The sequence below is a fragment of the Budorcas taxicolor genome, chromosome 16 (assembly GCF_023091745.1).
Source record: "Budorcas taxicolor isolate Tak-1 chromosome 16, Takin1.1, whole genome shotgun sequence".
Classification (NCBI taxonomy): domain Eukaryota; kingdom Metazoa; phylum Chordata; class Mammalia; order Artiodactyla; family Bovidae; genus Budorcas; species Budorcas taxicolor.
Genome location: NC_068925.1, coordinates 72,088,220 through 72,232,398, shown reverse-complemented (window position 1 = coordinate 72,232,398; position 144,179 = coordinate 72,088,220). Strand labels below are relative to the sequence as shown.

The window sequence follows — 144,179 nt, the reverse complement described above, 5'->3', positions numbered from 1 at the left end:
CTGTGACCAGGATGGTGGGAGGTCATGTGGTACAGAGGAATCAGATGGTTTCCTGCAGCCTCAAAGAGCCTGACTCAACGTGTGGATGGGCTGCATCCCTAACTGCACTGAATTGCTACTGGCTGCTCACTTACAAGTCTTAAAATATATGTATACATATATACGTATATGTATATGTATATGTATATGTATATATATGGGCTTCCCTCGTGGCTCAGACAGTAAAGAATCTGCCTGCAATCTGGGAGACTGGGTTCGATCCCTGGGTCAGGAAGATGCCCTGCAGGAATGCATGGCAACCCACTCCAGGATTCTTGCCGGGAGAATCTGATAGACAGAGGAGTATGGCAGGCTACCGTACATATATATAAATATATATATATATATATAAAATATATATATATGCTCTGTGTGTGGGCTTAGTCACTCAGTCATGTCCGACTCTTTGCAACCCCATGGACTGTAGCCCACCAGTCCCCACTGTCCATGGGATTCTCCAGGCAAGAATACTGGAGTGGGGTCCAGAGGATCTTCCTGACCCAGGAAGTGTATTTACAAGATTGTTTATAATAATGAAAAATAATACTATCCAGCTATCCAGCCATAGGAGATTGAGTAAATAAATTAAGGTGCACCCAAACAACTGATTCTTGCCTGGAGAATCCCCATGGACAGAGGAGCCTGGCAGGTTACAGTCCATAGCATTGCATAGAGTCAGACATGACTGAGTGACGAAGCAGAGAGAAACAACAGATTAACAATTAGCTGTTAAAATCAATGCTATACAAACATACTTATTAACATAGATGATTTTAGCATGCTGCTAAATGTGGCAACCCACCTGAGAAACAAAACGGATATTCTGATCCAGTTTTCATAAAAAAAAAAAGTACATATGTGTATAGAAAAATATCTCATTTGTATACGCAAAATATTAATAGATGCTATCTTTGATAGGAAGGATGACAGATTGTTTAATTTCTTTCCTGTTTGCTTATTTGTATGTATATTTTTATAGTGGACATTAATTTTTTCACTAATAATTTCCATTTTTGAGAATTTATTCTGTGCCAGGCAGCACCAAGCTAAGTTATTGACCCTATTTCACAGATAAAGAGATAGGCTCGAAAAGTGGGAAGAATTTGCCCAAGATTAAGAGCTAGCAATATGGGGAGCTGGGGTTTGGACTCAGGCAAACTTCGGAGCTAATAGATTTGCATGACAGAATATTAGAAAAGGTACACAAGGGTATTCAATGGAAATCTACCCTTTCGCCCAAGTTTCCCAGCCTCACATTTCCCTCATCAGAGACATCCGCTTTTGCCATGCTGTGGACCCCTCCAGGGAAATATTTATACCCCAACATGTATCTATCACAGTTTACTGACTAATCTGTCCCACTGATTTGAAATGTAACTTTTATGGTATTAGTATAATACATTCTTATATGTATTTATATTACTACTTTCTGAGCAGATAGTAGACATTTTAAAGTATATATTTATTTATTTAGGCTACACAGGTCTTAGCTGAGGCACATGGGATCGTTCATCTCTGTTGCAGCGCATGGGGTCTCTTTAGTTGCAGCATACAAACTCTTAGTTGCGGTTTGTAAAATCTAGTTCCCTAACCAGGGATCAATCCCGGGGCCCTTGCATTGGGAGTACACTGCCTGAGCCACTGGACTACCAGGAAAGCCCCTAGACATTTATTTTTATGCAGTAAACTTATTTTTAAAATCTAATAGTATATTAGAAATAACCTTAATTTTATAAAAAGAATCATCTCACCTTAAATATGAGAAAGCAAAATGTTTGAACTTCTTCTCTCTTCCACTTTTGGTGGAAAGCAAATAGTACTCACTGTGGAGAATGGTACTAGGCCAGTAACTTACCTTTGAGTTACAGAATATAAGAGCTGGAAGGGATCTTAGAGGTCGTCTAGCCCAAACAGAGGAGCCTGGCGTGCAGTCCATGGGGTTACAGAGTCAGACATGACTTAGCGACTGAACAGCAACAACAACTAGCCCAATTCCTTGTTCAGCAGATGAGGAAACTGGTCTTCTAAGTGCTTGGTAGCAAAACCTTGACTGAAATCCCAGTTCAGGGCATTTTCCACACCATCATGCCATGCCAGTCCACTTGCCCCATTGACACACAAAGAGGACTGGAGTCATTTAGTGTGGAGGCGACAACTCGAAGCAGAGGACAGGCTTTCTTCTGATGATGGTCTGTTGCGTTTTTCAAGTCTACTGAGAAGCAGACATGGAAACTGGGTTTCATTTACTGTAGATCTGATAGTGAGAGTTGATACCTTAATGGGAATCTCCAACTTCTATGTGATTCCACGTGAAAGCAGGGGCCAGACCATGAGTCTTCTCCCCGTATTCCTTCATCTTCTTCAGTAGTTGAGTTATCACTGTTGCTTGGGGTATTTTCAGTCATCTTCCCGCCATTTATCTCTCTGGGAAGTAGGGTAGTGACAGCAATTCAGTCAGCAAACTATAAATATTGCTCTTAACCCTTTGTGAAACTAACTTTGAGAAGCTGCACTGATAACATTTCTTTGTCAACTTCCCTAGAGAATTCTTGGCATCTAGCCATATTAGTCAAGGCTTTTCAGTTGCACACACCAGAAGCCTCACAGGAACAAGTTTAGACAAAAAAGGGAATATATTAGTTCATGGGATTCAGGGGAAGTTGAGTATCTAAACTAAGCAAAGCTTCAGTCAGTTCAGTCACTCAGTCGTGTCCGACTCTTTGGGACCCCATGGACTGCAGCACACCAGGCTTCCCTGCTGCTGCTGCTAAGTTACTTCAGTCGTGTCTGACTCTGTGTGACCCCATGGACGGCAGCCCACCAGGCTCCGCCGTCCCTGGGATTCTCCAGGCAAGAACACTGGAGTGGGTTGACATTTCCTTCTCCAATGCATGAGAGTGAAAAGTGAAAGTGAAGTCCCTCAGTCGTGTCTGACTCTTCACGACCCCATGGACTGCAGCCCACCAGGCTCCTCCATCCATGGGATTTTCCAGGCAAGAGTACTGGAGTGGAGTGCCATCACCTTCTCCATGACCAACTTCCAGAGCTTGCTCAAATTCATGTCTGTCAAGACAGTGATGCCATCCAACCATCTCATCCTCTTCAAAGCTTAGGGATACATGGATTCAAGAACCGCTAGAACTAAGGACTTCAGGGCCAGGCCTTTGTCTCTGCCTCTTGTCTCTGGTTCTCTCTCCTGGTTGCTTCGTTCTCTTTCATGGCACAGGCTGGCTCCACTTTCCATGTCCATATTTCCTTGTGATAGCCTCTTTCACCAGAGATGAACTTTCCTGATAATTTTTCCTCGTCCCAGGTTAAGAAATCCCATAGGAGGGCCAGTGTAGGTGAGCCATGACCAGGGTGCTGGGTCATGTAAGAACATGATAGTGCCAGCAGGAACACATTGTTGTCTAGAAGGAAAAGCAGACGTCCAATAGTTAAGACTCTACTCTTCCATCGCAAGCGGGGCATGAGTTCGATTCCTGGGTCAGGGAACTAAAATCCTACATGCCGCATGATGGGGCCAAAAAGTGAAAACAAAACAAAACAAAATAATAAAAGGAAAAGCAGGTCCCAGAAGACTGGGAGGTATTTAATGAGACAAGGATAACCTCCACCCTCTCCTTTGAGATAATGAGTTTGAAAAGAGACTGAAAAACTAGAAGGTGAGTGAGAATCTTAAAAACATCAAAATAAAAATCTGGAAAATGGTATGTGCCTCATCAGGGACATTCCTTTTTATAATGACTGACATCCAGTAGAAAAAAAGACTATGGTGAATCTTCCTTGACAAGGCCCCCAAAGAGACACACCTGAGTATTTTAGGACTTAAGTTTCAAGAGCTGTGCCCTCTCCCTCTTCCCAACCTGCCTTTCAGAGACCTAAACCGTGGGGGTAACAATCCTGTAATTTTAACTGTATTTATAAATCCCAGATCCTTTGTGTGGTGCCTTTTTCTACTCGGCACTTAGTCTGAATGTTGCTATTTTCACAGAGGAAATCAGAGGAAAGAGGCTGTAATTACAGGTCCGACAACAGCTCCGGAAGCAGCAAAGGCAACAGAGAGCCAGTGGCTCCATGCCCTCTTCCGGGTTTCAGCCTGGACGTCTCCCCCCTCTTTTCCTTGGGCCTCGGTCAGCTCTTCACAGCTTTATCTCATATCTTTCTCCCTTTTGTTTGCCTGTCCAGCGTGTCACGAGACAAAAAGAGAAAGTTAGAACTAAAAGCCAAGGAATTAAAACTGCACGATGTTGGGGCAGACCTGTCTCTTGCAGATAATTCAAATGGAAAAGAAAAGGGGGAAAAACCCCAAAAAACCATTTCAGGTCACTAGCCTTTTAAACAGACCGCCGGCAATATTTATTCCTCCTGAAATAGCACAGTCACATGAAATAAAACCGTGTTCTGTAAAGCTTGCAAAACAAAAGGACAATTTACAGGCTGGCATGCTCACTGAGGGCCCTCTGTTTGCCAGCAGATCTGGGCCTTTGCTTCCTGACTCTCCTGGCTACCTTCTGCCCAAGGCCTGCAGGAGGTCTGTGGGGGGTCAAGGTCAGATTGCCTTAGAGACCCTCCCAAACATTTTTTCCTCCTCAAAAAATTTGGAAAGGTAGCCAGAGAGTTGAGAGAAGGGTTGGGCGTGGCAAATGGGGCCTCCACCGCAGCCCCAGTGCCTGGGGAGCCCAGGACATGGGATGTGGTCGTTACAGGAGCAGCTGCCAATGGGGCCCATCACCCTCCTGCACGATCCACTCAGTCCCCTGTTTCCTTTATCCCTACTTCTTCATCTGTTCCCTACCCACCTGTCCTCTCCCATCCACTTTCCCCCATTTTCCCCTCGCCCTTTTTTCTATTCCTCTTTTGCCTTCTCTTCCTATTCTTAATTCTGCTGGGGCTCCTCATGGACCTTTATATTTTTTCTTTCTTTTTTATTTTTTTAAATTACTAAAGAATGATAGCACATTTACAGGAGGCTTGGGAAGTGCAGAACAAAGTTACATATAGTTCCACTCCATATTACAAATTAATTTTGAAGTAGATAAACTAAGATTTTTAGTTGGAGTTTCAATATCAAACTCTCAAAAACTAATAGAATGAATAGACAGAAAAGTAGAAGGCTCTAGTAGACGTGAAAAACACTATGAACCAATTCAACGTAATTAAGATTTATACAATTTTCACCCAGTAGCAGGATATAAATTCTACTCAAGTTCCCATAGACTATAAACCAGGAGACACTAGGACATATCCAGGGACATAAAAGAAGGTGCAAAAATGTCATGGTCTAAATGTATTGAAATCACACAATCTGTTCTCTTTCCACTGTGGAATTATGTTAGAAATCAATATCAAAAGATATTTGAAAATAACCCACATATTTCCAAGTATAATTGGACATTTATCAAGAGAGATCTTTGACTTGGCCATTGAAAGCCTCAATAAAGTTAAAAAACTGTAGAGAAGAAAGCTTTTAAATGCAAAATTAATATCAAAATGATAAATTAATATGAAAGATACTTTAAAAACCCTATGTATTTGAAAATTGAATGTCCACTTTTAAATGATGGGAATATCTAAGAAACCATAATACAGAAAATTAGAAAATATCTGTAAGAATAAAAATTAAAAGAGAATTTGTCAGAACTGTTGCATGCAGCTGAAGCTGCTCAATACAATTTAAATGCAAAGGGGAATCGAGTAAGGAATGAAAACACATAATGGACATTAGCATAAAATTTTGTGAAATTTGAACACAGTCTGTACTTTAGTTAATAATACTGTAACACATGTTAATTTCTCATGGACATTTATGGATTAGCCCTGCTGGAAGGTATAAACAGACTTCTGGTGGTGGGTTAATGAATGCATGGTGACATGCCAGCTCTGGGGTCATGGTAAGACTCAGACCCCACTGAGGACTCAAGGGGACATTCTTGGCCTCATTTCTTTGAGACATCCCCCCTTAGTTGCCCAAGATTCCCTTTTTTAAAAAAGTCAAAAGCTATTTTTTAAAATAACTTTTTATATTTGTGAGTATGTTTCTTCAAAATCTTCTATATCCATTGATTTAGTCTTTATACCTTGGAAAAAAGGTAAGTGTTAGCTGCTCAGTTGTGTCTGACTCTCTGCAACGCCATGAACTATAGCCCTCCAGGCTCCTCTGTCCATGGGATTCTCCGGACAAGAATACTAGAGCGGATTGCCATTCCTTCCTCCAGGGGATCCTCGGGATGTGAGCAAAGTAGCTGAGAAAATGGAAAAATAAAGATGTCTGGACTTGACATGCCCAAGTCAGTCAGAGAACTCGGTCTCTGTGGCCCGCCCCTGTCAGTTCCTGGTCGAGGACCGCTCCCCAGGTGTGTAGACTGCAGGCCCTTCAGCCTGCAGAGAGCCCAGGCCAAGGCCACCCTGAGGCCTGAGAGCAGCCCTTTGACATAGCAACGCAGGTGCTGACTCCTGGGAGTGAAAAAACACACAGGTTCTGCTATCTTCTCTTCTTTTTTATCCTCTTTTTCCACAAACATGTGTGCGTCCATGCTCAGTCAATATCTGACTCTTTGCAACCCCATGAGCTGTAGCCCACCAGGCTACTACGTCAATGGGATTCTCCAGGCAACAATATTGGAATGGGTTGCCATGCCCTCCTCCAGGGGATCTTCCCGACCCAGGGATTGAGCCTGCGTCTCCTACATTGCAAGTGGATTCTTTACCACTGAGCTACCAGGAAAGCTCTTCCACAAATGTATCAGAAGCTAGTACATATTATCACGTAGCATGGTGCTAAGACCCAGTATTTGTTGATAGAGAAATCACATATTGACTGATTAATCGATCAATAGACAGATTTCACTGGAGTCCTAAAAGTAATTGTCTTTACAGCTACTCAGTTCCCTGTTTCTTTGGGTTCTGTGCTTCAAAACAGATGAAAGAAGACCCATTGCAGTTGCCAGAGAGAGGCCCTTCCAGAATCCAGGGTGAGAAATGCATTAGCCTGAACCCCTGGCTTATCAAACTTGGACACTGTGTTGATCATCAACTTTGTCACCTGGAACTTCATGAAATCAATTTCCCTAAGTGTATACATTTCTTTCCTTCACACCAACAATCCAGCAGGTACCACCTTCATTTTCTTTTGTACATACAGTAAGTGGGAAAGAGCCAGAGACGTGTATACAGGGTTCCATTTCCCCAAGTCTGAACAGGATATGGCTCCAGTTCTAAGAGGGCAGGACTGATGGGAACTGAATGCTATTTGATGTTTTAGGGGTTTCCAGTTCAAAGAACTGGAAGACAGACCCGAGGCATGGGAAACAGCATCCACACAGAGGGCAGAGGTAGCCGCTGCGAGGCCCATCTCCCAAGTGGCTGCTGGAGAGCAGGTGTTCGTGAGCACACAGGCACCACCATCCAGCATGCCCAGAAGAAACTTAGAAAAGGAACAGGTACTGACGCATGCTACAGCACGGATGAACCTCGATCGTGTGCTAAGTAGAGACGCTGGACACAAAAGGCTACATACTGCATGACTCCTTGACTAAAAATATCCAGAAGAGGCAAATCCATAGAGATGGAGAGAGTAGATTAGTGATTGACAGGAGCTGGGAGGAGACGGGAATGAAGAGTGACTACTTACTGGATACGGGCTTCCCTGGCAGCTCAGTGATAAATAGTCCACCTGCAATGCAGGAGCTGCGGGAGATAAGGGTTCAATCCCTGGCCCAGGAAGATTCCCTGGAGGAGGGCATGGCAACCCACTCCAGTATTCTTGCTTGGAGAATGCCATGGACAGAGGAGCCTGGCAAGCTATAGTCCTCAGGGTCGCAAAGAGTCAGACATGACTGACATGACTCAACATGTGCTTACTGGGTACAGGGTTTCTTTTTCAGCAATGACAATTTTCTGGAATTAGATAGTGGTGATGGTTGCAAAACCTTGTGAATGTATTAAAAACCACCGAATTGTGTACTTTAAAGTGGTAGATTTTTGTGGTATGTAAATTATATCTCAATTTTTTTAAATGGAAGGAAAGAATTGGGAAACTTTGGGGTGATAGATGGATGGCCCAAGATCGTAATCCACCAGAGTTACAAACTAATAAAATTTTGGTTATTTATGTTAATACACCTTCTTCTGTTATCAGAATTGTTCCTCATTAGGCTGGTGATGATTGGGATCATGGCTTTCCATCAGCATTGAAGGAGGTGTGGTCTTGCAAACTATACAGAGGTTATGACCTCTGTGGTTGTCCTTGGTGGCCCCATATCTCTGTGAACCTCTTCAACACTTAGGATCTCCACTGCCCACAATGGAGGGATGGAGATTTTTTTCTAATTGTTTCCCGAGTGTCCATTTTATTTTCCTAGCTGCAATGTAAACTTTTTGAGGGTAGAAACTGTGTCTTTTTAGAAAATTAGGAATTCTCTCTTCTGTGCCTTAAGCAGAGCACCCAGAGGTGGTCTTCGATCACGTGACCTTCTCACGCTGACTCTGAACTGGATCTAGACCTGGAGTCTGGCTGCAGGGCCCACGCTGTGTGAGCCTTAGACTCTGGACAGGGCTGTATTCTAATTGCTGCTGATCTCTTCAGATTCTTCTCTGAAGGCCGGGGATAGTTCACGGAACCAGAGATTTTCCCTCATTTCTGCCCTAATGCTTGGCATCCTTTGTTCCCTTCAACGGGAAAGCTAGAATGATCTCCGCAGGTCAAGTGTCGCCTGCTTCTTCTGGGTCACAACGTACTCCGACATGGAGCAGGCTGATAATGATAATAGATTTGATATTATTAATAAACTGCATTAAAATTGAGGCCTAAGCAACAAAGCCAGTTCAAAAGTCACTACAAGTTTTCACTTTTTTTATTATTGATATTTTTTTCACTGAAATAGAGTGGATCGTAAAATGTGCTAATTTCTGCTGTGCAGCAAAGTGATTCAGTTATATATATGTATATATTTGTTTAATGTTATTTTACATTATGGTTTATCATAGGCTATTGGATACAGTTCTCTGTGCTATACAGTAGGACCTTTTTGTTTATCCATCCTATATATAAAAGCATACATCTGCGCATGCCCATTGCCCAGTCCATCAAGTTTTCTCTTTCAGTGGAAGAAAAAGGAACTTCCAATTAATGTGTTAGCATTTATCTCCCTCCATACAGTTCCTCCTACGTTTCCTAAACTTTCGGGAATAAAAACAAATCATTTCTGACAGCGGTGAGTTCCCCTCTGCTCCAGGAAGCCCAGTCGGGAAGGTCGTCACGTCCCAGCCGTCCTTTGTGTGCTGTGCAGCCCCCTGCCTCTCTCTCCGCCAGCAGAGAAACAGACCAGCACAGCCGGGCCTCCCCTTCAGGGCCTGCACTTCAGAGTCTCCAGACACGCAGGTTGGATGTTGACTGGAAGGCTTGGATGAATAGGAATGTCACTTCCGTGTTGCAGAGCTGGCAGACTGCCCGCCATTCCTGCTGGCTAAGAGCCAGAGATGGCCCGAGGTCTACACGTCCTCTCTGCAGCCACATTCTCAGCCTCCCTGTGGCTGGGGCACGTCTGAACTCAGCATTTCTTCCTCCCAAGGGGATACGCGTGTTTGTGTGCGTTATGTGGATGTTTGTGGAGTTTGTATATATTATGGGCTGGAGAGTTTGTATGCATGGATGGGTGTGTGTAGTTTGGGAGGTGAAGTTCTACATATATGTAAAACTCAGTATTTATTGCAGAACAGTCTAATAATAAAGAAAAAATATAAGTGAAATACTACTCATATAGTAGTTTTATATTATAGTTTTATAATATAGTTTTATATATTTATATTATACTCATATATATAAACTACTATATATAGATATATAGATATATTGTTGTTCAGTTGCTCCATTGTCTTTGACCCTTTGCAACCCCATGGGCTGCAGCACACCAGGCTTCCCTATCCTTCACAATCTCCTGGAGTTTGCTCAGACTCATGTTCATTGAGTTGATGATACCATCCAACCATTTCAACCTCTGTTGTCCACTTCTCCTTCCATCTTCAATCTTTCCCAGCATCAGGGTCTTTTGTAGCCAAAGTATTGGAGCTTCAGCTTCAACATCAGTCCTTCCAATGAATATTCAGGGTTGATTTCCTTTAGGATGGACTAGTTGGATCTCCTTGCAGTCCAAAGGACTCTCAAGAGTCTTCTCCAGCACCACAGTTTGAAAGCATCAATTCGTTGGTGCATATATATATATATAAAGCCATTCTCTGAGGTAGGTACTATTAGCACCCCTCTTTTACAGATGAGGAGACTAAGTCATAGAGGCCAGCACTGTTAGCCTCCAGTCAATGGCCTCACAACTAGTAAGGGTGCAGAGCCTGGACTTGGACTCAACTGATTCAGGAACTGTTCTGCACCATAGGGCCCAGCAGCCATGGATTACACAAGCCAGCAAGGGAGTTCATTCATTCAACATTTACTGAGGGCCTAACATGGGTTATGTCATGAGGGTAAAAATATGAACAAGACCCAGATCTTTTTGAGACTCAAAGTCTTTTGAGGGAGAAAGATTTGTAAATAAATCATTGCAACTCAGAGTAATAAGACAGATTACAGATGGAACAAAGGGGAAGCCATTAATACTAGCTGGAGAATTTATGGAGGTGACATTTTAATTGTCTCGAAAGAAAGAACAAAGAGAAACTATTTACAAGAGAGTTAGAGTGGGGGACCTTAAAGGGTAAGGCCATTTCAGGCTGGGCAAATAGCATGTGCAAAGATACTGGAATCTCAAGTCCGTGGTATGACTGAAGGGAGAGTAGGCAAGCCAGAGCAGGTGTGTGTGTAGGGGGCAGGTTACAGATGGGAATGCAAGACTGTTGAGGGTCTGGATGCTCCACTGAGGAGTTTGGCCTTCATTATAGGGGGGAGCTACAAGGGGGTTTGATCATGGTGATGCTTTAAAAGAACAGCTAGGTGGTGGCTCAGATGGTAAAGTGTCTGCCTACAAGGCACAATACTTGCAGGAGTTGTGGGTTCAATCCCTGGGTCAGGAAGATCCCCTGGAGAAGGAAATGGCAACCCACTCCAGTATTTTTGCCTGGAGAATCCTGTGGACGGAGGAGCCTGGTGGGTTACAGTCCATGGGGTTACAAAGAGTCAGACACGACTGAGTGACTAATACCTAGACAGTGTCCTGCAGGAAGGTTCAGGGTGGAGTGGGATAGGGAGCAGAAATGGTATTAATAGTTACATGTGAGGTAGAAAAGCAATGGTTCTCAGTCCTGACTGTCCAGGAGCACACCTGAGGAAGGAGCCTAGAACTCAAAAGAAAGATCTGGGCTGGAAAGATCTGGGGGAGCTATGAACATATGGGTGGAAAGTTGGAAGCTGTAGAAGTAGATAATGAGGTGAACTCAGATGAGTGAAATTGCTCAGTGGTGTCTGACTGTTTGCAATCCCACGGACTGTAGCCCGCCAGGCTCCTCTATCCATGAAATTCTCCAGGCAAGAATACTGGAGTGGGTTGTGATTCCCTTCTCCAGGGATCTTCCCAACCCAGGAATCAAACCCAGGTCTCCTGTGTTGCAGGTGGATTCTTTACCTCTGAGCCACCAGGGAAGTAGATAATGTTTTGATGCAATTAGCCTAGGGTGGAGCTGAGATAACAGGAGGCTTTAAAAACTTCTCAGATGATTCTACTATGCCCACAAGGTTGGAAGCATGTTAGCACAGGGTACTGGTTATGGCTACAGGCTCTTAGCTCCAAGGCTTACCAGCAAGCAAGGGATCTTGCACAAATTACTTAATATCTTTAAGCTTTCAGAAGTCTTCTCATCTATAAAATGGAGATGGTAAGAACTACCTCATTAGCTTGAAATTGAATCAGGTAAGGTATCTAGGAATTTGAGCACTGTTCCTGGCACATAGTAAGCATTCAATACCTAGCAGTTATTTTCATATTGCTGTGATTCTTACAATTATAAGAGGATTGAAACTAAGTCAAAGGCAGGGAAGGTAGCAAGAAGAATATGAATTATAAAGACATTTCAGGGGTGGAAAGATGGGGCTCAGTGAGCAGTTAGATAGACGGTGGGTGAGGAAAAGAGAAGTGAAGAGAATTCCCTGATTTCAAGCTTGAACAACTCGAGTGGTGCTGATGCTATCACTGAATTTGGGAATGCAGGAGGAATAGGGTACAAGGCAAGAGAAAAGAGAAGAGAAGTTTTGGGATGGAGGAAACAAGTCGGACTAGATATATTGAGCAGGGTACTTGAGGGCCATGCGGTAGAGGCATCTAGCAAGAAGTGGAGTTATGGTCTGAAGTCAAAAGAGAGGTCTAGGCTAGGTTTTTCTGGGAGCCATGAACATATAGGTGGAAGGTTGAAACTAAAGAAGTAGATGTATCTCTAGGGGAAATCGTACGTAGTGAGAAGTGATGAGAAGCCAAGTCTAGAAATTCGAATGCCCACAGGTAAGGGGCAGGGGGTAGGGAGTCTGTCCCCCAAGAATGAGGTAGAGAGTAGAAGGAATAAAGTGACAGGAATTAACATAAGGAAAACCCTCAGAAATAACTGGCTGCAGGGAAAGAAACAAGCCCAGGATGGAACGAGGTCTGGTTAAGACTGTGAAGAAGGCTGAGCGCCGAAGAATTGATGCTTTGGAACTGTGGTGTTGGAGAAGACTCTTGAGAGTCCCTTGGACTGCAAGGAGATCCAACCAGTCCATTCTGAAGGAGATCAACCCTGGGATTTCTTTGGAAGGAATGATGCCAAAGCTGAAGCTCCAGTACTTTGGCCACCTCATGCGAAGCGTTGACTCATTGGAAAAGACTCTGATGCTGGGAGGGATTGGGCGCAGGAGGAGAAGGGGACGACCCAGGATGAGATGGCTGGATGGCATCACAGACTCGATGGCTGTGAGTCTGAGTGAACTCCGGGAGTTGGTGATGGACAGGGAGGCCTGGCGTGCTGCGATTCATGAGGTCGCAAAGAGTCGGACATGACTGAGCGACTGAACTGAACTGAACTAAGAGTGTTGAGCAAAATAACAGATTTTTTAAATTTGGTCCCTTTGATTCAAGGGTGCTCTTAAAAGACTTTCCAGTTCCCTCATTTTGCCCACTCCTTTCAAAGGGCATCTTTTCCTTCTAAATCTGGATGGCAGACCTGGGGGCAGGAGCTGTGGCACAAAGCCTCAGCCACACCCAGCCTGGCTGCTGTGAATCACTCTACAGAGCGTCACCGCGCCGCGTATGCGGAGAAGTGCCTGAAGCTCTCAGGAACCAGCCTGGGGAAAGCCCCTGCTGCCCAGCACTCCTCTCCAGCTTTCTGTGACTCACAGAACCTACCTGACCCCTTCCTCCTCATCTCTACCCTCCAGTCAGGCATCCTCACCTCCCCATTCTCCATCTGGAGGAGTGTTTTCAAAGTAGCTCTTCCCCAGGAAAGATTTAGAGGAACCAGCTCACTCACTGAGCCCAGAGAGAGAGACCTCAGAAGTGGGCAGTGTTGGGAACTGGGTCTGTGCAAAGAGCCTGGCCACTGAGAACTGGTGGAAAACTTTCTGAAGCTCATGTCTGACTTTAGTGGTTCTCAAAGTTTGGACCAGCAGCATCACCTAGGGGCTTGTTAAAACTGCAGATTCTCTAGGCGGGTCCCAGACCTACGGCTTCAGGAGCTCTGGATGTGGAATCCTGCAAGCCCCTCTGGGTGGTTCTGACCCATGTTCAAGTTCCAGAGCTGCGGTCCTGCATCTTTAACAGAACTGGAAACACCAAGGTTGAGAATCTTTTCTGTCTCTCTCACCCTAGTACACAATTCTGCAGACAGAAGAGTATAATAAATGCTAATCAGCAAGTATTTATTGAGAATCTTGGTATGTGAAAAAGTCTTCACAACACTGAAGCTACACACACACACATTCACACACAGACTTTTATCTTTGAGAGCTCACAGCACATGCAAAAATTAGGTTGACGACTGGGTAACGCAAGGTGTAAGTGTTGCAATGAGTGGATTTAGACAATACTACAAGGAAACAATTGGCCAAATCCAGAATGCAGGACACTACAGGACCTTGTCTGATTTATTTACGGAGGTGATGGCATGGGGAGGGGTGGAAAATTGGACCACTCTAGTTTAGTCATGTCTGACTCTTAGTGACCCCATGGACTGTAGCCCACCAGGCTCCTCTGTCCATGGGATTATCCAGGCAAGAATACGGGAGTGGGTTGCCATGCCCTCCTCCAGGGGATCTTCCCAACCCAGGGATCGAACCCAGGTCTCCTGCACTGCAGGCAGATTCTTTACCATCTGAGCCACCAGGGAAAGATATTCTGCTTTAAAAGGAGTTAAAAGAGATCTCACAGACAAAACCAATTATGATAAATAAGCATGACCTTGGATCTTGATTAAAAAACACAGCCAACTCTAAAAACGATTTTTTTAAGAACAACTTGGGAAACTTGAATACAGACTGAATAATAGGTATTAAGAAGGAATTATGATCAGTTTTATTAGGTGTGATCATGGCTTTGTGGCTATGTATAAAAACGTCCTTTGGGGGGATGCATGCTGAAGTGTTTGTGCATAAATTTGCACAATGTCTACAATTTGATTTAAAATGTTCTACCTCCTCCCCACACACACACCCCCAAAAATGTGGAGACAGGATAGATGAAATAAATATGGCAAAATGTGATGGCTGGTGAGCTCATGAGGGTTTTATATGAGTTTGGAAATCTTCATACTCCAAGTTTTTGCTTGTATGTCAGTGAGTGATGTAGACCTGAGTGGTGGAGCAGTTCCGAACTGGGTGCTAGAGAAAGGACTGGAGCCCCCAGAGAAAGATTTGTGAAGGGGATGTTGCCAAGTTCTTCCTTCCTCCTTGCCTGCCTCTCTCCCTCCCTAGGAGTTAGCACCTCCCACATACCAAGCAGAGTACAGTATAGTTAAAGCAGCCCAATGGGAGCAGCAGGTGTCCTCTGGGGAGAGGGGAGGTGGTTGCAGAAGTCAGCTGCCAGACTGCAGAGGAGTGTGGGAAACGCCAGGCTGCCTGTCTGGCTGGACTTTGTGTTGTAGGCAGTGATGAGGCTTCTGTGCAGAAAATGCAGTGATGAGATCTATGTTCTGAGTAGATTCATTTTGACACACTAGGCAGGATGGAATGAGCTGGAGAGATCTGGAAGGAGGCTGTTACCAAGGTACAGGCATGAAGACGTGATAAGGGCTTGGGCTTTACAGAGTGGCAGTGACGAGGGGCCAGTCGAGTGACATTTCAAGAAGCACCCAGAGCTGCTGGTGACGATTTAGGAAGGTGGCAGGTGTGAGTCAAAGATTCGCTTGAAGGACTGGGTACATGGTCGCACGGCTTAATAGAAATGACGAAACTGGGCTGAAGGTGCAAATTTTCGAAGGTGCAAAATCTAAGGGAAGGATAGAACTGGGCTTAGCTATATCAAACAATGCATGCGTGCTTAGTTGCTCAGTCGTGCCCAACTCTTTGGGACTCCATAGACTGTAGCCCGCCAGGCTCCTCTGTCCACAGGATTTTTCAGGCAAGAACACTGGAGTGGGTTGCATTTCCTTCTTTGGGGTATCTTCCCAATCTAGGGATCGAATCCGCATCTCCGGTGTCTCCTGCATTGCAGGCAGATTCTTTACCCTCTGAGCCATTGGGGAATAGACTGTTCCAAATAATAGGCTGATTTGAGGGGAAGTGACGAAACTCAGAGTCAAATAAATCGACTGGTTACATAAACAAAGCCTGATGAAAGTTTGGAGACTAGAGTCTGAAAAAGAATACGGAAAAGCAAGTAGCTGAGCAGAGATAAGAGTGAAACTCTGGGGACAGTGGGAGAGGCAAGTGGGTGTTTCCAAGATGCTGAAGAAACCCTGATTTTGAAACCCTGCTCTCCTGTGGCGTTTGCTTCCCGTTTGAGATAGGAGAAGCTTCCTAAGCTTCCATCCATCGGGCATGGCTCTAGGGGGCATCAGTCTGCACCACACTGCATCTCGGTTGGATACTGATAGCTGAAGGACACAGGGCACCAGGCTAGAAGCTCCAGAGGGCGGGGATCACTCCTTTCTCCAGAATGCAACGTGCTTTCTGGAGATGCCCTGGTAGCTGCTGCTGAGCTCCCAGCTTTGAGCCTCGCAGAACTAGGTGACTAGTTCTTGCCCTGAGAACCCCATGAACAGTATGAAAAGGCAAAAAGATAGGACACTGAAAGATGAACTCCTCAGTCGGTAGGTGCCCAATATGCTACTGGAGATCAGTGGAGAAATAACTCCAGAAAGAATGAAGAGACAGAGCCAAAGCAACAGCAACACCCAGGTGTGGAAGTGGCTGGTGATGGAAGCAAAATCCGATGCTGTAAAGAGCAATACTGAATAGGAACCTGGAATGTTAGGTCCATGAGTCAAGGCAAATTGGAAGTGGTCAAACAGGAGATGGCAAGAGTGAACATCGACATTTCAGGAATCAGCAAACTAAAATGGACTGGAATGGGTGAATTTAACTCAGATGACCATTATATCTACTACTGTGGGCAAGAATCCCTTAGAAGAAATGGAGTAGCCATCATAGTCAACAAAAGAGTCCAAAATGCAGTACTTGGGTGCAATCTCAAAAAAGACAGAATGATTTCTGTTTGTTTCCAAGGCAAACCATTCAATATTACAGTAATCCAAGTCTATGCCCCGACCAGGAATGCTGAAGAAGGTGAAATGGAATGGTTCTATGAAGACCTACAAGACCTTCTAGAACTAACACCCAAAAAAGATGTCCTTTTCATTATAAGGGACTGGAATGCAAAAGTAGAAAGTCAAGAAATACCTGGAGTAACAGGCAAATTTGGCCTTGGAGTACAGAATGAGGCAGGGCAAAAGCTAACAAACTTTTGCCAAGAGAATGCACTGGTCATAGCAAACACCCTCTTCTAACAACACAAGAGAAGACTCTACACATGGACATCACTAGATTGTCAATATAAAAATCAGATTGATTAAAATGTTTGTGGCAAAAGATGGATAAGCTCTATACAGTGAGCAAAAACAAGACCAGGAGCTGGCTGTTGCTCAGATCATGAACTCCTTATTGCTAAATTCAGACTTAAATTGAAGAAAGAAGGGAAAACCACTACACCATTCAGGTATGACCTAAATCAAATCCCTTATGATTATACAGTGGAAGTGACAAAAGATTCAAGGGATTAGGTCTGATAGACAGAGTGCCTGAGGAACTATGGATGGAGGTTCATGATATTGTACCAGAGGCAGGGATCAAGACCATCCCCAAGGAAAAGAAATGCACAAAGGCAAAATAATTGTCTGAGGAGGCCTTACAAATAGCTGTGAAAAGAAGAGAAGCAAAAGGCACAGGAGAAAAGGAAAGATATGAGCATCTGAATGCAGAGTTCCAAAGAATAGCAAGAAGAGATAAGAAAGCCTTCCTCAGCGATCGATGCAAAGAGAGGAAAACAACAGAATGGGAAGACTAGAGATCTCTTCAAGAAAATTAGAGATACCAAGGGTACACTTCATGCAAAGATGGGCACAATAAAGGACAGAAATTGTATCGACCTAACAGAAGCAGAAGATATTAAGAAGAGGTGGCAAAAATACACAGAAGAACGATACAAAAAAGATCTTCATGACCCAGATAATCACAATGGTGTGATCACTCACCTAGAGCCAGACATCTTGGAATGTAAAGGCAAGTGGGCCTTAGGAAGCATCACTATGAACAAAGCTACTGGAGGCGATGGATTTTCAGTTGAGCTATTTCAAATCCTAAAAGATGATGCTGTGAAAATGTTGCCCTCAGTATGCCAGCAAATTTTGAAAACTCAGCAGTGGCCACAGTACTAGAAAAGATCAGTTTTCATTCCACTCCTAAAGAAAGGCAGTGCCAAGAATGCTCAAACTACCACATAGTTGCACTCATCTCACATGCTAGCAAAGTAATGCTCAAAATTCTCTAGGTCAGCCTTCAACAGTATGTGAACCATGAACTTCCAGATGTTTAAGGTGGGTTTAGAAAGGCAGACAAACCAAAGATCAAATTGTCAACATCCGTTGGATCATCAAAAAAACAAGAGAATTCCAGAAAAACATCTACTTCTGCTTTATTGACTATGCCAAAGCCTTTGACTGTGTGGATCACAACAAACTGTGGAAAATTCTGAAAGAGATGGGAGTACCAGACCACCTGACCTGTCTCCTGAGAAATCTGTATACAGGTCAGAAAGCAACAGTTAGAACTGGACATGGAACAACAGTCTGGTTCCAAATGAGAGAAGGAGTACATCAAGGCTATATATTGTCACCCTGCTTATTTAACTTATATGCAGAGTACGTCATGAGAATTGCTGGACTGGAAGAAACACAAGCTGGAATCAAGATTGCCAGGAGAAATATCAATAACCTCAGATAGGCAGATGACACCACCCTTATAGCAGAAAGGGAAGGAGAACTAAAGTTTTTTCAGTAGTCATGTATGGTTGTGAGAATTGGACTATAAATAAAGCTGAGCACCGAAGAATTGATGGTTTTGATCATTGGTGTTGGAGAAGACTCTTGAGAGTCCCTTGGACTGCAAGGAGATCCAACCAGTCCATCCTAAAGGAAATCAGTCCTGAATATTCATTGGAAGGACTGATGCTGAAGCTAAAACTCCAATACGTTGGCCTCCTGATGCAAAGAGCTGACTCATTGGATAAGACCCTGATGCTGGGAAAGATTGAAGACAGGAGGAGAAGGGGATGACAGAGGATGAGATGATTGGATGGCATCACCAACTCGATGGACATGAGTTTGAGTAAACTCCGGCAGTTGGGAGGGATAGGGAGGCCTGGCATGCTGCAGTCCATGGGGTTGCAAAGAGTCGGACCTGACTGAGCGACTGAACTGAGCTGAACTAGGGTACTGTTTGTCAATAATTACTGGGCTAACAAACAAGGGGAAAAAAATGTCACACGGGGCAAGATTTCAAGAGCAGAATTACTTCAGCTGCCTGTGGAAATAACACCAAGTTGTGCAACAAGGCTTTTGGGGTGAAAAGCACACATTTGATCTCAGTCGGGCAGTCTGACCATTTGTAAAGCACAGCCCATTTTTCGTTTTTTGGAGCTGCAGACAGGACAGTGGTGAGTCGCCCACCCTCCACCAAAAAAAAAAAAAAATATATATATATATATATATATATCAAAGAGAGAAATGCCTGATATTTAGTAACACTCTAGAAGCTTTCTGTTGGGTTCTCTTTCTGATTCTTTGTTTCCGGAAAAGGACACCAAGAAGCCAGTAAGACACAAGGTGGGTCATTTTTTTTCTCAACTGCTTTCCTTCCTGTGGAAAACCTCTCTAGCCCTGCCTATCCCCTCTTCTTTACCCCACCCTCACCCCACGGCAAAGCCACTTCCTCCCCAGAGTCTTGCTCGCCCACTGACACCCCATTTCTCCTCTGCTCCACACTCCTCCTTTCACAGCTGCCAGCCCAGGGCTCACGCCCAGGCAGCTCGATCCTGGCTGACATTCCACCCTCACTCAGCAGCCTGGACAGAGCTGGCATGGCCAACCGGGGTCACCTTGGGAGAAGGCAGGCAGCGGTGACTGGGGTGGTGGCCTGAGAGCACGGCCCATCTGGGCCCTGTCTTGCTGGAATCATTTTAAATATGACTTCCTATTATTACCACTCGTAATATTCTTTATATATGAAGAGAAGCTACCACTGAGTGAGTACCTGATGACATGCCAAGCGCCTTGCAAGGCTTCTCATTTAATCTTCCAGGAAACTCATAAAGTGTGTGCTGTCACCGTCCCCTTTGTATCCATTCATCTGTTGATGGACACTTCTGTCTCTTCCATGTCTTGACTTTGGTAAACAGTGCTGCTGTGAACACAGAGGTGCGTGTATTGGGTTGACCAAAGAGTTTGTTCGAGTTTTTCCATAACATCTTATAGAAAAATCCAAACAGACATTTTGGCCAACCCAATATCTTTTTGAATGACAGTTTTTGTCTTTTCTAGATATTTGCCCAGAAGTGGGATTATTGGATCATATGCCAACTCTAATACCATCCCCTTCTAAAACATAAGGACATAGGGTCAGAGAGGTCAAGCAACCTGCCCAAGAGCAGACAGCAGCCAAGTGGCCACGCTGGGGTGCAGACTCAAATATGCCTCATTCCTGATCTCTTGCTCTTAAGCATCATGCTACACTGCTTAAAAGGCATTTAGTTCAACTTATTCCCACCCACTGAAGTAGGGAATACCATTTCAAACAAGAAGCTCTTTGGAAAATGAAGCTGGTCACCAGACGTCTGGGGTTATACTTAGCCCCAGAATCCACAGGGACCTGTAACTGGTCATCTGCAGGGAACCCTGCTCTTTCTCAAGCTTGTAGTCACCAAGCTCCTGCTTTGCCAGGCCTCTCAGACCACATCCTACTTGGGCAAGTGGTAATAGGGCCAAGGTCACAAATCTGATTCCTTTGTGGTCCTGTTCACATCCATCTAACCTGCGTTCACAGACGGTACTCCTAACCTGGGCCAGTATTTCTCAAGTGTAGACCCCTGGATGGCAATGAAAGTGGCTTAATATGATCCTCTATTTAAAAAGAAATAAATGATAAACTATGAAACTAGAGATCAGTTGTCAAAAGTTACAACTTTATATAAAGATAGTTCTCTATTTGCAATAGAGACCTGGCATCTCACTGAATCTTAATCCCTGGGATTAGGAAAGGCCTTGTAGAGATGTTCTAACACAGGTGAGGTGTCAAGTTGTGTTTAATTGTTCTGAGCTTGTTGAGGTCCTGGCATACCACCTCCTGACATCCCTGAGACAGCAGTGAAGCATCTATTGTGCAGTAACTCGGCACAGATCCGGTCTTGGGCCAGGTGTACAGCAGAAATGAACGGCTCCAGAGAAAACCATACAAGGTGGCCTCCTGCAACCATGGCTGAAGACTGTGGGGATTGAGAATTGTCCAAAACAGGCTCAAGGCCAATGAGGGAGGTGAGCTCCTCTGTGTACACAGCACTGCAGAGGGCCTGGTGGAGAGCCAGGGCCATGTGCAGAACCTCAACCTGAGTGAAGGTGGCAGGGAACACACTCACGCAGGTGAAAACAGGCATGGAAACACACACCCGAAAGCACGGTGCATACCGTGACGAGGGGGCAGAGACACGGAGGGAAAAGAGCCCAGTGGCTTCAGAAAGGGGGTAGATGTCCAAAAGAGGGAGAGCACGCAGCTCAGAGCTGAACAGTTTAAGCCTAGGTGGGGAGAATAATGTGTCCCTGTGTGTGGACACCGGGCCCAGGTCAGAGAGGGCTTGTGGAGCTCAAGGCTTATGCCCAGGAGAACACTGGAGATGAAACCAGCTGTTTTCTGTGGCACCATGCCAGTGCCAGATGGTTGGGATGGTTTTACCCCCAATCTATAGCCTAACTGATTAATTCATCAACATTTAATGAGCTTCAGTAAAGTGACTAGCATTGTGCAAGACAGCAGAAATATGGTTACGGTTAAAAGATGGTCTTACCTTCCAAGAGCTTATGGTCCATAAGTCTAGTTAGGGAGATATTAAAGCAAAGAGATGATCACAGCATATGGTAATAGAGACAATGACAGAGACACGCTATCAGGAGCTCGCTATCAGGAGCTCGGGGCTTCCGTGGTGGCGCAGAGGTTAAAGTGTCTGCCTGCAATGTGGGAGACCTGGGTTCGATCCCTGGGTCGGGAAGATCCCCTGGAGAAGGAAATGGCAACCCACTCCAGTATTCTAGCCTGGAGAATCCCATGGACGGAGGAGCCTGGTAGGCTGCAGTCCATGGGGTCACAAAGACTCGGACACGACTGAGTGACTTCACTTACTTACTTACTTATCAGGAGCTCAGAGATAACCTAGGAGGGAGACCAAGCTCAGGCGGGGGGTATCAGGGATGGTGGCACCAGAGGCATCTTAAAGAACAAATAGAAAATGGAAGTGGTTCAGGTGGGAAAATGCATTCTCAGAGTTCAACATGGGCAATGGTATTGAAAGGAGAGAGCACATGAGGAATTAGAAGTATTTAGGTGTGGCAGGGAGTGTTAAGGAAGAAGCGACAGGCAGGACTAAATGTCAAACCAAGGTTGCAATGGCAGGCATCTTGGGATTAAAGATCTTAAGGAGGGAAATAATGGTGTTAGATTTAATCCTTGATAGTCATGGGTGTAGAGTGAGAGGAGAGAATAGTTTTATGGAGAATAACCACAGCGCCTCTCCTGAATGCCCATCATCTCTCCCAGTATCTTTACTCCCCTCCCTTAACATTTCTGTCTTCTTTTTTCGCTCTGTACTATTCAGTGCCCACACCAAGAATGTTGTGAGGATATCTTGATTCTACTCCACTAAGGGACCATGAGCAGGCCTGGGGTCAAGTTCAGAGGCCGCCATGTGAATTTCTAGATTTCATTCCAGGGTACCCTTCGAAAGTACCCAGGAGACTGCGAAGTAGTTTGGTAGGAAGATGCCTTGCAAAGTCTAGCAGATATCTCTTGCCTCTGCTCCAAAATCCCAGGGTAAAGGCAGGCTCTAAGGGATGTGAACATGAACACATGTTCATGGTATTTCTGATATTAGTTCAGAACAATCTGAGAATAGATAGGGTAGATAGATGAATAGATAGATAGATAAACAGATGGGCAAATACTAGTATTGGTATCAGAATCATATTCTGCTACCCAAGTTTCTTTTTTCAATAGCTACCTTCTCTGTTGTAAGAACTTTAACCTATTTACATATAATTATTTTCCCTTCTAAAATGGTTTAAAATGCCCATTTGATTTCTAAGACACAGTGCGTATTGGGGGCACGGACTAGCTTTTTAAATGGGCTGGTTTCTTTCAAAACAGGAAGCAGAACCAGCCAAGTTCATTAAAAATCAGCATCAGAGAATACTTACTAAGTACTTAATTATGTAATCAGATTTTGGCTTGGGGGCTGGGTACAAAGTTAGAAAGAAAGAGAGAGAGAGAGAGACTGGTTATACCTGGCTGGGTGAAAAGAGAGCAAGGGACTGAGACAACATCCCTCTCCAGGCATGCTGGCCTCTGGTGGCCCACGTCTCTGAGCCTGTAGGCCGAAGCCCCAGACCCGAGATATCCTACTTCTCCAAGACCAGTGAGTAGGGACCCTTTTCCATGGGGAGGATCCACCCCCTTCTGGGAATGATTGTCATCGGTGCACTGTGCCTAATGACACAGTCTAACTTTAGAATAGCAGAATGTTTTTAAAGATGTAGATGTCCATTTAACTGGGAAGATATTCCAGGGGTTAAACCCTGCCTTTTCCCTGCCCTTGCTCTGTACTCCTTTGGCTCTCCTTTGTAGGTTGATTTACCTCTCTGTCTCATTGTAGCAGTCAGCCTTTTAGAAAACATCTTCGTTATACTTTTCAGATATCATAGCATTATATCATTATACAGAATCATAGAATTTTGAGGAGGGAAGGCACCTCCTCAAACCCACATGAGTTGCTACCCAAACTCACACTGAAAGTAGTGATAAAGCCTGAATCCTGTCTCTCTTGTCCCTACCGTGTTGCCTCCCTTTCTCCTTGCCAAGTCACCATCACCTTAGAGCCACAAAAATGCAAAACAAACTTGAACCTTGTGTTGAGAGCTAAGCCTATGAGTCATGGTTGAACAACAGCTTCTTTCTCTCCACATTAGCTGTGTTTCTTCCACTGTAGCCCAAGCAAGAATCAACCATGCTACCATGAATGTCATTAAAACGACGTTGGTTCACTTAGTGGCAATGGAGTGGCATTCAGGGGCTTCTGTCGTGGAGCAGGCACTGTTTGGATCCTGCAGAATCCGGGTAGTAAGCTGTCTTATCCTGATGGAGTGAGCAGGGGGATTCCTGAGTGCAGAAGGCACCTGACCTCATTCACTTTCAGATGGTCACCAAAGCCCCTGGTGGAGAGGAGGATTTCCAAACATCTTAAATACCTGAGGGTAGGGAAGGCTCCCAGGGCAAGAGGAAGGAATTTCTGGGAATAAGCTGTCTGAAATCAGCAAAAGAACTGATTGGAATGAGACCTTGTGTCACTTTCTAAAATTGGACGTGGCTAAAAATAGCTGTTGGAGGGACTTGGGAAAGAAGGAGCTTTGCCTTGAGTTCTAGGAATGTCCCGCAGGGTGGGTGTCCACTTTGCTTCCTGACCTCTGCTCTGTCCTTCGCTACCACCTCTGCCCCTCTCACTTCCCACATCAGTTCTGTTCTGCCTGTTCATGCTTATCTCAAACTTCTGCTAAAAACTTCCTCTCTCCAGTGATGCTCTTTGTTCTTTGTAGAGGATACTTGATTCTCCCGAGTCCAAACTCAAAAAAAGACATTCCCTCTAATGTTTTCGAATGTTCCCCACTTGTGGAACAAATATTTTTTGAGCAATTATCATGTGCTGTTGGAAAATTCACAATTTATAAAACATTCACCCTACATGATTACTTTAAAACAGTACAAAGTAATATATGGTTAAATATCAAGGAAATGGCAACCCATTCCAGTATTCTTGCCTGGAAAATCCCACGAACAGAGGAGCCTGGTGGGCTACAGTCCATGGGGTCACCAAGGAGTTGGACACGACTTAGGGACAAGAAGAGCAACATACACAATGGGTAGGAGGTGTTTCAGGAATTTAGAAGAGACAGAGAGATCATGCTGGGGCTGGAGTCCACACTGAAGGCACCACAGAAAAGCAAGCCTTCAGACTAGATGGTAAGAAGGTGAAACCAGGGCGATTCGAAATAAAGCCAAGGTTAGCGAACAAATACTCACAGGAGGAATTTCATGGTAGAGAATAATAAAAATAATGTTTAACAGCTAAAGAGGACCTTATGGTTTGCAACTGCTTTCACACACACACACACACACACACACACACACACACTATTTGAGGGGTACCTCACCATGCAGCTAGTGGGATCTCAGTTCCCTGACTGGGGTTTGAACCTGGGCAGTGAAAGAGCCAAGTTCTAACCACTGGACTGTCAGAGAAGTACTTCCTCTCCTCTACTATCCCTACACTATTGAATTTAAGAGCAGTGAGCTGAAACAAGGTCCTGCTGTATAGAGGGGGAACCATATCCAATCTCCTTAGGATACACCATAGTGGAAAGGAATTAAAAAAAATAAAGAATGTATATATGTGTTAAAAAAAGAATCTGAAAGAGTGGATATGTATGTATGTTGTATATGTGTAACCAATTCACTTTGCTGTACACCTGAACTAATGCAACACTGTAAACCAACTATTCTCCATTAAACAAACAAACAAAAAAAAGTCATGAGCTGAGCCAGATTACAGACACTTCTGAACACCAGCTAATACACGGAAGATTCAGCAAGTTTGTGGTGGGCACCTACCTCCTATCAAACAATTCTGCATCCCTTATCTCATTTAATTCAATAACTAAACTTGTGAGAAACATGTTGTTATCACTATTTTACAAATGAGTAAATTAACGGTTAAGATATTTCTCAAGGACACATAGTTAATAATAATAATAAAACAACAGCAATGGCTATTACACATAGTAATCCCAATGTGTTAGGTACTATTTAAGAATTCTTATAACAACTCTTATAGTGAGGTAGGAACTATTGTTACTCCCCATGTTTTAGATGGGGAAAACTGAAGCATGGAGATGTTTAGCAATTTGCCCAAGATATACAATTAAGAAGGATCAGAGTCTAGACTTGAACTTAAGCTATTTGAAGCCTAAATCTTAGTCTCTGAAGTCTCTACCCTAGAGTAGAGTTTTCAATAGAAATACAGTGCAAGATACAGATGTGAGCCACATATGTAACTTTAAGTGTTCTGGTGAAAGTGAAAGTCGCTCAGTCGTGTCCGAGTCTTTGGGACCCCACTGACTATACAGTCCATGGAATTCTCCAGGCCAGAATACTGGAGTGGGTAACCTTTCCCTTCTCCAGGGCATCTTCCCAACCCAGGGATCAAATCCAGGTCTCCTGCATTGCAGGCAGACTCTTTACCAGCTGAGCCATAAGGGAAGCCCAAGAATCCTGGAGTGGGTAGCCTATCCTTTCTCCAGTGGATTTCCCAACCCAGGAATCGAACCAGGGTCTCCCGCATTACAGGCAGATTCTTTACCAACTGAGCTATCAGGGAAAATAAAAAGAGGGAATTCCCTGGTGGTCCAGTGGTTAAAATTCCATCCTTCCACTGAAGGGGACACGGCCTCAAACCTTGGCCAGAAAACTTCCTGGAAGCCAGGTGGTACCGGCAAAAAAATTTTTTCTAATGCATAAAAAGTAAAAAAGGCATAAATTAATTTTAATAACATTTAATACCAAATATCTTCAAAATATTATCATTTCAATATGTGATTATTATATGTTACATTATTTATATGTTTGTACATTCAGTTCAGTTCAGTCGCTCAGTTGTGTCCAACTCTTTGCGACCACATGCACTGCCTCACGCCAGGCTTCCTTGTCCTCCACTGTCTCCCAGAGATTACTCAAACTCATGTTCTTTGCGTCAGTGATGCCATCCAACCATCTCATCCTCTGTCGTCCCCTTTTGCTGCCTTCAATCTTTCCCAGCATCAGCGTCTTTTCCACTGAGTCAGTTCTTCACATCAAGTGGCCATAGTTTTGGATGTCACATTTTTATTCTAAGTCCAGTGTGTATTTTTAGACTTAGACCACATTTCAGTGCAAATGCTAAATTTTCATCAGAAATATTTATCTTCTATTTCATACAATTTATAGTTTAAAAAAGTAGAGTTTTTTCAAATTACTTCAAGCATACTGAAAAGTTTTCCAATGACTGAGTTGAGTTCCAAACATCACTCTTTCAATGTGGGCATCTGTATTGTCAAACTTGGTTTTCTTTATTTTAGAAGAAATGACCTGACTTTGAAGCAAATTGAAATCAGTTTCAATTCTATCTAAGTTAAGTAATTTGCTAACTATTCTGTAAACTCAGTATTATTAACGTTCAATTCAAAGAAGTATTGCACAAATTGAAAAGCAACTGTGAATTCATTGATATTCATATTTGTATAAAATATTCCTATTTTTATTTTAGTTTTTGCAGCTGACTTACATAATGCTCTTGGTTACAATGAAAATCTTCTATATATTAATTCATGTTTGAAAATATGAAAATGAGTTATTGTTATTATTGTTATGAAACATTTCAATTTCAGTATAAATTCTTATACCTTCTTGATAGTACTGGTGCCTGTTGGGGATCCCTGCTATAGAGTCTCTTCTAAAAGCCACAGGAGTTCAACAAGTTCTCTCCATTCTGCCTGGTTGGAACTTGAGTATTTCCCAGCTCTGCTAAGGAGCTCGGCTAACTTTTAGCAATCTGAGTTCTCTTTCCTGAGTGCCATAGAGTTAGTTGTACCTTATAAGTTTAGCATTCAGCTTAAGATTCAGGGTGACTCAGGATTTCTTTCTCCATATACCTTCCTGTTCTCTGCTATTCTGCCTCAAAAAATACAGCTACGTCAGTTCAGTTCAGTTCAGTTCAGTCGCTCAGTTGTGTCCGACTCTTTGCGACCCCAGGAATTGCAGCACGCCAGGCCTCCCTGTCCATCACCAACTCCCAGAGTTCACTCAGATTCACGTCCATCGAGTCAGTGATGCCATCTAGCCATCTCATCCTCTGTCGTCCCCTTCTCCTCCTGCCCCCAATCCCTCCCAGCATCAAAGTCTTTTTCAGTGAGTCAACTCTTCGCATGAGGTGGCCAAAATACTGGAGCTTCAGCTTTAGCATCATTCCTTCCAAAGAAATCCCAGGGCTGATCTCCTTCAGAATGGACTGGTTGGATCTCCTTGCAGTCCAAATCCTGCCCAAACTCTGATCTTTTTGCCCTCGTTTTAGCAAGACTGTTTTGTCTGCTTGGATCCCTCTTCTTGTCATCTGGAAAGTGCCTCCAGGCAGAAAGCTAGTCTTATTGTTTCTCTACTCCCAGGAATCGCAGTCCTGCACTGTGTTTTGTACAATGAAAACAGTTATTTCTTTTTTTTTTTTTTTGAAAACAGTTATTTCAAGCATTTTTGCCTAAACTTCTTGTGTCCTGTGAGAGGGTTAATCCAGTTTCTGTTAATTTTCATGTCTGGAAGTGCAAGTTTTTTCATCGTGATTTCTTTTTTCACTACTAAAATAGCTCTTGCTTAAGTCAATAAAAATATTTTTCTGTACACGTCAAACTGTCTTCTAACTTTCCTCCTTGATGTCACTGACAGGCTATTACTTCCTTTCTCCCCAGGAATCTAAATCAATGCATTTCCTTTGTTTTTGTTTTTGCAACCCATCTGTTCTGGCTTTTACTCTGCTGGTGCTACTTCGGTGTCACTTTTCCTGTAGGTGGACATTCTCTAAAGTGGTGCTCAAGCCTTCCTTTATCTAGCTCGCTTTGCGGAATCCTTACTCTGCTACCTGGAGTTTGGCAGTCTGTCTGCTGGCTGGATCTAATGCACATAGCAGAGAATTCTCTCCGTGTCTGGATTTCCCCTTTCATAAATGCCCAAGTATCACCAGGAGGAGAAGGGGACAACAGAGGATGGGATGGTTGGTTGGCATTGCCGACTCGATGGACATGAGTTTGAGCAAACTCTGGGAGTTGGTGATGGACAGGGAAGCCTGGTGTGCTGCAGTCCATGGGGTTACAAAGAGTCGGACATGACTGAGCGGCTGGACTGAACAGATCAGCTCAATTTCACCATTTTTAAAATACAGTGACCCCGACCAGGGAGTTAGCTGGTGCCACCCTGCATTGGAAGCGCAGAGTCTTAACCACTGGACCATCTGGAAAGTCCCCGCGGAGCCCTGTTTGTGAGAGGCGAGGGCCGCTTTGTTCTTCATCCCTGACTCTCCGCCACAGCGGCTGAGCCCTGCTTCTCCTACTGTAGCCCTTGTTCGTGTTTAGCCCTGGAGATCCCCGAGGCACACGGCAGGCTGCACATCTTTTGCCCATTTGTTTCTGTCATTCTTTTTTTTTCCTTAAAGAAGAAAGAGAGGTTTGTGTTGTTGGTGTAATTTCCCTCTTTGCTCTGGCCTACTCCAGGCGGCCAGCCCAGTCTAGCCTCCATCTTTCCCTCTGTTAATATCTAGCATGTCATCGCCTCTTTTAAAAAATAAAGATCCAGCTCTCCGCCTCAATGACCTTAAGAAACTCTGTTAACTCGACTTGCCTAGCCTCAGATTCATCTTTGCGTCCCCTTTCCTTCCTTCCTCTGACACTCCTTTCGTTCCCCTGCCACAAGAGAAAACTGGCTTAGCTTTTGAACATTTGGTTAAAGGCCTCCAGTTCACATGGTCCACCAATTCAAATTCTTGGCACCGTTTGTAATTCTTCCCTCTGAGTTGCCACCCTCACATCCATCCAGTCTCTCTGGTATTTCCTTGTAATGTCTTTCATACCTGTTCTCAGGGCCATTTTTAGTTAAAGCCTGTGGTCATCAAGGAAGGGGAAATGAGGCCAGGTGGGGGGCAGGGAGTCTGGATTGTCATTTGGGATTTTTTTCAAAATACTGTAGAGCTTAAAAAAATCTCCACAGGGGGCTGATACACTCTGCTTAGCACCCCTCAGCCAAGTCCTTATCCTGGATACCTATCCTCACTTTCACCTAATCTCATTGGCTTCCAGTTTCCCCATCCACCGCTCTTAAAACACCTTCAGTTCAGTTCAGTCTCTCAGTCATGTCCGACTCTTTACAACTCCATGAATTGCAGCACATCAGGCCTCCCTGTCCATCATCAACTCCCAGAGTTTGCTCAAACTCATGTCCATTGAGTTGGTGATGCCATACAGCCATCTCATCCTCTGTCGTCCCCTTCTCCTCCTGCCCCCAATCCCTCCCAGCATCAGAGTCTTTTCCAATGAGTCAGCTCTTCGCATGAAGTACTGGAGTTTCAGCTTTAGCATCATTCCTTCCAAAGAACACCCAGGACTGATCTCCTTTAGGATGGACAGGTTGGATCTCCTTGCAGTCCAAGGGACTCTCAAGAGTCTTCTCCAACACCACAGTTCAAAAGCATTGGCTCTCATCAAATACTGTCCTGAGAGAGAAGTCATTAATATCTTTTCCTGGGCATATGCCTCATCTCTTCCCCTTGAGTTGGTGCTCCCTTAGGGTTGGGACCACAATATTTACCCACAGGCTGTGTTCATAACAGGCCTCATAAATCTGTGACGGTGCTTGTTTGGTCCATAGGATGACCAGCCCTCCTGGTTTGCCCAACTGTGTGTGCAATTATACCATCTTTCCTTTGGTGCATATTCCCTGCTTTGTTCTCTTAGTTGAATTTTTTTTAAAAATATTTGTTCATTTATTTATTTATTTGGCTGTGCTGAGTCTTAGTTGCAGCATGCAGGACCTTCCATCTTTGTTGGGGCATGTGGGATCTAGCTTCTTGACCATAGATCGAACCCCGGCTCCCTGCAATGTGAACTTGGAATCAGCCGCTGGATCACTAGGGAAGTCCTCATAACTGTAACTGATGTGAGCTCTCCCCACTGATGGTGAACTCCATGAAGTCATTCTTGTGTCACTCATAGCTCTCCTCCGAGCACCTGGAATAAAGCAGGGACATTACAGATTAAGGGATATTTTTTGAGTGAATGAATAGGAAACATTGGACACCATTATATCTCTTGATGAGCTCATTTTCCCTCTAGGTAACAGTACCTCAGAGCGCCACATTTACAAATTTTTTATAGTGCTAGGCATCTTATAGCAGTGAGATTTCAATCCAGTCAATTAAATTTCTTTGTGAATGTCTCTATACAGACTGAATAAACGAACTTGAATTTCCACCGATTTCTTTTTTTTTTTTTTAACTTTTGGGTGTCACTGTGTACAAGTTTTGAAGCTTGAGCTTGTTTAGATCATCTTACAGCCACAAGGAAGTAAGTAAGTGTTAGTCACTCAGTCTTGTCTGACTCTGTGTGACCCCATGGACTGTAGCCTGGCAGGCTCCTCTATCCATGGGATTCTCTAGACAAGAATACTGCAGTGGGTTTGCCATTCCTTTCTCCAGGCTCCACTGATTTCTACAAGAGAAGAATAGAAAACCCCAGAGATGCTAGAATATAAAAAAATTGTTCCTGGACATGACAGAAGTCACTGGAAACAAGGAGAATAGGAGAATCCTAGGACAGTAGAGATGAGTGTCACACAGATGAGAGAGAGACCTTAATCATCTTGTTTGATCTCTTTCTGCCAGATTTGTTGTATGAATAATGCCTGGTATATGGTAGGTGTTAAATTTATGAAGGTGATTATATGTGCCTACCCAGACACATACACAGTTTAAAAAGAAAAAAAATCAACTGTGTCCTTTGGCACAGAAGTCAAATCTTAGGATCTGGAAACACTGGAGAATTTCCAGTTCAATAATTCCTGAAAATCCTGTAATATTACTAATACTGCTTCTTCAAAGCATAGACATCACCTGATACTGAGGATATTAGGTTAATTTCTTAGCTTTTCAGATTGACCATTTTTTGGAAGTTTGAGCCAAAGTAGCAAGCCAGTAAGAGAGAACACATTGCTGTCATGCAGCCACTAGGTATTTTAAGATAAGCAGTGCTTCAAAACTTACTATTTGCTTCCTCCAGGCAGATGAAAGAAGATCAGTTACAGATTTGCATAAAATCTGCATATGAGTGGAACAGTAAGTAGCCATATAGTGTTTTTATGGGCTTCCCAGGTAGTGCGGTAGTAAAAAAAAAAAAAAATCCACCTGCCAATGCAGGAGACACTGAAGATAGAGACATGAGTTTCATCCCTGGGTCAGGAAGATCCCCTGGAGAAGGAAACTGCTACCCACTCCAGTATTACCTGGAAAATTCCATGGACAGAGCAGCCTGGAGGGCTACAGTCCATGGGGTCACAAAGACCCCATGAGGGGGTCACAAAGACAGGACTGAGCAAGAATGATAACAGTACTTTTATAATGACTGTGCTGCAAAATATAGCCAGAGAGCAGTCCTGTTATGAATTTAATCTGCTTTTTTTTTTTCTTTCTGCCCATTCACCTCCAGGTCAAATTCTGACTCAAGGTGTGGTATAATATATTCTTCTGCTGAAATGGAATTTTTTTTTTTTTTTTTTTTGGTAAAATGTTGTGTGAAATAAGTAAATTCATTGACTGAAATATTGAAATCTTTTTTCGCAGTTCCCTGACCAGGAATTGAACCCAGGCCCGTGGCAGTGAAAACTCAGAATCCTAACAACTAAACCACCAGGGAACTCCCTGGAAATCTTTTTAGTAATGAAGAAAGGTGGGTAAATTAGTTTCTTGAATGGCAAGTATCCTTCTCTGTTGTTTTTGTCCTTATCCCTATAAAATTTTTGTTTTGTTTCAAGAATCACTTTAAACATTACTCTTTCTGTTACATTTTCTCTGACCCTCTTTGCAAACCAAATTTGCTCTTTTTTCCACTGTGTTTACACAGTGCTATAAGGAGCACTTAGGATATACTCCTTGATCATTTGTTTGTGCTATCCCTCCTCACTAAATTGAAAGATCCATGCTTCATTTATCTTTTCATTCCTAGTGTCTGGCATATTGCCTGGCACATGGATGGCGCTTGAAAAATACTTGCAGGGTTGATTTAAAGAGTAGAGAGTTCACCAATATCAATCTTTTAAACCCCACTCTGCAAGGACGAAAGGATATGGCATGAGCTGAGCTCCTTCAACCTATTCTAGTTCCTCCTCTAGTATACAGGTAAAGCATTGCCCACATCAGGAGTTATCCAATATTTTCAACTCAGCCCACTTAGATGGGGCAAAAGACCTCACAGCTATGAGAAAAGGATTCAGAGATAATCACAGAGTGTAAGTGTGCCAGCAAATGCTTTGGGGGAATTAGTAATACCTCTGCTGTACCAACAGCTCACATTCACTCCTTCTGCAAGTCCTATGTAATCTTCCACTAAGATAAATCTCCAATCTAACCATCTCTACAGCCACTGACCTTGTCTGAGTTCTTGGTTCACCAACACAATAGCCTGTACAATAGCCCACAACAAACTTATTTAATAATGACAAGCTTAACTGAAAGCAATTTATAATTGAAAGCAAAAATGGCATCAACTGAAAACCATGACTACCAATCTTCCCCTGTTGACAAAGGATCCTTCCTGAAAATTGCCAAAATTCCAATTGTCTCAATGTGCACTTGTATTTGAACAGTGGCCAGAAAGACAACACAGAATCAGAGTTCTTGGAAAAAGTCTAAAAACTGCTGAATTTAGTTTATGAAAACCAAGTGCCAAAAATCTTTGACCACTTGGAGAGTAAGTTATTAGTCAGAAGATCTCACTGTATACAGAAACAAAAGTCTCCTGTAAGTCCTGGAAAAAAAAAAGGACTTTCCAGTTTGGATCAGTTTGAGGTCTGTGAGGAGGACCTTCTTGGTCTACCTGAGGTCAGGTAACAACTTGACCTGATTAGCATTTAAGGTCTCTTCAAATTTCATATTTTGTTGATTCACAGCATGCATATATAATATCTGCAACATGAGTGAATTAATAAAGTAATGAAAGAATGAATGCGTAGGTGTGAATAAGTCTGTTAGAACTTTGGAAGCTTCACTGAAGTATAGAGCAGTGGTTTTCAAACTTCTTCAGTGATTCTTACTCAGTTGCTCAGTCGTGTCCAGCTCTGCAAGTCCATGAATTATAGCCCACAGGGCTCTGCTGTCCATGGAATTTTCCTGGCAAGAATATTGGAGTAGATTGCCATTTCCTACTCCATCTTCAGTGATGAAATACCTATAAATCATGTAGCTTTTGGTGGAGCCTCTAAAAATGTTAATTTATTAAATCTTAAGAGAGTAAACTGATTCTATCTCTGCTGCGGCTGCTAAGTCACTTCAGTCGTGTCCGACTCTGTGCGACCCCACAGACGGCAGCCCACCAGGTTCCCCCGTCCCTGGGATTCTCCAGGCAAGAACACTGGAGTGGGTTGCCATTTCCTTCTCCAGATTCTATCTCTAGAAGCACATAAAAGAATCTGATAGCTTCGATTGCCTCCCAGGGAGGGAATTTTACCTAATTTAAATGTACTTAAATAAGAAGGAATGACATATTAAAAATTAATGTTTTACGATACTATCTTGATTTAGATTCAAGTTCAGTAGTGCAGTTGTAAGAATCAAAATTCTAAGAAAGATACAAGGAAAAAAATCTCAATTTATTTTGTTTCTGTAAATTGGGAAAAGATCACTACTATTTGATTTTCAGATAAAGCATATTTGTTTGGTGTTCTGTAGGAGTAGTACTGTTTGGGTATCATGGTTCTTAAGGAAAGAGAAATGTTGGCAGCCAAAACTTTGCTTGGACATGCTTTAGAGAATTTCACAGTAATGTGGACATAATACTGTCTCTGATGCACTCTTTAAAAAAATTTCTTCTAGTATTCTTGAAATTTAAAGCACACATAATATGCTTAGCCATCAGAGTTGCTAGAATGTTTTTTCCTCTGATGCACACTTTAAACCATTAAAAGACCTTGAGTTTGCTATTGTAAGTATTGTCATCTCACTCAGTTCAGTCGCTCAGTCATGTCCGACTCTTTGCGACCCCATGAACTGCAGCACTCCAGGCTTTCCTGTCCATCATCAACTCCCAGAGCTTGCTCAAACTCATGTCCATCGAGTCGGTGATGCCAACCAACCATCTCATCCTCTGTCATCCCCTTCTCCTCCTGCCTTCAGTCTTTTCCATCATCAAGGTCTTGTCCAGTGAGTCATTTCTTTGCATCAGGTGACCAAAGTATTGGAGCTTCAGCTTCAGGATCAGTCCTTCCAATGAATATTCAGGACTGATTTCCTTTAGGATGGACTGGTTTGATCTCCTTGCTTATTTTCTCCTGCAAGATAGTCATTGTGATTAAAACAATGAAATCAGTAAATAAATCAAGTCATGTGAGGATAAAGTAAAGCAAAGAATTTGCCAGTGATGAAGTCTTGGCCTCTGACTTATATATGGGTCTTCACATATGGAAAAAAACAGGAGTTCTACAGCATGGAATCGTCACTGACACTCTTCCTTGTCAGGGGTACAAACAGTTCAGCACTGAGACTGTGGTTTTCTGTTAGATGATTCTTAGTGACCTAATCTGTTTATGACTCAGATACTTTATTTACTTAAGACCGTGCATGGAAAAGAAATGATTAATATCATGCACATGATAATTTTATGGACATACATATGTGGATAAAATTATCAAGTGCATGATATTCACTTTTCCAAGTGTTTGTTTTATGTATCATATTTAAAACTCATGCCAATATTGTAAAGAAGGCTGGTTACTTTTTTTTCTGATATACAAATGTGGACACCAAGCCTCTGAGAGGGTAAGTGACTTGATGGGACCATACTATAATTAATAAAGTCAGGACTTTTGAGCCTTTGGCTATAGTTCTTTCCATCCCACCCAAAATGTTTGGTAACTTGAATCTAGAATGCCATCTTGCTCACTTTGGTTTTGACTCACACTTTCTTTAAAATTTTTCTCAAAATTCTTCTCCAAGAGGCTATTTCAGAAAACTCAGACAGTTTTGCTTGTTCCAAACCTCCCAAGAATTTGTTTCCAGTATCTATTTTCTACCTGTTCTATTCAGTCTCTATTTTCCATTATTTATTATGTCATATTCCAGTAAGAATTTTACCTTTGTTGGTGTGCTTTCTGCTATTTATTTCCCCTTCTTAGCCTATGCAAATTCTCTTTATTACAAATTCTGGACATTTAAGATCTATTTTAAATAACATCCAGGTGACTAGAGAATAGAGTTTCAAACATTCATGTGCATAAGAATGACCTAGGAAACTTATTAAAAACAGATTTCTCAGGGGACTTCCTTGGCAGTCCAGTGGTTAAGACTCTGCTTCCAATGCAGGGCACGCAGGTTCAATCTCTGCTTGGGGAACTAAGATCCTACATGCTATGCCATTCGAAAAAAAAAAAAAAAAGATATCTTAGTGCTTTTCCCATTGGTTCTGATTCTGTGTGTGGGGGAGAATTCTGTGTGTCAGGCCCAGCAATCTGCATTTTAAATAAGCTCCCCAGAGGATTCTTAAGCAGGTAATCCAATGACTATACTTTCAGAAACCCTGTTCTTGAGAATTAAAAATTAGATTGGTACATACTGCATATTTATACTTTGTTCAGTAAGAGATACAAAGGTATAAAATAACTGAGTCCTTACTCTTTTTTTATTAATTTCATTTATTAATTTCTTTTCGGCTGTGCTGGGTCTTCATTGCTGCACGCAGTCTTTCGCTAGCTGCAGAAAGTGGGGGCTACTCTCTAGTTGCAGTGCTTGGATTTCTTACTGAGGTGGCTTCTCTTGTGGCAAAGCACAGGCTCTAGGCTCATGGGCTCAGTTATAGTGCTATCCAGGCTTAGTTGCTCTGTGGCATGTAGGATCTTCCTGGACCAGGGGTCAAACCTATGTCCCCTTCACTGGCAGGCAGATTGTTTACCAGTGGACCACCAGGAGGTCCCTTACTCTTTCGATGGTTACAAACAGCCGGGGAAGAAAGAGCATAGCACCTGCAATCTCTGACCTTATATGAGGACAGACTCTGTGAGTGGTGTAGGTGATAAATGCTCTGTGCTTAGTTGCTCAGTCACGTCGGACTCTTTGCGACCCCATGGACTGTAGCCCGCCAGGCTCCTCTGTTCTACGAGGAACAGAGGAGGAATCCTCTGCTTCTAGGCTATCAGTATGTGGAATGATCCGTCTAAATTGAAAAAAGAATTTGTGTAGAGACATGGCACAATTTATGCCTGTAAAGACATCCATGAGTTAGAATGAGAAGAACCTGGAATTGGGACTTTATTCCATAGGTACTGGATGGTTCTTCACACATGCCAATAAAGTTAATGTGGCAGTAGTAAAAAGACTTATCTGGCAGAGAGTTTGAAAGCTCTGAACTATATTTGGGGATCGGTTAAGCAAATTGTAAGAAAAGCTTGGTTTGAACGTTTGTTACGGTAGATTCAAGAGAGTCTGGAGCTTGATTGGATGAGAAAGAGAAAGATGTCTAAGACACTGCTGAAGTTTGAACCTCCTTGACTAGAACGCTTGTGTACAATTTCACTACTCAGTGAATATACTGCTACTGCTAAGTCACTTCACTTGTGTCCGACTCTGTGCGACCCCACGGCAGCCCACCAGGTTCCGCCGTTCCTGGGATTCTCCAGGCAAGAACACTGGAGTGGGTGGTTGCCATTTCCTTCTCCAGTGCGTGAAAGTGAAAAGTGAAAGTGAAGTCGCTCAGTTGTGTCCGACTCTTGGCGACCCCATGGACTGCAGCCTACCAGGCTCCTCCGTCCATGGGATTTTCCAGGCAAGAGTACTGGCGTGGGGGTGCCATTGCCTTCTCCCAGTGAATATAAGGAGGGAAATATTTTAAGGTAGCATTCGATTCTAGATCTAGAATTCAACTTCCTACCACCTTCTTTACCTGTGCATCAGGTAGTGTTGCTTAAATATATGGCAGTATTTTTAGCACGTCGAAAAGAAAAGATCTGGGGCTCGTCGAAGAGAAATGGAGATTGGGGTCCACTAAGCCAAAGACAAGACAAGCTGTGCAGTTCACTTATTTTTATTAGGCATCATTATACAGAAAGCACCGGACAAAAAACTAAGATGACCAACATTTCTGGTCTTTAAGAAGTGGAAAATGTGGATGGAACCTGTAAGAGATCCTAGTAAGAGTAAACTGCCAGTCCTCAAATCTACAAACTTCTGATCAGCGAATTCATACTCGTCCTGTTGAAGCAGTTCAAGGTATCCGGCTGAAAAAGCGAAAATTAGTAAGATGTTAAATTGGGAATGAGAAACCTTTTCTTGGAGGATGTGGATTTGGGAAAGGCTTTCAAGTAGTAGGCACCGGACAGTCCGAACTCGCGCTAAAACAGCTCTCAGGAACTGTGTTGCCAGAACCTTGAGAGAGCTGTAAATTTACCCGGTAACTTCCAAGTGCGCGGCTTAGAGCCAGAGAGGCTCCAAAGCCCGCCCAAGAGCCCAGCATCTCGCTCCCATTGGACAAGCTCATTTCCTCGCCTTCCTCCGCGGGGCGACTTCAGCCATCAATCACACGGCTTGTTGCTCCACCCCTTTCCAGTGACGTAACACTTGGCACGCCTTCTCGCTCCAGCCCTCAAGCTCCCCACCAGTCGCTTCAGCTCCTTATTGGCTAGCAGAAAGGGGAGGAAAGGGTACGGGCCTTCTCTTTTGCTCTCTAAACTCCCTCCTCTAGTTTCCCGGTCTCCTCATAGGCTGTCTACGAAACCATAGCCTTGAGCTGTCGCGCAGGCGTGCACAGAACCTCGTTGCTGGAGCCGCACCTCCCCTCAAGCCTTCGAGAGTTACGCGGTTGTGACGTAAGAGGGGCACTCCGCTAAGCCGTCTTCACTTACGATTGGCTGTGGTCGAGGTCCGTCACGTAACCACGCCCCCTCTCTCCGCCCAACCTCCCAGTTTGATAAGACCTTGAAAAAGGCCACGCCTCAGCCCGTTGGGCCGCTTCACCCTGCGATTGGCTGAGGGAGCTGGCATGCTTTCCCACCCCCCACCCCTCAACTCCTTCCCGAGCTTCCGAGAGGCTGGCTGGACCCCGCGGAAGTTGTCAGTCAATCTCCTCCCTCCCCATCCCCCGCGAGGCCCCGCCCCCGGGCCGCGCGCCCCCAACGCGCGCGCGCACACGCGCTCGCACTTTCCCTGCCGCCGCCCGCCCCTCGCCTCTCCCAGCACCTTCTCAAGTTGTAGCGGCCGCTCGCCAGGGGTTCTCTGTCGGCGGCGGAAGGGCGCGTGGGGGAGGGGGTCCGGACCGCTGGGCGCTTCGAGGAGCGAGTGTGTGTGTGTGTGTGTGTGTGTGTGTGTACGCACGCGCGCCCAGGGCCGGGGCGGCGGGTCACCGCCCCGGGAGATGAGGGGTCGGCGCTGACAGGGAAGAGCGCCGGCGGTGGAGACAGCGGCTCGGAGGGGCCCCGCGATGGCAGCGCCTCGGGAGGAGGCTCGAGACAGGGCGGGCTGCCCTGGCAGCGGCCACTGAGGTGCTGGCGGGCCGGCCGCCCGAGGACCCGGGCCGCCAGGGACGAGAGGCGCGTTCGACGTCCGCGTCCTCGCCTCAGTTGTCTGAACTTAGGGCTCCCGTCCACCCGCCCTCGGAACTCGGGAGTCAACAACTTCTTCACACACCACCCCGCCTCGGCCCCCGCCAGCTCTGGGGAGCTCGCCGAGCGGCGGGGACCGGGAACCTCCGGCCCTGAGATGCGGCCGTGAGGCGTCGGCGGGCGGCGAGGAGAGAGCTTGGCGGGCGCCCGGGAGCGGGAAGGCGGTGCGGCTGGGGGGCACGGGGCGGAGGGGCGCGAGCTCCTCGGCGCCTCTCCCCCGCCTCCTCCTCCTCCTGCCGCTGCCCGTTCCGTGCTAGCCGCAGCCGGAGCTGCCAAGCGCCAGGGCCGCGGAGATGTCGTCGTCGTCGCCGCCGCCGGCGGCGGCGGGGGCTGCCAGCGCCGCCATCTCGGCCGCCGAGAAAGTGGACGGCTTCACCCGGAAATCGGTGCGCAAGGCGCAGAGGCAGAAGCGCTCGCAAGGCTCGTCGCAGTTCCGCAGCCAGTGCAGCCAGCCGGAGCTGCACCCCTTGCCCCAACTCAAAGGTAGGTAACCTCCGAGGGCGCAGCCCGGGGAGGAACGCGCGGGTTCTCCTCCGCGCTGCCGGAGCCTTTGCTTTCTCCGGCGCGGGGGTGGGGGGTTCCTTCTGCCCACCTGGGGCTCGCGTTCCCCAACCTTCCTTGGCGTCCTCCCACCGTCTTTATGATTCAGACAGGTTTGATGTTAAAAGAGTCTTGCTGTTTCTCCCCCCTCACTTATCTGGGTTCACTTTAACTCTTCCCTTCTTGGAGGAGGCCAGCACCCCTCCCTCCCCACCTGCGCGCTCGGGTTCCTGCCCTTGGGCTTGCAACTCTCCTCCTGAGTCTGGAGGGGTAGACTTTTTCTTATTTCAGTCTTCTTCCTCGAGTCTTGTCCTTCCCCATCTTGTTGTAACAACCTGTCTTACGTTCCGACCTTCACTTTTCTGAGACCTGCCTCCTCTTTTCGGCCTCTCAGTTAATCTGTTGCTTTTCCAGTTATAAAGCGTCTTTGCGCACACTGTAACTTTTACTTTACTCTGATCCTTCCAAAGAGTCTTAGGACTAGGAATCCTAATGCGTACACCCGTTAAGAGTTACCTGCCTTTAGATTGATTTATAAAGAAAAAGCCTAAAAATCTAACCAGGGTAGTGTCTTACTTACTGGGTCATTAGATTTAAATGTTACTCTTTAGCCCAAAGAATGGAAAGATTTAAAATATTGTCTGAGAAGATACACACGGTAGAGTTGGAAAAGTATTAAGGAGTAGGTCGTGGTGCTTTGCAATGAAATGGGAACTTAGTTCGCCAAGCAGTGATTCCAGGGATTCTGTAGATTTGTACAGTAATTCAAATTGGTGTCCATGCCTAACGCCTTTCAGAACTTGGCACTCCTTCTGGCTCACTTACTTTTCCCACTAGGTTTAGAGGATTAAAAAAAAAAATTGGTTCCTGACGTTCTAGTTTATTTTTTTTGTGGATTACTACCTTTTAATTTTATAATTTTAAGGTCTTTGCTTTTTATGAGATAGACATTGTCTTGGAACAAGATGATAATGGTCCTGAACATTTGAATTTTTTTTTTTCTACAAAAGAAACCTGATAGAAATCTAGATCATCTGTTTTGCAAGACCAGGAAATGATCTGTACCGAAATAGATAATGTTCAGGAGGTTTTCGATCAGTTTCAAAGAGCTCCTGCATCCGGTTCAAGGCCAGCCTGGTTCTGATTTGTCTTTAGGCCTAGGAATCCAGTCTTAGTTTGGCCAGGAGTCTAAAGAAAACCCCAGATCAAATCACAGTTGACCTGCAATAACTTTGGAGCCCCATTCACATCCTACACTACCCTGCTTCTTGGGGTGCTTCTAAGCATCCCACTGCCAGAATCAAACTGGCTTTTGAAAGAAAGTTTTATTTAAGATGAGTAGCCTGTGGTACTGCATTTATCATTTGCTCTTTAGTATACAAAAATTGTTCAGACATTGGCATCATAGCCTACAGTAGACCACGAATGGTAGATGTTGCCAAGACTTTTAATTCTTGAGTGATGTCACAGCTATCTTTCTTGTTAGGACATTGAACTGCTATTCATGAATTTAAAATTTTAAACTTAACTACAACATCATAGTTATTTTTACATTTTTGGTTTTTTTCCCGATTAAATTGGCAAATTATTTTTGCAGTTTGAAGGTTTGGTGCTAGTGTTAGTGTTTTTCTTTCGTATGTGTTTACTTTGCTTTTCAGTAAGATGCTGTGGTTCTTTATATTGTCTTTTTCATTTTTTATCAATTTTTTTTAGAGTGTAGTTGCTTTACAATATTGTGTTAGTTTCTACTGTACAACAAAGTGAATCAGTTCTACATATATGGTCTATTTTTTAGATTTCCTTCCCATTTAGATCACCACAAAGTACTGAGTAGAATTCCCTGTGGGTTCTCATTATCTATTTATTTTATACATAGTAGTGTATATATGTCATTTTCAATCTCCCAGTTCATCCCACCACCCTCTTCCCTGCTTGGTGTCCATGTTTTTTCTCTACGTCTGTATCTCTGTTTCTGCTTTGCAAATAAGTTTATCTTATATTGTCCTTTTATATAATACCTATTTGTATTTAATAAAAATAATTGAATATTAAACATATATTGATAGTTACTTCAAGCCAAGAGATGCAACTTTATTTTGCTTTTAAAAGCCTAGCAAAAATATAGTCAGTAATCATCTAAGTTATATGGTGTATAGTTCAATAAGTTGAAGGTGCCATTAAGTGTTTTATTTATAGTATTTTGCTCACTAGTAGAGAAAATTAAAATTTTAGATTTAATCTATGTGTTTCACATGAAAATATAGTATCTTTATAAGGAAATTTATGTATTCAGGATAAATTTACGTAAATTTAATTGAGGAATAAGATTCTTACTTAGATTACCCACCATTAGGAAAAATGACTTTTACTCCAGATGCCAAAATGCTTGAAAAGTGGTTTTTTAAAAATTCAGTTGCTTCACTTAGAACTTTGGCAGTGTCCTTGATACCACATGTTGTGTGCTTTTTCTGTCAGTAGTAGTTTTTTCCATTTGTGGCCTTAACAAAAACCAGTGGAAAGCCCTGTAATATGTGTATGAAAGAGAATTTTTCTTCCTGCTCTGAAATACCATCTTACAGTGGAGTGATTCAGATATCTGTGTGCATCCAAGATCTTTCAGTGTTTATACCAACCTGCTTATGTTACACTTTGTCCACATGGATCTGAGCTGGAAAGGTGCCAGCTATTTTCCTCAAAGCATATTGTGGGTAATAAAAATAGTCCCACTTTTTCATCCAAAGAAGTTTATTTGTGCAAAATAACTTAGTAAGTGGGTTGCAAAATTTTAATGGTAAAAATGTTCAGAGAAAATTATGTAAAGTATTTTAAAAACAAGCCTTGTTAAAAGGAGTTTTTAAAAATGAGAAACTGTTATATAGGCCCTCAATCTGCCTTGTATAGCTTAAAAACAATTTTTTTTCCCAAAACACTTGAAATTTGTTATGTTAGTTCTGTAAGTTCCTCTGAAAACTAAGTATGAGAAAATAAAAGTAGGGACAGTCTATCAATCATCTCTCTGTATTTATATTTACATTAGTATTGTACTTAATTTTTCTACCTTAAACTTTTCCTCTAGTAACCAACAGTTAGGAAACTTTTAACTTAAAAAAATAAAACCCTGTTAATGGGAAGTTTTTCTGTCTGTTTAACCTGTTTTGTATCTCTGAAAGAATTGGTTTGGTAGAATAATAGATGTTACACAGTTATATAACAACATTTATAAATTATTTTATACTTTCCTTTACATTTTAAAATTATAAGAACAATATCGATCATAATAAGTGAAACAGTCCAAAAAGTTGTGTAATACCTAATCCCGGGTATCTGTTTCTTTTTCACACCTACTGAGGTAATGTTGTGTGAGAATCCACTACCCTGTATTTTTACAAAAATTGCATATCCTTGTGTTATCCCAGCAACTCTGTGCAAGACCAATATTATTCCCAGATGTGACGTTGAGACTTAAAGAGCTTAGTTTCAGGCCTGTGATTATTTCTCTGGATGGCAGTTGACACTGGTACGCAGGTTAAATGATTTCAGTATTTTTGCTGTTAACCTGCTTTATGAACATTTGAGCAGGATGATAATCGAGTTGGGTCATTGGGGTCAGCCCTGGGTCAAAGGTAAAAGTTTAATCTTTCTGAGTTGCTTTCCTTATCTGTAAAATGGGGATAAAAGCTTCTATCTCCCTAGGATTGTAGGGCTTATGTGAAATAATGTAATTGGTTCCTAAAAATAGGCAAAGAATATTAGTTCCCATTCTCTTTGATATTTGAAAATCCAAATTAAAAGTATTTTTTAAATGAAGGGTTCACATAAATAGTAAAACTTTGCTAGTGTAAAGTATAAATTATTTATAATCAGATCTCAGATATGATCTATGTGCACTGAGGTGAAGCCATACATCAGCATTTAAGTGTGGATATGGAAATAGGGTAAATGACTTTTTAAATGTTGAATGCTATAGTTAGAAGTTTTTTTTTAATCAAGCAAAGAAATTGAATTAACCAGTAGAATTATATAGGTGTGAGTCTCTCATAGGAGACAGACTGTAAATGGCAAGAACAGAAACTGGCGTTGAGATTAAAGTCCGCTTCAGATGAGGTAAAGAATTTCCCAAATTTCCTCAGTTTCTTGGTTGTTAATATTCTTAGAAGTTGGGTCCTCCTGGAGGTATTGAGGCTTGTAGTAGTGGTGTTCATTTGAAGAGTTCCCTTATCTTTATGGAACACTTTTTGTTTGTTTGTTTTTCTTGATGTATGTGGTTGCAGAGTCGGACATGACTGAGCAACTGAACTGATGTGGTCTTTAGGGTATCTGGTACAAGAACACTGACATGATTTGAAATTTACTAACTAATGACTTTTTTTGTGCTGGTGAGGAACACTACTCACTCAACTTTTAAGGTTTATAGATTTTTTTCCCCAAAGTTAATTTCATTCATCTAAACCCAGAACCCATTTTAGTAATTGGGATAGCATTAAAGGAGAGTTGAAATTCACCTGAATATGTTAAAAGTGTGTTTACAAAGGAATATATAACATTTTAGTCATTTTACAGCTATCTTCTGGAAGTATTAATAATACCATATTTCTTCTAGACAGCTTACATTTTAATTTTTAAAAACTTTTAGGATATACCTCTAGAGAAATTAATATAGTGTCATTGTTGGCCTTCACATGAAGGAAAAACTTTTCCATTTAAGTCTTAATTTAACATTTTCAGAATTCCTGTTTAGGGTCAGATTTCTTTTTCCCCCAGTTTTATTACCTCCTCTGATTCTCAGTTGAACTTTGCATCCTTTTATGAAGTGCCTGTAAAGTAAGACTCCAGTTAAATGTGTTTAAGTAAAATAGTGTGATCACTGGGACAGAGTACCATCCGGTAAATAGACTGAAGTTGTCTTCCTGCATTATTGATGAGTCACAATCACTTTGGGCTGGTTGGTTAACCCTTCTGAACTTCAGTTAATTATTTTTACTTGTAAGAATAGTATTTTCCCTTGATACAGTCTTGAAGATGAATTGGTCTTTAGTGAGTTAAAGACTTTGGATGACAAAGACAGGTTTATCAACAAAAATAATACATTTGGGAAATAATAGATTTTTGAATAATCTTTGAATTTTAACTTTTTTAAAATTGTAAAAAGACAGGGATGAAGACTAGCTTATTTTTATTTATATGTGTTTAGCAGGGTTGTCAACCCTGGCTGTGCTCTTAGTTTTAAAAAACATCAGTGCCTGGGTCTTACCCTCAAGTGACTCTAAATAAATTGGTCTAACTAGGTTGCAGGCATTTGTATTTTTGAAAGCTCTCAGAATGATTCTAATGTGCAGCCAGGGTTGAGAATCACTGGTTTGACATTATCTGTCTATTGATTTAATTCATTAGTTGAGACTTTGTGCTTTTCTCTAGATATTCATGGCTCATTACCCAGCCTGTTAACATTTCCTGCCCTCACTTCACCTGCTGCTATTTACTTTTCACTCTCTTAACTTTGCTGCCCCCTATGGCTAATCAGCTGCTTTCCTGAAGGGGGAGAATGCTGTTGGATTCTGGAGTTTTAGGCGTGATCTTTTGTAGTTTGTTGTAGTTAGCGTAATTAAAACTCCGCTGTTATCCTTTGATGCAAGGTGATCAGGTTTGTTTTTTTCTGTGATTTTTGGAGCTGTGGCTGAGCTGTCAAGCAGAAGTGAGAACATAAGAAAGCAGTTTGCCTAGTTTTAATCCCGTCATCCAGGGTAACATAATCCCAACCAATCTGGAATGTAAAACTGTTTGCTGGATGTTCACAGCAGTGTTCCACCTCTTGAAGATTTAGGACTAATATAACTACTGTATAAATTGACTATTAGGTGTTGAACAAATGAGATATTGTTGATCATAACTGTGTTTTTGGTAATGCCTTATATTTATTTAGCATCAAGTAATGTTTTTCTTGTGGTTGCCTTGGCAGCACATATACTAAAATTGGAACTATAGAAGATGAGCATGGTTTCTGCACAAGGATGACACACATTTGTGAAGCATTTCAGAATTTTGCAGAATAGCATTTTGAGGCGGGGGGAGAGAGAGAGAAAGAAATTTTTTCTTCAGAGGGTTTTCACATCTGTCCTCTAAATCTTGACCACAGTCTTTAACTGAAGGTAGGGCAGCAGTGACCTGGGGCTGTTTACATTTTATAACCATATCTTGTCTTTGGCCTTTCTGCCAGCCAGTTTGAATAATACTTGTGTTTGCTGATTTGCTGTTTTGAGTCAGTTTCAGTCATTACCTAGTGAAGTCCTCTCTCCAGAATGAGATGGTAAGATTTTTGTGAAAGCAGAAGTCACCTGTGTTTTCATATCCTGTTAATAGTACCAAAGTACAGTGTTCTGTGCATAACAAGTATGATCATGTAGGCCGTCACTGTTTTGATTAAGAAATTACCTGTTAGCCCTCCCTTTACACCTTTGTTCAGGTTTTTTTTAAGTAAATTAATTTTGGGTTTTTAATACCATGATAAATAGTAGATACAGTTTTGGAACAGATGATTGTTTGCTCCTGTATTTGGGGCTTTGCCTCGAGAAGGAAATGGCAACCCACTCCAGTATTCTTGCCTGGAGAATCCCATGGACGGAGGAGCTTGGTGGGCTACAGTACACGGGTCACAAAGAGTCGGACACGACAGAGCGACTTCACTTTTACTTTCACTTTGATTTCTGGGGCTTTGCCAGTGACGGGTGTGACATGTAACATTATTGCTGGGGAAGGTACTGTGTAAGATCTGTGTGGAAAAGTAATACTGGGTTGACTTCCAGATGTGGACAGCTGTATATAAATACCAGATAAACTGAAATAACTAATTTCCAGTAGTTTCTAAATTTAAGGTTCAGTATTTATTTATAAGGATGTCCTTGAAGGAGATGAAAGGAACAGATTTTAAATATATAATTACTTTTAGTGCATTATTATGTAACAGGTAACCCGCGTGATGTGCCAAAAGAGTTTTACTGGACAGACTACATTTATATGAAATAACTTGTACTTGTCTGAGCAGGATATTCACTAATAAGCAGTTTCAGACCACTTTTTATGTATATGTTTTTGAACTCTTCCCTGAAGAAATTTATTCATGTGGGTTTTTGTGTGAGTAATGGTGGATTTTAGAAATCCTGCAGTTTTGATCATATTTCTTAAAGAAACCTATTAGGGTTTTCTGGTAGTTTGCTGAGTATCATAGGTTCACATAAAATCCAGAGAACCTATTTCTAACTCGGATACTGAAGGCAAGGGATTTCTTGGGAACTCACTCCTCCTACTGGAATGGTGCTGCTAATTGCATTTACGGTTCCCTTACTGTGCTGTTGTGTCTAGTTGAGCCTCCCAGTGCTGAACAGGACCTCAGGAGTCATTCTGGTTTAGCTTTCATTGGGAAAGAGTTTCATTGTTCTTCAGCAAAAGAGACATAGATGTATAGAACAGTCTTTCGGACTCTGGGAGAGGGAGAGGGTGGGATGATTTGGGAGAATGGCATTGAAGCGTGTAATATCATATAATAAACGAATCGCCAGTCCAGGTTTGATACAGGATGCTTGGGGCTGGTGCACTGGGACGACCCAGAGGGATGGTACGGGGAGGGAGGAGGGAGGAGGGTTCAGGATGGGGAACACGTGTACACCCGTGGCGGATTCATGTTGATGTATGGCAAAACCAATACAATATTATAAAGTAACTAAGCTCCAATTAAAATAAATAAATTTATATTTAAAAAAAATCTATGCAGGAGACCTGGGTTCGATCCCTGGGTTGGGAAGATCTCCTGGAGGAGGGCATGGCAACCCCCTCCAGTATTCTTGCCTGGAGAATTCCCCATGGACAGAGGGTCCATGGGGTCACAAGAGTTGGACACGACTGAGTGACTAAGCACACACGCACACACATAAAATAAACATCTTATTTTCTCACCACAAGAGCCTTCTTTAAGGTAGGGAGAAAAAGTATAGGGTTTTTAAGCTCTTAGATGCTCCCTCAGAATCTGCTTAGTTAGTGAGTAAACTGCACAGACAATAACTAAAAAAATGTTAGCTCTATGAAACCAGAATTTTTTAAAGAGTGGACTTAACTTGTAAAGGAGTGTAAAATATTAACTCTAGCTTCAGAAATGATACATTTTCTCTGTTTGATTGGTCTTTGCCTTTGATTCACACTCACTGATAAAGGATGTTCTAGAATTATAATTATTATCAGAAGATGATAATTATTTGAACTCATGGTTAATCCTATGCCTTTAAATTTGTAAAGTAAAAATGATGAGACAGGTTTTGTCATAAGCTCTGAATTTTGATTTAGCAAAGAGGGGTGTCTTTAAAACAATTTTCTAAACAAACTTTTCTAAAGATAAACATTTGTTGAAGTCATAAGTAAAATAAAATATAACTTCTATAGGGATATATGTTTTTTTTTCACTTGCAGTACCATTCTTTTAATTAGCCAGAGGAAAAATATTTTGTTTGCCTGCTGTGAAACTGGAAATATGCTTTGCTTTCAAAATCTAATACATGGATTCATGTCAATGTATGGCAAAACCAATACAGTATTGTAAAGTAAAATAAAGTAAAAATTAAAATTTAATTAAAAAAATCTAATACAGAAATATTTTCCTCTTTGATGTTCATAGTGCTTAAATTTTAGGTGAACCATTGTAGAGGTTAAAATTTTACTCAGTAAAGTTAATAAAATGATGAATGCTTTTTCTTTTGAAATGTCTTTAGGAGCTTGTGGTCTGGTGGGGTACATCTAGACATGTAAACTGGTGGTTTCAATTAGCGACAAGTGTTGTGATAAGAGTAAGCAGTAAAAGCCTAGGGGAGTGTGTAAGGGACCCAAGTCAATTTTGTGTAAGAGGAGGAAGATCAGGGAAGTCTCCCTGGAGAAAGTGACAGGTAAGCTGAGACCTGCAAGGCTAGATGTGTTAGACCAAGACAGGTGGGTTCTAAGAGGCCTGCCAAGGACAACGTGGGCATCCTTAGAGGTAAGTAAGTGGCTGTGATGTGCTTTGTCTCTTTGCATGCCCATGGGCTGTAGCCATGGGATTCTCCAGGCAAGAATACTGAAGGGGTGTTGCCATGCCCTCCTCCAGGGGATCTTCCTGACCCAGGGATTGAACCCTGGTCTCCTGCATTGCAGGGTTCTTTACCATCTGAGCCACCAGGGAAGCCTGTAAATGCTGGCACAGTAACACAAGCAAGAGCTAATGGTCTCCTTGTCTAAGTAGGAGTGAGTGATATCACAGCAGGGACTTGGAAAGAGGGAAAAATCAATGATGATACATTCCTGACTTGGGCAACTAGATGTATAGCAGCAGTTTACTGAAAGGGAAAAAGAGTAGAAGATCAGATGTGGGAGAAGATAGTGGTTCTACATGTGGGACGGGTTGAACTACCTGTGGAAATAGAAGTGAAGAGTCAAGTAGGAAATTAGATATTTGGGTCTGGAGCTAAGTAGAAAGAGCTGTGCTAGGAATCAGCATTTAGAAACTTTAGATTAAAGATGATTTTTGAAGAGATGCAAGTAGAAGCAGCTGCCTACTGGAAATGTACAGTACAAGAAAAGGGCAAAGAATATCATGATTTAGATGATGATCAGAGGAAAAGGAGCAACAGCTTGAGTGGAAGATAGGAGAGAGTAGGGACAGGAGAGGGTAGGGACAAGGTGGTCAAAGGAAGAAAATGTCTTTTTAAATAGGGATGAGGTGGGGCTAGTAGCAGTCAGAAGAGTGGCTGACAGGTCAAATATTTAAGAACTGAAAAGCTTCCATGGGTTTGGTAGTCTTCAGGCAACACTGGTGACTCGAGATGCATTTCAGAGGGTTGATGATCTTGAAACCAGAGTTCTCTAAGGTGGGGAGTGAATGGAAATGGAGTGCCAAGTGAGTAAGTATGGACATCTCTTTCAAGAAGTTTGACAAAAAAAGTATCACTCGAGCTGCTGGGTGGAGAATGGATTGTAGCAGAACTAGGTTTTTAGAAGGAGGACCAGTCAAGAGTTTGTTTTAATAGGCTAGATGAGATATGATATGGCTAGGGCTGGGTGGTAGCAATAAAGATGGAGAAAAGAGATGTGTTCAAAGTACAGCTAAGCTGGGACCTGTCGACGAATTATATGGAGGAGATGGACAGACAAAGGTAGGAGTCAGAGATATTTCCCAGGTGTTTTAGCTTGGACAGCTGCTGCTGCTAAGTCGCTTCAGTCGTGTCCGACTCTGTGCGACCCCATAGACAGCAGCCCATCAGGCTGCCCTGTCCCTGGGATTCTCCAGGCAAGAACACTGGAGTGGCTTGCCATTTCCTTCTCCAGTGCATGAAAGTGAAAGGTGAAAGTGAAGTCGCTCAGTTGTGTCTGACTCTTCGAGACCCCATGGACTGCAGCCTACCAGGCTCCTCCGTCCATGGGATTTTCCAGGCAAGAGTACTGGAGTGGGGTGCCATCGCCTTCTCCAGCTAGCTGAGTGCATAGATCTACCACCACTGAGAAGGAATACATTAGGAAAAGAACCAATAAAGAGGAAAAATTCAGAGTTATAATTTAGACATTCTAAGTTTGAGATGTCTTTCAGAAACCTGGGTATAAATATCAAATAGACTTTTGGATGTGTGAATCAGAGAGTGCCCACTGGTAATTTCTGTAACTTCTAAACATGAATTAAAAGATGTTGAGATTGTTTATTAGAAAATGTTAGTAGTTTGAGATGCTGACCACTATATCTTTTGGCCAAAATGGGATTATCTAGCCCCATTGAGTGCAATGTCTGTACAAGACATCATATAGTGGTAAGATATCCTTGATATATGTGTGAGGTGATCACAAAATATGTTGGGACAGATGCATGAATAGGGTAAGTTATTTAATTGACTGTTTTCTGCCTTTAGACTAGAAGTTAAATACTTTAGGACCTAAGATCCATAACTTCCTTCCCAGTATTTAGGCATTCAGTGCTTGGTTTTAATATTTATTGAGTGAAATAATGAAGCAAATGCTATTAAATTGATTTAAAGAAAAACACCATTTTGTGCCATGCAGTAATTTACAATTTTATAATGATTTATAATTGAGTGATAGTTTACGTACAGCTCCAAATTGAGCATTTTGTTGATGAAGAAACCAAAACATAGGTTATATTCTTGTGCAAGTCATTTATAACTTCATCTTCTCAGTTAATTCCTCCTCTTTAGTGTGAAACTGAAGATATGTATTGTCTGCAGTAAAGCAAAATTAGCCCTTTATTTTTTGTTTTTAGCTCTTTATGTTCTAAACAGTGCAAAGGAGAAATAGTTGAGAGCCTTACAAGAAAGATACTGATTTCTTACAGGACCTGGGCAGGTAGGCCAGTACTGAACATAGGTTTTTCCAAGACCCTGTAAAGCAAAAGATCTTTACGTCTCAAATTCTCCTGGAATAAAAATGCTTTGTTGATCTTCTTTGCAGGTCTTCCTTTCAGCACAGTTCTTCCATTTTTTAAGTAACATAAAGTTTTTCTGTAGAAGAAATTGGAGAGTATCTGTTTTATGAATGAGTACTGAGAAGCAAGATGAAGTGAACTTTTATCAGTTAGCACATTTGTGTCAGCTAGATTTATCATTTGGTGTCTCTACTCAGTTAAAAGTTATAATCTGTAATTAGCAGCTTTGAGGAATTATGGAATTGTTATGGGATATCACAAACTGATTAAAATCTGTCCACTTATTTTTTTCCTCTCTGTTCCCTGCTACACGTGCTATGTACAAATAGTTTTGAAAAAAATTTTTTTAACTGTGACCACGTTAACATTGTACTTTCTAATCATTATTTCCCAATTCAAGGAAGGAGAATAAATTGGGAGTCAGATAATTGAGACTTGAGTATAATAAAAGTCAACTGGGCCAATTCATCTTATCACTTGACTGCTAAATTCCACCCCCAAAACTGAAGTTAGACAATATGTCATCTCCTTAAGTAGTTATCTACATAGATTTGTGCTCCCAGACTAAATTTGAATCCGAAGTGGAAATAAAGTAGCAAATGTAACAATGAAATATTTTAAAGGTGCATTTAATTTTCACAGTATTTTCTTCATAGGAAATTTCTATGATTCATGTAAGAGAGGTTAAAAAAATAACCCAGCTTTTACATACCTACCAGATACCTAGGCACTGATTTTGGTACTTCATATAGTTTGATAATTCTGTTTTTTATTTGTACGACCTGGGTAAGCTTACACATAACATATTTTAATATTTTGAGAACTGCTTTAAAAAAAAATCTAGAAAAGTAGTTTCTTCTGTGGAATGACTATTTTAGGATACAATACTTGCAATGAGTCATGAGTAATCTCAGTTTTCATGGTTTTCTAAAATAAACTCATTTAAAGACTATGCAGTAAGAAATGTCATATTCTTAACTTCCCTATTTCTTGTATAATGGCTTTATTATTTTTGCATAAACTTACAGACTCACTCTTAAAAAACAAGCCAAAAGAGAATCTTAAAAGATAGAAAGTAAAAATCCCCAGCCAGAAGAAACTTCTAAAAATTTGAGCATCATCTTAGATTTCCCATTAGTGAGATCATATAATAATGTATGCTGTTTTATAATTCATTACTTTGACTTTAATAAAATATTATAAATAGCACATTTCTGAAACAAAAAATGTAATCTATTTAGAATTATTTCTGACTATATTTTATTATTTTTGGAAATGCTGAGTCAAATAATTCTAAACCTTGATTATGAAAATTCCTTATATTATCCATAAAAGGAGATAAAATAATTTCTAAGAGTAGTGGTTCTTTATTTTAGGGAGATTATACATGGATCTTTTAGAAAATCTAATTAAAGGAATCCATCATCTTCTCAGAAAATATATATAGTATTTTATATATAATTCCAGGGTCCTTGAATTGCACCACCACCACCCTGAAGCCCATCTCTGGTCAGATAGAGGAGGGGAGTGGGTAGGGTATTTTGTGGACTATCATAGGACTTGCTCTAGAAACTTCAGCAACCTTGTTAAAATAAGTAATCCTTTTTCTTAACACAATAGCAGGTGTTTCTTATGGGGTGCAGGTAGGGTTAGCTAAAAGACGAAACTCATCACAGCTATCAGAACCATCTATAAAAACACTTTAATACTTCTTGTTCCCCAGAGGCCCCAAATGAAACAGTTCAGTTCAATTCAGTACAGTCTCTCAGTCGTGTCCAACTCTTTGCGACCCCATGGACTGCAGCACACCAGGCCTCCCAGTCCATCACCAACTCCCGGAGTTTACCCAAACCCATGTCCATTGAGTCGGTGATGCCATCCAACCATCTCATCCTCTGTTGTCCTCTTCTCCTCCTGCCCTCAATCTTTCCCAGCATCAGGGTCTTTTCCAGTGAGTCAGCTCTTCGCATCAGGTAGCCAAAGTATTGGAGTTTCAGCTTCAACATGAGTCCTTCCAATGAGCACCCAGGGCTGATCTCCTTTAGGATGGACTGGTTGGATCTCCTTGCCATCCAAGGGACTTTCAAGAGTCTTCTCCAACACCACAGTTCAAAAGCATCAATTCTTTGGCACTCAGCTTTCTTTATGGTCCAACTCTCACATCCATACATGACCACTGGAAAAACCATAGCCTTGACTAGATGGACCTTTGTTGACAAAGTAATGTCTGTGCTTTTTAATATGTTGTCTAGGTTGGTCATAACTTTCCTTCCAAGGAGTAAGCATCTTCTAATTTCATGGCTGCAATCACCATCTGCAGTGATTTTGGAGCCCAGAAAAATAAAGTCAGCCACTGTTTCCTTTGTTTCCCCATCTGTTTGCCATGAAGTGATGGGACCAGATGCCATGATCTTAGTTTTCTGAATGTTGGGCTTTAAGCCAACTTTTTCACTCTTCTCTTTCACTTTCATCAACAAGAGTGCTTCTAAAAACCTTTACTGTACTTAACGAATAGTAGGCTTTATAATCAAATTAAGCAGATTGATAGAGATATTCCATTTATTCTCCTAGGAGCCTGTTTTTCAGTATTCTGCTTCTCAAGGTTCTGCATTCCGAGAAATCCATGTAACATGCTTATCTTCATTTAAGCTTATCTTCACTAGCTTATCTTCATTTCTTGTTCTTATCTACTTTAAAGTGGTTTTTTAATTGGAAAAAAAAAGTAACATAGTGAATTTTTTGAGATAAAGATTGAGCAGTTACTTAAACCCTTCTGTAGTGTAGTAGTTCTGGACATACTCATATTTGAATGGTAGTTGAGTAAGACATGTTAATATTTATGTTTTAATATCTGTGTCTTTAAAGTTTTAGATGGTGTTCTAGGGGTTTTCTTAAAATGGTATATACAGTTGTATATTAGAATGTATTATCAGACTGGTAGGGTGCATATATTCAGATTTCTAAAATGTGATATCTACAATTTTCCCAGCATTTTCAATTTTAAGGAATTCATAGACCCTTAACTAAGTCATATTTAGTTACAATGCTATGAATCATTTGTTAATAAACATTTCCGTTGTTACTTTGTAATAGCTTGATCCTCTAAAGTTTCAAATAAAAGCTGATTTTAGACTCCTAGTTATTAATGTTCTAGGGGTATTGCCAAAAAAAGCTACATGTCCTATATTCTGTGCCAGTTTCTTAAATTAGAATCTTGGATTGCATCCTCAGCGTGTCACTGTAGTGGTATTGCTGGGTTGCTATGATACGGTGCTTGTTCTATAATTTGTAGCATGAATCTTATATGAGCGCCTACTTTAGATTTCAAATATGTGAGCAGCAGTATTTGGGAATATGTTACCTTTTTTCTTTTAAGAAAAATTATACCTATAAAACTGATATTTCTGTTATGACTTCTGATACCTAGACCTTCAAACTGTTCTTAGATGTAAAATAATGAACAACTTGAAATAATTTAGTTATCTCTTTGAAGTTTAGTATATCATATTAACTTTTATGACAATGGACAAGAAGAGGAAGATTTTATGATAATGAATATTTTAAGACTTCAATGTTCTTGGTATTTGAGGTCTTGAAAGAAATGAATGTAGACTAGATTTTCTGATAATATTCATTTAAGACAGTACCAGTAAAACCATATGACAAGGGAAAACTCCAAGTTATATTGCTGTTCTGAATGTAATTATTTTATTCAGTGTGCTGTTCTTAAAACCAGCCTTACATGGCCATATTAATAAGCTATTATTATCATCTCTTTTAAAAAAATGTTATTGAAGTATAATTTGTTTGCAGTGTGTTAATTTCTGCTGTTTGGCAAAGTGATTTAGTTATACATGTATATATGTATATATTAACTTTAATATTAGGGGCAGTATTATATATTATCATTAATATTATGGGCTGTGATCAACCTAGACAGCATATTAAAAAGCAGAGATATTGCTTTGCCAACAGTGGTCCATCTAGTCAAAGCTATGGTTTTTCCAGTAGTCATGTATAGATGTGAGAGTTGGACTATAAAGAAAGCTGAGCACCAAAGAATTAATGCTTTTGAACTGTGATGTTGTAGAAGACCCTTGAGAGTCCGTTGGACGGCAAGGAGATCCAGCCAGTCTATCCTAAAGGAAATCAGTCCTGAATATTCATTGGAAGGACTGATGCTAAAGCTGAAACTCCAATACTTTGGCCACCTGATGCAAAGAACTGACTCACTAGAAAAGACCCTGATGCTGGGAAAGATTGAAGGCGGGAGAAGAAGGGAATGACAGAGGATGAGAAGGTTGTATGGCATCATTGACTCGATGGACATGAGTTTGAGTAAGCTCCAGGAGTTGGTAAAGGACAGGGAAGCTTGACATGCTGCATTCCATGAGGTGGCAAAGAGTCAGACTTGATTGAGCAACTGAACTGAAACTGTTTATAGTTTATCAGAATATTGATTATAGTTCTCTGTGCTATAAAATATGACCTTGTAGTTTATCCATCCTATATATAATAGTTTGCATCTGCTAATCTTAAGCTTGCAATCCTTCCCCTCCGCACTCTCCTCTTCCCCTTGGCAACTACAAGTCTGTTCTCTATATCTGTAGCCTGTTGGATTTAATATGTTTATTTGTGTTATATTCTAGATTCCACATGTGAGTGGTATCATATGATACTTGTCTTTCTCTTTCTAATATACTTCATTTATTATAATAATCTCTAGGTACATCCATGTTGCTTCAAATGACATTATTTCATTCTTTTTTATGGCTGAATAATAGTTCATTGTTTGTGTGTTTGTGTGTGCGTGCATGTGTGTGTATATATAAAATACTATAGCTTCTTTACCCATTCATCTGTTGATGGGCATTTTGATTGTTTCTCTGTCTTGGCTATTGTAAATAATGCTGCTATGAACATAGGTGTGCATGTATCTTTTCAAATTATAGTTTTGTCTGGGTGTATACCCAGCAGGGAGATTGCTGGATCATTTGGCAATTCTAGTTTTTTGAGGAAACTCCAGACTGTTTTCCATAGTAGTCACACAATTTACATTCCCATCAACAGTGTAAAAGTGAAAAGAGAAGTCGCTCGGTCTTGTCCGACTCTTTGCGACCCCATAGACTGTCGCCTTCCAGGCTCAGTCCATGGGATTTTCCAGGCAACAGTACTGGAATGTATTGCCATTTCCTTCTCCAGGGGATCTTCCCAACCCAGGGCTTGAACCCGGGTCTCCCACATTGTAGACAGATGCTTTACCGTCTGAGCCACCAGGGAAGTACTTGTAGACTTTTTGATGGTGGCCATTCTGGCTTGTGTGAGGTGGTACCTCGTTGTAGTTTTGATTTGCATTTCTCCAATAATTAGTGATGAGAAGCATCTTTGCATGTGCCTTTAGGCCATCTGTATGTCTTTAGGGAAAAGTCTGTTTAGGTCTTCTGCCCATTTTCCAATTGGGTTGTTTGTTTGTTACTGAATTGTAGAACCTGTTGGTTTAATATTTGTTTATTTTGGAAATTAAGCCCTTGTTGGTTGCATCATTTGCAAATATTTTCTCCCACTCCATGGGCTGTCTTTTCATTTTATTTATGGTTTCCTTTGCTGTGCAAAAGCTTATAAGCTTGATTAGGTCCTATTTGTTTTTGCTTTTATTTCAGTTGCTTTGGGAGACTGACCAATCACTGATATTATTTCTGTCAGAAAAGAAAAGAAAATTAGTCTCTCAGTCGTGTCCAACTCTTTGCCATCCTGTAGACTGTAGCCTGCTAGGCTCCTCTGTCCATGGAATTTTCCAGGCAAGAATACTGGAGTGGATTGCCATTTCTTTGTCCAGGGGATCTTCCCAACCCAGGGATCAAACCCCGGTCTCCTGCATTACAGGTAGATTCTTTACAGTTTGAGCCACCAGGGAAGCCCCAGTAAAATTTCTGTCAGAGAATTTTTTTAAACTTTTTATTTTGTATTGTGGTATAGCTGGTTAACAAAGAGTGTTGTGATAGTTTCAAGTGAACGAGGAAGGAACTCAGCCATACTTATGTATGTATCCATTCTCCCCCAAACTCCCCTCCCATCCAGGCTGCCACATAACTTTGAGCAGAGTTCCATGCACTGCACATAAGGTAGGTCCTTGTTGATTATCCGTTTTAAATGTAGCAGTATGTACTTGTCCTTCCCAAACTCCCTTACTGTCCCATCCCTCCAGCAACCATAAGTTCATTCTCCAAGTCTGTAGGTCTTTCTGTTCTATAAATTCAACTGTATCATTTCTTTTTAGATTCTACATATAGGGAATGTCATACAGGATTTCTCTTTGTCTATGTCAGAGAATGTTGTGCCTGTGTTCTTATTATTAACTCTTACATGATGGTTTTTAATTTTCATTTACATGTTCCATGAAAATGTCTAATTTAGTATGCTAAATTAGTATAGGCAATATAAAGACAAAACAAGAATATTCTAAGCATCTGTTGTAAACGTGTACATTTATGGTGGAATGAAGTTTGTGTGATTATTATGTGTATATGATCTTTAAACTGTAATTTATCCTTAAACTTTTACTCTCTTTGAATAATATCTTAGGTATTTGACATAAAAGTATTTTAGGGACTGGATTAAGTTTTTTAAACATCTTTATTTAGATATGATTTATGTACTATAAAGTTCATCTTTTAAAGTACATAATTCAGTGGCTTTCGGTATATTCACAGATAAGTGCTACTGTCACTGTAGTCAATTTCGAACATTTTCATTATCTCAAAAAAAATGTTATACTCTTTAACTATTACCTCCATTATCCCTTCATCCCTGCCATCCCTACACTAAGCAGTCACTTATCTATGTTCTGTTTCTATAGATTTCCCTATTCTAAACATTTTCCGTGAATGGAAGCATACAATTATGGCCTCCCTTTTTTTTTTTGGTGTGCTCAATTGTGTCCGACTCTTTGTGATCCCATGGACCATAGTCTGCCAGGCTCCTCTGTTCATGAGATTTCCCAAACAAGAATACTGGAGTGGGTTGCCATTTCCTTCTCCAGGGAAATGGCAGTAGTTGTGACAAGAAAAGAAAGTGAAAGTGAATATCGCTCAGTCTGTCGGACTGTTTGCAACCCCATGGACTATACATGAATTCTCCAGGCCAAAATACTGGAGTAGGGAACCTTTCCTTTCTCCAGGGGATCTTCCCAACCCAGGGATCCAACCCAGGTCTCCCGCATTGCAGGCAGATTCTTTGCCAGCTGAGCCATAAGGGAAGGTCAAGAATACTGGAGTGGGTAGTCTATCCCCCAGCAGATCTTCCCGACCCAAGAATTTAACTGGGTCTCCTGCATTGCAGGCAGATTCTTGACCAACTGACTAGGACTTTTTGTCTTTTCCTGACCACAGCCTCAACTTTAAATTCCAGTGACTTTCCGCTAACTGCTATCTTGTTTTCAACAATGCAGTGGAGCATCATTGTTCAGCAATCCAATCAAATTCAGGCTCCTTGGAAGGGATAGTTCTTGATGTTAGTGTTCGATATTTGTTCTGACACCAGGAGGGCTCCTCTAAGCTGCTCCTTTATCTGATATTATCTTGCAAACTCTCCAGACTAGAGTTTAGCCTTATATCCTCATCGAATCTACAGATCTCTCTATTACCTTTTACCACAACTGCCATTGTCTTGAGAGATTCAGCTTAAATTTAAGCTTGAACTTTTCATGCTCTGTTGAAAATGAAGCCAGTTCCTTTGGGAAGAGACAAAACAGCCCATGTATGGCTTGTTTCTCCCTCTTCCCCGGGCAAAATCTTGTGAGCCAGAGCTCTGGAGCTAGGAGTGGGGAAAATGGCATGCTTCTCTCTGAGGAACAACCCATTTTAGGAGCTGAATGTGAGGTGGAGAGGGGGCAGGCGTCTGAGATTCTGTTGGCTTTCCTCTTCCAGTATGGAACTACAACCTTATAGTCCAAGACTAAGATAATTGGAGCCCCAGTGTTCTCAGTGGTTCTGCACCAAGAGTAGAGTCTTTGTCCCATGGATCGAGGTTGGGTAGAAGATCGGACTTCTACCCAGGTAGGAGAAGCACTTCTACAGTTCTTGACAACACTGGCCTGGGAGTTGACCTCAGCAACAGGTAGCTGTGGGCAGAATGAGAACTGCCAGCATTCTGCTCCATACCTGAAGAAAGCTGTCTGACTGGGAGCTGGAGGTAGAGGTATCCTTGGGTGTACCTCTCTGGAGTGGAATTTCTGCCTAGCTGAGGTGACAGGAGAAAGGGAGAAAGCTATCTTGGTTCAGATACTAAGATTGGCTTTTCGCTTCAGATATTCATAGATACTCTTGGATAGATGATTCCTCATTTACTTTTCGCCTTAGGATTATTTCCAGAGGCTTTAAAAAGTTATTTTTTAAATGATTTTCATCAGTTTCACTGGAGAGCAGGTCTGGAGCTCTTAAGCTTGTCTTGCTAAAAGTTGATCTCCCTGTGGACTAAAAGATTTAGCTTCTTTTATAGTAATAATTTGTACCTTACAATTATATAGAAATTCATAGCTTGCAGATATATAATAATGCCAGTAAATTTGAAAACTTAGAGGAGAGGAGTTGGGAAAATCCCTTGAAATAAACAAACAGCTTTCTCAAACTGACAGAGGAAGAAACGAAAGTCTGAGTAAGTCTTACATCTATTTAACTGAGTCCTAATTAAAAACCCTGGCAAGGACAGTACAAGAAAAGGTGATTACAGACCAATATCCCTTATGAACATAGATGGAAAAATCTTATACACAAGATTAGTAAATTGAATTTAGCAGCACATAGATAATACCTCATGATTATGTGGGATTTATGCCAGGAAGCTAAGGTTGGTTTACATTCAAAATGATTTGCTGAATAAATATTGATAGAATAAAAATGTCCTACTGTTAGTTCAGTACAAATAGAAAAGAAGAAAATTCCTTTTCTGTATAGTTAGCTTCTTTCTAGTACTTTTCCATGCAAATTCCAGCCATTCAGGAGCCTTGATCTGCAGTGTCTGTTTAGCTCAGTCTATTTGGCGTTTGCTATTTTGAACCTGTATTGTTTCTTCCTGTACTGCAGTTACAAATAGAGCTGTTGCAGTTGTGGAACTCACTCTCTTTTCCTTCTCTCAGAAATAGCAGTCCTGTACTACCTGTTTTCCAGCATCTGAAGACAATTACCTTATGTATTTTGTCCAGTTTTTAGTAGTTTACTATAGGAAGATTGGTCTGCCAGAAACAGAAGTCTTGCCCACAGTTTTTGTCAACCTTATGCAATAAGTATGAAATGATATATGGCATTTCATACATAAACTCATATATACAGTTTATATATATTTACATTTTTCTCCTTAACTAGTGTGGTTAAATGTCTTGTCTTCTTTATTGGTGCTTTGTGTTTCACATGCCTTTCTGTAGGTTTATTTTCTTTATCTTACTGATTTATAAATTTTGTATGTGTGTGTGTGCTGGATGCCATTCAGAGTTGTTTAGAAAACTCTAAATACTTTATAATTTTCCTATTCACATTTAGTTTTTTAGTTCTCTTGGAATTAAATGTATAAATAAGTGAGGGAATCTAACTTTTTAATATGAATAGCAAGTAGTCTTTGCATAATTTATTTTGAAATTCCCCATTGACTTTTTTTTTTAAAAACACAGCAATTCTATTGTATATCTTCTATGTATGTGCACGTATTTGTAGGTGCCTTATTTCCCTAGCCTGTGGTCTTTTTGTCTATTCCTGCACAATACCATTTAGTTTTAATTACCTTGTGTAATAAGATCACTGTTCCCTTCTTTGTCTTGAAAATCATCTTGGCTATTCTTGGTTGTTTGGTTTTCCAGATGAATTGTGAGAGCAACTCTTCAAGTTCTAGCAAAACACCCTGTTGTAATCCAAAATGTATCTCTGTTAGTTATGTCTTTGATATATTTCTTCAGAGTTTTATAATTTTCCTCATAAAAGTCATGTTTTGTTCTTGGTTAGATCTTTCAAATCACTTGCCCCTGGAACCAAGTCACCATATGATGAGGAAGCTTAAGCCATATGGAGAGGTCACATACGGGGGTTCTGGCACTAGCCCTAACTAGTCGTTCAGCCAGAGGCCAGAATCAACTATAAGACATATGAGTGATTGAGCCTTCATATGTTTGCAGTCCCTAGTTTTCTAGTTTTTTTAGCTTGAGGACTTAGATACCATGAAGCAAAGATAAGTTGTCTGAACCTCTGACCCAATGAAATTGTGATAGATAATAATTCTTGTTTTAAGCCTCTAAAGTTTGGGATAATTTGTTATTAAGCAGTAGAAAATTGGGCTTCCCTGGTGGCTCAGAGGTTAAAGCATCTGCCTGTAATGTGGGAGACCTGGGTTTGATCCCTGGTTGTGAAGATCCCCTGGAGAAGGAAATGACAACCCACTCCAGTATTCTTGCCTGGAGAATCCCATGGACGGAGGAGTCTGGTGGGGTCCATGGGGTCTTAAAGAGTCGGACATGACTGAGCGACTTCACTTCTTTCACTTTCAGTAGAAAATTAATACACTGGATACCATTCTGGTTATGATTTGGCTTCTCCTGTAAGCAAGAGAGTTCCAGAAAAAGCATCTACTTCTGCTTTATTGACTATGCCAAAGCCTTTGACTGTGTGGCTCACAACAAACTGGAAAATTCTTCAAGAGGTGGGAATACCAGACCACCTGACCTGCCTCCTGAGAAATCTATATGCAGGTCAAGAAGCAACAGTTACAACTGGACATGAAACAACAGACTGGTTCAAAATTGGGAAAGGAGTCCATCAAGGCTGTATACTGTCACCCTGCTTATTTAACTTATATGCAGAGTACATCATGTGAAATGCCAGGCTGGATGAAGCACAAGCTGGAATCAGGATTGCTGGGAGAAATATCAGTAACCTCAGATATGCAGATGACACCACCCTTATGGCAGAAAGCAAAGAGGAACTAAAGAGCCTCTTGATGAAGGTGAAAGAGGAAAGTTAAAAAGCTGGCTTAAAACTCATTCAGAAAACTAAGATTATGGCATCCAGTCCCATCACTTCATGGCAAATAGATGGGGAAACAATGGAAACAGTGACAGATTTTATTTTCTTGGGCTCCAAAATCACTGCAGATGGTGACTGCAGCCATGAAATTTGACACTTGTTTCTTAGAAGAAAAGTTATGACCAACCTAGACAGCATATTAAAAAGAAGAGACATTACTTTGCCAACAAAGGTCCACATAGTCAAAACTATTGTTTTTCCAGTACAGATGTGAGAGTTGGACCCTAAAGAAAGCTGAGCGCTGAAGAATTGATGCTTTTGAAGTGTGGTCTTGAAGAAGACTCTTGAGAGTCCCTTGGACTGCAAGGAGATCCCACCAGTCCATCCTAAAGGAAATCAGTCCTGAATATTCATTGGAGGGACTGATGCTGAAGCTGAAGCTCCAATACTTTAGCTACCTGATGCGAAGAACTGACTCATTAGAAAAAACCCTGATGCTGGGAAAGATTGAAGGCAGGAAGAGAAGGGCATGACAGAGGATGAGATGGTTGGATGGCATCCCGACTCTATGGACATGAGTTTGAGCAAGCTCCAGGAGTTGGTGATAGGGAATCCTGGTGTGCTGCAGTCCATGGGGTCGCAAATAGTCAGACATAACTGAACGACTGAACTGAACTGAACTGATAGGTCTGCTTAAAGTTTAACTGGACTTCCCTGGTGGCTCAGTGGTAAAGAATCTGCCTGCCAATGCAGGAGACGTGGGTTCAATCCCTGAGTTGGGAAGATCCCCTGGAGGAAGAAATTGCTACCCACTCCAGTATTCTTGCCTGGGAAATCCCATGGACAGATATAGTACTTGGAATAATTTCTCATCCTAAATTAATAAACTAGCATTTGTTACTATGTCACGAGCTTGGCTAATTTATATTTGTATTTTATATGATAAGAAATCATGTATCTGCATGTATAAGACTGAGGAATAAACTCATTGAAAATTCACCATGAACATCATGTTTCTTGAGAAACTGACCTTCCTCTCTTGAGAATGAATTAACATACCAATGTGGCTGAGACTGAAAGTTTTCATGTATTCCATGATACTTGTATAGTCAGATACAACTTGTACTATGTTAAAACACCTGAACTTGTCTTAAATACCTGTTAATTTGGTGGTACAGTCTTTCTAAATAGGTTTCATAAACTGACACCAAAGAGTACAGTGTAAAACTTCCTTACAGTTTTCTAAAGACTCTTAATTTACTTAAAAAACTTCTTACAAAGTTCGCTAATATCAAATGAGTCAGGGGATAAGCTAGGTTCTGTACTCAACTATATAGGTGTTACTTTTTTCTCAAATTTTTCTCAAATAGTTTATTCTGTGAGCCTTGAGATCTCTTGTGACTCCAGCAGAAATCCACCTTGGAAGTCATGTTGCATCACTTCCGCAGTATTCACTCTGTTCCCTGGAAGCAAGTCACTTTAGTCCAGCCCACATTGACGGCAGAAGTAGACTCCACTTTCTGAAGAAAGGAGTATCAAATAATTTGTGGACAAATTTTAGAACTACTGCGCTTGCTAGTTTGCAGTAGCTCTGGGCTTCCCTGGTGGCTCAGACGGTAAAGAATCTGCCTGCACTGCAGGAGACTTGAATTCTATCCTGGGTCAGAAAGATCCCCTGGAGAAGGAAATGGCATCCCACTCCAGTATTCTTGCCTGGAGAATCCCATGGACAGAGGAGCCTGGTGGGCTATAGTCTGTGGAGTTGTGAGAGTCTAACACAACTCAGAGACTAACACTTAACACTGCACTTGATAAGCTTGAAATTAGTACAAAGGAAGTTTTATAAATTAATGATATTAGGCTTAACATATCCTGATTCTCTGTCTCACAATACAAGGTATAGTTGTGTTTAGGTCCTGGTAGACTTCAAATCCTTTGACTAAAGTTTTCTCCTGCAAGAGGAGAGAGTGGGATGAATTGAGAAAGTAGTACTGACGTATATAAGTAACATGTTTAAAGTAGATAACTAGTAGGAAGCTACTGTTTAGCACCGGGAGCTCAGCTCAGTGCTCTGTGATGACCTAGAGGGGTGGGAGAGAGGCTCAAGACGGAGGGGATATATGTATACTTAGAGCTGGTTCACGCTGTTTGTACAGCAGAAACTAACACAGCCTTGTAAAGCAGTTATCCTCCAGTTAAAAATTTTAAAAAATAAAGTTTTTTACTCATTGAGTAGTGTTTGCATGGGCACTGTCTTTATTTGCTTCTAAAGAAAATGAAGAAATAATGATGGGAAAGTGCATTCCAGCCAGTACATGTGCAAACAGGCCACCTGGGGAACTTGGAACTGTCAGCATGAATGGAACTTAGGATGTAAAGGGGGAATGATGGGAAGTGAAGTTGGAAAGGTAGTGCCCCTCAGTTTCTCCTTCTCTCCTTTCACCCTCAGCTTTTGTCATCGTTACATTTTTAAGGTTAATATTTTCTATGGCCATAATTAAGTTTTATATAAATTGTTAAGTTAATTCTAAAAGTTGAAAGCCAGTGGGCAGGGTTTATGTGTGACTGCATAGGCTCCAGAGCTAAATAATATATATCCTTTCTTATTTAGTTTTTTAAAGTATTTCCTGGAATTTCTAATTATCTGTTTTTTCCCACCTTTAACATACTCTCAGTTTTTTCCTCCAAATCTCCATGTGATAAGATACCCTAATGATTCTGCTTTAGAGACCAGTTTCTTAGGGCCTTTCCTCCCGCTCTAAACTGATCCAGTTTTTCTCTAGGTCTGCTTTTCTTGAATTTCTGTAATTCCTGGATTCCATTCCTTTCCCTTTCTCCCTATTGCTGCATCATGTCCTCAGAATTTCCTATAAAAGGTTGTTTGAGGGTGCTAAGTTTTCCAAGTAGTTGCATGTCTGAAAGTACCTTTTTTGAACCTGTATCCTATTTCTGCTTTATTGATTATGCCAAAGCCTTTGACTGTGTGGATCACAACAAACTGGAAAATTCTGAAAGAGATGGGAATACCAGACCACCTGAGCTGCCTTTTGAGAAACCTATATGCCGGTCAGGAAGCAACAGTTAGAACTGGACATGGAACAACAGACTGGTTCCAAATAGGAAAAGGAGTTCGTCAGGCTGTATATTATCACCTGCTTATTTAACTTATCATCACAAGAAACGCTGGGCTGGAAGAAGCACAAGCTGGAATCAAGATTGCCGGGAGAAATATCAATAACCTCAGATATGCAGATGACACCACCCTTATGGCAGAAAGTGAAGAACTAAAAAGCCTCTTGATGAAAGTGAAGGAGGAGAGGGAAAAAGTTGGCTTAAAGCTCAACATTCAGAAAACGAAGATCATGGCATTTGGTCCCATCACTTCATGGGAAATAGATGGGGAAACAGTGTCAGACTTTATTTTTTTGGGCTCCAAAATCACTGCAGATGGTGAGTGCAGCCATGAAATTAAAAGATGCTTACTCCTTGGAAGGAAAGTTATGACCAAACTAGATAGCATATTCAAAAGCAGAGACATTATTTTGCCAACAAAGGTTCGTCTAGTCATATGGTTTTTCCAGTGGTCGTGTATGGATGTGAGAGTTGGACTGTGAAGAAAGCTGAGCACAGAAGAATTGATGCTTTTGAACTGTGGTGTTGGAGAAGACTCTTGAAAGTCTCTTGGACTGCAAGGAGATCCAACCGGTCCATCCTAAAGGAGATTAATCCTGGGTGTTCATTGGAAGGACTGATGCTAAAGCTGAAACTCCAATACTTTGGCCACCTCATGCAAAGAGTTGACTCATTTGAAAAGACCCTGATGGTGGGAGGGATTGGGGGCAGGAGGATAAGGGGATAACAGAGGATGAGATGGTTGGATGGTATGACTGACTCGATGGAGATGAGTTTGAGTGAAGTCCAGGACTTGGTGATGGACAGGGAGGCCTGGCGTGCTGAGATTCATGGGGTTGCAAAGAGTCAGACATGACTGAGAGACTGAACTGACTGAACCTTGTTATCAATATCAGAGGTATTTTGAAGCAATGACAATAAGTATGAATATATTGGTATTTCAAGTCTATTATATTGGCCTAGTAAAAATAGCCAAGTAAAAACAATGTGACCTTACCACCTGAAAGTGCTAAATTGCCATATTGAAACACCACTGAGTATACTTCATTTGCAAGCGTGCTTGTAATGGGGAAACTGAAGTATAAAGTCATCAGTGTAGACACTGTTAGTACTTTTTACATTTAGTAAACAAAATTATTACACATTCTTTTTCTCACAAATTACTTTTTATTCATATTTATGAAATACAGCCAAGCTATAGTCTTATTTTTTCAGGTAATTGAAATATATTTTTTGTCTGTTTTTCTTATGAGGAAATTCTGAAAATTGATGTTTCAGAAAGATCCCTAAGAGTTAGGCTATATTAAACATCTGTTTTATAATTTTTTAATGGTGAAACCGTTGATCTTTTTTTACTAGGATAACCATTATAAAAATTGGACTGATATAAAAATGTTATGTGTCTTGAACCTAGAAGTAAGCCAACCAATAGTAGACGATAGGAGCATCCTCTCTTCTCTCATTTAACCTTTTCCAATCTGATCAACTCTTTCACCATTGTTTTACCTTAGCTTCCAAGAGACTCAATGCAGAGTGCGTAAATACAACAGTCAAATACCTTGTATAGCTTTCCTGCTTTTAATTAATCCTGATTTTATTTATAATTGTTCTGTTTATATTTAATCTTATAAACACTCTCAAATTCTTTTTGACTCCAGGTTATATTTTTTAGGGTTTTGTATCTTGCCTTTTCAACTTGCTTCTAAGCCCTTGAAGACAGGAAATCATCTCTAACTTTCAAAACTAGCCTCAAAGAACTGTGTTAAAGTTAAATAAATAGACATAGGAAACACTTAGAATTGTATTTGGCATGAAGGAAATGCTAATGTTGCCAGTGTTATGTTTTATTATGTTCAGATTACTCTATAGAACATGTACTTATAGGAGGTGTTTAGGTAAGAAAAGATTTTTCTGTTTCTCAATACTTAACAGAAATTTCAGGACTGGACATTCGTATTTTAACTCAGTGCCAAATGAGTTGAAATGTTAACTGCTTTCTAAATACATCTAATGTTTGGTAAAATCCGAAGGTGACCTCTTGCATCCAAATATTAGGTAATGCTGGGACATAATTCTGGAGGAGAAAGCAACTTGAAAGAAGTCTTTAGGCTAAGTAGCACATTACTGAATTGAGAAGCTATGAAAAACATGAATTTATTCTCAAAGGAGGCTGAAGAGATAGGTGCCCAGAAAAAGAAACTTACTTTTTATATGTAACATGTTCCTGAATCTACTGTTTGCTAGTCTTGAAGATCATATTGTGTCTTCGAACATGTTAGCTGTAGGCTACTAGCCTGTCATGTAAGAGAACCCCATGGACTTTAGCTCACTAGGCTCCTCTGTCCATCGGACTTCCCAGACAAGAATACTGGAGTGTGTTGCCATTTCCTTCTCTAGGGGATCTTCCTGACCCAGGGATTCAACTTGTGACTCCTGCATTGGCCAGTGGATTCTTTAGCACTGGGAAAAAAATAACCTGGGAAACCCCCTGTATATCCCATGTTAGTAGTAAAAGAGGTGAAAAGGAAAGCCTGCTTGGTGAATGATCCTTGCCCTTGAGGAACTGTCCCTGAGTTGGGAAGATCCCTTGGAGGAGGGCACTGGTAGGTGGTGGTGGTGGTGGTGGTGGTGGTGGTGGTGGTTGTGTAGTCTCTAAATCATGTCTGACTCTCTTGCGACCCCATGGACTGTAGCCCGCCAGGCTCTTCTGTCCATGAAATTTTCCAGGCAAGAATACTGGAATGGGTTGCCATTTCCTACTCCAGGAGATCTTCCCAACCAGGGATTGAACCCATGTCTCTTGAGTCTCCTGTGTTAGCTGGCAGATTCTTTACCACCACATCATGTGGGAAGCCCTAGGACATCACGGCTGTAGTCTAAATGACGAATGTGTGAGTCATGAAGGCAGCAGAGGGGTGACAAGAAGAGGATAGATTCCAGATAAAAAGAATTGGATCAGTAATGCTTAATGATTGATTATGGGTAGTGAGAGAGGAGGAATGTAAAATTTCATTCCTGGCATGAATAATGGGATTATGTGGTAAATTTCACACTAGGCTTTTGAGAGAAATTTTACTTTATGTATGTGAATAGCTTCTACAAAATAGTAAACATGAAGGTAACTTCTGAGTAGGTCATTTCTAAGTTTCTCTCTATTTTTATTTATAGATGCCACCTCAAATGAACAGCAAGAGCTTTTCTGTCAGAAGTTGCAGCAGTGTTGCATACTGTTTGATTTCATGGACTCTGTTTCAGACTTGAAGAGCAAAGAAATTAAAAGAGCAACATTGAATGAACTGGTTGAGTATGTTTCAACTAATCGTGGTGTAATTGTTGAATCAGCGTATTCTGATATAGTAAAAATGGTAAGCTTCTAGACTTAGTTCCTCAGATTTATATAAATTCAAGTAAGATCTGAGGTGTAATTACAATTTAATGAGATTGGTTTTTAGTAAATGTACAATAGTTGATGTACTCAAAAGAATGTTTTTTAAAATAGTCCGTTTGAAAGATTATCCATTCCAGTGATGCTGTCATTGCTTTATGATCGTTTGGTACTTCAGTAGCCACAATGACTGATGGCTACCACATTGGAGAGTGTGGATCTAGAACTTAGGAGAAAGATGTAAACTCAAGATGATATGGGTTGGTAGGTAATTAATGTTGTGCAGCTGAATGGAGAAAGAATAGCTAAAGGGGGAAGGAAAGACTAATGAAAAAATATGGGGCTCTCCACATCTCAGAAGTAGATAAGGGAGTCAAATATAGACCATTCTTATTTAGGACATTTTGATATCATATATGTAGCTTCTATAGCACTGAATTTTAATCAAAACTCAGGACCCTTAAATGATATGAACAAACATTTGAAATATCTGATGTGAAAAAAAAAAAAACTATTGAAGAAATGTTGTTCAGGGTACTGTTTATTAATTATTTAACCATATTCTTCAAACTGTAGAAATTTGTTTAGGATGTATGATTTTTGTATTTTAGTGCAGAACAAAATATTTAAAAATTCATTTGGAATTATTAGGGTCACCAGGCACACAGTTTAAACTTGTGTTGGTTATGGAAGGTTTCACAGAGTCAGACATGACTGAGCTATTAACACATGGAAGGTTATAGCAAGTATGATCTAAACTAAGTTATACTCTTTGCATTGGTCACTTAAGAAGGCTTTCTTATCTCTCCTTGCTATTCTCTGGAACTCTGCATTCAGTTGGGTATATCTTTCCCTTTCTCCTTTGCCTTTTGCTTCTCTTTTCTCAGCTATTTGTTAGGCCTCCTCAGACAGCCACTTTGTTTTCTGGCATTTCTTTTTCTTGGGGATGGTTTTGGTCATCACCTCCTATACAATGTTACGAACTTTCATCCATAGTTCTTCGTGCAGTCTGTCTACGAGATTTAGTCCCTTGCATCTATTTGTTATCTCCACTGTATAATCACAAGGGATTTGATTTAGGTCATACCTGAATGGCCTAGTGGTTTTCCCTACTTTCTTCAATTTGAGCCTAAATTTTGCAATAAGGAGCTGAAGATCTGAGCCACAGTCAGCTCCAAGTCTTGCTTTTGCTGACCATATAGAACTTCTCTGTCTTTGGCTGCAAAGAATACAGTCAGTCTGATTTTGATACTGGCTATCAGGTGATGTCCATGTGTAGAGTCATCTCTTATGTTGTTGGAAGAGGGTGTTTTGCCAACATATGCTGGGTCATAGAAAAAGTAAGGGAATTCCAAAAAAAAAACACATCTACTTCTGCTTCATTGACTCTGCTGAAGCCTTTGACTAGGTAGATCACAACAAACTATGGAATATTTGTAATGAGATGGGAATCCCAGACCATATTACTTGTCTCCAGAGAAACCTGTATGCAGGTCAAGAAGCAGCAGTTAGAACTGGACATGGAACAACGAACTGGTTCAAAATCGAGAAAGGCTGTGTGTTGTCACCCTGCTTATTTAACTTACGTGGAAGTACTTCATGTGAAATGCTGGGCTGGATGAATCACAAGCTGGAATCAACATTGCAGAGAGAAATATCAACAGCTTCAGATATGCAGATAATACCACTTTAATGGCAGAAAGTGAAGAGCAACTAATGAGCCTCTTGATGAAGGTGAAAGAAGAAAGTGAAAAGGCTGGCTTAAAACTCAACATTCTGAAAACTAAGATTATGGCATCTGCTCCTATCACTTCATGGCAAATAGATGGGGAAACAATGCAAACAGTGACAGACTTTATTTCCTTGGGTTCCAAAATCACTGCAGATGGTGACTGCAGCCTGAAATTAAAGGACGCTTGCTCCTTGGAAGAGAAACTATGACCAACCTAGACAGCATATTGAAAAGCCAGAGACATTACTTTGCCAGCAAAGGTCCATCTAGTGAAAGCTATGGTTTTTCCAGTAGTCATGTATGGATGTGAGAGTTGGACCATAAAGAAGGCTGAGTTTTGAAGAATTGACACTTTTGAACTGTGGTGTTGGAGGAGACTCTTGAGAGTCCCTTGGACAGCAAGGAGATCAAACCAGTCAATGCTATAGGAAATCAGCCCTGAATCTTCATTGGAAGGACTGATGCTGAAGTTCCAATACTTTGGCCACCTGATGCAAAGAGCTGACTCATTGGAAAAGACCCTGATCCTGGGAAAGATTAAGGACAAGAGAAGAAGGGGGTGACAGAGGATGCGATGGTTGGATGGCATCACTAATGGACATGAGTTTGCACAAGCTCCAGGAGATGCTGAAGGACAGAGAAGCCTGGCGTGCTGCAGTCCATGGGGTTGCAGAGAGTCAGACATGACTTAGCTACTGGGCAACAACAAAATAAGCTCTATGTACATATTTAAGTCAAATTATTCTGTAATTTGCCATATGTTAATAAATTTGGGGGTTTAATTCGTTTTCCCAAGCAAAAGGTGTGTTTTTTGTTTAAAAAAAAATTTTTTTTTTCAACTTCTGGGTACTTCATTTCTAGTTAAGAAGCCTACTCACTTAGTTCTTTAAAGCTTTTTGGTGTATTTGGGACCAACAATAATAAGTATGATTTCAAAGGCAAATTATGCCCTTCTATGGGTTATATTCCCTTTTTGAGTTCTAGCTATGACTTTTGGCCACTTGTTGTGAAAATGATATCTATTAAACTATCTATTGGTTCTTCCCCATTTATAGGTTTTGAGTTTTAGCAAATCAAATTTTAGATTTTTACTTTCTAAGTCTTAGGGTTGTGCGTGTGTGCATGCTAAGTCAGTTTAGTTGTGTCCAACTCTTTGCAACCCTGTGGACTGTAGCCTGCCAAGCTTCTCTATCCATGGGATTCTCCAGGCAAGAATACTGGAATGGTTTCCATGCCCCTCTCCCGGGTATCTTCCCAACACAGAGAGAGAACCCACATCCTCTGTGTCTACTGAATTGCAGGCATATTCTTTGCTGCTGAGCCACTGGGGACAGTTAACAGTTATTTGGCATACCATAGATGCCACTTCATAAGAATGGTTGCCAATTTGCTTATACCACCAAACAACCATAGTTCATCAGATCTGGTCCCTTAAATCAAGACAGTCCCCATGGAAAAGAAATGCAAAAAAGCAAAATGGCTGTCTGAGGAGGCCTTACAAATAGCTGTGAAAAGAAGAGAAGCAAAAGGCACAGGAGAAAAGAAAAGATAAAAGCATCTGAATGCAGAGCTCCAAAGAATAGCAGAGAGATAAGAAAGCCTTCCTCAGTGATCAGTGCAAAGAAATAGAGGAAAACAACAGAATGGGAAAGACTAGAGATCTCTTCAAGAAAATTAGAGATACCAAGGGAACATTTCATGCAAAGATGGGCACAATGAAGGACAGAAATGGTATGGACCTAACAGAAGCAGAAGGTATTGAGAAGAGGTGGCAAGAATACACAGAAGAACTGTACAAAAAAGATCTTCATGACCCAGATAATCATGATGGTGTGATCACTCACCTAGAGCCAGAAATCCTGGAATGTAAAGTCAAGTGGGCCTTAGGAAGCATCACTATGAACAAAGCTAGTGGAGGTGATGGATTTTCAGTTGAGCTATTTCAAATCCTAAAAGATGATGCTGTGAAAATGTTGCACTCAGTATGCCAGCAAATTTGGAAAACTCAGCAGTGGCCACAGGACTGGAAAAGATCAGTTTTCAATGCACTCCTAAAGAAAGGCAGTGCCAAGAATGCTCAAACTACCACATAGTTGCACTCATCTGACATGCTAGCAAAGTAATGCTCAAAATTCTCCAAGCCAGCCTTCAACAGTACATGAACCGTGAACTTCCAGATGTTTAAGGTGGGTTTAGAAAGGCAGACAAACCAAAGATCAAATTGTCAACATCCCGTTGGATCATCAAAAAAACAAGAGAATTCCAGAGAAACATCTACTTCTGCTTTACTGACTATGCCAAAGCCTTGGACTGTGTGGATCACAATAAACTGTGGAAGATTCTGAAAGAAGTGGGAATACCAGACCACCTGGCCTGCCTCTTGAGGAATCTGTATGCAGGTCAGGAAGCAACAGTTAAAACTGGACATGGAACAACAGACTGGTTCCAAATAGGAAAAGGAGTACATTAAGGCTGTATATTGTCACCCTGCTTATTTAACTTACATGCAGAGTACATCATGAGAAAGGCTGGGCTGGAAGAAGCACAAACTGAAATCAAGATTGCCAGGAGAAGTATCAATAACCTCAGATATGCAGATGATAGCACCCTTATGACAGAAAGTGAAGAGGAACTAAAAAGCCTCTTGATGAAAGTGAAAGAGGAGAGTGAAAAAGTTGGCTTAAAGCTCAACATTCAGAAAACTTAAGATCATGGCATCTGGCCCCATCATTTCATGGGAAATAGATGGGGAAACAGGGGAAACAGCGTCAGACTATTTTTCTGGGCTCCAAAATCACTGCAGATGATTACAGCCATGAAATTAAAAGATGCTTACTCCTTGGAAGGAAAGTTATGACCAACCTAGATAGCATATTGAAAAGCAGAGATATTACTTTGCCAACAAAGGTCCGTCTAGTCAAGGCTATGGTTTTTCCAGTGGTCGTGTATGGATGTGAGAGTTGGACTGTGAAGAAAGCTGAGCACCGAAGAATTGATGCTTTTGAACTGTGATGTTGGAGAAGACTCTTGAGAGTCCCTTGGACTGCAAGGAGATCCAACCAGTCCATCCTAAAGGAGATCAGCCCTGGGATTTCTTTGGAAGGACTGATGCCGAAGCTGAAGCTTCAGTACTTTTGCCACCTCATGCGAAGAGTTGACTCATTTGAAAAGACCCTGATGGTGGGAGGGATTGGGGGCAGGAGGAGAAGGGGACGACAGAGGATGAGATGGTTGGATGGCATCACTGACTCGATGGACACGAGTTTGAGTAAAGTCCAGGAGTTGGTGATGGACAGGGAAGCCTGGCGTGCTGCAATTGATGGGGTTGCAAAGAGTCAGACATGACTGAGCCACTGAACTGAACTGAACTGAACTGAACTGAACTGAACCGAACCAAACATTTGTCTCATCCTCTATTCCCCAAGTATTTTATCTTAAATGACCAATGCCTCAAATGTTAGGGTCTTACGTGTTTACTGAACCATCTGGTCTGTCAGTCTGTTTATCATTCTTCAAAGAATTTTGAGTTGGGCTCACAATCTATTCTTTGCTAGAGAAGGACTGTAGCGTACTTTGGTACTAAGACAGTGTGAAAGATGAGTTAGAACCTAAAATAAAGAGTCTCAAAGCATACTTTTATTTCAGAGAGATTAATATTTTTTAAAAGGCTCAGAGTAAATGAAATCAAATCATCTAAATCAAATCATCTAAGTCAAATCATCATCAGTTCAGTTCTCAGTTGTGTCTGATTTTGCAACCCCATGAACCGCAGCACGCCAGGCATCCCTGTCTGTCACCAACTCCCGGAGTCCACCCAAACCTGTATCCATTGAGTCGGTGATGCCAAATCATCATGAGGTATTATAAACTGTGTCTGTAATGGCTATATACCCCCATCCTCCTTCTCTTTATAAAATGTGGTGTTTGTGTAAGACTAGAGATATTTTACCAAACTCTTTTGGGTTATAAGGTAAGTAAAAGTCTGGGTTAAAGTATGGGAGAAGTTGTGGAAAGATGAAAAGAATAAGTTAGGGATAGGGAGAGTTAGGAACTTTATGCTCCCCTCCCCCAGTTTCCTCCCCTCCACTTTTTTTTTTAAGCAAAACTTTGAAAAAAAATTTGTGATTTAAAGAGGAATCTGGAGGTAGTCTGTATGAAATTTGATGTCTTTAGAGGTCAGAGTTACGGGATAGAGAAAAGAAAGAAAGAAATGGCTGCCTTCGTATCTTGAAGAGGTTTATAGGTTTTGAGCTAGACTTACAGTCACAGCTTTTTTCTTAAAGTTATTTTTAAAATATTTCATTTTGCATTTTTAAATTTAACTGAACAACAGAGAATAGAAGTCTAAATTTATTTTTCTTTACAGATCAGTGCTAACATCTTCCGAACTCTTCCTCCAAGTGATAATCCAGATTTTGATCCAGAAGAGGATGAACCCACACTTGAGGCCTCTTGGCCTCACATACAAGTATGGAACATAATTTTATTTTTAAAATTTTTACATTTATGCTGTTTTGCTGGAACTCAGTTTTAGATTTGAGTGTCTATTTAAAGTACTAGATTTTTAATACATTTTCTTAACATTTCCTTTTCCCAAAATATTGCTTTTCATTTTTTTAATTGTAAATTACACTTAACATTTACCTTTTAAACAGTTTTAAAGTATATTCCATAACATTAAGTACATTCGTAATGCTATGCAGCCATCACTATTACCTAGTGTAATAGGCACCTTTTCATTACCTTTTCATCATCCACAATCTTTTCATCACCCCAGATGGAAACACCCTTGTCATTAACAGTCAGTTCCCATTCTTTACCTGCCCCCTACCCCCTAGCCACTGGCAGCTATTAATCTACTCTCTGTGTCTATGGATTTGCCTTAAATGCTTAACATATTTTCAGGGTTCATCAATATTGTAACATGTATCAATATGTCATTCCTTTTAATGGCTGAATAATATTCCAGTGTATGGACATACCACTTTTTGTTTATCCATTAATCAGTAGATGGACAGTTAGGTGGTTTCTGCTTTTTGGCCTTTGTTACTAGAACTGGTATGAATGTGTAAGTCTTTGTTTAACATGTTTCCCAGAAGTTTTGACATGTTGTGTTTTTATTTTCATTCATTTCAAAGTGTTTTCTAACTTCCTCTGTGACTTATTTGGCCCATTAGTTATTTACTAATGTGTTTAATTTTGGGGCTTCCCTTGTGGCTCAGCTTATAAAGAGTCTGCCTGCAAGGCGGGAGACCTGGGTTTGATCCCTTGATTGGGAAGATCCCCTGGAGAAGGGAAGGCTACCCACTCCAGTATTCTGGCCTGGAGAATTCCATGGACTATCGTCCATGGAGTTGCAAAGAGTTGGGTACAACTGAGGGACTGGGCTTCCCTAGTAGCTCAGCTGGTAAAGAATCTGCCTGTAATGCAGGAGACCCTGGTTCAATTCCTGGGTCAGGAAGATCCACTGGAGAAGGGATAGGCTACCCATTCCAGTATTCTTGGGCTTCCTTGATGGGTCAGCTGGTAAAGAGTCCACCTGCAATGCCAGAGACCTGGGTTCAGTCCCTGTGTTGGGAAGATCCTTTGGAGAAGCGGGGATAGGGTACCCACTCCAGTATTCTGGCCTGGAGAATTCCATGGACTGTACAGTCCATGGGGTCACAAAGAGTCAGACAGGACTGAGCAACTTTCACCTTAATTTCTACATATTTGTGGCTCCCATATATCTTTCTGTTACTGATTTATAATTTTATTCCATTGTGGTTGGTAAATATACTTTGAAGTTTTCAATCCTTTTAAATGTATTGGGCCTAGCATATAGTTTATCATGGAGAATGTTTCATGTGTGCTTGAGAAGAATGTGTATACTGTTGTTGCTGGATGGAGTGTTGTGTTAAAATCTCTTAGATCTAGTTGGTTGTTTAAGTTTTCAGTTTCCTTATTGACCTTCTGTCTAGTTCTCTCCACTATTGAAAATAAAATACTGAAATTTCCCTCTATTACAGTTGAATTGTCTGTTTCTCTCTTCTGTTATGTCAGTTTTTGATTCATGTATTTTGGGGTCTTATAAATCATGTTTATAATCATTTTACAGTTTTTTTGTTAAAACTCATTTTGTCTGATATAGTATTCTATAACCACTATTTAAATACTATATTTATATAAATACTAATAAATTTACATATATAAATACTACATAAATTTATAGCCACTATATAAATACTGTATTTATATAGTATTTTACAGCTACTGTCTAACTCTCTTTTGGTTACTGTTTGCATGATATATCTTTTCTGTACATTGACTTCTTATCTATTTGTTTCTTTAACTCTAAATTGTGTCTCTTGGGAATTCCTTGGTGGTTCAGTGGTTAGGACTTTTCAGTTTCACTGCTGAAGGCCTAAGTTCAGTCCATGGTCAGGGAACAAAGATCCTGCAAGCCACACAGTGTGGCTAAATAAATACTGTCTCTTGTAAACAGCATGTAGTTGAAACCTTGTTTTTTTTTTAATCAGTTTTGACAGTCTCTGCTTTTGACTAATGTTTAATCTATTTATATTTAATGTAATTGCTGGTATGGTAGAATTTACGTTTGCTGTTTTGGCCTTCCCTGGTAGCTCAGTGGTAAAGAATCAGCCTGCAATGCAGGAGATGTGGGTTCTATCCTTGGATTGGGAAGAACCCCTGGAGAAGAAAATGGCAACCCATTCCCTTATTCTTGCCTGGGAAATTCCCATGGACAGAGGAGCCTGGCAGGCTCCATGGGGTCACAGAATCGGACACAATCTAGCGACTGAACAACATTTTGCTGTTCTATGTCTTATGTCTTTCTCATTCCTCTACTCCTCCGTTATTGTGTTTTGTATTAAATACGATTTTCTGGAGTACCATTTTAATTCCCTTATTTCTTTAACTATACTTTTTTGAGGTATTTTCTTAGTACTAACCCTAGGGATTACATTTTAAAATGAACTAGTTTGATTGAATAGTAGTAGTATTCAATTTTAATAATTTTAGTAGTATATAAAACTTTGGTCCAGTATACCTCCATTCCCTCCCCCTTCTTCTGTGCTGTTACTGTCATACAAATTGGATCTTTATGCAGGCTTTTTATTGCACTTTACTTCATTGCACTTTGCAGATATTGCATTTTTTTTTACAAATTGAAGGTTTGTGGCAACCTTGTGTCAAGCAAGTCTATCAGCACCATTTTCTTACTTCATGTCTCAGTGTCACATTTTGATAATTCTTGTAATATTTTAAACTTCTACATTGTTATATTTTTATGATGATCTGTGATCAGTGATCTTTGATGTTATTATTGCAAAAAGTTTATAACCTGCTGAAGACTCAGATGATGGTTAGCATTTTTAGCAGTAAAGTTGCTAAATATTTTTAAATTAAGGTATGTACATGGTTTTTATAAAACATAATGTGATTGCATATTTAATAGAGTATAATGTAAACATAACTTTTATATTCATTGGGAAGCCAGAAAAATTCATGTGACTTGCTTTAGTGCAAAATTCACTTTATTATGGTGGCCTGGAACCAAGCCTGCAATATCTCTGAAGTATGCCTGTACATTGTACATCCATCAACCCAGTTTTGTAATTATTGCTTTATGTGGTTGTCTTGTAAAACAAAATGAAAGAGTTATAAATAAAAACACAGTATTTACCTATGTAGCTACCTTTACCCATGCTCTTTCTTTCTTCTTATGAACTCATATGGTGTCCTTTCTTCTCAGCCTGAAGGATTCCCTTTAACATTTCTTGTAAGGCAAGTCGATTAATCTGGGAATATCTTAATTGTCCCTTCATTTTTGAAGGACAGTTTGGCTGGATATAGAATTCTTGGCTAAGTGCCTTTTCCCCTTAACACTTTGAAGGTGTCCTCTCACTGATCCTCTGATGTCCATAGTTTTCTGTCCAAGTCAGTTATTAATCGTATGAGGATCTGATGTATGTGATACATTGTCTCTTGCCGCTTTGAAAATTTTCCGTGTCTTTAACGATTGTCAGTTTGATTATGATGTCTCTAGATATGGATCTCTTTGACTTTATTCTAGTTGGAGCTCCACTGAGCTCCAGTTGAGTTCATTGTATAAATTAATACTTTTCATCAAATTTGAATTGTTTTTAGCCATTTCTTCAACTATTATTCCTTCCTGTTTCTCCTCTCCTTCTGAGACTCCCATTATGTGTAGTACGTTGGTATGATTGATGGTATCCCACAGGTCTTTGAAACTCTGTTGTTTTGTATCCAGTCTTTCTTTTTGCACCTCAAACTAGATAATCTCTAGTGACCTGTCTCTCTGCCAGCTCAAAGTGTTTTTCATTGTTTTTTTGTGGGAAAGCAAATACACTGAAGTCCTCACTCTGCCATTGCAGAAGTCCTCTCTGAAGCACATCTTTTTAGTTGAGACTGAAGGAGGGATAGTCTTCCTGCCCTAATGCCACTGTGTGACAACTCCTCATAATTACTGGAAAACTGGTAATAAAAAACTTACTTTATGAGAAGGACCATTTCTTCCATTAAACCTTCTCCAGCCAATTCTTTCTAGCCCTAACTTCTTTATTCAGACATTCCCCTCAAATACATGGCTTTAGTATAAGGTCATCTGAGGTTCACTCAGTTAACTGAATCACATTGGTGCTACCACACTTAATACTTTAAAAACTAGGGCTCTTTAGATAAGATTCAGAGCAGAATATATTGTAACTCTTATGCTGTATTTAAGAACTGTTACAAAGGTTCCATTATAGCTATGAAATACACTGATGTGTGCTTAGGGTTTCTTGTGCGTGCATGCATGCCATGGGGGTGTGTGTGCGTGCTCAGGTGCTCAGTCATATCCAACTCTGCAATCCCACGGACTGTAGCCCCCCAGGCTTCTTTGTCCGTGGAATTTTTCAGGTAAGAACACTGGAGTGGGTTGCCATTTCCTTCTCTAGGGGATCTTCCCAACCCAGGAATCGAACTGGGAAGCCCTTACAGGGTTTCTTTGCACATGTTTTTATATGGCTAGTCTTTATGATTGTTGGTTTTTTTATTGTATACATTAGGTTTTATTTTTGCTCTCCAGAATGTCTAATTAAAATGCTCTGAGAAGACCCATATGATGCCTTCAGTTTACAGATATTTTCTTACTTTTAAAATAAGCAAAGCTATGAGGGAGAAAGTAAAAGGTACTCTTGCCTAATGCTTCAACTATAATGACTTTAATATTTTTTATTGGGGTATAGTTGATTTACAATATTGTATTAGTTCCAGGTATATAAACAGTGATTCAGTATTTTTTATAAATTATACTGCATTTGTAGTTATAAAATATTGGCTATATTTCCTGTGCTTTATAATATATTCTTGTAGCTTATTTCTATTATAAATAGTTGTTTGTACCTTGTAGTCCCCTACCCCTTTCTTGCCTCTTCCTTCTTTCCTTTCCCCAGTGGTAACCACCCGTTTGTTCTTTATATCTGTGAGTCTGCTTCTTTTTTGTTATATTCACTAGTCTGCTTTATTTTTTAGATTTCATGCTTAAGTGATATCATATGATATTTGTCTTTCTCTCATTTATTTCACTTAGCATAATACCCTCCAGTTTCATCCATGTAGTTGCAGATGGCAAAATTTCATTCTTTTTATAGCTGAGTAGTATTCCCTTGTATGTGTGTGTGTGTATATATATATACACACAATATAACACTATATCTTTTTCATCTGTTCATCTGTTGATGGATACTTAAGGTGCGTCCGTATCTTGCCTATTGTAGATACTGCTGCTGTGAACATTGGGATGCATGTATCTTTTCAAGTTAGTGTTTCTGTTTTCTTTGGATATACACCGAGGAGTGAAATTGCTGGGTCGTATGATAATTCTGCTTTTAGTTTTTTGCAGAACCTCCATGTTATTCTGCACAGTGACTTTATCAGTTTACATTTCCACCAGTAGTGCACAAGTCTTCCTTTTTTTTTCCATATCCTCACCAACATTTGTTGTTCGTGGTCTTTTTGATGATAGCCATTCTGAAAGGATGATTTGTGTATTTTTAAGATAGTGTTCAGTCAGTTCAGTTCAGTTCAGTCGCTCAGTCATGGTCCGACTCTTTGCAACCCCATGAATTACAGCACACCAGTCCTCCCTGTCCACAACCAACTCCTAGAGTTCACTCAGACTCACATCCATCGAGTCGGTGTTGCCATCCAGCCATCTCCTCTGTCGTCCCCTTCTCCTCCTGCCCCCAATCCCTTCCAGCATCAGAGTCTTTTCCAATGAGTCAGCTCTTTGCATGAGGTGGCCAAAGTACTGAAGTTTCAGCTTTAGCATCATTCCTTGCAAAGAACACCCAGGACTGATCTCCTTTAGAATGGACTACTTGGATCGCCTTGCAGTCCAAGGGACTCTCAAGAGTCTTCTCCAACACCACAGTTCAAAAGCATCAATTCTTCAGCACTCAGCTTTCTTCACAGTCCAGCTCTCACATCCATACATGACCACTGGAAAAACCATAGCCTTGACTAGACGGACCTTTGTTGGCAAAGTAATGTCTCTGCTTTTCAGTATGCTATCTAGATTGGTCATAACTTTTCTTCCAAGGAGTAAGCATCTTTTAATTTCATGGCTGCAATCACCATCTGCAGTGATTTTGGAGCCCCGAAAAATAAAGTCTGACACTGTTTCCACTGTTTCCCCATCTATTTCCCATGAACTGATGGAACCAGATGCCATGATCTTATAGTTTTCTGAATGTTGAGCTTTAAGCCAACTTTTTCACTCTCCTCTTTCACTTTCATCAAGAGGCTTTTTAGTTCCTCTTCACTTTCTGCCATAAGGGTGGTGTCATCTGCATATCTGAGGTTATTGATATTTCTCCCAGCAATCTTGATTCCAGCTTGTGCTTCTTCCAGGCAGCGTTTCTCATGATGTACTCTGTATATAAATTAAATAAGCAGGGTGACACTATACAGCCTTGACATACTCCTTTACCTATTTGGAACCAGTCTGTTGCTCCATGTCCAGTTCTAACTGTTGCTTCCTGACCTGCATATAGGTTTCTCAAGAGGCAGGCCAGGTGGTCTGGTATTCCCACTTCTTTCAGAATTTTCCACAGATTATTGTGATCCACACAGTCCAAGGCTTTGGCATAGTCAATAAAGCAGAAATAGATGTTTTTCTGGAACTCTCTTGCTTTTTCGATGATCCAGCGGATGTTGGCAATTTGATCTCCAGTTCCTCTGACTTTTCTAAAACCAGCTAAGATAGTGTTAGTGACCTAAAATCTGCAGGCAAGCACAACGAAGTGTTTTTCTAGAGAATTAAATGTATTTGCCTATGTTAGTCGCTCAGTCGTGCCCGACTCTTTGCGACCCCATGGGCTGCAATCCACCAGGTTCCTCTGTCCATGAGATTTTCCAGGCAAGGATACTGGAGTGGGTTGCCATTTCCTTCTTCAGGGGATCTTCCCAACCAGGGATCGAACCCGGGTCTCCTGCACTGCAGGCAAATTCTTTACCGACTGAGCTACAGGGGAAGCCCGTACTTGGCCTACATACAACCAATAATATTAGTTTATCAGATGGCTTGCTGGTCGTGTTTAGGTAATTATGTATGTCTCTGTGTGTGTGCTCAGTCGTGTCCAACTCTGCAACCCCATGGACTGTAACCTGCCAGTCTCCTCTGTCCATGGGATTTTTCAGAAAAGAATACTGGAGCAGGTTGTGTAATAACACTATAAAAAGTAGCTATTGTTCGTATTTTATGGATAAGCTTAAGATTAAGCTAAAATAGATCAAGAATCCTGCCCAAGATTATGCAAAAAGTAAGTGTTAGGATAAGGTTTATAGCAAAATATTGCTCCAGTGTCCTTGTTCTGCATTATTAAAAGCTTTACTGCTTCCCCTAGATACCATCAATGGTCCAAGACAGATATATACAAATTCTTATGAAGTTTTAATTCATACCATTTTAGCTTCATTTAACACCATTAAATAAGGTCTCCCACTAGCTATCACTTTTTTTTTTAGACCTCATAAGTGACTTTTTAAAGGTATAATTAAACAGGTACAGACGTGCCTTAGTTAAATGGTACAGAAGTTTATATATACACATTCTAACAAGATACAAGAAAATTATTATTACAAAGTATGGTGAAGTGGAAATGATCCTGGTGACAGATCTCTACTCAAATCTCAGTTTTGATAACTTACCTGTGGAAATGACCTTAATTAAGCTGCTAAATTTCTCTGCATCCTCCTTTACAAAGCTGGCATAAAACAGGGTTATATAAAAATTGAATGGGATAACACATGCACAAAACATAGCACAATTTTTTTTAAACTATAGTATCTGTTTTCTTTGCATTCCCCCTTTTTAAAAAAGATATACTTTTGATATTTAGAAAGAGGTATATACATACATATACACACACACACACACACATTATATGTATATATATGTATATAATGGTTGCCTTTATGCTGATACCTTTAAGAAATACCCTTGGTGCTTTCTTTTGTAGCTAGTTTATTGATTCTCTAGAGTGAACAGTATTGAAATTAGTAAGTAGTCTTTTCTTCCTCTACTTCCTGCCTCTCTAGCATCTAGTATAAGTAATATACTTTTACTCTCACAGTAAATACCTATATGCCCATCACTTGTCATTAGTTCTGTAGGAAACTTATTTAATATTTACTGTCAATCCTTATGAAAATTTTTTCTGATCATTTCCTGGTAATCTGAAGCTCATTCTTTAGTAGAAGGTCTCTGAGTTCTTGCATATTTCATAGCAGTTTGTCTGTAGCCTTCACGTTTAAAGATCAGCTTGAATTGATATAAAATCCTTGGTTCAGCTTCTTTCCTTAAATTCCTTAAGTACCTTAAATATTCCATGTCTTCAGTCTGATTTTTTTTTCCTCATATTCTTAGTGGTTTTGCTTGGATGCCCAAAAGATATTTTTCCTTTAACGGCCAGTTGCTTTTATTGAGCTGTATGTAAGTGTTGACTTTTCACGTCAGTTTTCCTAGTTGAATGGTGTTCTTTCACTGTAAAAGCCCACTTCTATTTCTGAAATGTTTTCTTCAGTATACTTTTTAGTATTTATTTCATTTTACCACGTTTTTCTTCTTCTTTCTGCTGTTCATGTTGATTCTGTTCTTCCATCTCTGTATCTTTTCCCTTGAAATCTTTTTGTTTTTCTCATCTCTTTCTGTATTTTGTTGAACTGTTTCTGATTTCTCTTTTTTCTTTACTCTTTAATTTTTCCATTACTGTAGTTGAAAGGCAGACTGACAGAATGAATATTTAGTTTTTCCAGCTTCAGTAGTAGAGACATACGGGGGGAAGGGAATGGGTGTTATACTGGCTTATCTATAATGCCTGCCACAGGCTTGAACCATTGGAGACAAGAGTCTGTCCTGAATAAAATGAAAAATGATAGCTTTGTTAATGACAATAGGATCGATAACATCAGCTATTTTCTACATAGTCCCTGGGAGATAGAGAAGAACTGTGCTTCATATATGGGTGCTCGGTGTTGCTTCAGATTATATTGTTTGGTTTGGGGAAGGTTGGGTTTTTTTCTGGCGGCATCATGTGGCTTGCATGTGGCTCTTAGTTCCTCCTAGGCCCTTGTCAGTGAAAGTGCAAAGTCCTAACCACTGGACCGCCAGGGAATTCCCCCAGATTATATTGTTGATTTTTATTTTGCAAGGACTTGAATTTTTTAGTGACATTTCATTTTATATTTTATTATAAAAGACAAGAGAAAGAAATTAATATTCTAAACTACTTGGGACATTTTAAAGCAATAGTCTGCTTCATTATTTATTTGATCTGTCTAGCACCTATACATCGAAATAGAATGAAAGAGGAATTCTAGGATTAGTGTAAATTGATAAAACTTTTAAGATTTATCAGCACATTAGAGCTTATAGAATAGAAAATCGGAAGTGGTAAACTACTTTTTAGTAGCACTGCACACAGTTCATCTGAAATTTATACCATGGTTTTTGTAAAATCAGCAATACTGGGTTTAATAATAAAGAGGTTTTAAAAGCATGAAATTCTCGTTAGCTGTTAAGTTGTACATATTTTTGATCACATGTAGTTGGATAATCTCAAAAGAATCTCTTCAGTCTTTGAATTTTGAAAAATAGTTTTTCCATTAAGACATTTTTATATGCCCTTGAGAATTAACTAAAATTTCAGCCATACCTACAATGTGCTTTTGGTTTTTCACTGGTATGATCTGAGATTTCACTTAAATTTGCTGAAACTAGTGGTTCTTAAATTTTAGGGGATGGTGAGTTACTTTCAAAATATGATTTTTAAAAAGTGTGTGTTCACTGAGATAAATTCACAGAGACATACAAGAAATATTATACATCCATAGTCTTCTGATTAAAAGGCTCTGCTCTAAATATAAGTGTTTATAGTTTAAAATATTTCTAGTAATTAAATTTGATACACAGTTTTTAAATCTGGCGGTCAGATGGCCTGCTAAATATGAAGTGAACTGATTGGTAGGATTTGTTACTATTTAGTCATCGTATTTTGTTTACAGTAAAATGTTAAAGCTGTTCTGATGAGTGAAATTATAGTGTAGCACTGATGAAATTTGCCCAATTAAAATTTCTGTCCTGGTTGTTAACATTATTTGAATCCACCTGAAATTTTTTGCTTGGTACTAAGTTTGCATTTTATTAATACATTTAGCTTATTGGATCTTTGCTGCTAGAAATTAACTTGGTAGGGTGAAAAAAAACATTAAATTTAGTCAATGAGGGGAAAAATCTCAGATAATTTCAAAACCTTTCAAAATTTTGTTTCTTCAACTTTTTCATGAGTTTTCTTAAAATGTGCTAATTTACAATTTCTTTTTACTTTTTTTTCACACTGTAATGGAAATACTAATGAACAATGGAATAAAGAAACACAGAAGAAAAGAACAAAAGAAAGGCCATTTCAGTACTAGGGGATTGGTGGATTGGTCATATCTTTTAATTTACTTAATATTATATGATAATTATTAATATAAAACAGTTATGTTATTTTAAAATTTTCTTTCCTAAATATTATTGCTTTATATTTATTGAAGACCAAAAAGATACATAATTTTCTATGTAGCTAGTTACAGATAGAGAGGCATGACTGCTCTACTAGCCTGGAATACAGGCAGATTATGTAGTATTTTTGTTTTCTTTTATCAGTTTTCTTTTTGGCACAGATAATTAAGATGTAATTATGTAGTGTACTGAATAGAACATAGACCTTTTTAAGATAACTTGGCTTTAGGGACTAGAGGCTCTTCTTTATGATCTGTATAAGTAGAAATTTAAACTGGGGACATACATATTTTATAATGTACACCTTCATGTTCAAATACTTCTTGACCAGATACTATATTTTAAATATTTGCATGTTCCAAGAATCTAAAAGTATAGGGACCATAGCTTAATGCACTAACACTTATACACAGAAATAGAAAAGAAACATCTTTTATCCTTATTTAAGGTTGAGAAACATTTTTATTACTTTAACCTTTTTATCATAGTTATTTGTTATTAATTATCTTTTTAATTATTATAGTTAAAAGAGCAGGAGGGAAAACAGGTTGATCCTATATAAGCTATTCAGGGTTCACACAGAATATGTCTTATTTTTAAAATGATTACAGAGGGGAGAAAAAGATTCTTACAGAACTAAGATTTTGTTACTGTTTGCTGTGTCCTAGGCAGCAGGTGGCACTAGTGGTAAAGAACCTGCCTGCCAGTGCAGGAGATGGAAGAGATGTGGGTTTGATCCCTGGGTCAGGAAGATCCCCTGGGTTGCATGGCACCCACTCCAGTATTCTTGCCTGGAGAATCCCATGGACAGAGGAGCCTGGTGGGCTACAGTCCATAGGGTCGCACATAATTGGACATGACTGAAGCAACTTAGCACGCATGCAGGCAATGTTCTAGGCACTTACTATCTCTCATTTAGCTTAGTATATGTTAATTCTTATATAAATTCTTTCAAATAATAGATGAATTTTTAAAACTCCATTTGAGTTAGCTTCCTCTTAATAGAGGTTGGAAAACATTCAGTCAGCATATTCCTTGAAAAAGAGCCTTTTGTATATTTGTAAATCATTAAAGTTGCTTTTAAATCTTTGCCTTTCTAGGTCAAACATTTCTAGTTCCTTTAGCTTTTGGTATAGGTCTTATTTTCAAATACAGTAATATATTACAAATACATTAAGAATCTTTGCTGTTCTGTGTTGTACCTTCTAAACTCTTTTATTGGTAAAGACCAGAATTTTATTTATTTTACCTACCATAGGAAAGACACAGTCAGTACTGAGTAGAAAGGAAAGATTATCCTTCATTCCTTATAGTTTTTAGTTATGTTAGTTATCATTTTTTAGGGTGCTTTTTGGCTTATAGGAATAGGAAGACCAGCCATACACCGCTCATGCATGAAGTTTGCCATTTTATTAAAGAATTAAACTCATTGCTGAAAGTATCTGTTGTCCTTTGCAGCATGGTTTCTTAGGTTCTTGGGGCAAATCAATTTTTCATGTGGAAGAAGATAGAGAAACTTTAATACAGAAATACAGTTTCTCAAAAACTGTGATATTTGATTCAGCAAATATTTATTGGTCATCTGTTGTTTTTAGGCATTATTCTAAATATAGGGGGTTAAGTATTGAACTAATAAGCAAACTGTCTTACATTCTTGGGGGAAAGAATAACTAATACTATGTCAGGGTGTGAGAGATACAATTAAAAACAATAGTGCAGGATAGAGGGTATAGAGAGAGTGACTGGAGACAGGATGCAATTTTATAGAAATGTGGTCTTAGTTGTGCCACATTGAAGATTTTTAGCTCTGTAGATCACTCGTGTTTATTCTGCCCCTGTTTGGGATTATTCAACATGTGTTTAACTTTTCGTCGTCATCTCTTCAGTGGTGCTAAGTTGGTAGCATAAAAGCAATTCGTTGCTAATCCTGACTGGTCACTTAATTAATGGTCACTGTGTCAGGTAAACAGTGCTGATGAAAGCTCTGTAAGAAATAACATGTCCTATCTGTGATAGGTGCAGGTTTCAACTGGGTATGTGATTTAGAGGGTGCATTTTGATCTGGAGCTTGATGTCAAATAAGTTTCCCAGAAGACATGCTATTGCTGTTAAAATTAATAAGCCTTAAGCCCTCCATTTCTGACTCAGGGTTGACTTGGTCCCACCTTACCACTGCTTTTAACTCGGGATCTGTGTAAATATTCCGCGTCTCTGATTCCATACCCACCAGCTTCTACCCTACACTGTCTTCTTGAGACAGGTTCTACTTATCTTATAAAAAGCCCTCCTCTTTCTTCTTGTCCAAAATTAAATCTAATGCAGGGCTCAAATTGTGTGTCCTTAAAACTTTTCCTGTTGACCTTATCCCACAGTGATATAGCCCTTTTCTAAATGTCTCCTGCACTCATAGTTTTGCCGTATAGTTCTTGTGTATATACCATTTTATGTTTTTATTTTTGTCTTACTTCCCCAATATGTGAATGAGCTTTACAGTGCCTACTATCTGTTCATATTAAACATAGCTAAAGGAAGACTTGTCTTTTCTACCCCCATTTCCGATGCCAAATACATAGATTTTCTATACCAAGAAATTCTCCAATTCTCACTGCGTGTCCTACGGTTTATTCATTCTGACACTGACTACCCACAGTTAGCAGGGACCTCTAGGGTGAAGGGCTCAGTCCATCAAGACTGTTGCTCACTGCAGGTGACAGTCACGATTCTGGGCCTCCCATCCGTCTAACTAACTGGCTATAAATATGGAGTTACCATGACCCACTCTTCCAGTTCAGTAATTTGTTATAAGAGCTCACAGAACTCAAGGAATCACTTTACTTACTGTTACCAGTTTGTTATAAAGGATAAAATTCAGAAACAGCCAGATAGAAGCGAGGCATGTGGTAAGGTGCGGCAAAGGGCTCGGGTTTTCCATGTGCCACCCTCTTAGCACTTTGATGTGTTCACCAGCCCAGGAGTTCTTGGACTCCTGTGCCTAGGTTTCTGATGGTCCCAGGTGGTGGTGATGGTTGTTCAGTCGCTAAGTCGTGTCCAGCTCTACCTCTGTTACCAAGCTGACTGTCACAGCATTGCAACACTTGTCTTCAAGAAACCCTGATGTGGGGCTAAAGAATGCACCTGCCAATGCCGGAGTTTGATCCCTGGCTTGAAAAAATTCCCTGGAGAAGGAAGCGGCATCCCACTCCAGTATTCTTGCCTGGGAAATCCCATGGACAGAGGAGCCTGGCAGGCTACAGTCCATGGGTCGCAAAAGAGTTGGACACGACTTAGCGACTAAACAACAACAACCTTTAGGGATGCCAGAGAGAAGTTGTGAAGTACTTTAAGGAAAAGGTACAAGTTCTCAACTGGATAAGGAAAGAAAAGAAGCATATGCTGACGTTGCGATTTGTGGTAATAAATCTATCTGTGAAATTCTGAGGAAGGAAAAAAAAAATCACGCTGGTTTTGCTGTTACACCTCAGACTACAAAAGCTATGGCCACAGTGCGTGGTAAGTGCTCAGTTAAGCTGGAAAAGGCATTAAATTTGTGGATGGAAACCATGAATAGAAAAGGGTCCAGTGCCATTCAGTCATGGGGAGGTGGTGCTTAGAACTTAGCACTCGAGGTTAAGAGGGCAGTACTGTATTTTTAAGATGCTTAGGACTTTTTAAGTAAAGGCTTATTAGGGCTTTTAGTTTATTCACTGTGGTGCACAGACATTTATTTCTGAGCCCGCACGTAGATGATTTGGTTAATTATCTCTAAAGTGTGGATAAGATATCCTGGTTTCGATTTAGTTACTTTTTTCCCTCTGTAGTTTTATAGAAGGACTTGAAGTTTTTCTCTTTTTTAAAACTGATACTGATACACTGACCCTTACTATTCAGTTTATTCTTATCTGGAGGTTTCTGATCCTGCATTTAAGTAACTCTGGAAATTAAGGTGAGGTAGTTTAGCAGACCACTGAAGAAAGGTTCCCAGTGAGTATGGAGTGCAACGTCTTCTAACTTAAATATTTTATAGGCATCGTCTTTGTTTTCTGGCTCCTGTAAGTTAATATTTTCAATGAATGATGCAAAGCAATAAATCCAAAATGTACCAACTTGGGAGACAAATTGTGTGCATATATTTAGTTCTGAAAAAAATGTTACCAATTCATCACATTTTATAATGAGATCTGAAATCTCATTACTAAGTTGTTAAGGGAGGTATGTTTTTGATATGAATTTCACATACAGTAAAATTTTATAGGCTTCATCTTGGCTTTTATTTCATTTTGTCCTACAGTTGGTGTATGAATTCTTCTTGAGATTTTTGGAGAGCCCTGATTTCCAGCCTAGCATTGCAAAGCGATACATTGATCAGAAATTTGTACAACAGGTAAGGAATTCTTCTGTCTTAAATTTCCTTATATTCATTTCAGCAGTGATTTATTAACTTGTGATTAAAATAGTCTTTCAAAAGTTTAAGGATTTCTTTTTAACAGCACCTAATATTCTTGCCAGATGATGAGAACTAAAAGTAAAGTAGCTTTGAGAATACAGGAGTATTTTTAATCAAGGTTTGCCTTCTGTTATATCAATTAAATTATCCTGTCTAAATCCTAAATTTTCATAGTTGTTTTATAAAGACCAGAAAAGCAAGCCTTGTTGGAATGTGTAACTTAGAAAATTTGGTATAACTAAGGGGAAAACCATTTAAAAAATTTTTAAGTCTTTGAGCTTGAACTTGACATAGAGTTCTAAGCACTGTGACAGAGAGGGGGAAAATAAATATGAAATTATTTTCAGAAGTTTGGGCTTTATGTCACTACCTTTTCTCCCCTTCCTACCTTACGAATTCTAGCCACCCAGTTCCTAAACCACAGATAAAATATTTAAGAAGGAAAGGAGCTAAATATATGTGATACCTTCTTTTTCTTTTTTTTTTTTTTAAATATTTATTTATTTATTTGGCTACACGAGGTCTTAATTGCAGCATGTGGGATCTTCAGTCTTCATTGCAGCATACAGGAGTTTTTAGTTGCATCATGTGGGATCTAGTTCCCTGACCAGGGCTTGAACAGGGGCCCTCTGCATTATGAGTGCAGAGTCTTAGCCACTGGACCACCAGGGAAGTCCCACCTTCTTTCTTTTTATAAGTTGATTGTTAGCTGGGGTTTTTTATTTTGGAACCTAATACTTAAAATTCGTTTCTTAGAATGTGTTCATTTTTATTTTCAAAATCTTTTCAGTAACTTACAGGCATCTTTCAAATACAAAGGACTTCACTGGCCCTAGACAAAGTTGTGAAGTAGAGCAAACTTCTCTGGGTCCATTTTCTCTTTTGAAGTACTTAGCTGTGAGTGAGGTCTCATTAGGAATTTGATACTCTCCTTTTCTAAAGTAATTAGCATTTTAAAGAAAGGCAGAGGACGAGTGGAAGGGTAGTAACGAAGTGCTGAGGCCAGGATTAAAGATCATTACAAGGACCTTTGCTGCCTTCTTCCCACCATTATGTGTCCCCTAGGATAAAGCTCATGAGCTCCACGTATTGGAGTTAATTTCTGATCATCTGCTACAGCTACCATGTAAAGTATTTTCACTAGTGCTGTGAAGTGTTGATAAATGAAGAACATTGTCATTGTCCTTTAACCTTTCATGTAGTTCTTCAGAAACTATGACGAAATACTAGATGTGTGTTAACTGTAAAATGTTGATTTCATTTCATTACCAAGTTAGAAACAGTCATTAAATGGAGCTCTGTTATTTTGGTATTAGAGATGAATGCATGTTTCCTTCTGTAGCTCTCTTGTGCTATAGAAGAAATATAGTGTATTAAGGAACTTTATGGCACCACACTCAAGTACTCTTGCCTGGAAAATCCCATGGATGGAGGAGCCTGGTAGGCTGCAGTCCATGGGGTCGCTAAGTTGGACATGACTGAGTGACTTCACTTTCACCTTTTGCTTTCATGCATTGGAGAAGGAAATGACAACCCACTCCAGTGTTCTTGCCTGGAGAATCCCAGGGACGGGGGAGCCTGGTGGGCTGCCGTCTGTGGGGTCGCACAGAGTCGGACATGACTGAAGTGACTTAGCAATAGCAAAGGAACTTTAGTAATGCTGTGTTAAATTGTATTTAAGATAATAGGTTGAGTGGAACAATTGCTGTAGGGCTTCTTCACCCTGGAGTTTGAGGTATTTTGGCTGGTGGATTATTCAGTGGGTTTGGAGGGCAGCAGGAAGAAAACTGGTAGGATAGGACCCATTTTCTACCATCTACTCTAAATGCCTGAACTGTCCAAGAAGCCAAGGCCTCATTATTTGTTTCTGACAGTTTACATCACTGTGCTTTCACAGATCACTGCTCTGAGGTATTCTTAGTGTGTCGCTTCAATAAATATTACTGTGACATTTCTCAGCTTTTATATTTTGAAATTATTTAATTAGGTGGTAAGTTTAAGATGTAGAGGTATAGGAGAAAAATCTGAAGTATAAATTTGGACGTTTGTTATTGCAAGAGAAGAAACAAATATGTAATTCCAGGTTGTGCTCAAATCATTTCCTGAAGGAGGAAGCCAAGAATTATTTAGTGCTTTTTATGTGCCAGGCACTGCCCTTATCTGCTGTTACATAAAGAGCTAGATCACGTCCAGATTTAGAGAGCTGAAAGATGACACAATCAGGATTTGATTATATATAATAGGTTATAAATGTGATTATATAAAACAAATTATTTTATTTAGATTATATTTCAAAATATTTACTTAAATAGATTTTCTACTTAGCTAACAACTGTTCTCTAATATTTCACATTGACCCCGAGGATCGACTTGTATTACGTTATATTTGTTCTTGAATTAGACATAGTGACCTGAATAATTAAGGATTGCTTTTATTAATTTCAAAACATATCTTCCAAGTAAACTCAACATCAGAAACTTGTATTTGAGTGTCTTAAGTGAATAGTTTAGCTATTTTAATTAGAATAATTTGAAGTGACTTAATTAGGTATAATAATACAAATTCTCATGCTTTATGGATATTTTTAGCTGGAGCCTCATGCAGTACTTAATAATCTGGCAAACAACAAATGCAGACAATAAGCAAGACACTTTAGGATTATAACTGAAGTCATCACTATTTTCAAAGAACACGCACTCTTGTAGAAGAGATACACAAATTAACAATTACATATAATTAAAGACAAAATGGTAAAAAAAACTTGAAGGTTCAGAGCTTCCTATCATGACAGTAATTATTAGATTGATGAAAAAGTAATTGCAGTTTTGGACCGTGAATTTTCAATCATTATAACTATACTTAAACACATCTTTATTAATAAAATAGGAACCATTACAATCAACACGTTTTTGCCAACGAGATATAAGTTTGTTTATTCCTGTAAAAATCCATGCTTCAGGATTCAGTGAAGTCTTGGAAAGCATTTTCTGCCTCCTACTAGTTGTGGAAGCATTTTCCCTGAAAAAGTTGTCAAGATGCTTGAAGAAATGGTAGTGCGTTGGCAGGAGGTCAGGTGAATATGGGGAATGAGGCAAAACTTTGTAACCCAGTTCATTCAACTTTTGGGACTTGCAGTCAGGCGTTGTCATGGAGCATTGGGCCCTTTTTGTTCCAAAGCTGACTGCAGATATTGCAGTTTTTGGTGATCTCATTGATTTGCTGAGCATACTTTTCAGGTGTAATGGTTTCGCTGGGAATCAGAAAGCTGTGGTGGGTCAGACTAAACAGTGGCCATGACCTTTTTGAGGTGCAAGCTTGGCTTTAGGAGATGCTTTGGAGCTTTTCCTCAGTCCACCCACTGAGCTGGTCATCAGCAGCTGTCGTTTAAAACCCACTTTTCATCACACATCAACAATCCCAATCGAGAAATGGTTTGTTGACGAATTATAGAATAAGAGAAGACAACATTTCAAAATGATGATCTTTTTGATTTATGGTCGGCTCATGAGGCATCCACTTACCGAGCTTTTTCACCTTTCCAATTTCCTTCAAATGCCAAGTGACTGTATGATGGTCAGTGTTAAGTTCTTCAGCAGCTTCTCATGTCCTTGTAAAAAGATCCATTTCAATATTGCTCTCAACTGGTCGCTGTCAGTTTCCAGTGGCCAGCTACTGTCTTTCTCATCTTCAAGGCTATCATCTCCTTTGTGAAACTTCTTGAACCACCACGGCCTGTACATTTGTTAGCAGTCCCTAGGCCAAATGCATTGTTGATGTTGTGAGTTGTCTCTGCTGCTTTACGACCCATTTTGAGCTCAAATAGAAAAATCGTTCAAATTTACTTTTTGTCTAACATCATTTCCATAGTCTGAAAGTCATTGGGCTTTTATTAGCAAAAAAACATAAAGCAAGAAACACACATTAAAATGATGTATAGCATAACCACATTTACTTAAAAATGTATTCCAATATCAAACAGCAGGCTTCAACAGTGCAAAACAACAATTACTTTTGCACCAATCTAATAACAATCCCAAAGTACAGAACATGAAATTCCTTGATGACTTCATAGGTAATTGTATTTTATAAATAGATTTTTATTTTTTGCTAAGAAAATCCAACTTTTTATTTAAAACACAGTAATATAAACTTGTTTATTTAACAATTTGCAGTCTACAAGCTTAAGATTCTAAAAGCATTTAAAAAAAATCTCAGATTTCAACAGTTTAAAATTATAAGCTATGTTTAGTAGCCAAGAGTAGGACAGAATTTTAAAATGAGTAGGAAGGCAAAAAAAAAATTGCACTTTTTTTTGAAGTGTTTATTTGATTTATTGTGCATTCTTTTTCAAAATGAAATAAAAGAAATACTCCGTAAGCTTTAGTGCCATTCTTTAGTGCCACTTGTTTAGTGCCATTATTTAGCAATAATAAAGTCAATCTGATAGGGTGCAGAGTCTTTGTAAAAAATTTAAAGATTTTGTGGGAATCAAAATTAGAGTGAAGTGTTAGCTCAATTATTTTTAAAAAGTAATTTCTCAGATTTTTTTTAAAGCTCCTGGAGCTTTTTGATAGTGAAGATCCCAGAGAACGTGACTTTCTGAAGACTGTTCTACATCGAATTTATGGGAAATTTCTTGGATTAAGAGCATTCATCAGAAAACAAATTAACAACATTTTCCTCAGGTATATTATTTGTATATTCATGTATAGCACTTTTTTCCTTTCCATATTTTTTTATTCCAATTTCTTTAGGTTAGTTTTTAATGTCTGAAACTTACAAACTTAACTGATAGTAGTTGAGTCATTTCTAGCCTATTTTGTGGATATCGTTTGATTGCATCTAACTTTTTCTTGTAACTTCTCATCTAAGTGGATAGTACTAATGACAGTTTTTAATAGATAATACAAATGTTATTCATGGTTAAATTTTACTGAGAGAAGAACTTGTCTGTTTGAGCACTTATTTTAAAAAATCCTGTATAAATACTGTTTAAATCAATAGCTCTTAAAGTATTTTCAGTTGATGTTCTGACAAAGCTAATTAAATATATGTGGGCCCTATCTTGACTACTTTATAAATGAAATCATTAAGTAGGTGCTTCAGATTAGGGGGTTTTGCTTTAATCTTTGTACCTTCCTGCATCTTTCATTCAGTTTAGTTTTCTGATATTTTTCTTTATGTCTTTCTTTTAAATTCAGGTTTATATATGAAACAGAACATTTCAATGGTGTTGCTGAACTCCTTGAAATTTTAGGAAGGTAAGTCAGTTTTTTTTTCTTTTTAAGAATTAAGTAACTTTGAATGTTTTGTGTATTAAAATATTAGCTGGGATTAGAGAAACTATTTCACATTTTATAATTTGAATATACAGTATAAGGCATAATTTCTCAACTGAATTCTTACTGTAGCTTTTTAGGGGGTCAGCATATTAAAGTAGTGCCACACAAAGCATCTGTTTCAGAGTAGACTTCCTGCTTTTGAAACTGTGGCATATTTTATGCCTAATCTTGCCAGACCGCCTCAGAAATTTCCAGGATCTGATTGGGAAGAGATGAAATAAGCTATAGTGAATTTTTGAAGAAGTTACAGGAAGTTACATTCTTGTTCCAATGTTGATGGACCATTCCCGTACATCTGTTCTTTTTAGAAGAAATCTATAGCCTTTGATTTTAGTTCTATGAACTTTTTTGCCTTCTTGTTCACCACATAGCAGTATTAACCTGAGAGTTTAGACCCTCTATTTAAAGAATGGTTTTAGTCTCCTCTGTTAATATTTAGGGAATGATTATGGAGAGAACTGTTCTTAATTTCAGAACTTTCAATAAAGTAAGAGAAACTACCCGTTTACTTCAGAATATATTGAAAATTCTAACAATATTGTGATACTGACTCTCCTGTACTTTAGAGAAGAAAAATAAAGGCATCAATAAGTGATAGGCTTTATAGAAAATGTAAAATTTCTTACTGGGACATTAAATTGGCAGTTCTCATTTTCTTTAGGGACCATTGTGTGACTTAGAGGAACAGGCTTCCTAGTGATAGTCTGTCTAACTTAGGTTGCGGATAAGTAAGTCATTCAACACCAGGCCTGAAGCAAAGCAGTTCCTATGTACTTGGGGATGTACTAACTTAGAAATAAAGTAGTAACTACGTAACCCTTCCCCTGCCTTTTTTTCCCCTCCAGTATTATCAATGGCTTTGCATTGCCACTGAAAGCAGAACATAAACAATTTCTAATGAAGGTTCTTATTCCTATGCATACTGCAAAAGGATTAGCTTTGTTTCATGCTCAGGTAAGTAGCAGATTTCAGGTGAAATGAACATTGTTTCAAAAACTGATATAAAGGCAGAGAAACTGAGAAATACTGAGGTGGCAGTTTTAAGTATACTTAAGCAATTTGCTTTGTAAGTTGCCCAAAGCAAATTTTTAATTATATCATAATTTTTAAAGCACGATGATATTTAGTATTCTTAAATAAGCTCAATGCATTTTAAGTATAGATATAGGAAAAATCAAGTTGTTTTCTAGTCCAGGCCCTGACCTAATTAACTGTGTGACTTTGAATACATCCCACATATTTGCAGAATGTTCTGTCTAGCCTCCATGACCTAGTTAGAGAATGATTTTGGTTTCTTCTATTAACACTCAGAGAATATCATATCAGTATAGGCATACATGTTAGAAACATGCTAAAAAACTAAAATGTTAGCACTAGACTTATTTCACTCAGCTTTATTTATCTGTTTGTTTAGTGGGCTATGGTTACATTTTTGATTTATAAGACAAAGACAGTTACTTTTAATTCCGCAAAGAACTGCTCTACCGCCTCAGTAATATGGAAAGATTGATATGCCCAACTACATTTTCTTTAATATTTCAGTTAACTTAATATTCAGAAGTTACTACTAAAAAAAGGACATCTTTTTTAAGTAGAACTTATTTACATAATTATGGGTATATTTACTTTTATATATTGCCATAAACTGAAGTTTATTAAAATGAAGTAGTTTTGTTAGCTAAATATAAAAATCCTGCATTACTAAATGTTATTTCATTCAGTAACATTTATAAACTGTTCCTTTCATTTTAGCTAGCCTACTGTGTTGTTCAGTTCCTGGAGAAAGATACAACACTAACAGAACCCGTAAGTGTTTTACTTATTTTTATGTTTTTGGTCTACATCATAGCATTTTATTTTAGCTTCCTTTATACTCTTATAGCTCTACCAAACAGTCGTCGTAATATATTTTAAATTAAAATCATTTGGAAGAAGAAAAGTGAGGCTAATCTGTATTTAAAGAATAAGAATGGGATGGCAAGTTCTCATGAATTATGTGTCTTAAATAACTTAAATATAGGTTAAAATTAATACATAGTAGTTAAGATGTGTGATGACAGGCTCAGATGACTACAGTGAAATCATTTATACATTTATTATCTTCAATGGTAATCTTTTCATCTTCATTCACCTTTTAAAATTAAAACATTAAAACATACTGTAAGGATTCCAAATTTCCTTGAATTTTCCTTATATTTCCTTGAATTTTGTTTTATCTTTAGAAATAGGATTTTCCCTCTTAGCTATGATAAACCATGTGTTTCCTTGTCTTTAGTGACTGGGCTATAATCTTGGAGTAAAGATTATTTACTTTATGAATCAGCACAGCAATTCAGTCTTAGAATTCTCCTGCTTACTAATTATCTATTAATACAAAGATTCAGGAGAGAATAAAAATTTTACCATGAAAATTGAAGATTGAAGAAAAACAAGAGATAAGTTTAGGGAGAAACAGAAAAGGATAAACACTTAGAAAACAACGTTTTAACCTTGGTGAATATAAGTATTCTGAGAGAGTGTTTTCTAGGTATTCTAAATCTAAATAGTTAAAGAGTTCTTGACGAATAGCACAGGGTTTGAAGGATTTAAATTATGTGATTTTCTTCATATTAGAACTTTCTGAGGCTAGGGACACTTGCAAAAATTACATACTTGGTCCTCCTTTGACTTGAGTTTTGTGTGTGTAAAGGAACAAAAGGTATTTTTCCGCTCGCTGATATTTAGAGCTTTAGACTTTTTAGATTTGCAGTTCTTTCTGAAATAGCTAAAAACAGTTTTCAAAGACAAATAGAATTAGAAGCCCAATACTTACATGAAACCACATTAACCTCTAAAGTGGATTAAAACTTAATAGAAATCCATGATAACATATTAGAATTTAGAAAAAGAAAGCCCATAATATGGTTTATGCTTGGTGGCTAATAAACAGATACGCATTAAATATGGTTAAGTTAATATGGAGTGGATTTCGGAGATTGCTGATATCTTTTTAAAGAGTGAAAGGTTAGGGAGAGGGATGAGGGCCAGACATTTGAGTTAGGTGAGTTAATAGCAATAGGAGCAGCATGAGGAGGTAAAATGTCCAAGTTGACAAAGGAAAATATTTTTTAATACATTAAGATCTGCAGATAATAGAGATCTTGCAATTACTATTCTAGGCCATCCTAGCACCGAAATTATGGCCATAGTACTTGGGTTTGAGCCCTAATAATCATTGTCTAGAAGCCTGGCATTCATATCAAAGCTTCCTACAAATTGTAAATAAGTCAGAGGTTTGGTTGGTTTGTTACATTCTTCGTGTTCCTAGATCTTGTATTGAAATTATTTTATTTTCCAGAATGGAAATGACTTTATTGTTACATCCATTTATCAAAATAATGTGTTAATTTGATTCACATAAGACAAAACCATAAAGCATAATGTGAAGGAATTCCTTGAAATTCCCCTAAAGATAACCATACAAATTGGTGAATACATTGCTATGAATTTTTTCTGCATGTATGTTTGTGTGTAGTTAAAACAGTGGGAAATGCTGACTGGGTTTTTTCACCTCTCAGTATAACATGGATATCTTGCCATATTAGTCTGCTTCATATTTTCGTTGGTAGCATCAAATTCCATTGTATGGATTGACATATTTAATTCATCCTCAATTCATGGACACTTGAGTTATTGGCGTTTTTGTTGCTATTAACATGTCGCTGGGTATGGAGATGTTTTAATGTGTTGAAATTATTCTTTGTCCTGTCTATAGTGTTGGCTTACAAAAAAAATCTTAATGTGTGTATTAAATTATCCTCAGAACTGCACACCAAAAAAAGATAAGGTTTACTGTATGTAACATTTTTAATAAACCAAGTTATTGAAATTAAAACCTGTTTCTCGGTCAGAGTACAGTGTGTTATGGTGCCTATTTCCCCACATCAGCCGGTACTGAATACTGTTTTAAATTTTTGCTAGTCCAATAAGCATGAAATATTTTAATTGGATTTTAAAAATTATCACAGCCATACTCTTATAAAGTTATTGGTCATTTATATTTCTGTGTCCTTTCCCTACTTTTAAGCCTTTGCCTATTGTGTTTTGCAAGTATTTTTTTTAACCATTTGGAGTTTTCCTTTTAACTTGAATATACTGTTCTTAATATTTGCCTTTTTAAAGAACTAAAGAAAATTTTTAATGTTGGGAAATTTATTCATCATTATAGCTTCTGGCTTTGGTGTCATGCTAAGTAAAATCCTTCTACCTTTTGAGATTATAAAAACACTCTCTTATGTTCTAGTTATTTAACGGATTTAGTTTTTACATGTAATAACTATTCCATCTATAGTGTTTTTCTAGGGCTGCCATGACAAATTACCACTGTCTTGGTTTAAAATGACAGAAATGTGTTCTCTCACAGTTCTGAAGGCCAGAGTCCAAAATCAAGGTGTCAGCAGGGCTGCCACGCGCTTTAGGGGTGGTTCGGTTCCTTGCCTCTTCCAGTTTCTGGTGTCTCCAGGCATTCCTGGTTTGTGGCTGCATCTCTCCAATATCACATTGCTGCCCGTTCTTCTGTCTCTCCTCCAGCGTTATCTCTTATAAGGATACTTGTCATTTTGGATTTAGGGCCCATCCAGATAACCCGGAATGATTTCACCTTGAGATCCTTAACTTAATTATATCTGTAAAGACCCATTTTCCAAATAAGTCACATTCATAGATTTCATAGAAATTAGGACATGAACATATCTGATTGCAGGCCACCATTCAACCCACCACACTATTGGAAACTGAAGTTTTCATGTGACAAGGGTAAGAAATTGTATTCATTTTCTATTGCTGTGTAACAAATTGTCACAAAGTTTAGTGGCTTGAAACAACAAGCATTTATTATTGGATAGTTTCTGTGAGTCAGGAATCCAGGCACAACTTAGCTGGGTCCTCTGCCTCAGGGTCTCTCATAAGACTGCAGTCAAGGCGTTGGCCGGGTAAAATCTCAGATGAGGGAGGAGCTGCTTCTGAGTTCACGTGATGGTTGGTGGTAGCATCCAGTTCTTCACATACTGTTGGACTGCTGCTCCTAACTGGGAGTTGGCGAGCAGCCACCCTCCGTTCCTTGGTACTTGGGCCTGTCTGGCTTCCCAGGTGGCATTAGTGGTAAAGAACCTGCCTGCCAGTGCAGCCAATGTAAGAGACATGGGTTTGATTTCTGGGTTGGGAAGATCCCCTGGAGAAGGGCAGCACAACCCACTCCAGTATCCTTGCCTGGAGAATCCTGTGGACAGAGGAGCCTGGCTGGCTACAGTCCATGGGGTCACACAGAGTCAGACATGACTGAAGCAACTTAGCATGATGGGCCTCTCCAGCACAGCAACTTGCTCTGTCAAAGTTTGCAAGACAAGAAGGCCCAGGAGAATCTGTTCATAAGGTGGAAGTCACATCTTTTCTAACTTTCCCATCGAAATGACGTTCTGTCCCTTTTGCCACATTCTGTTGGTTAGAAGCAAGTCCCCAGGCCAGTGCACACTTAAGGGAAAGGCTCAACTACACAAGAAGATGAGTGCAGGAAATCAGGACCATAGGAGATTCTTTCAGGCATCTGCCTCCCACAGGAGCGACATTTTTTTTTTCTAACTGGTTCAAGTTACCACCAATTCACTGACTAATTTAGCTGTTTTCCAGAACTGAAATGCCACCTTTGTCATATATTAAGTCTTGTATATACTTGAGTCTGTCTAGACACTCCTCTATGTCATATCTTTTCTGTCAGTTTCCGTGGTAATACCTTGTTTTAATTATTATCTGATTATTATAACTGATATTTTGTTTTAAAAGGTATTGATTTTTATATATTTATCTTTTATCTAACCACATACTGAATTTTCCTACTCATTTTAGTACTTTTTCAGTTCTTTTAATATTTATACACTTAGGCAAGTAAGTATAATTCTGGTATTCCTTTCCAGCATTATTTATCAAATTCTTCTCACTGGATCGGCTCCAGAACAGTGTTCTTCCCCAGTTTTAATTTGAATGAGTGTTCATTATTGGACGAGACCAATAACTATAAACTTACTTAAAAGGCTGTCAAAGATTTACCTCTACCAAAGCACCCAAATGTTTTACTGCCTATTTCCAGGAATCAATATATAAGTTGATTACTGATGGTTTCTGATAAATTCTTAGTTCAAGCTTACAAAATTGTTATCAAAATAAATAGTCAATCAAACAACTGTTCAAAATCTTTTGAGATGATCATATAGTTTTTGAGGTTTTTTTCACCCCTTTTAACCTATAATGAGTTGAATCATTCTGGAATTTCTGGAATAACTTATGGGGTAGATAGTATTATTCTGTTAATATACTGTTCAGTCACTGAGTCATGTCTGACTCTGCAACCCCATGAACAGCAAGCAGCACGCCAGGCCTCCCTGTCCATCACCAACTCCCGGAGTCTACCCAAACTCATGGCCATTGAGTCGGTGATGCCATCCAACCATCTCATCCTCTGTCGTTCCCTTCTCCTCCTGCCCTCAATCTTTCCCAGCATCAGGGTCTTTTCAAATGAGTCAGCTCTTCACATCAGGTGGCCAGAATATTGGAGTTTCACCTTCAATATTAGTCTTTCCAATGAACGCCCAGGACTGATCTCCTTTAGGATGGACTGGTTGGATCTCCTTGCAGTCCAAGGTACTCTCAAGAGTCTTCTCCAACACCACAGTTCAAAACCCTCAGTTCTTCGGCTCTTAGACCAACTCTCACATCCGTACATGACTGCTGGAAAAACCATAGCCTTGACTAGATGGACCTTCGTTGACAAATTAATGTCTCTACTTTTTAATATGCTGTCTAGGTTGGTCATAACTTTCCTTCCAAGGAGTAAGCGTCTTAATTTCATAGCTGCAATCACCAGCTGCAGTGATTTTGGAGTCCCCCAAAATAAAGTCAGCCACAGTTTCCACTGTTTACCCATCTATTTGCCATGAAGTGATGCGACTGGATGCCATGATCTTAGTTTTCTGAATGTTGAGCTTTAAGCCAACTTTTTCACTCTCCTCTTTCACTTTCATCAAGGGGCTCTTTAGTTCTTCTTCACTTTCTGCCATAAGGGTGGTAAGTTAAGTCACTCAGTCGTGTCCGACTCTTTGCGACTGCATGGACTGTAGCCCACCAGGCTCCTCCGTCCATGGGATTTGTCATCTGCATATCTGAGATTACTGATAGTTCTCCCGGCAATCTTGATTCCAGCTTGTGCTTCCTCCAGCCCAGCATTTCTCATGATGTACTCTGCATATAGCAGGGTGACAGTACATACTCCTTTTCCTATATACTGTTACATTCAGTTTAATACAGATTTTTACAACTGTGTTTACTTGAATTCATGACTTCTTGTCTCACTGTATTTGGCTTATCAAAACTGTGCTAGCCATGAAACAAATTTGGAAGCTTTCTGGCTTTGGGGGGATGCTTCATGATGGTTTAAAAAATAGGAATTATCTGTTCCTTAATTTTTCCATAAAATAACCTCCTTTCCTCACCCCACCAAGTCATTAGCTCATACTTAGTAGGAAGTAGCCCTTACTACTCTTAAAATTATTTATAAGTTTAATTGCTAACTATGTCAGTCTTCCTGCTTCATGAAAATCAGGGACCATCTTGGTCTTGTCCATCAGTGTGTCCCTGATCTAGAGCGGTATCTGGTACAGAGGCGCTCAGCAGGCATCTGTTGAAAGGGTAAAAGCCTAAATAAAGCTGAGCAGAGTGAGGGGAGATGCAGAGGTACTGAATAATACTCTGCTACTTCAGAATGAATATTGATATTGTCACAGTTACTTAAAATTTCCTGAGGTTAGCCAGCTTCATTGCTTAATTCATGCCAAATTTTTCCCTTTTTTGAAGGTGATCAGAGGATTGCTGAAATTTTGGCCAAAAACATGCAGTCAGAAAGAGGTGAGTTTTGTTTAACAAAAACAGTGCATTTTATTAGAACGTTTCAATCTGAGGGCTATACACCGTGCTTCCTTGGGTTGCGGGTATCACCACCACTACCTACCAAGCGGGCACTGTTCTGTGGGGTTTAGAGAAACTTGGTGGAAGAGCTGTCCATTATGGTAAGTTGCATATACTGTCAAGGTATTTTTCGTCCACTGTTAACCTTCTCATTTGTGTTTTCTATATTAACATCATATAATTTGTCATATTATGTTTCTTAAAAGAAAATTTTTTTAACCTAGGTGATGTTTTTAGGAGAAATTGAAGAAATCTTAGATGTCATTGAACCAACACAATTCAAAAAAATTGAAGAGCCCCTTTTTAAGCAGATATCCAAGTGTGTATCCAGTTCTCATTTTCAGGTATGGTGTTTTCAGTGAAGCCATTTTTATTTTACACTATTATTTTTCTTAGTTTTGATGTTTCTGAATGTCTTTTTTAGGTTGCAGAAAGGGCACTGTACTTCTGGAACAATGAATATATTCTTAGTTTGATTGAGGAGAATATTGATAAAATTCTGCCGATTATGTTTGGCAGTTTGTACAAAATCTCCAAAGAACACTGGAATCCGTAAGTGTCTTTTATGTTGATTGTGTCATTTTTGTTTTTCTAACGTCTTTGTCATTTGATCTCATAACCCATACATAGGAACCCTATACAGATTTGGAACTCCCAAGGTTAACATCACATGGTTCTATTGTGCAGTGAGTTTTATGAAGTTGTACATATATGTGGGTCTGTATGTTTGTTTGTTTGTAGCAGAGAAAGGTTTATTGCAGGGCCAAATGAAAAGAATGGGGTGGCTTATCCTTAAAAACTCTGAACTCCTGCATGGTCTTAATTTTTGTTTAGAATTGCAAATCTAAGGACTGTCTGATAGGACATTCTGCCAGTATCCAGGCTCACATCTCAGCTGGCTTAGCCCAGGCAGAAGCGTCAGTGCTCAGGGTCACGTCAGTGATGTTTAGATTGCGTATGTTCTAAATTCTGTAACATCCTTATCCTGTTGTCTGCTTTTCTTCTTACAAGTCATAGTAATTGCATCTTTTCCAGCTGCTTTTAATGCTGTTATTCAGGATTTGTGATAGTAGACTCTAGAGTAGTCCCTGTGTTCCCTCATAGCTCAGTTGGTAAAGAATCTGCCTGCAGTGCAGGAGACCTGCGTTCGATCCCTGGTTGGGAAGATCCTCTGGAGAAGGAAATGGCAACCCACTCCAGTACTCTTGCTTGGAGAATCCCATGGATAGAGGAGCCTAGCAGGCTACAGTCCATGGGGTCGCAAGAGTCGGACACGACCTGGTGACTAAATCATCAAATCAGACTCTAGAGCAGACAGGAAGCTGGCCATAACATTTCTAGGGTTTAACCCAAGCATGACACAGTGGGAAGGACATGAGTTTTGGAATCAGATAGACTATCTCTGCTACCACTGGCTGGGTGACCTTCAACAAATTACTGAACTTCTTGAGCTTCAGTTTATCCTCACTAGTGGATTGACTGAGTCAGTCAGTGTCAAACCCATTTCAGAGATGATAGTGATACGTTTCCCATCTGTTAGTAGCATCAGTAACCCAGCACTGGCTTGTTTCCTTTTAGGACCATTGTAGCACTGGTGTACAATGTGCTGAAAACCCTCATGGAGATGAACGGCAAGCTTTTCGATGACCTTACTAGCTCATACAAAGCTGAAAGACAAAGGTATTTGACATTTTTAATTACAAAGTTAACTGTACATTTTAGATTACTTGAATGTGATTCAGTCCAATAAGGTATTCTAAGTTAAAATTATGTTTAAAAAGCCAATTACATCAGCCATTACAATTTGAACATCTCAGGTGGTGTTATGGTTTAGAACCTGCCCACCGATGCAGGAGACGCAAGAGACACAGGTTCAAGCCCTGGGTCAGGAAGATCCCTTGGAGGAGGAAATGGCAACCCACTCCAGTATTCTTGCCTGGAGAGAATCCCATGGACAGAGGAGCCTGGTGGACTACAGTTCATAGGGTCACAGAGTCAGACACGACTGAAGCAGCTTAGCATAATAAACACTTGATGGGCTTCCCCGGTGGCTCAGGGGAAAGATTCCGCCTGCCAGTGCATATGAACAGAGGAGCCTGGCAGTCCAGGGCGTTGCAGAGTTGGACTCAGAGATTAAACAATAACAACAACAATAATAAATACTTTAAAGTCATATGCAGGTAAACTCCTAATGGTTAGATTATGATTTTAATGTGGATCATAAATTCTGATCTCATTGTGAGCCTTAGACTTCATCAGTCTTGGTAATATCTACATTGTGAAATACATTTTATATTAAATTTTAAATACTATTTTAATCAGTTTTATTTTTACATTTATGAGAATTGATTTTGTCCACATGGGCTTCCATAGTGAGCTTATTCTTTAACTGTTCCTTGCACAATATTTAAACTTAAGGTGGACAATAACTGGTGTACCTGAGCCCATTTATTTCTAATAATTGTATCACCTATTACGTTTGGAAAAACTGATCTATTTTGATTTTAAGTTCTTAGTCCTGGTTTTCTGGTGTCAAGTAGGGAAAGGATCTCTCTTCTTCAAAGTCATCCTAGTCCATCAACAACTAACTCAATGCGTTATTTATTTTAAATAGCACCTTTCAGGCAGGAAAACAAAGTAGGCAGTTAAGAGCCCTGGAAGCAATAGGAAGAAGGAAGAGATGACTGGGATCATATGAAACTTACATTGAAAAATGCATATTTCACATAACTAAGACTGATCCTGTATTTCACTATCTGCGTGAATCAGCACTTTTGTCCCCTTAAAGCATATGTAACTGTGGAACTGTAAGCCTGTGGGTTTTTCACACATTTATATAGCCCTTCAGAATAGTAGTGTCCACATTATTCAAAAATGTTCTCTTTAGAACTGAAATTAAGTATTAATAATTGAAGCAACATGTTTTGAGTTTTGTGGGGTTAAGAGATTATTCACACTTTAAAGTTTCCATCTGACATGCAAGAGACAAGAGATAGTAAGACACAGACTGGTCGGTAGCTTAGAGATGGGATGCACAAGGATGTGGGTCCACCAGGAAACGACCCCAGACCGACTCGTGGCAAAAGAGCGATCGTGACGACTACAGCCACTGCATGGGGTTTACGTGACTGAGTCCACGTTGAGTGGTTTGTCAGCCATGAAGCACTTACAGTGGCCGTGGTGATGGCGATACATTTCAGTTGGTGCGGGAGACGCACAGACATGGTTAATTACGCTGAGAGTAATGGCAAATAACGCAGTGCCCTAGGTAGACCTGACTCTCAAATGCTTTAGGTGGGGGGGTTTAAATGAAATGTGAGGCAGCAAGTCTGTTTTCCAGCAAACTGCCAAACAGCATGTTTCTTCAAGCTATGAAATAAATTTCTAACTACAAAATTCTTGCTTTGTTTAAAGGGAGAAAAAGAAGGAATTGGAACGAGAAGAATTATGGAAAAAATTGGAGGAGCTAAAGCTAAAGAAAGCTCTAGAAAAGCAGAACAGTGCTTACAACATGCACAGTATTCTCAGCAACACAAATGATGGATAAAAAAAAGCCTGCCACCTCTGTTGGCTAGGCAGTTTTGTACTTTTTTGAAATATGTAAAAATTATGAAACAAACCTCATCAGTATAATTAAAAGGCCAATTTTTTTTCTGGCAACTGTAAATGAAAAAATATATGGACTAAACATAGCCCTATGCTGTATCATGGCCACAGTATATTGTAACCCTTGTCTAATCATTGATTTGTGTCACTTCTGAAGTTTCACAGAAATGAATGAACTTTCTCATCAATGTGATGAGTGAAATAATTACGGGATTGGTAGGAATCATGGCTTGAATCCTGGTTTTGGTTGTGTTGCACATAGGCGTAGTAGTCTGCTCTGTATATTTTTCCCTTTGATAATGTGCTTTTCACATCGCTGCAGACCTTAGTTACATCCTAGGAAAAAGACTATTTCCTAAAACTAAAACTAAGGTGTAATTCTTATCCTTCCCTTCATCTCTTCCAGAAGTATGATGGAGGGAACTACTTGCCCTAAGCCTTCCTTTTGATATATTACTGTACTCTGGAATTTGAGCAAAAACTTAATTCCAGGCTTTAAAAAGCACAAATTATAAATAAAAGCTGGGAAAGTAAACCAGATTTCAGATCAGTCCTTATGCATCTCCCCCCTCATCTGCAACTCCCCAGGGTGATGAGCACAGACTAGTGGAGGCAGCACAGTGAACACAGCCTGCCTCTCTGTTCATTCCTCCTCTTCCTCCCAAAGGCTGAAGGCAGGGCCTTCCCAGGCCTCACAGCCTGCCCTTCTCCGGCCCCTTCTGACAGGGACGGAGGCTTTGAGTCCACGGTGTGGTGGTGCAGAGCGCGTGTTGTCACTGCCTGGCTTTACTTAAAGGAAACGCAGTAGGCTTCCTCTGTAGGGTTCTGAAAAGGCGGCCTGTAGGAAGTCATGTATGTTTTTACTTGGTCAAGTATTTCTCACATTTTATTATCAGAGTACCATTCCAATCTCTTAACTTGCAGTTGTGTGGAAAACTGTTTTGTAATGAAAGATCTTTATTGGGGGATTGAGCAGCATTTAATAAAGTCTATGTTTGTATTTTGCCTTACGTCACCTTTGCTTTTTCCAGCACTGAGTTGAGACATCCAGAAGCCCGCCCCCTCCATTCATTCATATGTATGTACATACATGTATACACAGAAAACCTGTAAGGCAAACTGCAGGTTGTATGCCAGTTAAAGAACAGAAAGACTGTGTGCTAGAGACGAGTGTTCCAGCCATTTCCCAAAGTTTTCTATTTTACAGAATTTGTACATAAAATTCTAAATTTGAGGATATCTCTCCATCTTCCTTTATGTCCCTTTATGTTCGCAGGATGGGTTTAACTTACCTTAAATGTGTATACATACACAGACAGTGTTAACTAAAACAGACCCAGGAGCAAAATCTCAAAATCTGTAAGTAATGGCACTGTTTTTTATGGGGGGCAGGGAGATTGTGGCAGAATCAGAAACTGTTACCAGGCTTTCAACTACTGATACCTGCTTCTGCTCTTTCACAACCATAAAAAACTAGCAGAAATTCTAGCACATTCTTCCTAGGTCACTGCGAAGGCAGCTCATTCCACTCACTGTGGCCCCAGGAGAAACTTCCTTTCGGGAATTGGCTCATATTTTACACTGTTTCTAAGTGGCAGCCTTACCACAACCATCCAGACCCAGTGTTCTTGCCCAGTGCTCCACGCTAACCCAAGGCCCGCTAGGATTACTGACAGCTGGGGGCAGCACAGGCAGAAGAAAAGGGATCCTACTGCTGAACACCACAAAAGGCAAACCCAGCCCCCCTAGAAGAGAAGGCTGGGTCTTAATGTCTTATTTTGCTGGTCTAAGCATATATCCTTTACTAAGAGCAGCTAGAGCAGGTTTTGACAGGCTGCAGTTAACAGCTGTTAAAGAGCTAGAAACGTTCACTTCCGACCTAGGTACTCACTCTAAAGCATATCCAAGAGGTCTCTCAACTTCCTAAAGTAACAGGAAGTGCAGTTTCAGTATGTTCATTGGAGCCAATTTTGTGAGATACTTAGTATGAAAATGGTGTGTCAACTTTAGAAATACTTTAAAAATACACACACTTGTTTTTCAATACTGTTGTTAATGTAAGCTTCTATGCCAGGCTTTGCATTTGCCTTACAGAAAAGTGTTACAAGACCTTGGTTAAAGTTGGTATGCCTGCTTCAGTGCCACAGAAAAATAGCACAGAGTATTTCCTTACACAAGTTCACTTTTAATAATTCAACCAAAAACCACAGTTTCTTGCTAAGTTAGACATGAGATTAAAATTGGCCCCCTCATACATTGGAGTTTTTTGAATTACCTAAAACCAAATTATGAAATTGAAGAAATACTACCCAAGTCCTCTCTGGATGCAAAGGTCATGTAAACAGTTTAGAACTCCGCAAAATAATTTCCAAAACCTTAAATCAGTCAGTGGCTACCATGTGAAAAATACCCAGACGGTACTCCTTTCAGGCTAGGCTGAAAGCTCTGAGGGTCCATGCTGAGGGTGCCTTTCTCAGATGGGTGGGCTGCAGGACAGAAGAGTTAACACAGCTTATTCACAGAGCTTCACTGCCACTTCCTGCCCTTCCCTGCACGTGCTTGTGATGTACCGTGGGAGTCCAGGCTCACCCCCCCCTTTTATTTGGAGGTCACGGGATAAAAGCATACCAGTGCCTACTGATGGAGCAGATGCGCACACTGGCTCACTGATTCCTTCGGTATCAACCTGACTTTTACTCACCTGTTAATGAAATCATCAAATCACTGAGGAGGGACCTACTCTGCACACATGTCCTAGTGCTTCTGCATGTTAATCACGCCAAACTCATACATGCATCAGTCAGTATTCTAGCCAGACAGGTAGGTAGGTGGCTGCTCAGTCCACAAGTGATCTAATTACTATAGTTTCCACAGTAGTTTTAAAAAACAGTCTCATTTAATACTTAACACATGAGTGAGTGTGTCAGAGACTCGCACATGGCACCAGAGATAAGAGGGGTTTTGTGTTTCTCATGAATAGCACACTGGTTGGTTCCACACTGTGATCGCCGCCGCCGGAGAGTCACCAGTGGGGCAGAAGAAAGTCACACACTTTTCTGTTGATTTAAAAAAAATCTCAAGGAGAAAACCTACGATCAGAACCTTAATCATCCTGTTGGACCTTAACTATACACCAAACCAAGGAAGAAGGAAGACGGCTTCCACAAACTTTCAGAAAACTGGATTCTGAGTCCATCTTCCATTTGACATATTCATGTCATATGTCACAAAATGTTCATTAATAATTTAAATACTTAAATAGCGTTTAGGTCATCCACTGGATCTGTTCCACTGGGCTCTAAGACAGTCTCGCTGGGGGGCCAGGTTAGAAGCTGCAGTGTGACAGGCTAGCCCCTGGCAAAGCCCATTTTCTTCAAGTGAGGACTGGATCGTTGGCAACCTGGTTTACCAAAGGGGAAGTGATGAAAACTTCCATCAACTCGGGCAGTTTCTGCGAAGAACATCGGCAGCTTCAGCTTACGTGGTTTGTTGGCTGACCTCTTTTCTTAAGGTATCGCCTCCGAATTTTGATCATCCATTTCACACTCAGTTTGGCAAATTCTGCAGCTTTAAATAATGCCAAGAAGGCCCCACAGAGAAGAGCAATTGTGTTCCAAGGATTGGCGGTGATTATCTGTGAAATGGAAACAAACACAAGTTTCTCAGCTGGCTTCCATTTTTGATTCTCAGTGTTACTGTCAAAGAGCCCCCCAGATTACTGGCACAACGAGAAAAACAACCGGTTTTTAAGACTGCCATAACTTGGGACTTCCTGGCTGTCCAGTGGTTAGGACTCCGTGCTTCCACAGCAGGGTGCACGGGTTCGATCTCTGGTCAGGAAACAGATTCGGCATGCCACTTCGTGCAGCCAAGAAATTATTAAATTGCCATAACTCTATACTTTGTTCACAGCTCCAGTTTGAGGAGAAAAATACTAGCCCCTCTTGATAATAAAGTGATCCTGAAAGAAGAAGAAAAAATTTTTTTTCAAAAAAGCTCTGCACAAATAAGATAATCAGTGCTGAGTTTTAAATTTCTGGCCTAATTCACAATGCAACCTTGCTTCCAAACAACACTGATGGCCTGCAGGCCAGGACCCCCCGACTCACCTGCCCTGGCTGCTTTCCGGAGTCACTGATGCTTCCAGGCCCTTCACAGCTCCCGCTGACCACTAAGCCAAACCCTCTCAATGTGAGCAGAGAGATTTCTCCCACAGTCTGCCCTGGCAGTTCCTCGCGGTCTGCAATTACTTCCTTTATGGCTTAGGTGGTCCTCTGACCCACTGAAACTCCTTCAAGGCCGAGGTCACGGCTTGTACGTCTGAGTTCCCCGCTTGGTCAACACACAGCACTTCTAAGTCCCAGTTCAGCAGGGGGACCTGGGGCTCATCTATGAAAGGGGTTACTCCACCACCACCATTCAGGATGCCTATGGACCTGACGGACGACTTAAGTCAAGGGACCTTGAGCTCGGCTTTACGTGGCCCGCGATAGGACTTAAAACACTGAGCACAGCAGGTTAGAATGCGCTTGATCACACACTTCCCCTGTGGAACTAAAGGCATTCATTCTTCTATGCAGCGTCTTTTATTCAGGGGGTCCGCACACACTTAATGTGTGCATGGCCCAGCCAGGCCCACAGCTAACAGCGTGGTGGGATCACGCACCACGTCAGAGAGACCCTCCGGGTTTGAGCCTCAGCTCTGCGATGTCTTCCCCCAGCCCACAACTGCATGAAGATACTTTATGATGATTTTAAAACAAAAACTGCTTATCAGATACGGGACTAGCTCTGGGGGATGGCGTCTCAGGAATGTTCTGGCAAAGCTGTCCCATTACTCCTCCCCTTCTGAGACGGTGAGTCTAGAATCTGACATTAATTGATGCTCTCTTTAATTTCTGATTAGTTTAATTTCTTTTTTCTTTCTGGCCCCACGCCACAGGGCAGGTGGGATCGTAGTTCCCCAACAAGGGATCAAACCGTCGCCCCCTGCATTGGAAGCATGGAGTCTTAACCACACTGGACTGCCAGGGAAGTCCCCTGAGGAGTACCTTTCTATTTTGACTAATGACAAATAAAAGATTCTTATTCTACAGAGAAGCAATAAAACAAACAACAACGGCTTCCAGCAGCGGTGACTAGACGATTAACTTCATGCCTTCTACTCCAGTCACCCATCACCACTGCTCAGTGGCTACTCCAGACTAAGCACCGTGCTGCACACTTAAACGGTGAACAAAGACGAAGCCCCCGTGTTCACAGGGAAGACGGTCCAGCGCTGAAGACGAGATTAAACACAAATGAAAGAGAACGTGCATGTCACAAATACAAGCGGCAGATCAGCGCTACGGAAGGAGATGAGGGCGGCCCGCGAGGATGAGCCTAAACAGCTCAGGTAGGAAGCTCACGGTCAAGACCTTAGGCGACACTCACATCCTGGACTTTCTGGATGAAAGGATCTTTCCATTCAAAGACCACAAAAAACAACTGAGCGCTTTTCTCGGCCGCGGGTCTCTGGTCAATGTAGTTAACCACACTGGTCTAGGTACAGAGGAGAGAAAGCAGTGTTAGCGCCTTTGTGCCGCCCTGGCCGGGGCTCCAGGGAAGGTCAGGGCAGTTTAGGGGATCTGACACCCTGGCTCCCCTCGCTCCATCTTTTGGAGGCAAAGAGACAAAAACCTCCTCTACACCATGTCCTGAGACTGGTCCCAGAGCCCAGGCTTCAGCTTGGTTCCCATAGAATCTGGAGTACACAGTGGGTGTTTTGGACTGTCACTGAAATCTGTCACTAGATACCTGTGCCTGCTAAGTCACTTCCATCGTGTCCGAGTCTGCGACCCCAGGGACCATAGCCCACCCAGGCTCCTCTGTCCACGGGATTCTCCAGGCAAGAATACTGGAGTGGGTTGCCATGCTCTCCTCTAGGGGATCTTCCCCACCCAGGGATTGAACCTGTGTCTCTTAAGTCTCTGGCACTGGCAGGCGGGTTTCTTTACCACTAGCGCCTCCTGGGAAGCTAGATATCTGTACTCCTGATTAAATCATTTTCAAAGTACTGTGTAAGGCTCAACTCACAACATAAAGATCTCACATTTCAAAATACTTGACCTGAAGAGCTGAGTGTTAAACCCTTCCAGTCTTGCAGGACAAAGTGCAGCCTCACAGACTGGCCCAGCTGAGCACTCCCTGTAAACAGTTAGCAGGCGTGCTTGGTGAGGCCTGGTTACAGCAACTGCAGAGGCTGGGAGGTGAGATGGAGAGCAGACAGGTCCCAGGGGCAGAAGCCTGGCTGGGCCATCATCTGCTCTGAGCCTCTCCTTTACACTCATCAGTTCAGTTCAGTTCAGTCGCTCAGTCGTATCTGACTCTTTGTGACCCCATGGACTGCAACACGCCAGGCTTCCCTGTCCATCACCAACTCCCGGAGTTTACTCAAACTCATGTCCACTGAGTCGGTGATGCTACCCAACTATCTCATCCTCTGCCGTTCCCTTCTCCTCCCGCCTTCAATCTTTCCCAGCATCAGGATCTTTTCAAATGAGTCAGTTCTCCTCTGCACTCATAAACAGGACAAAACGCCCATCTCACTGAGCTGTAGCAAGGCTCTCGTAAAACAACACATAGGAAAAGCATTTTGAACTTTACAACATGATATAAAAACAAAGAAAATAATTTTAAAAACATTTTTGTTCCAAGGAGTGTTCACATCCCTTGCCAAAGACTTCCCATGCAGCCAATGCTGAAAGGCACGCACGCCTTCCATAGCGCACAGGCTTGCGGGGTGAGGGGGCTGGCCCCCTGGTTTCAGATCACAGCTGGAGCTCCCAGGGGAGCCAGGGAGGCCTGTGAAGATCTAACCATAAGGTGAACACGCCGAGTCTCCTTTCTCAGCTGATTTGGGGGCCAGATAAGAAAGAACTTGTAGAGTTCTTGGCAGAAAAGTGTGGTGTAAAAATCTAGGCGATGACAACCATCTTGCAAAAGAGAAATATTTTAAGGACCTACTGCCAGGGGGTCATCACCACCTATGGCAGGAAAAAAAAAAAATCCTGTCTCTTAAAGGAAACTGGCTTTAAGCCTTTCCCAAAGGCCTCCCACCTGGAGAAGTCCTAGGACCGTGGTGCGGGCAGGGGCAGACCCAGAGGAGGCCCTGAGTGCCTGGCTTCCGTTGGCCCGTCCGTCAGCTGGAGTGGGTTCTCCTACTTCAACCTGGCCCCTTCCTAACGCTGCCCCTCAGAGCCCAGCCCAAATGGAACTCCTCCACGGGGGAGCAGAGGATGCGAGAACAGAGCCTTCTCCATACCCCTGCAGACCCCCAGCCACCGACACACAACACACGGGGTGGTCGGGCCCTGGGCGTGCATGCCGGCGGGAGGACTGAGCCCCCGCAGGGGCTGAAGCCGAGGCAACCCCAGGGTCCCCTCCCTCCACCCCAGCTCCATGCCTTTTCCCAAGAGCCTCTCACTCTCCTGCCTGGATCATGGCATGCTTTCTGGCTGCAGGTCAGAGGGCTGAAAGGTTTCCTATCACACTTCCCATGAGCATAGCATTCTGAGCATGTACCCAACACATTTATCACTCTTACAAGTGACATTACTATCACTATCATAACGGTACCTGTGTTTTAAAACACTCAGAAAGACAAAAAGAATGAGATTTTTTTTTTAAAAAAACCAAACAGATTAGAATGAGATTTTAAAAATATAAAAAGAAATTTTCCTCCTGTGTCCCAGTGGGTCACCATGCACCTAACACTTCAGAGCCCCTCCCTGCATCTGACCTCTGCCCTGCGAATAGTCTTTTTTTTTTTTTTAATGCAGCTGCCAGCTATGGGGGAGGGAGTGGAGCAGAGCTACAAACCAGCTCAGATCCAGCTGGACCAGGCACTGCTCTGTGAAATGCTCCACCGTGTGCCCTCTGGGAGCCACTGGGACAAAAGCAAAGGGTCTGGGACAGGACAGGCCTGCACAAGAAACACGCAGCAAATCCCCCAGCGGCGAGCCCACTCACTTCCTGTAGAACATCCACTCACCCTTCAGACCCCGGGGTGAAGCTGACCCCTCTGAGAGGCTTCCCCGCACGCAGGACTCAAGGATGGACCCAGGGACGGTGCAAGGTGAGCCCAGCGCCACCTACCTCCTGCCGGAACTCCACCGCCTCCCGCCCGTCCTCCTCCTTGGTCTCCACCAGGGACATCTTAACCCAGGTGCGGAAGCCCCCGGAGAACTTCCAGCTGGAATAGGCACTCTCACAGGCCTGCATGAAGCCGGCCCTGTCTGGGCTTGGAGAGCAGAGAAGGAAGGTCCGCGTTAATCAGGCAGGGCTCGAACTTAGCCAGACAAACTCCAGCCCCTACCGCAGCCAGCTCCTCTGCTGGTACTGGCAGGGTGCGGCCCACCCTCTCCTTCTTCACGGCTGGAGGGGAAGCTGCCGCCTGCCTCGAGGCCGAAGCGTGGTCCCTGGAGCTCCCAGCAGAAGCCCCCCACCCTACCCCCTCCCTGTCTTCCCCACCACCTGCTCCCAGCAAAGAGGCCTGCAGACTGGGCTGGGCCCCCCAGCACCCTGGAGAACTCAGCTTCAGCAGCCCCGGGGTGCCCTCCCTGGCCATCAGCCTCCCTAAAGGCCCGGAGAGGGGAGGAGGGTTCCCTTGGGAGCTCTCAGCCAGAGGAGGCATCTGCAGCGCCCACCCAAGGGTCACAGAGCGCCCACGGCCAAGAGGAAACCGCAGCGCAGTGCTGAGAACGCTCAGAGGGGTACAGGGAGGCGCTGGGCAAGGAGGGGACGCGGCCCGCATCTGCAGGGAAGGGAGGGGAGCTCCAGCTAGAAGAAGGGGCAGAAGAGACCCCGAGCCCCAGGACAGGGCCACAGTGTGACCAGCAGAGGCAGCTCATGGTCACGTCAGCCCGGGGGTGGAGCGGCAGCCTCCTTTCGGCCACGGCTCCTTGAAATGGAGCCGCCGCACCTGGAGGACCCAAGTCACCAGCCCCTCAGGAACCCCTGCAGGACACGCTCCCGCCACCCACGACCACTCTGGGCCCCAGAGCCGGCGCAAGAGGGGTGTCCCAAGATGTACAAGAACTTGCACCCTCCCGCTAGAAATGGGTGGCAAGGGGGCACTGGGCCGTCCCTTAGGGCCAGCCCCCCCGTCCCAGGACACAGGGGAAACGCAGCCCAGGGCGGAGGCTGGCCGCCTGGGGCCTTACAGAAACCGGGCAGCTCCGGCCTATCCTCTGCAGCGCCGTCAGGGAGTGGGGGACCCAAGTGCCCACCCTCCGGGGCGCATCCAGCTCTGCGTGTGGGGTCAGAACACCCTCCCAGGCTCCCCGGACTTTCTCAGGGGGCTCTCCGTCTGCCCGGCGGCCGCCTAGCGTCCCAATTCCCCGCACCTGCCCCCCACCCCCAGCCCAGGGATGCACACGGCTAGAGTGAGATCCCGGGGGTCAAGCGGGCTCTGAAGGGCACCTGTGCAGGAACTCCTGGAAGGACGAGAATAGCAGGTAATCGATGGCGCTGAAGTCCTCGCTGCTCTGGTTCAGGCGAAACTGGAGGAAGACCAGCTCCCGCTTCTGCACCTCCCGCGGCCCCCGCACAATCAGGGCGGATTTCTGCAGAGACAGAGAGACCAGAGTGCCAGCCTGGGGAGTCGGGCACACGCGCCCACCCACCGAGGCGGGCTCTCCAGTGGACCAGGCCTGGGCAACCCAGGACGCAGGAGTCTCCTCCCGGGGCCAAGGCAGGACACACCTCACAGGTCCCACCCCAGGGGCGTCACCGGGCCTCGGCAGGTGGCCATGCCTCTTGGGGGAGCTCCACCGCGGCCTCTGCTCCTTCACCGCTCTGCCTGGTGCGGGAAGGGACGCGGGGCCCGGGGACCAGGTGCCTCCTCTCTAGTCCACGGCTATGGATGGCAAGGAGCCACTTGGGGCTGGAGGCAGTAACTGCAGTCAGCTTCCGTCTGCACGGAAACAACTCTCCTTTCGAGCCCTCATTTCATGAATTTCTATGATATTCAGTTGAACTCTAACTATTGTAACAAATCCAACCAGCCTGGACGGGTGTGGGCCACGATGACTCCTGGTAAGCGTCCCACTCAGAGGGGAGCCAAGAGGAAGGAAGGCCAGGGAGCCGGTATCCACAGCGCCATCTAAGTGGGCACAGGCTGGTACCCAGGGAACTAAGACAGCGGGGCATCCGGATGGTGTCTGCACTGTACTATCCAGCTCCTCGTTCAAATTTCTTACAGTTCTTTTCATTTAAATTAGCTCCCATTTCCTGGAGTCAATTCTGTCAGTTCCTCTCCAGCCTCTTCTGCTGTTGGTCTCCTGGCGACCCTGAATTCTCCATTCTGAGTGTAGGGTCGGGCTGACTAGCGCGGGTCTGGGGTGTGGGCTTCCTCCCAAGCGGGGCTCTTGCAGGCTGGCCCCGGCCTGGGGCTCACAGGGAGGACACCCCGAGGCAGTGGGCTGTGCGGGCCGGCGGGCCAGGCGCTCCACGTCCTCATCTCCCATAAAGAGTCCTTTATCCCAGCACTCTCCTCCTCCTGCCGCGGACATCCCGTCTCGAGTTCTGCTGTTTCTCTCTGCTGACCCAGTGCCCAGGCAGGAACCCCCACCCCAAGCTTATGCAGAGAAGGGCCCTGGGGCCTTCGCCCAGAGCAAACACTGTCCCCAGAAGCCCTGCGAGGGCTGCAAGCTGGGCCGCCGGGCCCAGAGCCAGGATCCCAACTTGCCCAATGGGCAGCCTGGCTCTTCGTGATGAAAGAGAGCTGGGAGTGGGAGGAAAGCCTTCACCACGACAGCAGGGACTCCGTGGCCCCTGCTTTCGGGAATGGGCTTTCCCTGGTCCTGCTCCATAGATCTGATCCAACGGGCTGTTTATACCTTACACCAGTTCCTCAAAATCTCTGCTCCTCCTATCCGTTCTTGGTTGGCAGGGTTATTATCGATATTGTACCTTACTCTATCCTGTGCAGGAACGGGAATCATTTCAGCAGGATTTCAGGAGGAGGTCTAGAATACATATTAACAAAAAGTCTCAGAGGAATTCTTTCATCTCAAGGTCCACCTGGGGCCTCTATATCACCCAAGGGGCAGGTCCTGCTCCGTATTCGACACGCGAGCTGCCTCGTCCAGCCAGTCCTTCTGTCCACAGCTTCGCCATCTGCTACCCTTTGGGGGCCCCTGGCTCTCCAGAGACACCTACCTGTGGAATTTTGCTCAGAGGAACCAACAAGCATGCTGCTAACTCCCTTTATGTTTTGGTGCAGAGTTCCTCTGCCTAGAAACCCTTTCCTTCCTCGTTTTGAGCTGGAAAACTTAACGTAGCCCTGTCCTTTTGGAAACAAGGATACGGGATGCAAAGGAGAGGATGTAAATATACACAGAATTCCTTCTTTGCCTCCAGAACCCTTGTAATCCACTCTCCGGCTGAGCTGAGCCTCCGTGACGGCCGGGCCAGGGTCCTTGTTCCTGGACCAGCACTCCTTCTCACAGGGGGCCCCGTTATTCCAGAACACGGATTCCCAGGCCCCGACCCCAGGAACCACGATTCCAGTGGGCCCAAGTGGAACCTGGAATCTGTATTATCAGAAACGATCCTGGCAGTTCTGTTGAGCACTCGGGAACGGGGCCCGCCTGGCGACATCACACCAGTTTCACTCTGCAGCCATGCCTCCTTCCATCCACACTGAGGGAATCGCAGAGGGTCACTCAGAGAAGGATGAGGCCCCACTGCCGCCCTGGATGCAGGCGAGCCAGCCACAGCCAGACCCCAGAGGACAGCCTCATGTTTGCTGTGGGTGAGCGCCCACACCAAGGGCAAGGGAGGCTAGCTGGCAGAAAGAAGATAGGGACCCTTGGGGTACGCACTGCCCAGGAGACGAGCATTACCAGGGTCTGATTGGAGAAGGGGTCCGTGTAGTTGATCCTCTGGGTGGTGCAGTTCACGTCTCCGGGCTGTCCGGGGCTCCTCAGAGGTGGGATGACCTCGTAATAGTGCTTACAGCTGAGCAGCTGGGCCTGACCAGGGTACAGGGCGATGCCTGGAGGCGGGACAGGGAGAAGTGAACACACGCCTAAAACCATGTCATGCGTATTTTTTCACACTCATCAATCACCTAAGTCCAGGACTCCCAGGGTGACTGCAGAGGAGGAAGAAAAAAAGGGCTGTTTACAGAGGATGGGGAGCCCCACGCCCTGCCCTCAGAAAGCCCCGCTCTCATGAAGGCAGCCAGGGCCTTCTCAGTTAGCCCCTCTCCTGGCTGAGGATGCAGCCAGCCCGGTGCCTACAGCAACACCCACCCCATTCAGAGCCCTGCTCCACGTGCTCCCAGGAGGTCCCCAGAGACCAAGCCGGGAGGCCAGGCCCCCAGGACCGCTGCCCGCCCGCAGGCTCACCGGGTGACCCTCGTCGGTGGGACTCCCCAGGTCTCCCCGTCTCTCATCTCCTGCTCCAACTGGGAGCGCCACGTGTGCAAGTCACATCTCCAAAGTCCCTCCCCTTCCCCAGCCAAGGCGCCGCACTCCAAGCTGCAAGGATGGCAGTTGTTCTAACCACACTGAGAGCTGCACATGGACCCCGGACACTGGCAACGTCAGAAAGACAAAGGGACCAGATACAGAGTAAAACCCACAGAGAGAAAGACCACAGCGGACAGAGAGAAAGGAGGGACAATCACGAAGCGGGCGAAGAGGCTACGACTGGCACACGTCAAGAAGCCCCCAGGAGAGGGGACTCGAGACTCCGGCTCTGCACTGTGAACAGTCCGTCCTGAGGGTCACTCGGGGGCGTCCCGTGGACAGAGTGGCGGGGGCACAGGCGGGGCGGGCAGAGCCCGAGCCCCCAGACTTCACGCCACGCCCCCTTCCACCGTTCACACCACGCTACCAGAACCCAGCACCAGCACCGCCACCCTGGAGCGGACAGTCCCCTCTTCGATAGAGATGGCTCCCAGTGGGTGATGTGGCCCGGGGGTCCCCTCTCCAGGCAGGCCCCAGCCACCTCTGGATGGCCGCGTCTCCCCTGCCTCCCGGAACTCCCACTTCCCCTGGTCACTGGGGCCTGGCTCCAGCCAGACTAGACTCATCTCCCCAGAGAAGCCCTGTCTCCCTAAGTTCATCTCTGCTCCTATGGACCCGCCTCCCAGAGAAACTCTTCCATCTGCCAAAGCCCAGCTCAAATCCTGCTGTGAACGAAGTCTTCGGTGCCCACTCCAGCCCCGCAGCCAGCACTCCAGGCTTGGTCCGTGTCGCTCCTCGGCACACGACCCTCTGGCTGGGTACCAACAGCAGCTCATGGGGTGGGGCAACCCACACCCAGACTGTCTCAGACTCCCCTGCCCTTCCCATGGTGGCCGGCACCATGCCAGGAATGCAATGGAGGCTTGGGGGGTATTTAGAAGTCGCTGCCTGGGACCCAATGCCTGTCCCGGGGCAGGCGCTACCTGGGGCGTCGTAGTGATCCACCTCCTTGTAAGACACCGACATGACAGGGTGCTTGAGCTTCTCGCGGAAGTCCGTGATGGTCTGGTAGACCAGAAAGACGGCCACGGCCATGAGCAGCAGGTAGATGAAGATGAGCAGGACTGAGAAAACGTTCTTCAGGCAGGCCTTGCTGAAACGGATGCTGCTGGAGGCCGACTCACTGTCCAGGGCTGAGCAACAACAACACACACATGACCCAGAGGGCGTCTCCAGGCCCTTGACCTGCTTCACCCCAGAGGCGAGACTGTCTGCACACCCAAACCCCCCACCCCAAAGCCCAACACCTGGCACCCGTCAACATACACCACACTCCTGCTCTGCCAGGATGGGGACCCGAGCTGGAGGAGACTCCCCCAGGAGACACTTTCAACCCAGCATGGGCGCTGCCTACCCCTGAGCAGCCGAATCAGTGTGCCCTCCTCTGCCCTGAAGCCCCTCTCACCCCAAACCTGGCCTGAAGCACTGTTCTCCCAATGGCTGCCTCCTGACTCACCTTTCAGGTTTCAGTTTAGAAAGGCATGTCCTCAAGGAAGCCCCCTCAACCCCGTAACTTGATTGGCACCCGTTTCTCAGTGCTCCCAGGACACCCTATGGCCCTTGTTATCACTCTGCAGTGTCACCGTCTACATGTCTTTTTATCCCCCAGGCTGTGAGCTCCACGTGGGTGGATACGGGGCCATTCTTGTCCACACTGCACCCCTAGCCCTTCATGCGATGCCTGGAATATGGCAGGCCTTCTGTAACTAAATGGTGAATGACTGCATGTGTCCTGAGGCCATCCCCTCCCCAAACGCCCTAAGGTGAAGACTTAAGACAGGGTGACAGTGTTTGGAGCAGGGCGGTCAAGGAGCTAAGGCAGTTAAAGAAGGTCATAAGGATGGGCCCTAATCCAATAGCACGAATGACTATAAAGAAGAGGAAGAGCCCAGTGGCATTTTTCACTGAAACAGAACAAAACATTTTCAGTTTGTCTGGACACACACAACACCCTGAACAGTCAAAACAATCTTGAGAAAGAAGAACAGAGCTGAAGGAGTCACACCCCCTGACTTGAGACCATCAGTTCAGTTCAGTTCAGTTCAGTCGCTCAGTCGTGTCTGACTCTTTGTGACCCCATGGACTGTAGCACGCCAGGCCTCCCTGTCCATCACCAACTCCTGGAGTTTACTCAGACTCATGACCATCGAGTCGGTGATGTCATCCAACCATCTCATCCTCTGCCGTCCCCTTCTCCTCCCTTTTTCCACCTTTCCTAGCAACTTGAGACTACGCTACAAGGTAATCAAAACAGTATGATATGGGCATAAACACAGAAACACAGGTCAAAAGAACAGAATATCAAGCCCAGAAATAAACCCACACACTCGTGGCTAATTAATCCATGACAAAGGAGGCAAGAATATACAAAAGAAAAAAGAAAGTCTCTTCAGTAAGCAGTGTTGGGAAAACGGGACAGCTACGTGTGAAAGAATAAAATTAGAACATTCTCTAACAACATACACAAAAATAAACTCAAAATGGATAAAAGACCTAAATGTAAGACCAAATACTATAAAACTTCCAGAGGAAAACATAGCCAGAACACTCTTTGACATAAATCGCAGCAATATTTTTTTATATCCACCTTCTAAAGTAATGAAAATAAAAACAAAAGTAAACAACTGGGACTGAATTAAACTTAAAAGCTTAAAAACGAAAAGACAATTTCATGGTCTAGAAGAAAATATTTCCAAACTACAAGACTGACAAGGGATTAATTTCCAAAACATACAAATAGCTCATATAGTTTAATAATAAAAAAAAAATCCAATCAAAAAATGGGCAAAAGACCTAAACAGACATTTTTCCAAAGAAGACATACAGATGGCCAGAAGACACATGAAAAGATGTTCAATATCGCTAACTATTAGAGTGAAGTGAAGTGAAGTCGCTCAGTCATGTCTGACTCTTTGCAACCCCATGGACTGTAGCCTACCAGGCTCCTCTGTCCATGGAATTTTCCAGGCAAGAATACTGGAGTGGGGTGCCATTTCCTTCTTCAGGGGATATTAGAGTAACACAGATCAAACCACAACATAATCACCTCTCACCTGTACAGAATGACCATCATTGTAAGAGGTCTACAAATAATAAATGCTGGAGAGGGTGTGGAGAAAAGGGAGGGCCTATGGGTAATGGCAACCCACTCCAGTACTCTTGCCTGGAAAATCCCATGGACAGAGGAGCCTGGTAGGCTGCACTCCATGGGGTCGCTAAGAGTCGGACACGACTGAGGGACTTCACTTTCTTTTTTTTCACTTTCATGCATTGGAGAAGGCAATGGCAACCCACTCCAGCACTCTTGCCTGGAGAATCCCAGGGACGGCAGAGCCTGGTGGGCTGCCGTCTATGGGTTCGCACAGAGTTGGACACGACTGAAGCGACTTAGCAGCATACTACTGGTAGGAATGTAAACAGGTACAGCCACCACGGAGAACACTACGGAGGGTCCTCAGAAAACTAAAAACAAAATTCTATACGATCCTGCAATCCTACTCCTGGGCCCGCATCTGGAGAAAACTCTGATTCAAAAAGATAACATGGAGCCCAGTACTCACTGCAGCGCTGTTTATAACAGCCAAGACATGGAAGCAACCTGAGTCTACCAACAGGTGAATGCACAGGGAAGATGAGGCACACGCGCACAGTGGAACACGGCTCATCCATTAAAAAGGATGAAACAATGCCATTTCCAGCAACGTGGATGGACACACAGATGATCGTATTAAGGGAAATCAGTCAGAGAAAGACAATCATCATTAATATGCGGAATCTAAAAAAAAAATGATACAAATGAACTTACTCACCAAACAGAAATAGACTCACACACTTAGAAAACAAATGTATACCAAAGGAGAGAGCAGGAGGCGGTGTGGAGAGAGAGAAATCAGGGATGTGGGATTAACATATACACACTACTGTAAAAAAACTAGGTGAACAGCAAGGACCTGCTGCATAGCACAGGGACCTGTCTCGGCATCAGGGAACAACCTGGTGGGCTGGAAAAGAATCTGAAAAAGAACATATATGCATAGCTGATTCACTTTGCTGTATGCTTGAAACTAACAAAACACGGTAAATTAACCATACTTTGAAGAGGGAGAGACAAGAAGGTGCAGACACTCAGAGAAAAAGTCACACATGAGAACGCACCGACTGAAAGCCACAGGAAAGGGGCCTCGGGAGACTCCAAACCTGCCGACACCGGGGCCCTGAACTTCCAGCCTCCGTAACCGGGAAAAACATTTCTGTTGCTTCAGCCACCAGCCTGAGGTACTTGCTGAGGACAGGCCGAGCTGAGACACTCCCACAGTGCTCCTGGAGGGTCTCTGCTCCTGAAACCGTGGGTTCCCTGAGGAAAAGCCTGTCTCCTCCCCAGCAGCTGAGCACCAGGCTGAGGAGGAAGCGGGGTCGGAATGGAAGCCCCAGAAGGCACGAGCTTGGCTTCTGGCTTCCAACAGTGACAAGGCTGCGCAGTCACACCACCCTTCTACAGAACACAATTACAAACTTGGACGAAATAATTTAAAATTATTTGAAGGCGCTGGAAAATGATCAAAAGCAAGCTGAAACTAAAAGAGAATCTACCCCTTTTGAAAAAAATAAACTGTGTCTGGTAGATTTGTAAACTTGCAGCTTTTTGCCTGAGGGCTCTGAACAGTCTCTATAAGGTGTGGTGCAGGGAGACAGTGGACAAAGTCCAAGGCTAGGGAAGCAGCCAGAAAGTTAGGGGAAAACTCTGAAAGGGAGGGAGCTACATGGGCGAATGAACTCCCAAATCTGCAAACAAAACATGCTCCAGTTCTCACTGAAGACCCCAGGAGGGCCAGGAAAAAGCAGCAGCTGGAAACTGCAAGATTGAGAATAGAGTTCAGCTGCTCTTGATGCAAGAATATACGCGATTAGAACTTGAGTCTTGCTAGTTTATCTACTTGCTAAAAAAAAATTCTTCAGAGGCTCTCTCACCTCAGCGCTTCCAAGATGACCAAGAAAAGAAGGAACAATGGTCGTGCCAAAAAGGGCCGCTGCCACATGCAGCCTACTCACTGTACCAACTGTGCCCATGCGTGCCCAAGGAGAAGGCCATTAAGAAGTTCGTCGTTCGGAACATTGTAGAGGCTGCAGCCATCAGGGACATTTCTGAAGCGAGTGTTTTCGACGCCCGTGTGCTTCCCAAGCTGTATGTGAAACTACGTTACTGCGTGAGTTGTGCAATTCACAGCAAGGTAGTCAGGAATCACTCTCGGGAAGCCCAGAAGGACCGAACACCTCCACCCCAATTTAGACCTGCGGCTGCTGCCCCACGTCCTCCACCCAAGCCCATGTAAGGATCCAAGTCCTTAAAGACTGAAGAAATATTGGTTTCTCTGAAAAGACAATAACATGGAAGTTATACTTTAAAAAAAAATTTTTTTCCCACAGGATCATAAGAGAATTCAGAACTTCTATAATGTGTCACTGAAAATGTCTAGTGTTCAATAAAGTAACTCATTAGACATGCAAAGAAACAAGAAAATGTGACCCACACTTGAAAAAAGTAGTACATACAAACCAGCACTAAGATGACCCCAAATGTTGCAATTCACAGACAGGAATTTTACAGCACCTAAAGGACTTAAAAGAAAATGTATGGATAAGGAATGAACAGAGGAGAAGTATAGAAACTATAAAAAAAAGAACCAATGGGGATTCTAGAGCTGAAAAGAAAAGTAAATAAAATGAAAAACTCACTATGTAGTCTTTAACAGCAAAAGATGGCAGGAAAAAAAAAAAAAAACAGTGTAGTTGAAGTTAAATGAACAGAAATTATCCAATCTAAAAGAAGAAAGATTGAAGAAAAATCTAACAGAGCCTAGATAACTGTGGGACAACATCTAGAAGTCTAACAGAAGGTAAATGGAGAGAGAAAATAGATAGCAAAAAATATCTGAAAAAAGAATGGCCCAAACTTCCCAAAAACTGGAGGAAAAAATATCAATTTATAGATTCAAGAAGCTCAATACATGTCAAGCAGGATAAGCAATAAACCAATTCTGGGCAAATCATCCTGAAACTGCCAATGCAAAGAGAAAAAAAATCTTGAAGGCACCCAGGAAAAAATGGAGGCGGGTGGGGAGCATATTACATACAGGAAATTAAATCTAACAACAGGTTAATGTTTAATCAGAAGTAATGAAGGCCAAAAGATAATGGGGGCCTCCCTGTAGCTCAGATGGTAAAGAATCTGCCTGCAATGCAGGAGACCCAGGTTCAATCCCCAGGCTAGGATGATCCCCTGGACAAGGGAACGGCAACCCACTCCAGTCTTCTTGCCTGGAGAATCCCATGGACAGAGGAGCCTGGTGGGCCACAGTCCACGGGGTTGCAGAGTCAGACACGACTGAGCGACTGACACCACTACTACAAGACAACGGAACATCTTTAACGTATTGAAAGAAAAAAAAATTCCATCAACTCAAGAATGTTTAAGTTCCAGCAAACTAACCTTTAAAAATGAAGGGGACATAAAGGTATTTTCAAACACAAAAGCAGAGAGAATTCATTACCAACAGATCTGCACTAGAATGCATGCTAAAGAAAACTCTGAAATGACACTAGATGGTAACTCCCAGATGTATACGAAGCAATAAAGATCCCTGGAAATGTTAACTATGTGGGTAAATATAAAAAACCATTTATATAATTTTAAAAATTTAAGGCTATCTAATGCAAAAGTTATACAACAATACTGCAAACTTTCGAACTTTCAGGAAAGAAGCGACAGAGAAACAACAAACCTATGAGACAAACAGAGAACAATAAACTGGTGGAGCCACAGGCGACCGCACCAGCACCTGCAGTAAACAGACTAGATACCAGTGGAAAGGCAGAGACTACCAGTCTGGATTAAACCCAAGACCCAACCAAATGCCGTAATTAAGAGATGGACTTTAAATACAAAGACACAAGAGTATTTGCTCATAACTATCTCATTTTCTTTTATTTAGAAAGCACAAAAGCAAGAGGAGCACAGAACTACAAAGGGCCCTAGGTGGTCAGAAAGAAGGAAATCATTCACTCTACGCCCACAACCCAACATCAAGCACCAGCTCTACGTGCAACACTTTGTGCTGCGGGCTTCAGGGAGGTACCGAGAGAGGACCCAAGGGAGAAGGGTCAACGGTTTGTGCTACAAGCGCAACAGAACTCCGAAGTCCGTGAAGGTGGAAACTGTGAGATTTCCTTTCCTCAGAGGGACGAAGGGGAGTCAGGGAGCGGAGCAGAGGTCAGCAGAGGCTTTGTGGAGGAGGCTGTGTTAGCTCTGGGACTAAAGCCCCGGGAGGCTTCTGAGGAAGGCATCATCTGCTGTTCACTATTCACGTGTTTGGTGAACTGAAGACCAGCTCTCTAGCCCAGAGGCACAGCGGCAGCATGGGCTGCAAACCCAGCTCTGCTGCTGACTATGACCACTCTGTGGCCCACAGCAAGCTATCTGGCGCTCCTAGGGCTCACCTGCTGCCTGTGAAAAGGAAATCATTTCAGTTTTCTAGCATTTCTGAGAGAAGCAAATGACAAATTTGCTTCAAATGCCTGACAGAGTACCTGCCCCATGAATTACTGTCACTGGAGAGAGAGAATGTACCCTCTACCCCTCAAAAAATGAAGCCCTCAGCGATGAAGATAACAAAGATGAAGACCATGAAACAACCATCTCATAATAATTAATGAGAAAAAATACAAGAAGATAAAATGGAGGTGGGACAGAATACAGTGTTTCACATAATAGGCATGTAATGTTTTCATGTCTGTTAAATGGATGAACAGCCCAAAAAACAGATGAATTAAGTTGTGCAATGCCAACTTAGCTACCTCTCAACTGGTCAGTACATTTCAGGCACACAGAACTAGAAACCAATTGATGTGCCTTACTATTAATGGCAAAAAGTTTAAAAAATTCTTCTTTTACAGGAATGCCAATTCGCAGAAGGGTTTGTGTGGTTCCTTCAGGTCGTGAAGAGCAGGTTACTCTAGCCAATGGATGTTTTAAGAGGAAGCAGGAAGCCCCAAGGAAACCCCTTGGGTAGCTGAGAGTGAAGCCAAGGCACAGAGCAGCTCCAGTTCTCCGAAAGGAATTAACGCAACTCCTGCTCTCAACTTCTGTTGCCTCCGAGTCTACTGCTGCTGCCTCCTGTTACGAGGGACTGTGTCAGTTCTCCTCCCTCACAGCTTTGCAACCTGCCTTCTCGCCGTGCCTCTCTCATAACTCTGCTCCATTTTACTCTCAAAAGTCTTTCTCTCAGTCTCGCATCCAGACCTTCTTCTGAACAGTATTGTGTATAGGAAAGGGTTCCCCATTGGGCATGTCACAGACACGGCCCTTCTTCACACTTAACTGCAGACAGCTTCCTTTGGCTCAGGTGCTGGTCCCTGATCGGTCACCGGAAGTACGGTGGTCTGTGCACAGGGGCCTGCCCGCAGCTGTTTTGCTTGGAAGGCACCCCCAGCCCCTACGGTCCACGTGGGACCACAGGTTCACTAGAACAAGGCAGCTAAAAGCACACTCACTGTCTGAGTGGCTCATAACTGCAGTGGCAACAGGCAATCAGGGTGCTATATCCTAAGATTACAAGATGAGAGGGAAGGAACTCTGAATGACTGAATTGGTGCATAATAACATCTGAACAGAATCTTCTAAGAGTTGTTAGGGACCTAAAAGGCCATCTGGTCCAACTCCATACCTTGTGCAGCGATCCTGGCCCCGCAGTCATCAATGGACATCGGATGAGGGTCCTGGAATACTGACTCCTAGACTCCAAATTTAACTTCTTTACAGGGCTTTCATTGATCTACAGATTGGCATGTAATGTAAATAAAAAACCGTGGAACTGTTTATCATCCACACATGCTATGTGTGACACTCCAATGCCTCCTGAGAAATCTGTATGCCGGTCAGGAAGCAACAGTTAGAACCAGACATGGAACAAAGGACTGGTTCCAAACTGGGAAAGGAGTACGTCAAGGCTGTATACTGTCACTCTGCTTATTTAACTTATATGCAGAGTATTTCATACGAAATGCCAGGCTGGATGAAGCACAAGCTGGAATCAAGATTGCCAGGAAAAATAACAACCTCAGATATGCAGATAACACCACCCTTATGGCAGAAAGCGAAGAGGAACTAAAGTTCATCCTGATGAAAGTGATAAAGTGAAAGTGATTGTCATTCTTGATGAAAGTGAAAGAGAAGAGTGAAAAAGCTGGCTTAAAACTCAATATTCAAAAAACTAAGATGGTAGCATCCAATCTCATCACTTCATGGCAAACAGATGGGGAAACAATGGAAACAGTGACAGACTATTTTCTTGGGCTCCAAATCACCGCAGATGGTGACTGCAGCCATGAAATTAAAAGACACTTGCTCCTTGGAAGAAAAGTTATGACCCATCTAGACAGCATATTAAAAAGCAGAGACATTACTTTGCCAGCAAAGGTCCGCATAGTCAAAGCTATTTTCATGGATATGAGAGTTGGACCATAAAGAAAGCTGAGCGCCAAAGAATTGATGCTTTCGAACTGTGGTCTTGGAGAAGACTCTTGAGAGTCCCTTGGACTGCAAGGAGATCAAACCAGTCCATCCTAAAGGAGATCAGTTCTGAATATTCATTGGAAGGACTGATGCTGAAGCTCCAATACTTAGGCCACCTGATGCGAAGAGCTGACTCATTAGAAAAGAGCCTGATGCTGGGAAAGATTGAAGGCATGTGAAGGGGACAACAGAGAATGAGGTGGTTGGATGGCATCACTGACTCAATGGACAAGAGCCTGAGCAAGCTCTGGGAGTTGGTGATGGACAAGGAAGCTTGGTGTGCTCCAGTCCATGGGGTTGCAAAGAGTCGGACACAACTGAGTGACTGAACTCACTGAATGCTAGAGGTAGACACTGTTACATTTTACCATTATTTTAAAAAGGTGCTAGATATTTGATAAAACGTCCCATGTACTCTTCAGTCAGAAAAACCAAACACTGGCTATTCTGTGGCAAATTGGATGAATGCTTTTCAAAAGTATGTGTGCCTGTGGTAAGTCGCTTCAGTCATGCCCAACTCTGTGATGCTATGGACTATAGCCTGTCTGGCTCCTCTTGCCTGGATTCTCCAGGCAAGAGTACTAGAGTGGGTTGCCATGCCCTCCTCCATGGGATCTTCCTGACCCAGGGATTGAACCCATGCCTCTTAGGTCTCCTACACGGGCAGGTGGGTTCTTTACCACTAGCACCACCTGGGGAGCCCATGCATCCTTCATATATATGCAAACTCACAGTAGGAGAAAGACAAAAAGAATGTACGAGACTTTCTTGAGAAAATTAATTTATGAGTTTAGTAAAACCCATAACAGAACTGTTTCAAAAACCAAACATGCCCCAGAATGTATTGGTAAGTCAGTCCATTAAGAAGATGTGTGATAAGCAACTCAACTTCTGAAAACATCGTTGAGACCTTTATTCACAGGAAAGGAAACTGGCTGACTACCATAACCCTGCAAAACTCTACCTTGCAGACAGCACTGGGCTAAGATGCATTCAGATTGAGACGAAGAAATGAATTCTTTGTTTATCCTTTTCTTCTTTTTAGTGATGTGATGGGTTTGTTGTTTTAATTTCATTTTGGTTTTTTTGAGATATAATTTATATTCCATAAAGCAGACCTTTATAAAGTGAATACAGTAGTTTTTAAAATATTCACAAAGCGTACAGTCACAACCACTATCTAATTACAGAACATTGTCATTACCCAAAAAGAAACTCTATACCCATTAGCAGTCACTCCATCTTTATCTTAGTCCCTGGCAACCAACAGTCTACTTTCTGTTGCTATGGACTTACCTATTCCAGGCAAGTCTCATAAATGGAATCATACTGTATGTGACCTTTTGTGTCTGACTTCTTTCACGTGACAATGTTTTGAAGATTCATCCATGTCTTAACATGTATCAGTCCTTCATTCCTATTTATTGCACAATAATATTCCATTGTGTGAACATAGCATTTATCCACTCATCAGTGTATGGACATTCGTGTTGTTTCTACTTTTTGTCTATTATGATCCTGCTATAAGCATTCATTACAAGTTTTTGTGTGGACATACAGTTTTCATTTCCCTTGGATATATAACTAAGAGTGGAACCACTGGGTCATATGGTAACTCTATATTTAAACCTTTTGAGGAACTGCCAGACTATTTTCCACAGTAGCTGCACCATTTTATTAATACATTTTCATCAGCAACATCTGGGGTTTCTCATTTCTCTACATCCTCACCAAAACTTGCTTATCATCATCTTTTTGATTGTAGTCATCCTGGTAGGTATGAAATTACACCTCATTGTGGTTTAGATTTGAATTTCCCTAAAGACTAACAATGTTGAGAATCTATTCATGTGTTTATCCGTCATTTGTATACCTTCTTTAGAGAAACATTATTCACATTCTTTGTCCACTTTTAACTGGGTTGTCTTTTATTAGAGTTATAAGAGTTCTTTATAATTGCTAAATACAAGTCCTTTATCAGATATATGATTTGAAAATTTCTCCCATCCTGTGGGCTATCTTTTCACTTTCGTGATAATATCCTTTGGTGTGCAAGTTTTTAATGAGGTTCAATTTACTTTATTTTTTCTTTGGTTGCTTATCTTTGTCTGTTCTATTAATATACAGTTGTTTCCGTGGAGAACTAACTAACCAAATGTTCTCAATTTGATTACATCCCTAATACAATAAACTGCTTATTCAATTAGCATGTCCGGTCTCATCTCTCCCTTTGAAAAGAATAATAAGCGGTTGTGCTTCCCCTGATAGAGAGGAAATGAACAGACTGAGGCTTTAACCACATTATGGCATCGAATTGCTTCCCTCAGAGAGTAACACTGGGAATACAATCCTGAACGCCGGGTGCTTAACTCGAACCTCGGCTGCTAAACACTCAGCATCCCTGTACTGTCTTCCTGTCTTGCTACCCCGAGCTCCAGCCCACCTCCTCTTCTGGCCTCCAAATGAGGACTCTTCCAAAGCTCATGGCCCTTCCCTGCTTATTCCACATTCTGTGTCCCTGGCTTTCTTCCAGGCCCCTAAACCTCCCGCTATGGGTTCAGTCCTCAACTCTCTCCTGTCAGTCCTGTGGCTCTCACTGCCTCTGGGCCAACTCCACCCAGACACCACACCCACTGAAGCTTGTCTTCTCATCCAGCCACTTGCCCCTTTATATGTTATTCTCCTCACCTGGCTTCAAACCTCAGAATCTTCTTTGATTCTTCCTTCTCCCTCTCCCCCACATCAAAACAGGCTATCATATCAGCCTCCCGCCTCTGACATGGCACAGTTGCCTTCAGTTCAGTTCAGTTGCTCAGTCAAGTCTGACCCCATGAACTGCAGCACGCCAGGCTTCCCTATCCATCATCAACTCCCTGAGCTTGCTCAAACTCATGTCCATTGAGTTGGTGATGCCATCCAACCATCTCATCCTCTGTCGTCCCCTTCTCCTCCTGCCTTCAATCTTTCCCAGCATCAGGCTCTTTTCCAAGGAGTCAGTTCTTCACATCAGGTGGCCAAAGTATCGGAGTTTCAGCTTCAGCATCAGTCTTTCCAATGAAAATTCAAGGACTGATTTCCTTTAGGATTGACTGGTTTGATATCCTTGAGGCCCAAGTGATTCTTAAGAGTCTTCTTCAACACTACAGTTCAAAAGCATCAATTCTTTGGCACTCACCTTTATTTATAGTCCAACTCTCACATCCATACATGACCACTGGAAAAACCATAGCTTTGACTAGATGGACCTTTGTTGGCAAAGTAATGTCTTGCTTTTTAATATGCTGTCTAGGTTGGTCATAACTTTTCTTCCAAGAAGCAAGTGTCTTTTAATTTCATGGCTACAGTCATCATCTGCAGTGATTTTGGAGCCCCAAAAATAAAGTCTCTCACTATTTCCATTGTTTCCCCATCTATTTGCCATGAAGTGATGGGACCAGATGCCATGATCTTTGTTTTCTGAATATTGAGTTTCAAGCCAACTTTTTCACTCTCCTCTTTCACTTTCATCAAAGGCTCTTTAGTTCCTCTTCACTTTCCGCCATAAGGGTGGTGTCATCTGCATATCTGAGGTTACTGATATTTCTCCCAGCAATCTTGATTCCAGCTGTGCTTCATGCAGCCCAGCATTTCCCATGATATACTCTGCATATAAGTTAAATAAGGAGGGTGAAAATATATAGCCTTGATGGACTCCTTCCCCGATTTTGAGCCAGTCTGTTGTTCCATGTCCAGTTCTAACTGTTGCTTTTTGACCTGCATATAGATTTCTCAGGAGGCAGGTAATGTGGTCTGGTATTCCCATCTCCTTAAGAATTTTCCACAGTTGGATTGCTTCAACTTAATCCAGCCCCACACCCTGCCACACTCACCTTCCTTAAATGCCCACTTCATTCCTTACTGTTCTGTTCTAATTCCTTTAAATACTGCCGCTCCCTAGAGAAAGGCCAAACCGCCAATGCTGAAACCGCACCCCCAGCCTGGCCCAGCCTGGCTTTCCTACCTCACCTCCCTCTGCTTCTCTCACCAACCCTCTGTTGCAACCGCCGTGCTTCCCACTGATTCTGAAATGTCCTATTTTCATTCCCACCTCTATGTGTTCGCACATGCCACCCCTCCTCCCTGGCCAGCCCTTCTTCTCCACCCATACATCACCCTTCCTTTGGATTAATCCCACTTCCTTCACCAATTAGCCCTTGCTCATTCATTCCTGAAGCCCCTGTCTCTACCACTTCTTTGGCCTTTGTTCACTCATTCATTCAAGTTGGCTTAGATATGGTGCTTTCCTGCTCGAAAGCCCCACCTCCCTCTCCCAGAGCACTGATATACACGGGGCTCCTAGACAGGGCCAGGCTACTAAGCACTGGAATTACAGCGGGAGTAGAGACCAGAAAGACCTTCGTGCCTCACAGAACTCCAGGGCAGGCCCAAGGGGTTGACACAACTGAAGAATTACAGTCGATAGACGTGCCCTCTCAGCTGTGCTAAATGCTACAAAAAAAGAGTAATGAACGCTAGGAACGCAGGCAACAGGGAGAAACAGACCCCATCCGGCTGTTCAGGGCAGGCTCCGCAGGAGGGTTACGTCCTTCTCGGGGTAGCCTGCCTTCTCTCTCCACATGGCCTGAGCTCCTGGAAGCAGGCCACGTCTCACTCCCCTTCTTTGCGGTTTTGGCATTTGGCGCAAAGATGAAGAAGTCCGTGAGTGACTCTGGTGGATGTCAGGCAGGAGTTTGGGACAAGAAAGCCCCTCATCCAGGAACAACTGAGCCAGAGTCAGAATACATTCAGAGAGACAGGCCTGGGTTCATCGGGAGCCCTGCTATTCATTCAGTCGGAGCACAGTACTTCTCTGTGCCCCTGTTTGTCTATCAGCTGGGACTAAACATCTCCCTCAGAACGTGGCTAGGAGGATTATAAAGCAGTGGTAGAGTCTATACAGAAAGCCCCGCCCAGGCCTGGAACAGGAAAGCACCTAGCAGGTGTGGCTGCTATCATCAGTACCATCAGTTTTATTACCGTGAGGGGACTCAGAGGCACAGCACGGGCTCGGAAAGTTATACCCCACATCGTCAAAGTCACCGCTGAGACCAGCTGAAGGGACTTCTGAGCACCGGGCTGTCTACAGTCTAAACAGGACACACATCCAGCCGAGTTTCCCAAAATCAGGGAAGGCTCTTGGTGGCCAACAAACTACCCAAAATCCGCTCTGCCTGGGGGCTGGCTTCCTGCTCTGCCTCGTCTCAGGCTTTGAGGCCCCAGGAATCTGCGGCAGAAAGAGAGGCTGCTAAGGTTGAAGGTCATCATGGCCATGTCCTCATTTGCCTGGCATTTATCTCTGAAAGGAAACACAACAGGAAACTTCGCCTTCCAAGTCTGGCCTCCATCCTCTTCCTGCTGCCTCCATCCATCCTCTTCAGCCTCGGGGCAAGAGGGCCGTGCAGGGTGCAGCAGGCAAAATAATGACCCACCACAGGTGTCCACGTCCTCAAGCTCGGAACCTATAATTACGGCAAGTTACAGGGCAAAGATGCGATTATAGTTGCTGATTCTCTGACCTTAAAACGGGGAAAAGGGACTTTCCATTCAGTGGCTAAGAGTCCACCTGCCGATGCAGGGGACACGGGTTCAATCCCTGGTCCAGGAAGAACCCACATGCCTTGGGGCAACTGAGCCTGTGCGCCACAACTACTGAAGCCCATGTGCTCTGGGCTCCGCAAGCCGCCAACTAGGAAAGCTCATGCACCTAGAGCCCATGCTCAAACACGAGAGAAGCCGCCGCGTAAGCCTGTCAGTGCAGTGAACAGTAGCCCCTACTCGCCACAACTAGACAAAGTCCACACGCAGCAACAAACACCCAGCACAACCAAAAAACGCACAGATAACTAATTAAAAAAAACAACAACAGGGAAATGATTCTGGATTACCTGGATGAGCCCAGTATAATCACAAGGGCTCTTTAAACATGGAAGAGGGAGGCAGAAGTCAGTGTCAGAACGAGCAGATCTGAGAAAGACCTGAAGGTGGAAGAAGGGACATGAGCTGAGAAAGGCAGGCAGCCCTGAGACGCTGGAAAAGGCACTAAAACAGATTCTTCTCTGGAGCCTCCAGAAAGGCATTGCGGCCTGCTGACACCTTAACTTTAGCCTAGGGAGACTCATTTTGGACTTCTGACCTCCCGGACTGTCAGATAATAAATCTGAGCTGTTTCAAGTCACTAAGTTTGTGGTAATTTGTTACAGAAAAGATAGAAACTAATACACAAGGCTTTCAAAACCTTCTCCCTAGGACCTCAGGGCATTGTCTCCCTCGGAGGCAATGTCCAGAGTCAGAGTCAGGGCAGTCCTGCTACAAGCTTTAGCACACTGGAATTTAACAGAAGGATGTGTAAGTTATTTTTTTTTAAATCACAGGTGCAGTAGAAAGCATCTGGGGTCAGACAGCACCTGATGCAGTCAGTCTGCAGGCCAGCGTTAAGATTCTCCCACAATGCACTTAATCTCCCTGAGCCTTAGGGCCTCAAGTGGAACCAAGAGGATGACTGCCTCACAGGGCTGTCATGAGAATTAGATGGGCCATGGGGATGACAGAGCCTGGCCCAGGGGAAGCAGTCAGTAAATGTTAGCCGCCCTTCCTGCCTCTTTCCTTCTACAAAGTCTTCTCTAAGGATTAGGCACAATCACAGAATTTCCAATCCCATCCCCACCCCTCCAAATATGGGAATCCAGAGGAGCAGAACCCCACCCCCCTCAATCCACCCAAGAAGCTGGAGTCAGGCAGGACTCCATTCACTCACTCACTCACTCAGGCATTCATTCAACAAATCCTTATTGCACGGCCAGAGCTGAATGGGGAAGCAAAAGGGACTGGTCTCCACCTTGGTGGGGTTTATAGTCTAGTAGACTACACAGACATTAACCCAACATTCAGGCAAACTCCTACACCATTCCCTCAGCCAGAGACGCAGAGGTCACCAGTCACAGTGGATGTGATCTAGCCAGGCAGTCAGACAAGGCTTTGCAGGAAAAAAAAAAGAGTGAGCTGACAGCTGAAAGACGATTATGCATTAACTAAATGACAGACAGAAGAGAACTCCAGGCAGAGGAATAAAACAACCAAAAAGCCCGGAGCGAGGCCTAAAGAAAAATGTCAGTAGGGTCAAGGGGCAGTGAAAGCGGGGAAGGAAGGAAAAAAGAATGACTCTCAGATCCAACTGGGTGGTGATGGCATTGTCCCTGGAAACAGGAAACACTGGGAGAGGGTCAAGCTGGCAGTGGGGAAACCATGAGGTCAATTTTGGACATGTGGAGTTCGGGGGAACTTTGGGACATCTTGGCAGAGCCATCTCCTGGGAATCAGGGTACACAGCATATGTAAAAAGGTACCTCTGGGCCAGAGATAAAACCACGGCAGACACGTGTGTGCAAACAGTGACTGAGGCAAGGGAGGGGGCCTGGGCGAGGCCACCCACCAGAGACTGCGAGAAGGAGGCCTCTGACAAATATTTAACACCCAAGAGCGGGAGGGTGACTGCAAAAGAGGCTGCAAGGAGTGGTCTGAGAAGCACAGTGCCACATTATGGAAGCTAAGGGAGCAGAGTGTAGGCAGGAGGAAGAGGTGGTGGAGGTACCAGAGGTTGTTACTGCCAGGCTCTGCAGGATGCTACCTTACTGATGGGACCAGCTAGCTGGGCGACGAAACTGAAGAGGCCTCTTGTCAGAGACATGAGCCTACCAGATAATCTCCCAGAGGGCCCTGGGAAGTGACCCAGGTATCAGAGGCTCAACTGCCGACAGCTTCCCAGGGAAAAAGAAACAGAAAAGCAAAGAACCAAAGTCCCTCCCATTGTATCCAATATGCATGGCTGCAAAATGACGGTGATACTGGCGATCCAACACCAGGCAGGACCACTCCTCTGACATAGGTGTCTGGCTGGACTGGGGCCTGCAGCTGCAGCAATGGCTCAGCACCGGGCACGTCCACCCCCAGCGCTGAGTCCACTCACCTGGTAAGATCCCTGGACCCTGGACCTTGACCGTCTCCTTGTCCCGCTCGTCCGCTTGCTCTGAGTTCTCAACCACCTGATCCAACTCCTCACTCAGCTAAAAGGAGGAACAAAGAGCACAAAGAAGTCAGCTACATCAGCTTTGCCTTTCTAGACTAAAACAAGAAAGCAGAGGCTGCTTCTCACTTAATTATCAAAAAAAAAAAAGCACACATTGCAGGGTATGTGCATGCGTGCACGTGAAGTCGCTTCAGTCCTATCTGACTCTTTGCAACCCCATGGACGAGCTCCTCTGTCCATGGGATTTTCCAGGCAAGAATACTGCAGTAGGTTGCCAGGCCCTCCGCTAGGGGACCTTCCCATCCCAAAGATCGAACCGTGTCTCTTTAGGTCTCCTGAATACCCAGGAATAGAACCATGTCTCTTTACGTCTCCTGATCGGGCAGGTGGGTTCTTTACCACTAACACCACCGGGGAAGCCCATGATGCAGGGTATGTTATACCAGCTCTACAGATGAATACAATGAAGTTCAGGAATTTCAAATAACTTCTTATATGTTAGTCTTCCAGGGCTACCACAACAAAGCACCACAAACTAGCTGGCTGAAAACAACAGGAATTAATTTATCCCCTCATAGTTATGGAGGCTAGCAAGCTGAAGTCAAGATGGTCGCAGGGCTGGTTCCTTCTGAAGGCTGAGGCGGAGAACCTCTCCCACGCCTCTCTTCCAGCTCCAGGTGATGCCAGCAACTCCGCGTGCTTCCTGGCTTTTAGGTGCACCCGCTCTCCAGGCCGTCTCCACCTTTACATGGAGTCTGTGTCTGCACACAGTCATGCTTCTAATAAGAACACCGAGCAGGCTGATGAAGGGCCATTCTCCTCCAGTACAACCTCGTCTTAACTAAGTACATCTGCAATAACCCTCTTTCCAAATAAGGTCACTCTCTGAGGTGCTGGGGGTGAGGACGTCAACGTATCTTTTCAGGAAACACAATTCAACTCACAAGACTTTCCATGGCCACAGAGACAGGAGCCAAATCCAAGTTAGTCTAGTTCCAAAACCCACGCTCTTAGTCACTTTCCGGAAGAGGAGGAAATGCAAGCTTAGTGTCTGCTCAGGCAGACGATGGAACAGTGAAGTTGGCGTCAGAGCTAAAGTCCACCAACTCAGGCTGCAAATGCAGAACAAAGTGGGGAGGGCAGGCCACCCCAGAGACAGGTGCTAATTAGCAGCCTAACAGCAGGCAACCTCCACCTCACTTCCTCAGTGTTCTCACCTGTCAAATGGGGACAATGAACAGTGGTAACCAACAAGGCTCCACAGTATTAAGAAGAGCAAGAAACACCAGGACCAGAGTGTCTCACTCCAGGTGGCAGCCAGCAGTCCCCTGGATTGGAAGGGTGGGGGCAGGGATAGATTTTCCCAGTATTTTCTTAGGTTCCCAGTGTCAACACTCAAGGTCTCAAGATTTTTTCCGCTTTTTTAATATTTTTCTCATTTTTTCAAAAATAATTTTACTTATTTATTTCTGGCTGCGCTGGGACTTCACTGCTGCTCAGGCTTTTTCTCTAGTTGAAACAAGTGGGGGCTCCTCATCGCGGTGGCTTTGCTTGTTCCAGATCACAGGCTCCAGGCGCGCTGGCTCAGTACTTGCCGTGTGTGGGCTTAGCTGCTTCCTGGCATGTGAGATCCTCCCAGACCAAGGACTGAACCTGTGTCTCCTGCATTGGCACGTGGATTCTTAAACTCTGGACCACCAGGAAAGTCCCTCAAGACATTTTCATTAAAAATTCATCTCTAGGAGACTTGAGCTAAAATAAAGCTTCTACGTACCTAATACTCTTCCATCTCCTCCTCCACGCCTGACCTTTTAGAATCAGGGAAAACTTCTAGTTTAAAGTCTTCCAAGCCCAAAAGAAAAGGAAAACCAACACATGAAAGAGGGCTAGGAGCTTAAAGAACATACCACAAGAGCCAGGACCCCAGTGGGAACACAGACCAAGAGGGCCCCAGGGCTCTCGCTGGCCAAAGGGAAAGGGAGGTACAAGTCCTGGAAAGGCCCAGCACTCTCGGATCCAAGCTTCACACAGGTTCAGCCTATAACCCTAACAGGGTCCTAACCCAGCTCCCCTCCTGACTACCTGAAGCCATAATAAACCCACCTCCTTGCCCTGCCCTGGCCAAGTTCTCCAGCATGACGCCTGCAAGAGTCAAGAGGCCGCCGTCTTCTGAAGGTGAGAGACAGGACCTTCAGAATGGGCCACTGAGGAAGGCAAGGGGAGGGGTCCTTCCAGTATCTCCCACCATGGGGAAACAGAAACTGAATCCACCCTTGGCCTTGACCCTGCAAGCAGGATAACTGCCTATGTTTTAGCAAACGTGTTAGGAGCCCTGCTTGAGAAGAGGACGGTAGAGTTTATGTGCAGATGAGGGACAGGGTCCTGTAAACCAGGACCCCAATGCTTCCCAGAAGCAGGAGCTGCCACACCCTGTTAACAAGAACTAGCATTCACTGAGGGGCCACTACTGCCAGGCACTGAGCTAAGCACCCTACATACTAACTCAGCTAATCCTCACAGCCCCATGAGATAAGGACTACCACTAGCTTCATTTTACAGATGAACCGGAGGCTCAGAGAAGTGACTTGACAAAAGCCACACAAATGGCAAGAGGTGAGGCAAGGATAGGAACTCGGGCTTTTTGACTTAAAAGTCCTAGTATTTGGGGATTCCCTGGTGGCTCAGTGGTGAAGTATATATCTGCCCATGCACGGGTACGACCCCTGGTTGGAGAAGATTCCACAGGCCAAGAACAACTAAGCCCGTGCACAGGTGCTGAGCCTGTGCTCTAGAGCGCAGGAGCCGCAACTACTGCGCCTACACGGCCTAGAGCCTGTGCTCAGCAGCAAGAGAAGCCCCAGCATGAGAAGCCTGTGCACCGCAACGAGCAGTAGCCCCCACTCACCGCAACTAGCGAAAGCCCATGCATCCACAACCCGGCAGAGCCAAAAATAAACAAATCAAAAAATTTTTAAGTCGTAGTATTTATCCATTATGCTCTATTCCCTATAAACCTGAAAACTTGCAGAATCAGGAAAAGGCACAACTCATTCCCCAGGATTCCTCTACTGTCTTGGGTACAGAATCTAGGGGCCACAAAATCCCAAGCACTGGCTAAAATCCAACAGGCTCCTCTGGGATAAAGGAAATGGTAGGAGAAACACAGAAATTTGTCCCAAAGTCAGATTCTAGCTCAGATCCTGCATTAAAAAATGGCAAACCTCAGGCAAATATATCATCTGTTTTCAACTTGACTTCCCTTTTTACTATAGGGCGAAGCCATCTGCTTTACAGACTCCACACAGTATCATTTACAAAGGGTGAAATGTACATGAGTATTGATCAGTATTGCTCAAGGCAGCAGCAGCTCACATGAGAGGGACTGACAGAAACTTCAGACTAGTCTGGAAAGTCAGACTGCATGGAACACGTGAGATTTGAGATCCCTCCTTGTAAAATAAAGGAATTTTAACCAAAGGACTTGAAGCAGCAGTGTGAGCACAAGCATAGCAGGAGCACATTTTGAAATGGTGAGTTTCCAGTGTGGTCAGAACCTAGGTGGGTGAGGAGATGATGACGGGATAGGGCTGCAGGGCTGTCAGAGCTTGTGAAGAAGTCTGGACCGTTCTGGGCACACCAGTGGCAGCTTCAGGTGTATGTATAAAGCGATGCTCTGGAATCAGGGTAGTGAAGTGAAAGCCGCCCAGTTGTATCAGACTCTCTGCGACCACATGGACCATATAGTCCATGGAATTCTCCAGGCCAGAATACTGGAGTGGGTAGTCATTCCCTCCTCCAGGGTATCTTCCCAACCCCCGGATGGAACCCAGGTCTCCCACACTGCAGGCAGATTCTTTACCAGCTGAGCCACAAGGGAAGCCCAGGATTAAGGGACCCTGAGCAAATGTGCACAGTATGGGAGACACCAAGCAGGGAGAGGTGATCAGGGCAGAATCAGGGACTCAAACCTGAGGATGGAAGATGTAAGCTGCCTGAACTTGCCAAGGGAGGGGGGCACGGTGAGGGGCACAGGGGAGGGGAGAGCACCGGAGGTGACCAGGGTTTGGGACCCTCGAGGAGGAACAGGAGAGCTGGAGCCAAGAGGAGAAGCTGGTCTGGGGGAAGAGATGGAACCGCTTGTCGGTAGCTCAGGACAGGCAAGAAAAGAGACAAAGAACTGGAAAGTGAGAGTTACAGTCGTGGGAGGAGGTGAGGGAGGAGGTGAGACAGGAGAGAGAAACGGAGCGGAGCGAGAAGCAGCTCTGTGGGAGAAAGCACATTTTCAAAGCTTGCTGGCCATCCGGACGGGCTGTGATGATCGCTACCGCTAGCAGCTGAGGGGCCACGAGGCCCTCGGCATGTAGGTGAGCTGCCGCCCAGCGCGCCTCTACTCCGGCCGGGGAGAAAGAAGGGCGTGGGTTCTTCCACTTGTTGCAAAGAACCCCACGGTCCTCGAGGCGACCCGGAGTGCTGCCCGGCGGGCCGCGCTGCCGCCCGGGTCCGGACGAGGCTTTTAATCAGTCACCGGCTGGTTACGGGTCGCGGCTCCGGGGCCCCGGGGCTCCATCCTTCGGCCCAGCCACGGCCGCCTCCGGAGGAGGCTCCGCGCCCCCGCTTCCTTCCTGCTCCGCCGCAGCTCAGCACGCCGAGGGACCCCTCCCCCGACCGCTCCTCGGCGGCGCGCTCTGCCCACCCGGAAGCCCCCCACCCCGGGCACCCCAGAAAACGCCCGGACCCTCGAGACCCGCTCCGCCTCGCAGCAAACTGTGCTGCAGCGCCCTCCCCGCCACTGCCGTGCGTGTACCTCTTGGTAGGATGTGGAGAGCTCCTGGCGGATCATGGCCCTGACCGGAGCTAAGGCACAGCTAAGCCCGCTCGAGTTCGCGACAGGCAGCTCCCCGAGAACCGCCGCCGCAGCCCGGAGATCCGCCGGCTCTCCGCGGCGACGCGAAACCTGTTCGGAGGGAGGAGCGGCTTCGGGACCAAGGCGGAGCCTCACCCGGCGCATGCGCCTCGCGCCCCACGGGAGCTGGAGCCGCGAAAGGCCTGCTGGAAAATGTAGTTCTGGGCGGGGGACGGTTCTGTTCAGTCGCTCAGTGGTGTCCGACTCTGCGACCCCATCGACCGCAGCACACCAGGCCTCCCTTTCCATCATCAACTCCCAGAGTTTATCCAAACTCTTGTCCATTGAGTTGGTGATGCCATCCAACCATCTCATCCTCTGTCGTCCCCTTCTCCTCCTGCCTTCAATCTTTTCCAGCATCAGGCTCTTTCCTAATGAGCCAGCTCTTCGCATCAGGTGGCCAATGTATTGGAGTTTCAGCCTCAGCATCAGTCCTTCCAAAGAATATTCAGGACTGATTTCCTTTAGGATGGACTGGTTGGATCTCCTTGCAGTCCAAGGGATTCTCAAGAGTCTTCTCCAACACCACAGTTCAAAACCCTCAGTTCTTCGGCTCTTAGCTTTCTTTATAATCCAACTCTCACATCCATACATGACTACTGGAAAAACTATAAATTTGACTAGACGAACCTTTGTTGGCATAGTAATGTCTCTGCTTTTTAATAAAGCAGGTTGGTCATAACTGTTTTTCCCAAGGAGCAAGTGTCTTTTAATTTCCTGGCTACAGTCACTATCTGGAGTGATTTGGAGCCCCCCAAAATAAGATCTGTCACCATTTCCATTGTTTCCCCATCTATTTGCCATGAAGTGTTGGAACCAGATGCAGGGGACCGCGCTCCGCTTTCCTGGGACAGCGATGCCTGCGGGTTACCCAGAGCCACGCACGTGCTTTCCTCATCTCTTACTTCCTCTCTTTATTGGAGGGGGAAGGACGGAGAAGATGAGTGGAAAGTGGAACAAAGGGGCCACGTCAGACGGGTAGGAGATCCTAATCTATAATTGCAAGAGGAAGCCTAGCCTGGTGGTTTATAACTGTTGTAAATATCTGCAGAGCAATTTGTTACCGAGCAAGTTCACGGCCATTACGCCTCTTATCCCACGGAACCCGGTAAGGAGGGCATTTTTCTTTCTGTTTTACAGATGAGGAAACTGAGATACTTTGTTTCGGAAAGGATTGGGAGAAGGCCATGAACAAATAAAGATCATTTAACCCAGAGACAAGTGACAGAACCCAGTTCTTTCATTATTGCTGGGCCAGACCCTTGGAGTCAGGACCTCTAGCTCCTCATCCTGGCTCTCTGGCCCCTCCCTCAGGTCTGAGCTGTCCTCTGTTCGCCTTAGAATGCAACTGCTAAACGCCACCTGCTTCCTAGATCCTTCTTTGAATCAAAATAGGTCAGGCAGCAAAACCCAAAGGTGCTGTTTGCAGCAGAAAAAGCCTCCTGCCCTGAATGTGGTGGAAAATTGGGTATTTGCCCTGTAGCTGGGCGGACTCACATCTTCCCCTCCTCCCACTGCCGGAACAGCTGTTCTGTGTGGTGCCCTGGGCTGCTCAGTAGTGCAGCAGATAGAGGTTGCTTATGCCTTGGTGAATGCTTGCTCTGTGTTCCACGCAGCTGCAACTCTACAGACCCCTGCATGCGGCCACTCAGGGCCTCTTCCCTCCTCAGTGGCAACCACCGTAGCACCAGCCACATCAGAGCACCCTGAATCTCCAGAGTATTCCTAGTGGGAGGCCTCCACCACCTCTTCTGACCACTCCATCCCAGCCTAGGCCCTCTCAGTTCAGTTCAGTTCAGTCACTTAGTTGTGTCTGACTCTTTGAGACCCCATGGACTGCAGCACGCCCTGCTTCCCTGTCCATCACTAACTCCCCTCTCACATTATTAAATGGGACAATATATATAGCACCTAACACATAATAGGCAATCAGCAAAAAAGTGTTAAGTTTATGAATGGAACACTTATTCCAGCCATTTCATTTAACAGTTGCTTACCAAAACAAATAGACAATAATAAACAACTCATTAAATGCCTTACTACATTACTACAAGGGGGGTTGATAGAACAAGTCATGCAATCATAGAAATTTAGAACTAGAAGGAACCAGAGAAGTCTAGTTCAGCCTTATCATTTCTCTCTACTCTGTTGGTATGACCAAATTGGAAAATGATGGGTTCCTGCATTCGAAGGAGATACT

At 42.4% G+C, this 144,179-nt stretch overlaps 2 protein-coding genes, 1 non-coding gene and 2 pseudogenes across 5 annotated transcripts; 3 read left to right on the top strand and 2 right to left on the bottom strand.

The window, feature by feature from the left end:
- The first annotated feature begins 38,892 nt into the window (after positions 1 to 38,892).
- Positions 38,893 to 107,931, top strand: PPP2R5A (protein phosphatase 2 regulatory subunit B'alpha). Its single transcript, XM_052653409.1, has 13 exons — positions 38,893 to 39,721; positions 68,522 to 68,718; positions 74,837 to 74,938; positions 89,832 to 89,924; positions 94,543 to 94,673; positions 95,190 to 95,249; positions 96,176 to 96,284; positions 97,083 to 97,136; positions 103,212 to 103,262; positions 103,547 to 103,666; positions 103,747 to 103,874; positions 104,901 to 105,002; positions 106,737 to 107,931. Exons 1-13 carry the CDS (start codon positions 39,532 to 39,534, stop codon positions 106,867 to 106,869), a joined length of 1,470 nt encoding a protein of 489 aa, XP_052509369.1. The 5' UTR covers positions 38,893 to 39,531; the 3' UTR covers positions 106,870 to 107,931.
- Positions 45,719 to 45,819, top strand: LOC128061927 (uncharacterized; annotated as a pseudogene).
- On the bottom strand, positions 90,587 to 90,659 carry TRNAM-CAU (transfer RNA methionine (anticodon CAU)). Its single transcript has one exon. It is a non-coding gene; the product is annotated as a tRNA-Met (tRNA).
- Positions 107,932 to 109,148: 1,217 nt separating the features above from the next.
- Positions 109,149 to 142,024, bottom strand: PACC1 (proton activated chloride channel 1). 3 transcript variants are annotated; one of them, XR_008200727.1, is made up of 9 exons: positions 141,881 to 142,024; positions 137,017 to 137,113; positions 120,370 to 120,579; positions 118,817 to 118,968; positions 116,391 to 116,533; positions 115,065 to 115,209; positions 112,362 to 112,469; positions 109,630 to 110,562; positions 109,149 to 109,414 (listed from the first exon to the last, which is right to left on the bottom strand). XR_008200727.1 is itself a non-coding variant. In XM_052653640.1 (8 exons), the coding sequence occupies exons 1-8, from the start codon at positions 141,914 to 141,916 to the stop codon at positions 110,401 to 110,403; spliced, it is 1,053 nt and encodes a 350-aa protein (XP_052509600.1). In that variant the 5' UTR covers positions 141,917 to 142,024; the 3' UTR covers positions 109,149 to 110,400. The 3 variants fall into 3 exon arrangements, 1 of the variants encoding a protein (XP_052509600.1); XM_052653640.1 differs by having other exon boundaries at positions 109,149 to 110,562; XR_008200728.1 differs by lacking the exons at positions 109,149 to 109,414; positions 109,630 to 110,562; positions 112,362 to 112,469; ... (2 more) ...; positions 118,817 to 118,968; positions 120,370 to 120,579 and adding exons at positions 134,001 to 134,512; positions 134,939 to 135,028 and having other exon boundaries at positions 141,881 to 141,918.
- On the top strand, positions 124,430 to 124,776 carry LOC128061356 (40S ribosomal protein S26-like; annotated as a pseudogene).
- Positions 142,025 to 144,179: the final 2,155 nt, after the last annotated feature.

Coding starts and splice junctions, on each gene's coding strand:
- PPP2R5A (XM_052653409.1), top strand. CDS start 39,532: ATGTCGTCGTCGTCGCCGCCGCCGGCGGCGGCGGGGGCTGCCAGCGCC. Junction 74,939..89,831: donor CCTCTTGGCCTCACATACAA/GTATGGAACATA, acceptor TTTGTCCTACAG/TTGGTGTATGAATTCTTCTT. Junction 103,667..103,746: donor TATCCAGTTCTCATTTTCAG/GTATGGTGTTTT, acceptor TGTCTTTTTTAG/GTTGCAGAAAGGGCACTGTA.
- PACC1 (XM_052653640.1), bottom strand. CDS start 141,916: ATGATCCGCCAGGAGCTCTCCACATCCTACCAAGAG. Junction 137,114..141,880: donor TCTCCACATCCTACCAAGAG/GTACACGCACGG, acceptor TCCTCCTTTTAG/CTGAGTGAGGAGTTGGATCA. Junction 112,470..115,064: donor CGGTGGAGTTCCGGCAGGAG/GTAGGTGGCGCT, acceptor CTCTGTACCTAG/ACCAGTGTGGTTAACTACAT.